Raw genomic sequence first — 121896 nt, forward strand, 5'->3', positions numbered from 1 at the left:
CGGGATCAGCATCGTCTGCCACCACATCTTGGATCCATGTTGTGATGCCTTCTCATCCTGATACAACATCCAGGTTCTTTTCATGTTCTGCGGGTAATGAGACCCGCTCCCCACATGGGGACTTTCCCATGATAATTAAATTATGCTGAGGAAACCCTCCCAGGAGGGGGGACATTCTCCTACACCAGTGGTTCTCAAACTGGGGTTTGTGAACCCCTGGGCGTTTGCGAAATTTTACAGGGGGTTCTCGGGAAAAAATTCCCTAATGGCAGACAGAGCTGTCCCTAGTGACCCCAGGGAGCATGGGGCCCGCAGCCTGGAGCCCCTGGACTTCCAAGAGCTAAGCAGACAGGGCCAGCCCACAACATTTTGGCACCTGAGGCGGGAAGCTCAAATGACACCCCCGTGCCCCTTCACTTGGCCCAAAACTTTGAAAGGTCTCGATTCTGCCTTCTTCCTGTTCTACTCCTCTCATGGTACTGCTCTGCTACCTACCCCAATAAAGGAGAACTAACAACTTAAAATGCCTTGTTCAAAAATTTTCAGTAACACTTAACTTTCAAATGCCTGAACAGCAAATGTAACTTTTCTTGTCTGCATAGTAAACACTGGGATTTTTATCTGTTTGAATAATCAAAGTGGCGCTTTCCATGCCTTCTTGGTTGCAAAGATTTGAACTGCTTCCTGAAGGTCCACAGTCTGGGCCATGTTCTATTGAGATGGTTGCAAGATCGACCAGCCTCTCCTGTGTCATTGTGGAGCGTAGATGTGTTTTTATTAACTTCAGCTTGGAGAAGTTGCGTTCTTCACTGGCAACTGTTACAGGAAGTGTTAGAAGTATGCACAGAGCAACAAAAGCATTTGAAAAGAAGGTGGTCATCTTATTTGTGCGCATATATTCCAGAACAGCCTTTGGAGTTGATCCTGCTGAAATGTATTTTGAAAGGGCTTTCAGTTCATCACCTAAATCACTCGCATCAATATCGCGCATCTCATCATGTGTCAGCACTGTCTCTAGTGCCCTGCATTGCTGGTGTAGGTCTTCTTCAGGTATAGTGAGGAGTTTTGGAATATCATACAACATTCCAAATATACTGCTGTGTTCCTTGAGCTGCATGAAACGTTCTTCAACTGACTATTGCACAATCTAGCACCTGGTTAAAGAATTCAACTTTGAATTATTGTTTGGGGTCTCTTATGGCAGTGGTTCTCAAACTAGGGCCGCCACTTGTTCAGGGAAAGCCCCTGGCGGGCTGGGCTGGTTTGTTTACCTGTCGCATCCGCAGGTTTGGCCGATCACAGCTCCCAGTGGCCGCGGTTCGCTGCTCCAGGCCAAGGGGGGCTGCGGGAAGTGGCAGCCAGTACGTCCCTTGGCCTGCGCCGCATCCTGCAGCTCCCATTGACCTGGAGTGGCGAACCGCGGCCACTGGGAACTGCGATCGGCCGAACCTGCGGACGTGGCAGGTAAACAAACCGGCTCGACTCGCCAGTGGCTTTCCCTGAACAAGCGGCAGCCCTAGTTTGAGAACCACAGTCTTATGGCAGGGGTCGGCAACGTTCAGCACGCGGCTCGCCAGGGTAAGCACCCTGGCAGGCCGGGCCAGTTTTATTTACTTGCTGACGCAGCAGGTTCGGCCGATCGCGGCCCCCACTGGCCACGGTTCGCCGTCCCGGGCCAATGGGGGCGGCGCGAAGCCACGGCCAGCACATTGCTCGCCTGCGCTGCTTCTCGCCGCCTGCATTGGCCTGGGACGGCGAACCGTGGCCAGTGGGGGCCGCGATCGGCCGAACCTGCCGCGTCAGCAGGTAAATAAAACTGGCCCAGCCCGCCAGGGTGCTTACCCTGGCAAGCCACATGCCGAACGTTGCCGACCCCTGGTCTTATGGGATTATCCCGTGCCTTGTAATCAAAATGTCTTCTTTTTCAGTGATTCTTGTATTCTTGAATGGGTGGGAAAATAGCTTCAGTATGAAGTTCCTCTGCCAACTTCTGTGCACTCCTCAGAACGTTTTGAAATCCCTCATCTGATCGGTAAGACTGTAGGTATGATTTTGCTTTGTCCAATTGTTCCATTGCTCCAGATATATCAAGGTCAACCCCTTGGAGTCTCTTGCTTACAACATTTATTTCAAACAGTATGTCATGCCAGAACACTAAGCCACACAAAAATTTTAAGTTATATATGTTTCTGTTGATTCCATTTCCCTCTGTCACACAAACAGTTCCTGTCATAGCATTATCCTCCATAATGGCAACCATGGCATCATATATCTTCCCAATTTGGTGTTTGATAAGCTTTATCGCCTCCACTCAACTTTCCTATCATGTGGCAGTCAGTGGTTTCAGTGTCAGAGAAGATGTTCCCAGATGTTGCTTCAAAATTTGCCATTGATGAGTTGATGCAGAGAAAAATACATTAATGCTTTGAATTACATTAAAAAATCCAGCAGCCTCACTAGAAGCTGATGCTGCATCACTGACCACCAAGTTCAATGAATGAGAACTGCATGGGACAAAAAAAGCTTGAGGATTTAACTCTTGGATCCGTGTCTGCACTCCTCTGATCTTTCCTCTCATCTTGGCATCATTATCATAGCCCTGACCTCTCATGTCAGCTATCGCAATTCCAGTATCTTCCAGCTTTTTAAGAAGCACATTTGTCATACCAGCTCCTGTAGTATCATCAATGTCAATACATTATAGAAAATGCTCTCTAACAGTCACCATTGCAGGGACATTTTCACTAGGTTCTGTTGTTGTTACAAAACGCACCATTAAAGTCATTTGTCCCATATGGCTGATGTCATATGTGCAGTCCAAAATAACAGAGTAATATCTTGCTGACTTCAGATCTGCCACAATCTTTTGTTTGACTTTTGTTGCCAATAACTATATGATCTCATTTTGAATTGTTTTTCCAAGGTAGTGGTGTGTGTACATTTCTTGAGTGGTGACTCTTCTTAGATGCTCCTGGAGTAAAGCATCAAACTCAGCCATCAGCGCCACAATTTTAAGGAAGTTTCCATTGTTTGGTGCGTACAGCTGATCTGAAGCACCACACAATGCTAGGTTTTGGGTAGCAAGCATTCTCACAATGGCAATGAGCCTTTTCAGAACATTTTGCCAGTAAAGAGACTCTGATGCAATCTCTTGATGCTGATCATCTATGGTGGCCTTTAACCTTAGTCTCAGCTGAAGCTCTTTCCACCTATGGAATGCTCTGTGGTGATTTGCTGCCTTCTCATGGCATGCCAGATTTCTAGCCAGATTTTTCCAGTCCTTTGTTCCTGTAGAACCCAATGTGGCTGGAACATTAGACTGGAATAGTTTGCAACAAAAACAGTATGCAGCATTCTGGGATTTTGAGTACATAAGCCATGGCCCGTCCACTTTGTCACCATTGGGGATTTCATGCCAGTAATGTGTTGGATGGAAACTTATATTTTCATTGTCTTTGGGGAACATGATGTTTTTCACTTGCTGTGGCCCATGCAGTACAAGGAAGTCCCTCAGGCTACTGCTCAAGTGGGTCCACAGTCCTGGATCATCTAGACGCAAGGAATTAAACTCAGCAGCAGCTGTTTCTTGCGCCTCCACCACACTCTTCTCTGATCTACACTTTTCTTCAGGAATGTGCACGGTTACATCCATTGGAGATGGAGATATGGATGCTGCAGTAGCTGCCAGGTCACCTGCACTCTGACTAACTGGAAGATCAGGCATCTCCTCACCACTCACATCCTCACTGGGGCCGGAAGGCTCACGTGAACATTTGTGTCTACGTATCTCAGGAGAGCTCCTTCCTGCTTAGATAGAAAAGCTTCCTTTGCTTGCTTTCTTTTTCTGAATGCTGCCCCAGAGGGGCGTTTTCTTCTTTCACTCATGACTGCTCTTCTGTGCCAGCTATAGTGGCTCTCAACACTCAATTGAAGGGGACAAATAAGCAGGCTGGTAGCAGGGCCTGAGTGAAGGAAGATATCAGGGAAGCAGCAGGAAACAGGAAGCTCCCTGAGAAGCTGGTGTTAATCAGTCCAGGCTCCTGGGGTGCTAGAGAGGTACATAAAAGGCTCCTCCTCCTCTCTCTCCCTGCTGCTCCTGCTGCTTTCTGTTATATTCCCTCTCCCCTTTTCTCCTGCCTGCCTGTTATGTCTGTTGTGCCCTCCTTCCTCCACCATCTCTGTGCATCTAGAGCAGAGAGAATACATATGCCCCAGCAGCAGACACAATGTTCTACACTCTGGGTCCTAGTGGCACCCCCCAGAGTCTGGCACCTGAGACGGCCACCTCAGTTCGCCTCATGGTAAGGCCAGCCCTGTGCAGATCAAAGCAAGCATCTCTAGCACACTGAGAAGATTTAAACTTTATAAGAAATGGAAAGGGAGGTGGATATTTTTTGCTGTTTTTAAAATTAAATAGGCAGCTAGTATTGTTTTTAAAATTATTATGAAGTACAAGTTTAAGCTTTGTTGTAACGTGCGTTGTGTGCCTGGACTGCTCAAGACCTGAATGCTTATGTAGGAGGAACTCTTTGAGGTGGTTTCTTAAATACCTTCATGCTGTTTCACATCTGATACTCCAAGAAGCCTTGTCTTATAACAGGCTTATTCAAAGTGATACAAGCTACAAAAGTGAGATCTTGGAAGAGTATTGCCGTTTTCATAATGTAATAAAAATACTGTAATGATAAATAATACTTGATAATAAATAGTGTGTAATAAGCATGTCAGAAAAAACAAATTTTATATTTCCAAGATCACTGCTTTTATAATTTATACTCAGGTAAAGGAGAAAATTCCTGGAAATATTCATTTTTAGGAGGGGGTTTGCGAGACTTGACATTTTAGTGAAAGGGGTTCACAGGTTGTTAAAGTTTGGGAACCACTATCCTAGAGAGACCCTTCCGAGTTACGTTTAATTGGGAGTTTCAACCTACTCCTGGAAATGGTTGATATCAAACTCTTAGGAGCCCATATTGTCTCTTGCTCTGTATTTGTCCAGAGGGGCCATATTCTCCATTGCGGCCTCTTAATGCTACCATATAGAAATAAAGAATAACAATAATGAATAGGGACGACATAGTCTTCCAAGGAATTTACAGAAACCTGTTCTGTCAGCTAGTTAAGAGATGCAGTTTCTTAAAGCGTATTCCCCTTTTGCTTTTCCCTCCCCAACCCTCCTCTTTTCTCCTCCCCCTTCCTGAGCTTCCTATCTATGTGAAAGGAGAGAGATTCCTTCTCATGCCTGGCTCTGATTATTTCACTATGTTTCCCTTTGATCTCTTGATTTCTGAGTTTAATTAGAATGTCTAAATTCATGCCCCAGCCGCTCTGCCTACACGCCTCCCCCGCCCCGCTCAGATCCCCCGGGGCCTGGTGATCAGGGTAGGATTTGCCATAGCTCAGGGACTCCTTTATTCAAACAGGAGTACTTAAAAGATACATTGGGTGCCCTTTTAAGAAGCCTTTCAGCCCTTGGCTACACTAGCGGTGTACAGCGCTGCAACTTGCTGCGCTCAGGGGTGTGAAAAAACACCCCCTTGAGCGCAGTGAGTGCAGCGCTGTAAAGCACCAGTGTAATCAGAGCCTGCAGCGCTGCATGCTCGCTCGCAGCTCTGCAAGTTATTCCCCTCGGAGAGGTGGAGTACATACAGCGCTGAGAGAGAGCTCTCGCAGCGCTGGCAGTGTAGCCAAGGCCTCAGTTGCCATTTCTGAGACTGGCTGAGGCCAGATAGCTTTCTACTGGAGAACACAAGCCTGTCTGGATCCCATCATCTCTCTCACCCACCCATCCACAACTTGGTGCAGGATTTCCAGGCTGACTATGCCCGACTTGGTTGCAAGTCTTACCCATTCCTTCTTTTTCCCCTGCAGTCCCTAGGGCTAAAGGCAGCTTTGGCTACTTGGCACCCATTGTGTCCCCTAGGCTTTGACTCAGGTAGGTGCAGATCTTTGATGCAGCCTCAGAAGGGGACAGTGCTTTACAGGTGAGGCAATCACTAAAAATCTGGTCCTGTCTCAGCCATGTTGTCTCAGATGCCAGGAGATTCCTATAAACCATGGGGCTGACTCCCATGGTGCCTCAATTGAAGCTCAGTGGGAGCCCAACACAGGACTCTGGTGGTGCCTCTGGGTACGTCTACACAGCAATAAAGGACCCACGGTAGTGAGTCTCAGAGCCAGGTCAACTGACTTGGGTTTGTGGGGCTTGCTCTACAGCAGGAGTGGGCAAACTTTTTGGCCTGAGGGCCACATTAGGGTTGCAAAACTGTATGGAGGGCCGGGTAGGGAAGGCTGTGCCTCCCCAAACAGCCTAGCCCCTGCCCCCTATCTGACCCCTCCCACTTCCCGCTCCCTGACTGCCCCACTCAGAACTCCCAACCCATCCAACCCCCCCTGCTCCTTGTCCCCCAACCGCCCCTCCCGGGACACCCTGCCCCTAACCACCTCCAGGACCCCACCCCCTATCCAACCCCCCTGCTCCCAGTCCCCTGACTGCTCTGACCCCTATCCACACCCCCGCCCCCTGACAGCCCCCCCCCCCCCGGGACTGCCACACTTATCCAACCCCTCCTCATCCCCCGTTCCCTGACCGCCCCCAGAACCTCCGCCCCATCCAACCTGACTGCCCCCCCGGAAGCTCCCGCCCCTTATCCAACCCCCCGGCCCCGGCCTCCTTATCAAACCGCTCAGAACAGCATGTCTGGCAGCTGTGCTGCCCGGCTGGAGCCAGACACGCTGCTGCGCTGCTCGGTGGGAGTGCGCAACCCTGCCACCCAGAGCACGGCCCACGTGACAGCGTGGCTGCAGGGGACGGGGGACAGCGGGGAAGGGGCTGGGGGTTAGCCTTCCTGGCCTGGAGCTCAGGGGCCGGGCAGGACGGTCCCGCGGGCTGGATGTGGCCCGCGGGCCGTAGTTTGCCCACCTCTGCTCTACAGAGATAAAAATAGCAGTGTAGACGTTCAGGTTTGGGTTGGAGCCCAGGCTCTGAAACCCAGCGAGGGGGGACAGTCTTGGAGCCCAGGCTCCCTCTTCAGCCTGAATGACTACACTGCCATTTTTAGCCCTGTACAGCAAGCCTGAGTCAATTCACCTGGGTTCTGAGAGCTCTGTAGACGTGCCCTCTGAAGCCTACGGGGGTCAGGAGGATATGTGAGAATGGAAGAGGCCCTCTGTTCTGAATAGAGACTGCATTTAGGTAGATTACAGATGGGTTCTTCTCTCTGGCTCATGAATTCAGGCTCCTTCTCTGCAGCTTCCTGCCTCCTTGGCTGCAGCTTCCCAAAACCACATGTTTGCAGGGAATGGAAACATCAGCAGGAGATGGTCTGGCATCCCCACCACAATGTCAAGTCCCACATCCAGAAGAGTGGCTCCAGTCACTCATTTTCTGTTCCCACATGACTACTCCTTTCCTCAAAAGGAAAACAAAAACCCAAACTCTAAGCCAGGCATGTGTCCCACCAGCAATCCGTGTGGGAGCGTCAGCGGCAGAAGTCACCCGCCAGGGCTCAGATCAGGGTCATCAGCCGTTTACTATGCAGGGACAGAGCTTGTGGCACACTGTGGAGGCGAACAGGAAGGGAAATGTACATGGTGGATCCCACATGTTTGTAAAGTATATGAAAATGTATAACGTGCTCTGTGAGCACTGAGGGGTTTTATTACAGCCAGAGCGCTCAGTTTATAAACCAGAAGAGAATTTTTGTAGCTGCTGCCACTGCAGATTCCACCTGGCTTCCGCTACCTCTTCTATCACCTCCAAGGATAGAACAGGAGTACTTGTGGCACCTTAGAGACTAACAAATTTATTAGAGCATAAGCTTTCGTGGACTACAGCCCACTTCTTCGGATGCATACAGAGTGGAATAAATATTGAAGAGATATATATACACACATACAGAGAGCATAAACAGGTGGGAGTTGTCTTATCAATTCTGAGAGACCAATTAAGTAAGAGAAAAAAAACTTTTGAAGTGATAATCAAGATAGCCCAGTACAGAAGTCCAAGGATAGAGACTCCCCAGTGGGAATTCAGCTGGCAGCTCGGTGGTGATGTGGAAAGCCAGCTTACAATCCTGAGGATGTCTCAGCTCCGCAGAGCTAGTTTTGTAGAAGTGAAAAAGCCCTTTTAGTCCCAACCAGCCCATGTTTGGGGGGTTGCTACAGGATTTTCCCTATGGGACATTTTCTAGACTTGGCTTTTGCCCTATCTAGTTTTAAGTGTCCCAAGTGATGGGGCTTCCATCTCTGGAGAGACTATGCCATCAGGAAATCTATGTCACTGCCAGGAAGTTTATCTTGACATTCAGACTAAATTTTCAGAGTAGCAGCCGTGTTAGTCTGTATCCGCAAAAAGAAGAACAGGAGGACTTGTGGCACCTTAGAGACTAACAAATTTATTAGAGCATAAGCTTTCGTGGACTACAGCCCACTTCTTCGGATGCATATAGAATGGAACATATATTGAGGAGATATATATACACACATACAGAGAGCATAAACAGGTGGGAGTTGTCTTACCACCTCTGAGAGGCCAATTAATTAAGAGAAAAAAAACTTTTGAAGTGATAATCAAGCTAGCCCAGCACAGACAGACAGTTAGATAACAAGTGTGAGAATACCCACAAGGGGAGACAGATTCAATGTTTGTAATGGCCCAACCATTCCCAGTCCTTATTCAAACCGGAGTTGATTGTGTCTAGTTTGCATATCAATTCTAGCTCAGCAGTTTCTCGTTGGAGTCTGTTTTTGAAGTTTTTCTGTTGTAATATAGCCACCCGCAGGTCTGTCACTGAATGACCAGACAGGTTAAAGTGTTCTCCCACTGGTTTTTGAGTATTTTGATTCCTGATGTCAGATTTGTGTCCATTAATTCTTTTGCGTAGAGACTGTCCGGTTTGGCCAATGTACATGGCAGAGGGGCATTGCTGGCACATGATGGCATATATCACATTGGTAGATGTGCAGGTGAACGAGCCCCTGATGGTATGGCTGATGTGATTAGGTCCTATGATGATGTCACTGGAATAGATATGTGGACAGAGTTGACATCGGGGTTTGTTACAAGGATAGGTTCCTGGGTTAGTGGTTTTGTTCAGTGATGTGTGGTTGCTGGTGAGTATTTGCTTTAGGTTGGGGGGTTGTCTGTAAGCGAGGACAGGTCTGTCTCCCAAGATCTGTGAGAGTAAAGGATCATCTTTCAGGATAGGTTGTAGATCTCTGATGATGCGCTGGAGAGGTTTTAGTTGGGGGCTGAAGGTGACAGCTAGTGGTGTTCTGTTATTTTCTTTGTTGGGCCTGTCTTGTAGGAGGTGACTTCTGGGTACTCGTCTGGCTCTGTCAATCTGTTTTTTCACTTCAGCAGGTGGGTATTGTAGTTTTAAGAATGCTTGATAGAGATCTTGTAGGTGCTTGTCTCTATCCGAGGGATTGGAGCAAATGCGGTTATATCTTAGAGCTTGGCTGTAGACAATGGATCGTGTGGTGTGTCCTGGATGGAAGCTGGAGGCATGTAGGTAAGTGTAGCGGTCAGTAGGTTTCCGGTATAGGGTGGTATTTATGTGACCATCGCTTATTAGCACAGTAGTGTCCAGGAAATGGACCGCTTGTGTGGATTGATCTAGGCTGAGGTTGATGGTGGGATGGAAATTATTGAAATCATGGTGAAATTCCTCAAGGGCTTCTTTTCCATGGGTCCAGATGATGAAGATGTCATCAATGTAGCGCAAGTAGAGTAGGGGCGTTAGGGGACGAGAGCTAAGGAAGCGTTGTTCTAAGTCAGCCATAAAAATGTTGGCATATTGTGGGGCCATGCGGGTACCCATAGCAGTGCCGCTGACTTGAAGGTATATATTGTCCCCAAATGTGAAATAGTTGTGGGTGAGGACAAAATCACAAAGTTCAGCCACCAGGTTAGCTGTGACATTATCAGGGATACTGTTCCTGATAGCTTGTAGTCCATCTTTGTGTGGAATATTGGTGTAGAGGGCTTCTACGTCCATAGTGGCCAGGATGGTGTTTTCTGGAATTTTGTTTTCTTAATTCCATTCCATTTCTCTCAGTCTTACCCCATCAGCCCCCTGAAATCATTCCTCTTTCTTCTCAAGACAGTTCACTTGTTCCACCTCAGGCCTTCTCGACCTGAGGAAACCTAGGAACTTTAACTCCTCATTGGTGCAGCTCCTCTCGTGGTAGCAAGGATGACAGTGACACAATAGTGAAAATGCCCAAGTCTCATCTACACTACAGCTTCCCTCCCAAAGCAGGGGGAAAGAATTGGCATGGGGGGAATCATTCTGAACAGCAGCCTGTTCTGGGCAGCTTCCATTTTCATTAGAAAGATTATATGCTACATTTCTCTCTTTCTTATTCTCCATACCATAGTTACGGGCTACATCGTAATATCCTGATTGAAACATTTCCCCATATTTCTGAAGGGAGCTGCTGACCAAGACATTAACAGATTCCCCTTTTCCAGTCACAGCCGTCTAGAAGCCTTTGTATTATTGCGCTGCCCTCACTTGTGTCTCCAACTCCCCCCAGTTCAATATCTGCTGCAAATTCCATGCATTCCTTGTCTTCCCAATTGCTGATTGAAGTGAAATGGACCCAGCTGCAGCACTGACTCCCTGGTGAACCCTCAAGACAACTCAGTAATGGCTATTTATCCAGACAGTCCTTCTCTAGTAAAGTCAGCATGTCTGACCTGGAGCCATACAGGAAACAGATATTGGGAATGAGATGGTGTTGGTTTCACAGTTACTTTTCAGGCCTTCACAGCACTTGATATGAATAGCTTTGTTGATCATTTGCTCAGTGGCTTTTGGGGGGGGGGGGGGGGGGCAAATTCCTGGACAGGATTTGTTTCTTCTTTTGCTCTTTAATGACATGGGGCCAACATTAAAACACAGGAAGCAGCGTTCCCTCTAGGTGTCTTCTGGGAATGTGAGAGCCGCAAGGAAGTGTCTTAGGCACCGGTGGAACTCCCCCTGGACAGTTACTTATTTAGCCCCACCACATTCCAAAAATTGCATTTCAGAGCACTCAGCAGGGGAAAGAACCTGATTCATTACAGGGGAGTCTAGTAACCTAGGAACATACACATTTAGGTTGCTTGCGTCCAGGGTTTGGCGTCCCACCTATTTTTTAATGGAAAAAATGCTGTGGGTCACCTACATCTGGACCTGTTATGATTCAAATCAATTCAATAAGATTTTATTGGCATGACAAGCTACATGAGTGCCCCTGAGTGTAAGGCGAGGACAGAGCTCTCAGATATCCGTCAGAGGTGAATATGACCCACCCTGGACAGGGTTACATATTGTAGTTACGGTTTGATCCCCTCTGTCCATACCTGATCTGCTGTCAGATTCCTCCCTTAGCATGATGCCATCTGAGCTGTCTCTCTGCTTCCACCCAGGATCCAACACAGTCTCCCCTCATCGCTTTTAGCCGAGACATCTTTTATGATCCCTGTTCACTGGAAGAACTATCTTTTTTGCACATTCCTCGTATTACAGACATTTCTGTTCTCTCCGTCTCTCGTCCAGCGCCCCCTGGCTTTGTCTGTGTCAGTCTCTCATCTGTCCTTCTCTCTGCTAGGCCTGGCAGACTCCAAAACTAGCCACATCTGATATTGGGTAAACAGGAATGGAGTCAATTAAGTGCATTGTGGAAATTGACTATTCAGCCTCACCCAGGGTAGGAGGGCAGGGTGCAGACAGAAAGGGCAGACCAACAACAGGGCCTTGCCATTTGCAGCTGGAGATGCAGAGAAATCACCCTGTGAATCATTTAACATGGCTGCAGCCCTTAATTGCTGTACAACAGCTAATGCAACCTTCTTCATTTCTAGGGTGACCAGACAGCAAATGTGAAAAATCGGGACAGGGGGTGGGGGGTAATAGGAGCCTATATAAGAAAAAGACCCAAAAATCAGGACTGTCCCTATACAATTGGGACATCTGGTCACCCTATTCATTTCTGCCTTTTCTTTTTTCTTTATTCTCTATTTTCTCTCCTCTCTTATCTTCTCTCTGTTTTCCTTTCTTCACTCTCTTTCCCCTTGTTTCGCTTCCTGCCTCCCTTTTTATGTCTTTCCACATGTCTTTTTTGCTATTTTTTTTCCTTTGCTTCTCCCTCTGCTGTTTCCTGTCTCCCCTGCTAATCCCTGGTTGCTTCCTCTCACTTTTCTTGAAGTTCCTCCCCACTCCATGTGCGAGAGAGAGCAGGAAAGCAACAGTAACACATTCCAATCCCTGAAATGTGGGCATCACTTTGGACATCTTACTAATTTTGCTTTGCTGCTCCACTCACACCTGGAGCAGAGCAGAGAAAATGTCTCTAGCATGCTGTGCTATCATCTGTATCACTGTACCTTTCACGCTGCACCTCAAGTAGGATGACCAGATGTCCCGATTTTATAGGCACAGTCCTGATTTTGGGGTCTTTTTCTTATATAGTAGAGGCTGCCCTGTGAGCAGTCCAGCATTGTGGGTGGTAACAAAAAAGCAGGATAAGATTGGTTTGGGCTCACAATGTGTAAGGATTACAGAATTTGGCCTGGATACTGCGGTTAACATCCCAACTCCTGTAAAAGGCGCCAGGAGATCTTTAATTACTACAGTTGGCTAGAACCTCGGTTTTCCATCTCATCTCAAAGACAGCATCTCCAGCAGCTCTTTATTACTACCTCCGAGCCTTAGCTCATGTCTCAAGAGAGAAGAGTGCAGTTAATTAAGTCACCATCACCATTTCCTGCAGCATAGCACCCCCTAGCACTTGCTCTTTGCTAACTCAGAAGAGCGCCACCTATTTAGCCACTAATTCTGATATTTCCTGCAGTACTTTGCTTTACCCTGGAGGGCTCTTTTCCAAGTACCAACCTGGTCGAACCTGCTTAGCTTATAAACTCTCTGATAATCAAAGTGAAACCTGGGGCGTGAATTCCACACAGATCAAAAATGAGGAAAATGTCCCCATAATCCTTGTGAGGTGGTAATTTCACAGGGACTTCTGTGCTTGAACTGCCAAGTTTTTCAGACTCCTCGGTTTCATACAGATCTTTGCATGAGAATTGCCAAATTTCACAAGGACCCCTGTATGTGAATTAAGTTTCATACAGACGCCTGCACGTGAACCATTGAGTTTTGCATTACTGCAATCATTATTATTTTGATATTATTCTAATAGGAATGTCTAAGGTGCCCATACTCATGATATCTGGACATGTTACACTCATTAAGATGCACATCAGTTCCATCCCGGAACAGGAACACAATCCTCCATCCTCACAGAATGAAGTTGCTTAATAAGAGAAATTAGTAGGTGATTAATCTCGTTGTGCATGTCATCTTTTAGGAGAAGGATCCCCAAAGATGATGAGGCTGGCATCATGTCCTAAATATCGTGAAACTCGGGCTCAGGTTCATGTCTGCTAGGAATACATTCCAAACCTGATGTCTCTTCACTGAGAAGATCCTGTTTGTAGGGTCAGGATCTTGAAAAGAGCTTGGTATTGTTCTGGGCAGCTTAGGGTGACCAGATGTCCTGATTTTATACAGTCCCAATTTTTGGTCTTTTTCTTATATAGGCTCCTATTACCTCCCACCCCCGTCCTGATTTTTCACACTTGCTGTCTGGTCACCCTAGGGCAGCTGTATGTTAAATCAGCTGTAATTTCCAAATGGTTTTCAGGATTAGCCTTGCAAAGTGGAACATAACCCTGGCAGAGTCAGATTCCCACTGAAATCAGTTTGCTACGGAGTCAGCTCCATCACTTATTTTCTCCTGATTGTTGTATTAATTTGACCCAATAGCAACATAGGCATCTGACAGAGTTTGCAAAAGGGTAACTATTACTCATGCAAATACAGGTAGGGCTAGCTCCCGTCCTGCTGCATATTTCTACAGCTACTGCACGGTATAGTGTGGTGTGATTTCCTGGGATGATTGTTCTGCCCCCTGCTGTGATTTTGTGGAATTGCTTCAGTGAAAGAACAGGAAAGTTCCCTGATATATTTATTATGGAAGATTTGGTAACACCTCCATAGTTCAGGCTGCATTGAGCTTTTCACTTAAGCAGGATTGAAATCCCTGTTTCACTCTCCACATTTACCACTATTCATACGGCAACTTTTCTAGAGACAATATTGACAAAATCAATCAATGACAAAATTTGGGACTGACAGTCTCGCTTGTTTGGCTTCCTGTAGCTAGACAGCCATAGTCATCCCAAACTCCCAACTTCACAGAAACACAGAACAATGCCAGCTAGGCCACTCAGAACTAAGCAGAAGATAAATGGTGTGAGCAGTCTGGTTCCATTTTGGTTTAGGTGGAGCCTATCCCTCCTGTAAAGGCCAATCCTTCCCCGGTTCCTAATAAACCTAAATCCCTCCTTGCTACACTATTGGCTCATCCATGCATTGAGACTTTGCAGTTCTGCCTCTGGCCCTGCACATGGAACCAGAAGCATTGTAGAAAATGCTACCATGGCTCAACTAAATACTTCTTTTTTCTACACGCAATCTTATCTATGAACACAGACTTTCTCACGTACAATTAGCACATTATACGCTTTGCACCCATGCCTGTATCTCCAGGGCACACATCTTTATCTATCTGAGTAAGCACGTGCAGTGCTTGTGAAGAACTAGCCATGTGCATTGCGGGTGGGTCTGTGTTGGAATGGAAAATGAAGCTGCTGAGGAATCTGGTGTGTGTTTCTGGGTGGTAGGGCCCACGAGCTGGGGTCGATGTGGAGAGGAGCGTTGGCTGAACGGATGTTTTCCTGGCTGCTGCAGTGGTTGCATTGCTAGGAAGTACACCTGAGCAGAATGCTTGCTAGGTCAATGCTGGCTTGGGTGTGGCTTATCTCAGGGAAGGGCTGGGAGCAAACACCTCTTTTATTGGCAATGAAGGAGAGTCCCGGCAAATAAACCAAACACTGTCACCCCAACACATTTGACTTATTAGTGCCACAGAGGCTCCAGGCATTAGTAATTATTATGATGGATTGGTTAGGCTGCCAGGAGCACCAGAAAGCAGGAGCCAAGTGCACCACAGAGACAGGAATTTGGGGGCTCCTGGCCCCATGCGTGCCCATCTCTCTCACCCAGGGACACTGCTGAAGGCCACAGCACATCCAGGGTGGGACTAGCCCTTTAAGAAGCTCATGCACACCCTTTAAGAAGCTCATGCCCTTTAAGAAGCTCATGCACCTACCTTCCCTCCCACCTCCTCTTCTTCCTGCAGAAAGGATTCGGCAGCAGTTGCTGCCAGGAGGACCCGGGAGTTGTGCCTTTACTGGCCTGGGACAGGAATCTGTGGGAGGGGGGAAAGGAGACTGATTTGCTGGCTCAGTGAAGCAAGGTCTGACACTCAACTGGAGGGCATTTCTGTCTGTCTGTAACACAGTAACTTTTGAACATAGCAACCAATCAATTCTTAAATGTCAAGGAACAGTCTGTGCCTCAGTGGGCAGAACCCTATTAATTCTGGGCTAAATCAGAAAAACTGAATGGGAGAAATGGGGAGCACAGGGAGCCGTTGGCATGTGGTTAGCAGAGGCAGCAACTTCAAAAGTCTCTGGCATGGTGAGGAGAAGGGGGACCCTGGTCTGGGGGGGCAGGAGGGATTAGGGGGCACACAGGGCCCTGGCACAGGTGAGGAAACTGGCAAATGTGGAGTGTCATGCTGTCTGGAGTTGGTTCTCAACCGAGAGTGTCAACCGAGAGTGTCAACCTTAGGATAGACTGTCAAGAAGCAGCGCAGAGACCCCCAAACTGGTTGTGTTTGTGTGTTCCATAATTAGATCTCACCCACTCCAAAACAAGTGTGATTTCCTAAAGCACTATGACAGTCTTACCATGGAGTCACAGACAGTCCCCTTGGCCATTCCAGTCTGTCTTGCCACCCAGGCAAAATGGACTTAGTGTTAGTTGGTTGCTATACACTAAAGATCACAAAATAATCAGGTTGCTTCCAGTCCCAAGAGACCAGTCACTTACCCCAGGTTAATTTGTACCTCAGATCTCACACCAAAGACATTGCTTGTAACCACTCCTGTTATAAACTAACTCAAGATTTATTAACTAGGAAAAAGAAATGAGTGAGTTATTACAAGGTTAAAGCAGGCAGACCTATATACACAAATGAGTTACAGTCTATGGTTTTAAAAGGTTATAGTAATCTGTCAGCGCTGAATGACTTTTAGGACTAACCCAGGTTGACTCTGGGGATCTCTGCTTCTGTTTCCTAGCTCCAGCCCTATGAGAGTCCATAGGTCTTCTTGATGGTTAGAAGATGAGCCCTCCTGACTGGGTTTACTGTTTCAGAGCAAACGTTTTTACAGTCATAAAGCAAAAACTTAAATGTCACCTTATAGCATGTGATAACGATATTATATTATAAGTGAGATTAATGCATGCAGCAATTTACAAGCATTATTTCATATAGACTAAACACATTGTTGTAAGTTCAATACCCATCTTAACCATCCTAACACACGGGGGGAAACAGACTGGTTTCCAGCAATGAATTTATCAGTGCTCATCTGAGGTCTAAAGCCTGGGCAAGAACTGCCAGTGTCCCAGGGAGATTGGGTGACACACACCCCTGGCATGAGGAAGTGGGATGAGGGGAGGTTATAGGGAGTTCCTGAAACAGAGGGGAATAGGAGGGTGCACACAAGTTTCTTGTGGGGGGAATGCAGGGCCGGCACTTCCATTTAGGTGACCTAGGTGGTCACCTAAGGCACCAGGATTTGGGGGGCGGCAATTCGGTGGCGGGGGGTCCTTCCGTGCTCCGGGTCTTCGGCAGCAATTCTGCGGCGGGTCCTTCACTTGCTCCGCCGCCGAAGTGCCCCGAAGACCAGGAGCGCGGAAGGACCCCCCGCTGCAGAATTGCCGACGATGACCGAGAGCGCAGAAGGACCCCCGCCTAGGGCGCCAAAAACCCTGGCGCTGCTCCTGGGGGAATGGTGGAATGGAAGGAACCCCTGGTGTGTGCAATGAGCTCAGCCTAGAGAAGCTACAAGGTGTGTGACTCCCTAGTGACGGAGACATGGGAAAGACTAGAGGACAGTAACTGAGTAGAGAGTTAGCTAATGGGTAATATAGCTAACGGAGTTTCTTCTGTGTTAAATCAATGGGTTGGACTGGGGCGGAAGTGGGGTGACAGGGTTGGAACTTGGCAATGAGGAACTACGTGAGGGATAGTGAGAAAAAACAGTGAGAGGGGTGGAAATGGAAGAGGGAAAAGCAGTAGACGAGAATTGGCCAAGAGCCACCTCATTGGCTGGTTTGCATGTTGCATCCCTTCTCCCATCCCTGGTCTGTGTCTGCAGACCGTAAGCTCTTTGGAACAGGGACCTGTCTATTTATAGATCTGCAAAGTGCCCAGCAGCCTTTTGGGCTCTGTTTTAAAAAAAATGTGTACACAACACAAAGAGCCGTGTGCATCAGCAGTCACATAGGGCACCATCCTCAGGGCTGTTTCACACTCAGCTCCCTAGCTGGGGAGCAGATATCCATTTCTCATGGCAAAGCAGGCACAGTGTTGCAAGAAGGAAGAATCATTTCCTTTGAATAGCTTACAATTTTCATAGCTTGCTTTTTTTCGCATGTCACTGACCAGCATTAAATTTGCTGCAATTTGGCAACCAGGTCCCTGTCACAAGAGATTTTTCTTTTTCTGTTCTACTCTTGCCTCACTTGTAGAGTTCTACGTCTCAGCACTCCCCCCGAGGGTGTGATGGGCTCGGAGAGTGAGGTACTCAATCAGTGGGCAGGCCTGATGATTAGGAGAGAGACTGAAAAAATCATGGGACCTTTGTGCAAAGCAAGATCATGGCTGAGAAGGAATAAAAATCCCCCATGGTGGCAACAGCAGCCAAAGGAAAGAAGGAGGTGAAAAATCAAAGATAAAGGTCCTCAAGGCCTTACTTAGCTTTGTCCCCCTGGCTATACAGCTTTGGGCCTGGCTCTCACTGCTTTGCACCCTGTGTCATCACGTACACCGGTGCATTTTGGTCTAAGGTGCAGAATTCTGAACTGCAAGTCTCTTTTCAGCCACTTCGCACCGGGGTAAATGACCACACAAGATGCAAGACAATGAGAATCAGGCTGTGTTTTTTCTATGTCTGTACAGCTCCTAGCACATTTGGGTTCTTCTGCAATATAAATAATTAACCAATAAGACTCCCTCCATCCAAAGCATTTAAGCAAGGGGATTCTAGTAATAACCACACGTATCATACTGCCCCTCTGGAGGGAAGTCAGAAGCATGGAGCTGCTGGCATGGGGCAGCCAAATCCTTTCCAAGTAGGGAGGCTGCCTGGTAACCGGACACCTCACTCTCACTCTTCATTTACGAGATTTTTTTTAGGCTGCTGCTCAGATGGCATTTCCTGAGAGCTGCACAGACTCAGCCTCGGCTCCTGGCCAGGCAGCTCCACCCGCCTGTACCACACTGCTTGTCAAAACACAGACAGTCACAGGAGTAGTGCTGTGCTAATCAACACAAGGGTTTGACCTTAACAACGCTGGCTCATGCCACGCATGGGGGTGGGGAGGAGGCAATTTCCCCAACACACATGAGCTGTGGGGCCATTTTAACATCCTGCAGGCTCATTTATGTTCTCACACATGTTGCCTCCCTCCCAGCATATCCTTGTTCCTGAACCACAGTGTAACACTGAGGACCTGTGCCTGTTCCCTTGGAAAGTCATAACAAACTCCCAGTGACTTCAATAGGAGCAGGCTAATAATGCCCCTTCTCTGGGAGCATCACTTCTTCTGCAGTAGAAGCACAACTACTAGCTCCACTCCTCCTGTTCTATAGACTGGGTCCCGCCAACCTGCCATCTGTAAGTATAAGGGTTTATAGTGCTGGCTATTCCCTTCTCTTCTCTATAGGTTCTTATACTGTACTCATCACTGTAATATCAGAGCGCCTTCCAGTAGCAATGGCTCCCAAACTACATGGACTACAGTTTGGAAACTTGCAGTACAGTACTGCATTAAGCAGTGTGATTAACAGGTCTCACATATTTGTTCTCTTACCCTCTCCCTGGGGAAGAAATGTGTATGGTGGGCTGTTTTGCTATATGTTTATGTTAGAGAAGATATCACTGTAGTATCTGGGCACCTCTCATATTAAATAGGTCAGCAATAACATAGATTCTTATAGTTAACGTTGAGAAACCCTTTTTGTTTAAAGGCTGACTCTCCTTAGTACCCTAAAAGCTGCACACTTACTCAGGTTGCCTTGAAATATTGTATGCCTCATAGGGGCACAGGGTACATGTAGTGATCCAAATTTGAGCTCATATGACCTGTTGGTTCCTGAGTCACAGCCTGCCGAAGCAAACAGCTTTTCGAAAGGTTTGTTCTGGCAAAGGGTTGTTGTTGTTGTTTTTGGCCCAGAGCTAGAGCTCAAACCATGGCTTTGATCCTGGCACAACGGTCTCACTCATTTGAGGGGTACCCCAGGGAGTGCATGACACCCCCTAACCCTTTGGGGGAGCAAGATTCAGAACCTTATTAGCAAAAGAGTTGGGCTCTCCAGTTAGGCTCTTGAGAAAGGGTCAAACAGCAGATAGATTACTCTTAGCATGTGCAGAGACTGAAGCCAAGAGGATTTGCAGGGGGAAAGTTTTCACTACAGCTGGATAGCTTGGGGGGAGCAGCAATAAACCTTTGATCCTGATGTTACGTAGTTTGAGTCCCACCTTGGGCAGAGATCTGGAAAAGACTGCAAGGCATATTGCTAAAATCTGTCCCTCTCTCATTGTTTCCCCCCACGTTGGAGAATGTAATAATAAAAACACACGGTGTTTTAGGAGTGAGGGTAATAGGGGTTTGGGGCTGCATTGAGGAGAAGGTAGAACTGGGAGAGGGGATAAATGGGGATGAGTAGTAGGGGAGGTCAGAAGCTCAGGGGAGGGACACCTGAAAGGAAAAATGGGGTGAGTGACAGGTCGGACTGGGGGAGAATAGGGGCAGCCCCACATTCTCCCCTTCTCTGTGTGTGCCAGGATTTGGGGGGCCCTACCCATCTAGGGGAGTCTGAACCCCTGTTCCTGCCCCCCCATGTGAGCTGGGATATGGGAGTCCTTTCCTCTCAGCGGGTGTCTGAACCTCACTCTCTGCCCCCCACCCCTGTATGTGTGTATGTCAAATTCAGGGCAACTGCAACTGTATTCCCCCTCCATGGTTTCAGCAAAGGCACCCACCCTAGGCTTCCAGCTCCCCAACCATCACCTCTCTGAGGTAGAGATATGTATCTCTCTCTCCCTCCTGACTGGGCAGTTCCTTGCCTACACTGTGAGTTCCCCAGCAAGTCGAACTGACTAAGCAGGCCTGCTTTGCTTTTCTCCTCAGAGGCTATAAACAGCGTAATTGCCCATGGTTTTAAGCTACCTCACAGCTTTTTTCTAAGCAAGCACATTTATTCATAAGGTAAAAGCATTACAGAGAAAACATACTAAAAACAATAACAGAACCTACACACGTTAATAAGCTTACCAGAGATCACCCCCCACCCCCATCTTCACAAGAGCTCAAGTCAGTGTCAGTCCTTCCAACCCTCCCCTAAGGACTGAGGCCCTCCCCTTGGATAGAATGTCCTGTCCATTTGCTGGATCAGAAAGAAGACCTTGAGTCAGTTTAAACTCAGGCTGTTTATCCAAAAGTCCTCTCTTTGTCTGTTAAGTTCTCCAGTGAAAGCCTGAGTCACACTGGTCATCACAAACATTTTGAGATGTATGTATGGAAAATATGTGAAGCGTTATGTATATATACTAAAAATTATGTGAGTTAAGGCAAGTCACTGAAAGGTGATCCATATAGTCCTGACAGGCAAAAGGGAAGACACTCACTCTGGCTGGTCACATGCAAACTGAATATTTTTTACAATGGACACCCATTTATTGTTTGAGCAAAATGATAATCAATAGATTTTTGGGGCTGGAGGGAAAAACAAAAACAGTAGAGGTTATTCTGTTTAGGAGTAAGACAATGAATTGTTTAAACTATATCTGGGGTGCAGATGAACCCCCAGTTATTCCTTCAGTCTGTGAGGACAAGCCACCAACAGATTTGAACTTATAAGATGGGGATGCATAAACAGGGGAATCTCAAGGAGGAGTAGAGAGGTTATTTTATCTCTATTTGGCACTTGTGTGACCATTGCTAGAATAATGTGTCCAGTTCTGGTGCCCACAATTCAAGAAGGATGTTGATAAATTGGAGAGGGTTCAGAGAAGATTCAGGGATTTACCTGTGCTGAGGAACCTGGAGACCCCGAAGCTATACGGACTATGACTTTAGTAAACAGGGTAAGAAGCGGCTCAGGGAGGGGGAGTGAGTTGTAAACCCCCCCAAAGCAGAGTCAGTGGGTTGCGGTAGGATCCCCACTGACTAGGTGACGGACACACTTGCCAGTGGCAGGGCCCTGAGACGGGATCCAGTGCAGCAGGGAGCACCCAGGATCCCCCTATCCTGGCCATCACCTCCTGGGGTGGAGGCCCCTATCTCTGGCCATTGGGCAATACAGTCCTGAGGGAGAGGGCATCCATATCGACCTTAGCCATTTGGCCTTCCTGCCCTGAGGTAGAGGGTGGCTCGGAGCTGGGGTGCACTCATCCCGCACTGGGATGGGGTTCCCCTAACCAGCACTTCAATCTAGCAGAGAAAGGTATAACATGATCCAATGGCTGGAGGATGAAACTAGACTCGTTCAGCCTGGAAATAAGGTGTACATTTTTAACAGGTAGAATAATTAACCATTGGAACAATTTACATTGTTGTGATGGATTCTCCATCATTGACCATTTTTAAATGTTTTTCTGAAAGTTCTGCTCTAGGAACGATTTGGGGGAAGTTCCAGGGCCTGTGTTATGCAGGAGGTCAGACTAGATGATCACAATGGTCCCCTCTGGCCTTGGAATTTATGAATCTATGAAAAAAACACTGGGAAAAGGACTTGGAGTAAACAATCTTGTAGGAGATCAGGGAATGCTCATTACTTAAATCTAGGCTCTAGAAAGTAGGTTGTGATTTTGTTTTATATGTAACCATTTGTTTCCAATATCCTCATTCACTAGCACTCGAATCTCTGTTTTTTAATAATAAACATATTGTTTTCACTCTCCATCTATCTAAGTGCTGTATGTTAAGTAGAGCGGCGATCCTGAGTTGAATCTTACAAGCTAGTGTAGTGTGTCTTATTCCTTTGGGAATAATGAATCTGAGAGTTCAGTGGAACAGGGGCTTTGCACTCCAGAGGGAATGGGAGGATGGTGGATGGCGTGTGCCTATCGTTAACCCATGCAGCAGGGATCGGCAACCTTTGGCCTGCGGCCCGCCAGGGTAAGCCCCTTAGTGGGTCGGGCCAGTTTGTTTACCTGCTGTGTTCGCAGGTTCGGCCGATCGCGGCTCCCACTGGCTGCGGCTCGCCGCTTCAGGCCAATGGGACCTGTGGGAAGCAGCGCAGGCCGAGGGATGTCCTGGCCGCCCTTTCTGCAGCCCCCATTGGCCTGGAGCGGTCTCAAGATAGAGTGGCTTGTTAATACCTCAGCAGTTATAGGACAAAAAAAGGGGGTTAGTGGCTTACAGATATTACGTGTGGTATTTTGCCGTGAGTTCCTTTCCCAGACCTGAAGCAGAGCTGTGTGTGGCTCAAAAGCTCAAAAGCTTGTCTCTTTCACCCACAGAGATTGGTCCAATAAAAGATATTACCTCACCTACCTTGTCTCTCTAATATCCTGGGACTGACACAGCTACACTACATGGCATTTAACCACCATTTTTTCACAGTGTGTAGGTAGATGCTTAAAAGAAGATGATAGGAACCCCAGAGACCACGGATCAATGGCAGATTTCCCAGAGTAAGTAGTGCAGGATTGGACCTTTAGAAAGGAATCCAGAGCTCATCACTGCCAAGGAGAAACCTCAGAGCCATAGTTAGGATTGTGTTTGGTTTTATGCTGAATTTTTTCAATTGAGCAATTCCCTTTTTGTCTGTTTCCGGAGCTATCTTCTTCATGATGAGTCAGTTCTTACGAGTTAGTCATCCCTCCGGATACACAAATCTTTGGAAAATTTGACTAGTTTCGTGAGAGTTTACGCTATGTGGGGAGTTTAAACGGTAAGTAAACAAAGGAAAAAAAATGTCTGAAATCAGAGGATTTTTTCTAATTTTGTAAAGTGACCATGATATTAACACAGCTGGGAGCAGATGTTGTTAGGAGTCTAACATTTGTCATGCAATGGGGCCCTTTTGTGAGGTTATCAGAAAAGTGGCTTTGTAAACTTCATATCGTGGGGCTCTTTTTGTTTTCTCTCCTTGGCTCCCCGATCTTGTGGGCTCACTTTATCTATCAAAAGCAGATTTTGCTAACAAGTTCCACCCGGCATCAGAAAACCAGGTGGTCTCTTTCTGCCTCCTACGTCATTGCCAGTGATAAAGATCCTGCAGTCAGAACTCAGCTGTCAATTCTGTTGGTAATGCCTGAGACAGAAGAGTTTCCAGGTTGTTCTCCCATTGCTAGACTCGCAGTGCTACCAAGAGTAGAGTAATAAATAGTGAGCAGGTATGACTCACTTGTGAGGATAGGTGACTCAAAGCCAAACACAGGGACTGGTGCGTTGAATAAGCAGATGCCATTTTGACAGTCGCTATTCTGCCTACAGTACACTCAATCTCATTTTATGGGCTAGTGATAATATATAGCATTTACAACTTGACTAGGGAATGTGTATAGCTAGTTTAAACCACACTGCAAACATTAATAAACCAATCCATTCTCACATCCCCCCAAATTAGTAAAGTTTATCCTTGCTTTAAAGATGGGGAAATTGAGACACAAGGGCTGTGTGGCTATATGGAGGATTTTCTGAAATTCACTTATCTATTGCATCCCCATAGGTGGCAGCAACATTAGGAGCATTAATATCGATGTGCTGCCAGTGACCTGATCACATTGGTTAAAATGCAAAGCCAGCAACTGTCAGTGTCTCATCTACACTGGGTGCACTCACTCTTACTTCCGCTGGTGGGATTGTACTTGTGCTAGAACAGTGGTGCGTGCAATTTGCCTGAAGTGTAAGGAGCACTGCTCAAATCTACTTAGACTTGAATAGTCTTAACATTACAAATGCATTCAATTCAGATGGAAACTAAAAGATTCCTTATCAGACAAGAACTGAATTCATTGGTCTGTGTTCCTCCAAAGCAGCTAAAAGGAAGAACTTGTGCCCATGGGTGTCAGGTTAGTATAATTTTTGGAGGTGCCCAGAACGGTTCCAAGCAGAGCCGTCCTATCCATCGTATGGACCGGGGCAACTGCCCTCGGCCCTGCTCTTTGGGGGGCCCTGCGCTTCAGGGGGACGTGGGGTCCAGGGCAGCTGGGGGGGTTAGTGGGGGGCCTGGCGCCGTCAGCAGCAAGCGACCCGGCCCCAGCCTACCCTGCTGGCTCCCAGTGTCGCTCGGGGGAGGAGGAAGAAGCTGGAAAGAGGCAGGGTGGGGGCTCGGGGGAAGGGGCGGGGCGGGGGTGGACTGGGGTGGGAAGAGGCAGGGTGGGGGCAGAGCAGGGCCGGGAAGAGGTGGAGTGGGGTGGACTGGGGCTGGGTTGCTTGCTGTACCGGTGCCAGGCCCGCCGCTAACCCTGCAGGTCACCCTGGACCTCGTGTCCCCCTGAAGCACAGGGCCCCCCAAAGTGTGGAGCCCGGTGCAATTGCCCCGCTCCGTCCTACGGATGAGATGGCTCTGAAAATTTAAGCCCAAACTTTGGTGGAGCCGGGCCCACATTCCTGAATATTGGTGGAGCACGGACACCACAGGCCTATATAACTCGCCGCCTATGCTTGTGCCTAAAGAACAGGATCGAGAGTGAGATCCGCATTCTGTTCCCTAGCTGCCACTGACTCTCTGGATGAGTTAGGCAAGTCACTTTGCCTGTCTGTGCCTCAGTTTCCCTCTCTGTGGAATGGGGACAACAATTGTGACCATCTCGTGTAGGTGTCATGAGGATTAATCTAGGGTTACCATTCATCCGGATTCCCCCGGACATGTCCGGCTTTTTTAAGTTAAAAATAGCGTCCGGGGGGAATTTGTCAATGTCCGGACTTCCCCCGCCCCCCATGCAGAGCGTGCGGGGCTTACAGGGCAGCCGGCCGGATAGTGCCACTCGCACGGACTCTGGCAGCCACAGCCCTTCCTTCACTTCCCCCCTCCTCTCCCATGAAACTTGAGACCAGTCCCCTCCTCTCCCTCCCTCCCCCCGCCCTGCATTCACAGATCGCGGGCCGTCGCCTCGGTCTCCGGCAGTCTGGAGCTCCGACCCTGCTCCCCTCCCCCGCTGCCGAGCGCACTGCTCTGCAGCACAGTAAGGGGGCCGGGAGTCAGAGAAGCGGCAGGGAGGTTCTGGGGGGGGGGGTAGTCAAGAGACAGGGAGCAGGGGGGAGGGTTGGATGGGTCAGGAGTTCGGGGGGGGCTGTCTGGGGGTTGGGGGTGTAAGGTTTTGGGCAGTCAGAGTACAGGTGGGGGGGGTCTCAGGAGCGGGCAGTTAGGGGACAAGGCACAGGGAGGCTTAGGTAGGGGGTGGGGTTCTGGAGGGCAGTTAGGAGCAGGGGTCCCAGGAGGGGGCAGTCAGGGGATAAGGAGCGAGGGGGTGTTTGGGAGTTCTGGGGGGGCTGTCAGGGGGCAGGAGTGGGGAGAGGGATCGGAGCAGTCAGTGGACAGGGAGCAGAGGGGTTTAGATGGGTCGGGAGTTTGGGGGGGGGGCTGTCAGGGGGTGGGGAGTGGTTGGATGGGACGTGGGAGTCTCAGGGGTCTGTCTGGGGGTGGGGGTGTGGATAAGGGTTGGGGCAGTCAGGGGACAGGTAGGGGGTAGAGTCCTAGGGGGCCAGTTAGGATGTGGGGAAGGTCTCAGGAGGGGGCAGTCAGGGGACAAGGAGCAGGGAGGCTTAGGTAGGGGGTGGAGTCCTGGGGGGCAGTTAGGGGCAGGGGTCCCAGGAGGGGGCAGTCAGGGGACAAGGCATGGGGGGGAGGGTTGGGGGTTCTGAGGGGGCAGGAAGTGGGAGGGAGTGGAAGGGGCAAGGGCGGGGCTAGGGCAGGACAGGGGCGGGGCTAGGGCAGGGCTCCTCCCGTCCTTTTTTTTGATTGTTGAAATATGGTAACCCTAGATTAATCAGTGTTTCCAGACGCCTGCATCCACAAAGGTATTTAGGCTCCCTATTTTCATTGAAATCAGTTGAAGTTAGGAGATTAAATACCTCTGAGGATCTGGGCCAGAGAGCTTTGTAATCTCCAGATGAAGATAGCTTTGGAAATACAAATCATTATTATAATATAGTTACAAAGTTTAAAAAATAGTATCAGAGGGAAAGAGCAACCAGAGGCGCAGGCCAAGGAGAAAAAATAGCTGAGCTGAGCTGGAGGGTCACTATGAAGAAGAAATGCCCAGGGAGGGAGGCTGTTCTGAACTTTGGGAGCTGCAGGAGAAACGATCCTCACCTCATTCCCAGCTCCCTTCTGAGCTGTTTGTTGTTATGGTTCTCATCTGGAATCATTTTGGTCTGAGATGGCGAGTGTTACATCCTAAGGTTTGGGATTCACAAGCAGGAGGAATACAAGGATGCCTGTTTTGGGGGGCCTGTCTCCTCTAAGCACAGAGAATCCAAGTACATCTGGATTCTGCTCACAGCAGCCACTTCCCTCACTGGGAGACCTCTGTAGGCTCACGTGTCTCTTCACTGGGATGAACAATCAAGATGCTTGTCACTCACTGCTCTTTGCCCCACCTCACCATGCCGCACATGGACTCTCTGTGCACCGATGGGAGGAGACTGACTCCCATTGGACAGAAGCCTTTCCCGCAGCACATGAACTGCCACCTGCAAGAACTGAGCAGCTGCACTTAAAGGGGAAGAGCACAAACTGACAGGCTGAAACCCAATGCATGAAAACTTAAGATACTGGGGAAAGTCAATGCCGATTCCTGAACCAAGCCCTTGTCTGGGACCCCTTAGGCTGAAGTCCAATGTCAAACTCTGCAGACTAATGGCTGACAGCAAACTGTTGCCCTCCACTGGGACCCTGCAGTCCAAAAGCTGATAGTAAACCAGGGCTCTTATCTGCAGGCTAAAGGCCTGATGCCAAAGCAGGACCACCACATGGGACTGCGTGGGGTTAAGCATTGTGCCTCCATCATGACAGCGGGTGACTGGGCCAAAGCTGAATGGGTGGCATTGTGACCTGTTGCATAGGATGGCAGCACCACTCAGATCTGACAGGGCGGCTGTGCCATCGTGACGGGTGGCCAGACCAAACCCTAGTGGTGCTGTGATCCCTCGCGCCAAGTTGCCATACCCAGAACGGGAGGCTGGGCCCAGTTCTACAGGATCAGCCGCTGCGGGGGTGAGCTTGCTCTCCAGCCTCCCCTCTGCAGCAGGCCCCCAACCCACCCTCTGGGAAACACTGGATCTAGGGTCAGACTAAGGGCCTGGCACTGAGCTGGGGCCCTCCTGGGGGGCTGGGCAGGCTACAGAGCAGTGGGGAGCCAGGTACATGGGGCCTGGCAGGTGGCTGGCTGGGACCAGCCCTGCCCGCAGAAAAGCCAGGCCGTGTTGGTGACTCAGGAACAGGCCAGCTCCCCACCCACTTCCCCAGCCCCTACCCCTCCCTTTCGCCACCCACCCCATCATAAAGCCAATGGCCGTCACCGCCCACCTCTGACTGACAGTGACTGAAAGCCAATGGAATCCAAAGATCCACCTCAACTGCTTCACAAGCAGCCAACAGCTGAGTAGCTACAGGGTGTGAGCGTTTCCCCATCCCCACGCCGGCCTACTGGCCAACCCCAAGCCGTTTTTTCGGGAGAGTGGCGTGGCCAGTCTCCAATCGAATTGCACGGGAGGTTGCTAAGGGGTAGTTGGTAGCAGGGCCGGCTCGGCTGCAGACCGATGGGAACTGGTGCCGGAAGCGTCGAGAACAGCGACCAGGCTGGGCCTACAGGTGAGGTGGGCAGGGGCCGAGACCCCACCCATAACATCCCGGGGGCAGGGCGGGGAGACGGTAGCGATCGGTTGTTCTCCTTCCCCCAGTCATCTCGTGAGGGGAAGGGGCGCCGGGCGGGGATCGAGTGTCCCGCATCCATGGGGGGGAGAAGAGCCGGGCAGGGATTCAGTGCCTCCCTCCCACCCCACATCCATGGGGGAGGGGAAGCGCTGGGCAGGGATCGAGCCCCCCCCCCAGCGTCCATGATGGGGGAGCAGGGCAGGGATCGCGTGTCACCCCCCCCCCCAGTCCATGATGGGGGTGGGGGGTGGGGAGAGCAGGGCAGGGATCGCGTGTCATCCCCCCCCCCCGACCAGGATGGGGGGGAGAGCAGGGCAGGGCAGGGCTTGAGCGTTATTATCCCCCTCCCGGACCATGGTGGGGGGGGGGAGGAACTAGGTAGGGATCGAGTGTTATAACCCCCCCCTTCCCCGACCATGATGGGGGGGAAGAGCTGGGTAGGGATTGAGTGTTATTAACCCCCCCCCCCCCCGCGACCATGATGTGGGGGGGAGCTGGGTAGGGATCGAGTGTTATTAACCCCCCCCGACCATGATGGGGGGGGGGGAGAGCTGAGTAGGAATCAAGTGTCATTACCCCCCACACACACACTATGATGGGGGGGGCTGGGCAGGGATTGAGTGTCATTACCCTGCCCCCCCCCCACCCTCCCGACCATGATGAGAGGGGGGAAGAGCTGGGCAGGGATTGAGGTCCCCACTCCACATCCATCTAGTGGTGGGGAACCCAGTGGGGATATGGTGTCTTCCCCATCCCTCCTTGCAGCCATCTGTGGGGTGGGGGACCTGGGCAGGAATCAAGGACCCTTCTCTTTCTCCCCTATCCCTTTGGCCCTCTCCTGCCTCTATGGATGACAAGCCCTTCACTCCCACATCAGAGCAAGAATAGCCCTTATTGCACACTTACGGGTGCTCTGTGCAGCCCAGTCCAAAATTACCCCAATATCACAGGCTTTCACCTGTACTTTACAGAGCCCATGCCTCATGTGGATGCATATGACCTCCAGAATGTTCTCTGGCATTCATCATCTGCGCTCTCCCTTTCTTAACATGCTCTTCCTCCCCCATCCCCATGACAAAAAATTCTCACCCTTCCTGAGGCTTTACGTGTTCTGGGTATTTGCAACCTGTTCTCATGTCTTGTCCTCTTCCCTTCCCCTGTTTCCATTTAGCTATGCTGCATGTGTTTAGTTCTTTCTTTGTAATTCAATCCCTTCAACTCAGGATCACTTTTATTACTTCTGTTCATTGGCATCTGTCTGTGCAGTCTACCAGGTGCAGTTATTTCAGTTCTATATAAAGGGACAGTTGCCTCCCAGTTTGGTGGTGTGATGCCTCTGTGTGTGCAGTCCAAAATTGCATTAGCCTCTATTGCACCCATATCACATTGCAAACTCATGTCTTGTTTGCTGTCCACTATCACCCCTAAGTCTCCTTCAGCTGTTCTTGCCTTCCAAGTGTCACCTTCCCATTAGAAAAAAAGGATTGTTTGCCTTACTCTGTAGGTTGTAGCTATCTAAGTTGTATCTCCATTTTCCTGCTTATACCTTTAATCTCTTGTTTTCCTTGTATTATTACTTTGTTCTCACTGGTGTCTGAAATACCCTTCTGATTTGGGATCAGCAAACTTAATACGCCATAATCTGTCTTTCCATGTCATTTAATAAAGATCCTAAATAAAAATGTACATAATATGAAACCTTGCTGCACCCTTCCTTCCTCCCGTCCCCAATAATATTTGGCATTGTTATAGCACCTCCTTGTCCAAGGATCTCAAAGTGCTCTGCAAGGGTGGAGTAGTATTGCTATCCCCATTTTACAGCTTGGAAACTGAGGCATAGAGGTGAAATGACTTGGGTCGCAAGTTGATGGTGGTAGACCTAGGAACTAAAACTCAGGTCTCACTTCAGTCTGGTATTCTATCTACTGGATACATTTCCCTCTGCTACCTTCTTCCCTGGCCAACTCTTAGCACCTATCTGATATATTTCTGAGGCAAGATGGGTGAGGTAATGTCTTTGATTATGCACTGAATGAGGTACACCACATGTTATGGTAGGTATGGGTAAATTGCGGTGTGGGGTGGGGTCTTCTTTAAGTTCTTTATTGTAGGTGGTGTCAGAGTTGTCGGTTGGTCTCATTCACATAGTCACCACAGTTGAGGACTACGATGGCACCCTCTTTTTCTGCTGATTTGATCACTATCTGGTGGTTAGATTTCGGAGACTGTATAGCAGTCTTCTTGGCAGTTTAGAGATTATGATGAAAATGATGTTTTTAAGGACTTCACCGTCAATTTTTTGGGGGGGGGGGCGGGTCCAATACAAGATATTACCTCACCCATGTTGTCTCTCTAATAGCTTTGGGCCAACACAGCTACAACACTGCCATATTTCTGGCATTCTGTAGCCAACTCTAGATGTCATTTGACTACCACTTGCGGTCTGTTCAGTTGTCAGTCTGAGAGACAGTGCTATATCTGAGTCAGTTTGGGTTTTCCAGGTAAGATTTCATGTTACACTCTATCAGATATTGTACTGCTGTTCATGTGTTAGAGCTGCTATATGTCTTTCATCAACTGATGTTTTAAGATATTTTCTTAAAATCTCATCCTTGTCTGCAATGACTAGTTCTTTATTAAACCAACAACTATGCATACACAGTTCCCGCTTTCTTTGGCACTTAGATAACTACCTGTTTTGGTTTTGATTGAAGTTATAGTTGTCCTATTGTCATGGTAAGTACCAGAATTGCTATTTCCTTTTTTTATATACAAGATGACTACTATGCTTCCTTCCTCTCGTGACTGCTGGTCTAGAAATGCCTGTGGGCTGGGCTTATTAATCGAATCAACTGACTGGTACAAAGTGTTCAGTTTTTCATTTTATTACTTTTTATCAATAGCTGTTTTATTAAGCTAACTAGCTGTTACTGCCTAATTGTCATAACTCAGTTTCAATGAGATGGGCTTTAAAAAGTAGTTCAGCCATTTTAGAATTCTCACTGTACCCTTCCTCATTTTATTAGACCTACTTCCTTTCATGTTTGGTTGCCACTTCTCTACTTCTAACAGCTGGACTTTGGCTAGACCTTCATTCTGCATTTTTTATTTGGTTTTTTTGGTCCCCTTCCTTCAATTTTTTTCCCCCTTGCCAAACCGTAACTCAATTCTTACATGCTGGTTTGGTTCCTACACCACAAGGGAAGCTTGGGCAGACTGCTCTTTTTCTCCTGGTCCAGTAGAGGTGCATAGAGCCCTGCAAATCTGTGGATATCCACTGACCATGTTTGCGGATCAGATGTGTATACAGATTTTGTATCTGCGCAGGGCTCTAGAGATGCATTCATTTTGCTCCATTGTTCATCCTCTTATAGGCTTTATTAGTGAGGGTACAGGACAGAAAGCTGCATCTTTAGGCAACTGGATACAACAGGCTCTAATCTGCGTTTTCTTTAATAACCCCTTGCCATACGTATCCTGTAGGATATATTTGCCGCTTTTTTGCACTGAGCGTAACTTGCAGGCTTGTCTACACTTACAGCACTGCAACTGCACCCTCTTAATGAAGATGCTGCCTACACCAATGGGAGAGCTTCTCCTGTCAACGTAGGTACTCCACCTCTCTGAGTGGTGATAGCTAACGGGAGAGGCTCTCCTGTCAACATAGGAGGTACTGCACTGGGGGTAGGTCGGTATAACAATGTTGCTTAGAGATGTGGATTTTCCACACCCCTGAGCGACGTAGTTATGGCGAAATAAGTTGGTAGTGTAGACTGAGTCTCAGTGGGGGATGGCAGTTGCCCCAGACTTTACTGGTGCTGGAGAGGGATAAGCTCTCCCTGTTTCTCCTGGGGATGAAGTAGCTTCTTACAGGAAGGGCTGTGGCTGTATATCCCTTCTGTCACCATCCCCCACTGTGGAAAAACAGCTTCTTCTGGATGGAGCTTTGGCTTCTGAGTGAACTTTTTCTAGCCCTCTTTTCTCTTCAGGTGATATCTGGGCTTCCTATTTAGTGAGCTAATCCAAGATTGCTGTAAAGCATCATAGATGGGAGAAGCACTTGTGTGACCGGTAAAGCCGCACCCTCAAAGATGCTTCCCTATCCTGAAGGGCACACCGTCCCAAATATCAACACTGTTGTGGGTGGAGGTAATAGTTGAGGGGGATGAAGTGATGAAGGAATAACCAGAATAACACTGTGGATTTGCTTGGCAGGTACAAGTCAAGTTGGTTCCAAGTTGTAGAAAAAGATGGGGTTTGGGTGTCTGGCGCTCAGGTGCGGTGGAGACAGCTATGAACAAAGCAGTTAGAAATTAGTAAGTACAAAATCAGTTGCTCTTTGGACTGGGATTTGTAGCATCCATTGTCTACCTGGGCTGTTTTGTATTTAATAATTGTAAGTAAACAGTTTGCTAATTCCAATAATTACTCCCTTGGCCTTTCTGTTCCTCTTTTGTGTTTACAAAAGATTGCAGATTAATTTTAGTGGTGGCATTAGGATTTTATAATAAACACTTCCAATGGCCAGTATACTGCCAGTAATACTTACCCAGGATAAATCTTGACATACGAAGTCTCAGCCTGGGCACAAACTAGCTCAGGGGTCGGCAACCTTTGGCACGCGGCTCGCCAGGGTAAGCACCCTGGCGGGCTGGGCCGGTTTGTTTACCTGCTGCGTCTGCAGGTTCGGCTGATCGCGGCTCCAAGTGGCCACGGTTCGCCGCTCCAGGCCAATGGGGGCGGCGGGAAGCGGCGCGGGCTGAGGAATGTGCTGGCCGCCGCTTCCCGCCGCCCCCATTGGCCTAGAGCGGTGAACCACGGCCAGTGGGAGCTGCAATCGGCCGAACCTGCGGACACGGCAGGTAAACAAACTAGCCCAGCCCGCCAGGGTGTGTACCCTGGCGAGCCGCGTGCCAAAGGTTGCTGACCCCCGAATTAGCTTTTAACCAAATTTTGCTTTAGGTGGCAGGTCTAGTGGTTTCACCTGCTCTGGGGACAATATTTTGTTTGGAATATTAAGGTTTTCTGAAGTTCTGTTAGTGTTTGAGTTATTTTCAGTTACAGTTTTGGATTTGTTCTAAAGATTATTCAGCATACACTGTATTTGTGATGTAAAACATTACTTAAATGTTAAAATAAACCTCACCTGCTGCTGTTAATCTGAAATGTTCATGAACTGTTTTAATATCTCCAAACATTTGAAATCTGATCATATGTACAAATAAACATTTCCCACTCTTTCTTTAAAAGCCAAATCTAGTGTTAAAGGTTCATCTGATGGATAAGTTAATCATGTATTTAAAAGGGTTGATTAACTTCAATACCAGACAACCGATTTCAATGTCAACGTACAAGGAGGGAAACAGCCGTTTAAACTAAGCTTTTTGCTTAAAAATAAATAAAAGCCACTGTTGTCGCTGGTACATCTCCAGAGTTAGCAATGGTGGGAATGCTAATGGAAAGAGGAGTGCAGGCAGTTGGCAGCATTTTAAGCACAATTTAACACTACCCAAAGGACTTTTGTACAACATGGTGCTTACAATTCTGGTACTTGCTCCAGGGTAGCACTCCCATTGATAACAAAAATTCAGTGCTGCTAGTGCTAGCAGCAGTGGTAGGAAGCAAACATAAAATGTCCTGTGTTATCCCCTGTGTCACTGCATACATGCAATAGTAGAATAGTTGCCTGGTACTGAAGTTGCATCACACCATTAAGAAATTTCTGTTTCAGCATCTGCATCACTTCAGTTAAACAGCATGAAAATACATAGTCGGAAGTGGAATTGTGGGGAGATCGATCCAGGGCATTAGCATTCTTTGTCACTTTGGATTGAGCTCTCAGGAATGCTAGACCCTTCAATAACTCCTCTTTTAAAAAAGCTTTTGTTGTCACTTAAATAAGGTGTTTTTACATCTGTCACATTTGTAAGAATGAGGAAAATTAAATCTAACCAATTTATCACAATTTCAGCTGTTTGCTTTTTACAGTTCCAGGTTGTCTGCTCAAAAAAACCCAGTAATCTTTAATAGCTGGAATGTAGTTGATTTCACTTTCTACTTCTAAAGCATTAGCTCAGTACAGCAGATTCAGTTGCAATCTTTCCACGGGAATCAATTCCAAATACATTTGTGTACACTGGGACTAAAAATAAACATGGAAACATTCTTAGAATTGTGACAAAACTCTGCCTTAAAAAAAACTAATTTGAGGGTTGGGGTTGCATCTCATAATGTCTGTGGAAGGCATTATGTGTGTCAAAATAATGAAATGTAATGCACACCAATACACCGACAGTGCAAACTATTTAACTAATTCTAGTGTATACTTAATCTACAGTCATAAGCTACGTACTGGATGTGTGCTAACCCTCACACATTGTATAGTATCAGCTGATGTCTCTGGCCTGGCTGGAGTTTGGGGTCATCTGGCAATATGGTATGAATGTGCCCTTCTGTAGGGAAATTGTGGCAAGAATTGGTTGGGTCACGGGATGTGGCAGTGATTTTTATCCTTTGATTCATAGTAGGGGCAGGGTCTCAGGTTCTGAACTAGAAGTGCAGAGTTTAGATTTATTAAATTTGTATTATGGTATGGCCTGGTAATCCTAGTCAGAATCCCATTTTTCTAGTTGCTGTTCAGACATGCATTAAAATCTGAAGTGCATATACTGGGAGAAATATGCATGATTAGTTAGGCAGAACTAGGTTAAAAGTATTAAAGTGAACTGATTTTGGGGAGGAAAATAGGCACCTAAGAACCTTTCCAGATTACAGTACTCACTGAGTTTCACTGGGAGTTTGGCATTTCACTGCCCTTTATGCCTTTGCAGAAATTTTTGGGGGGGAATGAGAGGGGTGTGGAGGGTGACATTTTCTAAAAACCTAAATATCCACGGATGGAGCTCTCGACTGACTTTAAGGCTTTACATATCTTGCATTCCTGGTCAGTCCTCACCAGAAGCTGAGAACTGCATGTGCCAGAAGCATTCTGTGTATTGTTCTTAACTTGTGACTATGTGTTGGGCTTCTTTAAAGTGGTCCTTGTACTTCTGCTTATGTCAGTCTTGAAATGATGTTGCCTTGTTTTTAGTTTTTGAATTTATGAATATAAAACTTAAAATTAAAGAGCTCCCCTAGACTCGTGCTACTAGTTTTCATTGGCTGCTTTGTGTGAAGGGCTCTGTAAGATTCCTCTTCTCATGCGTGGTCTCAGAAAATGGAATTCCCTGCGCACTATTCCTGCACTATTTCCTGCAAGTGCTGGGAGACTGCACAAATAACCCTGTGCGACTTCACGGGGAGATACTGTGCCCTCTAATGTTGACTGTGTAGGTATCGTTCTCTAACTATATTTTATAATATTTGAGGCTGGCCTGTTTGCCTAGTGCTTTTGGACTTTGCCTCTTGGTTACTTTGCAGAGAAAGCTGTGATGAGTGCTCAGCCCTGGGTGGGATGAAGTGTATCTTATCACTCAGCAGCAACTCCTGCAGCTGACCAAAGAGCATCTGGGATGGGCCCTGCTTCCTGTCGTCTTGGCTGAAAACAGTTCTGATGTGGGGACTTTGACAGTGTCAGGCTCCCTACCAGGAGAAGGGCTCAATATACATAAGGCTTGGACAGTATGACTGTGCTTTCTTACAAATACTGTGAGGGAACCTATCAGGCCTCCTAGATAGTTACACAGGTCCTGTTTAATAGGCCTAAAAGATCAGATTATAACTTCCTTGTTGGTTCATGTAGCTGTGACTTGATGCCAGCAGCATCCCGCCCAGGGCTTTAATGAAGTAGCATTGCACTGAAGAGACTGCCTGTGCAGTAATGGAGTGCTGTTGTAAGGTGCTCTGAGATTTGTGTATTTCCCTTGTGCTTAGTGTAACTCTCGCTCCAGTGGGTAGCATGTTAGGTAAATAACTTGCTACACTGTATTGCACACCTGTTGGAGGAGGGGTTGGTCAGTATTTTTTTCCACATAAATTACTGAGACACCTATAAGGTTGCCTGTTTTTTTGTTTGTTTGTTTGTTTTTTGTTAAGGCAAGTTATCTACCATAAGTCACAAAGTATCCAGGTTGCAGTTACCCTACAAAATAAGGACAAATATGGGGAGGTTGGTTCTTGGGGTTCCACACATAAGGGATTCTCATAGACTTTAAGGTCAGAAGGGACCATTATGATCATCTAGTCTGACCTGCACAACGTAGGCCACAGAATCTCACCCACTCACTCCTGTAACAAATCCCTAACCTATGCCTGAGTTATTGAAGTCCTCAAATACTGGTTTAAAGACCTCAAGGTGCAGAGAATCCTCCAGCAAGTGACCCATGCCCCACGCTGCAGAGGAAGGCGAAAAACCTCCAGGGCCTCTGCCAATCTGCCCTGGAGGAAAATTCCTTCCTGACCCCAAATATGGCGATCAGTTAAACCCTGAGCATGTGGGCAAGACTCACCAGCCAGCACCCAGGAAAGAATTCTCTGTAGTAACTCAGATCCCACCCCATCTAACATCCCATCACAGACCATTGGGCATATTTACCGCTAATAATCAAAGACCAATTAATTACCAAAATTAGGCTATCCCATCATACCATCCCCTCCATAAACTTATCAAGCTTAGTCTTGAAGCCAGATATGTCTTTTGCCCCCACTACTCCCCTTGGAAGGCTGTTCCAGAACTTCACTCCTCTAATGGTTAGAAACCTTCATCTACTTACTTCAGTGTTGCCAATTAAATGGGGCAGGGGCCTTAGTTCTGCTTTAATCTGGTGAATCAAACAACCTGCTATTATCCTGAAGCAGAGTAACACTCGTATCTTCTGATCCATGCATAAAGGACTTCAGCAACGTCTCCACTATGACACCTCACTTGCACGCCAGAGATCTTGTTTCCAAACCTAATCATAGTTTTAGATAAGATAGCTCTCCATATTCTGAGAGCTGGTCAGACTGATGTACCCTAATGCAGCAAAATGCATTATGATGGTTCTATCCCTTGATAAAGGTTACTCTTAAGTAATACTGAATGTATTTCTGAATGCAGTCTCCTTATATGCACTAGTTTGGTTTGCCTGGTTCCCTGCTATTTCGTGAACATGTTTGTATTTGAGTTGTGGGAGCAAACATAGGGAAGGCTGGGAATGTGCTTGAGTACATTCCCAGTGTATGCGAGTTTCTTTGCTTTGTAAGATAAAGAGTCATTATCAAGGCAATAGCAGAGCCCTAATGGTTTTGTATCCGTGGACATCTGACCTGTACACCCTGTGGTTAAATGTACTGAAATTGCCATATTTCTTTTTGACAAGCAGGAATCTGCGAGGCTCCTTTGTGGAAAGTTCATTGGAGCAGCAGTTAATATTATAGAGAATCTGTCAAATGGCTTGTGAAAACTCCAGATTTGGAACAAGGAGGACAAAATGCAAGAGCTGCCTGTGATGGGTTCGATCTAAAATGGTTCTGTTGAAACCTGCTGCTAAGAAGAATCAAAGCAGTTTCTTTTGGGAGACGGAAAGAAAGATTCAAGAGGCTCTGGCTGCAAACTGGACTTAAAGGGTCTCTATTAGCAGGGCCAAAAGAGATTCCCTACTTACAGAATTATCCAAGCAAAGTTTTCAAACGTAAATTTGCTTAGAACGCAAAAGTGTATGGGCAGATCTCTTCAAAGTGCTCAGCTCCAAGGGTGGGTCCTTTGGATGCTAGCTGCTCTCCATAAAATCAGATGACTTACTGAACACTCCTGTCCATCTGGCCCCAGCTACATGGTGCCTTATGCAATGTAAACAGTCTCCCATAATCTTACAGCACCTCTACACTTGAAATATCTGGCTTGTGTGCTATGTAATGAAGAATTCAAAATCCCCCAAAGGTGCTAGCTGAGAAGTTTCTGTCAGACCATGATAGGAGCCAGATCCTCTGTTCTGAAGGCTGGACTGATTGACCAACCAAATCCCTCCCTTGAGCCATGATTTTGGCGCAAGCTGTGAGGGGTCTTTCAGCACTGAACTGTGTGCTGCAACTTTGATTTGTTCAGTTTCCTCTCATAGGGCTTGTCTGCAAGCAGTTAGTTCTCTGCAAGCTGGGATTTGAATCTATCCCGCACTAGCCTGCTACTGTCTGTCTGTGGGGACCCTGCTTACATGCATTAACATTTGGTTAATGTGCTTTGAGTAGTCTCATTTCCAAGGGGATTAGATTATCTTCACAGGTGCTAAATGAGGAGACCCTAAGTGCAGGGTCCGTCTCAGAACATGCTTCTTAGGACTTCCTGCCAAATGAGCAGAAATTCCTTAGGGTGTTCTTTCAGATTTTGGCAGGTACCCTTTTTGCAGAATCGTCAATTGACTTGAATCTCTGAGGAAAAGGCAGAACAAAAAGTTCTTGTTTGTGCTGATTATGGATGCAAACGTTTCATGTAATTGCATAAAATTGGAAATAGCAGTTTGATATCCTGCCATGCACATGCTACTGAGCCTGCAAGAAACAGATGTACAGTTTTATTCTTCTTGCATTTTATGCAATCCTTCGTACAGCTTGCTATTGAGACGTACGGTAACCTGTCAGTAAGAGCGGAGTTTGTCCCCTGTGGAAATGCCAGGTATTTGTATGCAGAAGACACCATTTAGTGCATTACCAACCCCCACCCCCTACAAACCACATCTACTCCTGACTCATTAATTCTATATGCCTGAACATAAGCAAACAGACTTTTAAAAACTAGTATTCTTGCTATAACCTCCAGTATTTAGTGCAGAGTGTGCAGTGACCTTCAACTTCGTTTTACTCTCAGTGGCATGTTTTCAAAAACTGTTCTAGTTCAGCGGTGCCTCCTGTTGACTTCTGCTTGTTTCTTTCTCACTGACTTCTGCTACTTTTTGCCTGGCTTATCCTCATCTAAATCGTCTCAAAGACTTCTGTCCTATATTTGTTTTGTGTGGACTTATTTTTTAACAGAAACCCCTAGCACTTACAGTGCCTCCCTCGGACCTATGTACAGCAGTATGTCACATTCAGCTTGGTGTGACATACTGCTGTACATAGGTCAGAGGGAGGCACTTAGACAATCTAACTGCTGCACTAGCATCACTTTCGACTTTGTGAAAGCACGGTCAGGGTGACACAAGCCTGTCCACATAATTCCTAGACTATTTTTAAGGCCAGATGAGACGTTATTGTTTATTATGACTGATATTAACCAGACAAATCGCTCCACCAACTAAGCGATTTGTCTGGTTAATTCCGATAACGAACGAGACTATGACTGATATAAAATTATTCTACTTAACTGCCAGGGGGCAAGTTTGTCACGTACGGAAATGTAGCCAAACTCCAAACCTGGAGACAATGGACCTTTCTGTGCCTGCGTCCTGTAGATAGCTAACTGCTTAGTTTGCAAAATAAGCAAGGAGGAGGGGGCAAGTAGATGGACAATAAGGGGTCATAAGAGGGACAGATGCATGTAGCTTGCTAATTATGTATGGTAATGATAGCAAATTTTGACCAATCATAAAGCGATAGATTATCATAGTCAACTGCATATAAGGCTTTGGTGTAAGTGTTTTCTTTGTTCTTGCTGACTTATGAGCTCGAACCCAATTGCAATTGAAATAAACGGATCGCCCCTCCCGGGACTCCTTGCTTGATTAGCTATGTCCTACTCTCCTTATTCCTCAGCTGGAACGGACAGAAATTTCTATGACATGACCATATAGTCTGACCTCCTGCGTAATACAGACCATAGAATTTCACTAAGTAACTACTGCATCAAGCCCCTAACTGCTGGTTAAGCTACAGCACCTCTTTTAGAAAGACATCTAGTCTATTTGAAGACCCCAAGTGATGGAGAAACCATTACAATCACTTGATATGTGGATCCCTGCAATCTTGTTTTAATGGAAATGTGGGTTAAAGGATTAAAAAATGTCACCATCTTAAACTTCCCTTGACTTACTTTCATCCCTCTTGTTTCTTACAGTGTAGATCTAGTTCTAATGATATCTTACGGCTTCTAACATGCCAACTTATCAACAGTTGGTCAAAAGTACACTGAAGTTCCTTTGAGAGGATAGGAGGCATACAAATTTAAGAGCTTTCCTGTAAAGACAATTAAATATCATTGGTTAGCCCAGTGCAGGATAGCCTGGCTGATGGAATGTTCTCTAAAATAATATATGCAGAGTTGCTGAGTCATGGAGGGTGGAAGGCAGGGCTGTGATTATCTTCTCCAGAAGCTTGGATTCCAAATTAGCCTATTATGTCTCTAGGGGATCAGAAGAACCAATAGTGAAGCATAAGTGACTGGCCTCTGAAGCTATATTCCTTCACTTGCCTTAATGTAATGTCATGACATACCAGATTTTGCCATGAGTGTTGGCACATGTGTATACTAGTGTTAATTAAATGGGCATGTCTGAACCTCCTGATTGCTGTCACAATCTTGCTGAAGAGTGATATGCTGTAAGTTGTGATACCAAAAGTGTGGAAGCCAAACAGAGTTTGTAAATGAGCTTCTGTCTGTTAAAGTAAGAGTTCTCTTGGCTAAGACTGTGTTAAAGCAATGGAAATGATTTTTTTTCAGTTTGACAGGTTAGCAATTCCACAATGCTGGTGCTGTACAATCTACAGAAACCTGAGAAGAGGCCTGGTAGACCCTTGCAATGGCAGGAAATCCTGGGAGATGTGTATGATCCCTGCACAGTACCACTTCTCATATGTCCTGTCTTCTCAAGTGCAAGGCTGACTTGTATTTGAAAAGTGCTTCTCACTTCCAGCATGTGTGAATTTACAAGGTGCTTCAATGAAAGTGGGATCTGTCTTTTGCAGTGAAAATACTTACGTTGTGCAGTTCAAGAATTGCTACGCAGGGTAGATCAACTAAAGTAATCTGTGCTTGAAAAAAGGCTTCCATGAAGCAGATATATCAGAGTACGCTGTGTCACCATGACTTTCAGACACCAGTTAATTACCATTATCTTTTTTGCTTGCCGACATTCTTGTCTGCAGTGGGACCTCTACACAGTAATTTGTGTTCTTTCTGTTAGGCTGCATATCTCTCTACTGGAAGTGGTGGTAATGTGATCTTTGTGGTTTTATTTTAGGGTAATTCTACTAGAACATCGATCTGAACAGTAAAACTCGGATCCTTTCGAGGACTGTCTGAATACTTCTAGCTCTGAAGAACAAGCAACACTGGTAAATATTTCTCTCGTTTATTTGGATGAATTAATATTTGGCGTGGGGAGAGAAGGGCTAAGGGAAAAATTGCCCACTTAGCTCTGGCTCTGCTTAAATGGATTGCTTTACCAGAACAGTAGCTACCTGGAGACCTAGAATCAAGGTCCCTTCTAGTTCTGCATTTCGATGATGTCTACATAGAGGCTGACTGTTGCATGTCTGCTTCTGGAGCAGAAGCTAGGCCAAAGTTGGAGACTCTCATAGTTTCTGTCATATACAGAGGGATGAAGAGTGTGTGATCCTTGTGTTTGTGTAGGGCTCTGGGTTTTTAACCCTAATCTCGTCTCTTGGTTGCAGAACTACAGTAAGTCTAAGTGGAAAAATAAACTCAGTTGCCATTTGATACCCAGTTAGGATATTTGATACTATGAGGGGCAGGTTATCCCATATCTGTGCACTGCATGTTTCTGGCACCTCCTCCAAAGTCTGTGGTGTTGGCACTGTCAGGTTACTGGATTTGATGGACCTCTGGTCTGATCCAGTCTGGCAATCCTTGTGTTCAACAATAAGTAAGACTGCAAGTTTGTCACGGAGGTCTTGGAAGTCACGGATTCCGTGACTTTCCAGGACCTCCATGACTTCTGCAGTGGCCAGTTGCACTGGCCACTGCTGGGGCAGTCTCAGGCCACCATGCCCCCCCAACTCCTGCAGCAGCAGGATTTTGGGTGTGGGTGGGGGCTCAGGGCTAGGGAAAGGGGTTGGGGCACAGGATGGGGTGAGGACTCCGGGCAGTGCTTACCTTGGGGGCCTCCCCGGAAGCAGCGACATGTCCCTCAGCTCGTAGGTGTAGGTGCAGCCAGGCGGCTTCGCATGCTGCCTCTGCCTAGGAGCCAAGGGACATGTCACCACTTCCAGGGAGATGCACAGAGCCAGGTAGGGAGCCTGCCATCCCCTCCAAAAAAACCCCAGCACCAGCGGGGATCCTGCTCTCCCCCTCCCCCCCAAGTACCCAGATTTAGTCAGGGATTTATAGTAAATGCCATGGACAGGTCATGGGCCATGAATTTTTGTTTACTGTCCGTGACCTGTCCATGACTTTTACTAAAAATACCCGTGACTAAAATATAGCCTTAATGATAAGGAGGATTCAGATAACATGATTGTGTTTACTCTAATCTATCTTGTAGTTCAGTGTGAGAAGGAGTTTACTTCGATGCTATTTCATGATAGTGTCATCATGTCAAACTTGTCTCTAAATCCACTGACCCAGACTGCTCCTCTGGGGTGTTCGGTATTTCTAAAGAATAGGTATCCCATTACCAAACACACATTCCAGTGTTCCTATCCTCAAACAATCTGAAGGATTTAGACTGTCTCTGAGTCCACTCACTGCTAGAGCGCTTCCTTCTGGCCATGTCTGGGGATTAGCTCCAGGCCGGTCCAACACTCCTTTCTGCTGTTTGCTGCATGCCCTGCTGCTCTCTCGCACTCTCTCTGACTTGGGTGCTCTGTGTTTGTGGCTTGGCCCTCTGGCCAGGTCACTGTGCGTTTTTCCCTTCCGGGGAAACCTTTTCGGCTTTCCATACAAAGGGTCCCAGGCAGTCTTCTCATTCCCTAGTGGCTGGTAGGCACACTCAGGCCTGCCTTCTTCTCCCATTTCCAGCTCAGGGGTCCTCTAATCAGCAGCCAAGAACTGCACCATCCTAAACCTTGCTGACTTTTCCTGAGCCTTTCCTACGTCTTCTGGTTTCCCTCTGGGTTTGTCAGCCCAAATGTTCTCCTCCCAGGGAGTGACTGCAGATCAGGAGTGCCAGAACAAGGTGGGGCAGAGGATCATGGCCCCATCACTTTTAAAAGTGGGGGGGCTATGCCCTCACATTTTTTACCGGCCATAAGGTGGAGGTGGAGGAGGGGGTGGGGTGGAGCGAGCAGGGAAGGGGTCTTGGGGGAAAGGCTGGTGTGGGGCCTGAGCCATAGTGTGGGTGCCAATAGTCGTCCCCCCGCCCCACACACACACACTTTTAGGGAGCTTCCGCCGCTCCTGCCGCAGATTAAAACTCTAGGCCCAAACACACCTCCCTTCCACCAAGGTGTGACTGCAGACTGCTTCCCTGCAACCCCTTTCTGTTGCCAGTTTTCTGGTTTCTATCTTAGTCCCTCCTATTCCTTTCCAGATGGGCTCTGTCCTCATTCAGGGGATTTTTTTAGTCCATCAAATTCCCCTCAGCTGTGGTCTACCTGGTTAACTTCCCCCTTCTCAGCCTCATTAGCTCCTTCCAAGCTGGTGTGGAGTGATACAGTGGTATGACAGTTCTAGGGACTTTGTGTGGAACTATGGCTTGACCTACTATGAGGAGAAATTGGGCATGTCTTGGTTTCTCATCTCTTCCCAAAACATGGCACCACTCCCACCTTCAGTTGTGCTGGGCATTCTTTGGAGACATTGCGGTCAGCTAGTGGTTTCGGGATCTTGGCAGTGTTTGATGCTTAAGAGACCCACATTATTGAAATCATAATGCAACACTGAATAGGAATAAATCTCCCTCCCTAACTGATCCCCCTGTCTGTACCAGAGCTACATGAGATGACCCTTTAGAGTCATAGAATGCAAGGCAACTCCAGATGTGACTTGTTTTGCGTGGACCCTGTCATGGGAGTATTTATTTGTGCAGCGAAGCATTCCTTAGAATATAGACTATTAGGGTTGGAAGGGACCTCAGGAGGTCTATTCCAACCTCCTGTTCAAAGCAGGACCAATCCCCAGACAGATTTTTACCCCGGTTCCCTAAATGGCCCCCTCAAGGATTGAACTCACAACCCTGGGTTTAGCAGGCCAATGTGCAAATCACTGAGCTATCCCCCCGCTTATAGCACTGTCAGTGGGATTCTGTATTTCATACTGCAGCTTGACTTGCTGTATAAATATGTCAATACATTGCAAAAAGGTTAAACTTCTTCTTTGTCTCTAGATTTAAAATGAATGCAATGCTGGAAACCCCCGAGCTGCCAGCAGTGTTCGATGGGGTGAAGCTGGCTGCAGTCGCCGCTGTTCTGTATGTCATCGTTCGCTGCCTGAATCTAAAGAGCCCAACTGCCCCTCCTGATCTCATTTACCAGGACACCGCTCTGTCGCGCTTCCTGCTCAAATCCTGCCCGCTTCTGACCAAAGAGTGAGTGATAAATACCGCCTTATAACTAATGAACTGTTTTATACAGTGAAGAGAAGTTGAGCTTAGCTATTCTCAACCCACTGCATACAGTTGTACAAGAACACCATAAACCTGGGTAGAAATAGATGGCAGGGTATTCTTTTGAGATGCAGAACTAAGGGCAGGGACCTATTTTTGATGGCATAAAAAAAGCCCCTCCAAATGATTGTTACAGTATTGCCCAGGGTCCCCAGGATCCAGGCCTCATTGGGCATGTCTGGGAGCAAACCCCTCAGCTCGGGTAGTCACACTTGTGCTAGTAGGGCTTGAGCTAGCACACTAAAAATAGCTGGGCCAATGTAGCAGCACTGGTGGAGGCTCAAGGTAGCCATCCAAGCTCTGATAGTAGCCTGAGCGGCCGCCGGTGCCATAATGTCCACACCGTTCTTTTTAGCACGCTAGTGTGAGCTCTGCTAACACAAGTCTTTCTACCTGGCTGTGAGGCTCACTCTCCGCTGCAGTATAGACATATACACATTGTGTTGTGTGCTGTACAAATGCATGGAAAGGCAGTCCTTGACCCAGTCAGTGTCTTGGCTTACATCATTGGGACGTGTTCCCCAGTATGGAAGAGTAGGGCCCAGCACAACATGCTTCCTCCTGTGGGAGGAGTAGGGAATATGTTATAACTTCCTACACTCCAATGAGTCAGAGCATTTTGTCACTTCTAGAACTTGCAGTATAAGAGCTTTTCAATCCATTTGTCAGAGTGCCTGCAATTCATTTCAGAGATGGGTGAAACCATCCAAATGTTGAGCAAAGCAGATCTCTTTCATAGCAGTCTAATAAATAAGAAAGCAATGACATGCTGGTTCTTGCCAGTTCTTCTTTGAGAGGGAGGCTTGTCAAACTAGCAACTGTTAGTTACCTTAAACGGTCACTCCTGCAGTTATCAGGCCAAAACTTTTCCTACTCTGCTGTCTGCAAAGTCGACGTAACTTTTAAAAAGAGAGAAATAAAATCAAATGCTTAATACTGGCCTGTTACATTGAGGAAGAATCTACATGAACTTGTGTGTGAGGCTTTGGAAGGAAACTGACCTCAGTTTAAAGCTTCTTAAGTGGTTATACACAAGGAACGGAAAATATCTTGAGGTCCTTATTCTGAAACACTGTGTTGATTGACTGGTTCAATCTGTTAGAATTCAGGGGTTACTGAATTAACCTGAACTTTTATTTGAGTGTGAAAAGTCTAATGGCTTCTATGATAGCAGGAACACTGTTTGTATTCCAATAGGATCTAAAAGCCTCAACCAAGATTTGGGGTCTCATTGTGCTAGGTGCCGTGCAAACACAACGGTTCACAGCCTGAGTCCTAAAAGCTTACAGGCTAAAGAGACGGACTGAAGGGTGGGAGGAAGAAAGTATTCTATCCATTTTACAGATTGGGAACTGAGGCTCCAACTAAGTGACTTCCCAAATTCACATACTAAACCTGTGGCAAAACTGAGAGTTGAATCTACATCTCCTGAATCCCAATCCAGCGCTGCAGCCCAAGACCATCCATCTGTTCCCAGATTTGCAAGAAATATTTGTCAGGGGGCAATGGATTGGTCAAGTACAGTATGTTAACAAATACTCTCTGGGATTAGAGATTCTACTCCAGTGACTCTGATCACATACACAGGATTATGCTAATCAGCCGTTCTGAAGGCACATGACTTGTGACCTTCAGTGCTCCAGAGGAAGGTGGGGTCCAGGTGGATGTACTCAACACAGGCTGTTGCAAGGGGCACTGGTCTTCCCTGTCTATCTCTGACTTTCATCTTTGTTAAAGTCTAGATCCTCCCTTTTCTAAGACACCTCTAGAATATAAACATCAAGAACACGGATAATGCAACACTTAAAGATTGCAATTCTGTTGTGCAATAACTGGAGGAAATACAGAAGTAAATTTTCCACAGAGCCTTAACATGACAGTAACAGCCGGTGCAATATTGCACTGTTTACCGTCCACGTTCTCACGGAAGCCATGGTGTCAAAACTCTGATCTGAGTGGGACTCTCTTCAGTCTGTAACTCTTCTCTAAAAGGAGGTACCCTCCCTTTGGGAGGGGTACTGTGGTTCTCTTACGTCTTTAATTTTAAGAATGAAATACATATAGACAAGGATTTATTTTAACTTCCATTTCCAGAGACTTTCAGGAAACAAATATTTAAATCTCTGTAAATGTGCCTGCAAATCATTCACAAGAGTAATTAACCGACACTACATGGGAATTACTTGTGCTCATACTCCATTGTAGTATCTTGTAAGGCTTGATTAAATACTAGCTGTTTTAGAGCATAAGGGAAGCTGATTATGAAACTTACTTTGCATTCATGTTTGAAGAAAAAAGAAAGTGCCACAATTTCTTCTCCTTTGTGTCTGTACTCAGCTTTCTGTTAAATCCCCCACTGGTGCAGCTATTTCTCTATAGTAGTGAACTGAAGACCACACTCTGGCTTCCAGACAGCCACAACTTCAAATTCAGTGTACATGTTGGAAAAGTAGTGTCCTCTTAACAGGTATTATTAAAGTGAGTGAGCGACTGGCGGTAGGGAGCTTTCAGGAAAGGGAACACATGTGGGTAAAAATGAGAGAATAATTTGGATGCTGTCTTGTAAAACTCTGTAGGAAATGCCTGAAATGATTTCTAAGGGTTTGGTTTAGTCCCAGCTTCACAGCCTTCAGCTGCATATATAACTTTCAAAATCTTTAGTTATACTCATCAACAGAAAGCATCTGACACAGAAGCTACTGAATCTGATTTTAGAAACTTGGCTGTGGCTAGTCCAACTCTGAGAGAAACCTGAGTCCAGAGTGTCTTCATCAGACATGCCACTCATGTTCAGTGCCTTACTAAGTGTAATCCTGTAGCATGTTCCTCTTTGATTCTATTATTTTTTTCTTGACAGACTTATTCCATGAACCACAAACTGGGATGTAAACCTAGTACCTTCCTTCAGTAGTCCAGCTGGTGTTAAGTGAATTAGTGAGGAGCTTCATAGTTGCCTGAGCCTGTTTCCAGCTAGATACCTGAGACTGGTAGATGCCAGTGGTGCTTGTAACAGGATCCCCAAATAAGTTAGCTACAAGATCTCCACTAATCTCTTGTGGACTCTCTTCAGGCCCAGCCAATGGAAAGGAATTAGATGTGGTACATTGCTAAAATCCCCGTCTGCCCTCCTATCCACCATTCCACTGTTTTCATTGTCTGGCTCTGTCTTGTTCATCAAATGGAAATACCTTATAACCGATATTGTGGTAGCAGCAGGTCTTAACAGTCATAATTTAAGCAGCACTGTCTCTTGCTTTGAGGCTCCTGTATCCTGATCAGTGACTGTCAGTCTCTCAGTGCTCTGGGATCAGGGCCAGTGCTTCCATTTAGGCGACCTAGGCGGTCACCTAGGGCACCAGGATTTGGGGGGGGGCGGCAATTCGGCGGCGAGGGGTCCTTCCGCGCTCCGGGTCTTCGGCGGCAATTCTGCGGCGGGTCCTTCACTCGCTCCAGGACCCACCGCCCAAGTGCCCCGAAGACCGGCAGCACGGAAGGACCCCCACCTAGGGCGCCAAAAACCCTGGCACCGCTCCTGTCTGGGATGACCAAATTTGCACCTGTCTTTTGTCACCAGCTTCCAAACAAGTTCAGTTAAGTTAGCAACCTGCTGTCCCTCTTGTTCCTTTAGAACAGGGGTCGGCAACCTACGGCACGCGTGCCAAATACGGCACGCGAGCCGATTCTGAGTGGCACGCAGCTCCCCTGACGTGGTCCCAGCCCTCAGCCCCCCCGCCTACCGTTCTCCCCTGCAGGGGCAGGAGGCAGAAGCTTGGTTCTGCAACAGCCAAGCTTCCCCCCTACCCCGCTTCTTCCCCCAGTGTGGTGCTTTCCTGCCCCTCCTCCTCTCCGTCCCTGGACAATCAGCTGATGGCCCTAGCGAGTGGGAGGGGGAAGAGCGGCAGCGTGCACACAGCTCCGTAGAGGAGGCAGAGAGAGGTAGGGACGGAGCCTGGGGGAAGGGGGTAGAACAGGGCATATCCCTTCCAGCCCCCTGCCATGAGCCACTCAGGGCAGGGGGCTGGGAGCACCCCCACGAGCCGAGCACCCCAGCCTTCTGCCCTGCACCCCCCATTCCTCTGCCCTGAACCCCCCACCCCAACACACACCCAGCCTTCTGTCCTGCACCCCCACAGCCCCATCCCTCTGCCCTGAACCCCCCCACACACTCAGCCTTCTGCCCTTCACCCCCATACCTCCAGCCCTCTGCCCTGAACCCCCAAACCCCAACACACACCTAGCCTTCTGCCCTGCACCCCCTCCCCCAGCCCTCTGCCCTGACCCCTGAAACACCCACCCCCAGGTCTGGGGTCCCGGCCACAGGCCCTACTCAGCCTGCTGCCGGCCTAGGTGAACAGAACCCCAGGCTGGCAGTGAGCTGAGCAGGCTGGCGGCGTAAGATCAGCATTTTACTTTAATTTTAAATGAAGCTTCTTAAACATTTTGAAAACCTTGTTTACTTTACATACAATAGTTGAGTTACATAATATAGACTTCTAGAAAGAGACCTTCTAAAAACGTTAAAATGTATTACTGGCACGCAAAACCTTAAATGAGAGTGAATGAATGAAGACTCAGCACACCACTTCTGAAAGGTTGCCTACCCCTGCCTACCCCTGCTTTAGGACTATAACTTGTTCTGTTGTCTGACTCTCACCTAAACAAGCACATCTTGTGTTGGTTGTGCCTTTTCTGGGCTATGCTTTTTGGTATGTGGGTTTTCTTGCTGTGCCAGTGTATATCCATTCTCTGGTTTCTTTGGGTGAGACTGATAACAACCACAGGAGATCTATTTCCTTCCCAGACCTCCCCCCCCTCCCCCCCCCCCCCAAGGACTTCTCATCAAGGATTTAAAACTGCAAACATGTTTCATATGGCCAGGGTTAGGAAAATGACACTGTAAAAAGCCTTTTAATACATGCTGAAGGCACACCCAGGAATACAGCCTAGGTTTTTTTACCCTTTTATCCTTTGCCTGTGTAGTAATTTTATATCCTAGTCATGCTGCCTGGCACCAGAATACTATTTCATACTGTCATGCTTTGTCCTTTGGCTGCTTCCTCCTCCTGAAAGGAGCAAATATCAAGTTGTCTTATGCTCGTCTCCTCCCTCCATTCTCCAACAGTGGTCAAGGAAAAGACAGCAAACACTTAGTGTTTTACCTAACACAAACAGTTGACAAATTAATTGAAAGAGAAGTTATGATTTGGCAGCCTCAGGGACATGTGAACTAATCTGATGGTAAAGCAGGACGCTAATAAATAATCCACTGTGGATTTGTGAGAGATTGGAGCCCAGGCCTTTTCTCTCCACTCCCCTCTCCCTATGGTCATCTAGCACTGACTTTCCAATCTTCCATATGGTTGGTACCATACTTTCATTCAGCAGCTCGTGTTCTCCAGAAGACTACCATGATACTCCACTTCATCGGTTTGACTAGGAACACTTCTCCCTTGCCTCTAATGATAAAGCTTTTGGGGATATAGCTTATGAAATTTACTGTGTTTATATAAAACTGTACTTAAAAAAAAAAAAAAAAAAAAAAACTGAGGATGCAGCATAGCTGAGGGAAACCCCTTTTGCAATGCAAGTGCTTCCTGTCTCTGTAGACAACTTCCACAGACTAGATTTCTGCTGTCTGCAGTGGCTTTTTTCACAGGAAGGCTAATATAAGTATGAAGCTCCCCAAATAGCTTTCATTTTGGCTTTGTATCCGACAGCTAAGACTCCAAATATGCAACAGGCCAGCTGAGCTGATGCAGAATCTCTGCTGCTAAATATTTAAGGGCTCTGAAGCCTTCAAGACTTTTTGAATCATTCCAGGGAGGTTGAATCATCTGTAAGTTTCTCTTCTACCTAGGTAGTGAATAGGAAGCAAGCTCCTAGACTTTAAGGTCAGAAGGAACCATCATGATCATCTAGTCTGACCTCCTGCACATTGCTGGCTACAGAACTTCACATGCCCACTCCTGTAATAGACACCTAACTTCTGGCTGAGTTACTGGAGTCCTCAAATCATGATTTAAAGACTTCAGGTTACAGAGAATCCACCATTTACACCAGTTTAAATCTGCAAGTGACCTGTGTGCCATGCTATAGAGCAGGGGTTTCAAACTCCTGGCCCGCAGGCCATCTGCGGCCTGCAAGCCTCTCCAATGTGGCCCGCTGGACTCGAGCAGTTTTGGGGCCGGGTCTCTCCCTTAGCCCCACCTGCCGCCACCGGGCACTCCCCCCTCAGGGGCAGCGCAGCAGAGCTGAGTGGCATCTGCCTGCTCGCTCCAGTGACTGCCGGCCCCTCCCTGCGGCCCAGGGGCAGGGCGGGGCTGTGCCTCCACACACTGCCCCCACTCCGAGCGCCCCTGCGGCCAATGGGACACTGTGGGGGCGGTGCCTGGGGGCAGAAGCACACTGAGGCCCCTTGGCCCACCCCACCTTGGAGCCGCAAGTAAGCGCTGCACCCCCGACCCCCTCCCAGAGCCTGCACCCCCTTCCCCTTCCCACATACCCACGCCCAAACTCCCTCCCAGAGCCTACGCCCCCTTCCCACATACCCCCTCCCACTCCCAAACTCCCTCCCAGAGCCTGCGCCCCCTTCCCCCACACCCCCTCCCACCCCAACTCCCTCCCAGAGCCAGTGCCCCCTCCCCACACATCCCCAGCCCCAAAACTCCCTCCCTGAGCCTGCACCCCCTTGCCACATACCCCCTCCCACTCCCAAACTCCATCCCAGAGCCTGCACTCTAGACCTCCTCCCCCACCCAAACTCCGTCCCAGAGCTTCAGGCAGGTTCTGGGCAGCATGAGTGACATTGGCCCACTGGGAGGATTTGAGGACTGGCACTGGCCCTAAGGTAAATTGAGTTTGAGACCCCTGCTATAGAGGAAGGCAACTATTCTCTGCCTCGGGTCTCTGCCAATCTGATCCAAGGGAAAATTCCTTTCCGACCCCAAATATGGCAGTCAGTTAGACCCTGAGCATTTGGGCAAGACCCACCAGCCAGACACCTGGGAAAGAATTCTCAAAGTGGTAATGACTATAAAGTTTCCAAGATCAGTCTTCTTGGGAGAAAGTCCAAAAATCCTAAACTTGGACCACTTCTCCCTCTAGTCCCACCCTGAAAGAATGGGGAGTGTAGCCTCTTAGTTACAGCATGGGAGTTAGCAGACAGGACTCCTGGGTTCTAGTCTTGACCTGGTAGCAGACTTGCTGTAACCTGGAGCAGAGCACTTAACTCCATTGCCTCCTTACCCATCTGTAAATGCACATAGTAACACCTCCAAGTGATGTAAGGGTTAATGCTTGTAAAGCACTAAGCTCCTCAGTTGAAATGTACAGCACATGAAATACAAAGTATCTAATGTCCATTTTTAAATGTGTGAGACTCTGAACACCGACACTTCCTAATAAAAATAGAATAGTTTTGTGTGCTTTGTTTGAGCTGCTTTAGAAAAGTAGATTGCAGAACACTCAAAAAGTAGCATACTCTGAGAACTGTAATCTTCTGTCCGCAAGCCACCAAAACTTAACCTGGAAACTGATTTGTTGGTATTGGTTCTATTAATACCAACTCATGTCCACTTCTAACAAATATTTTCCTCTTGCTCTCCCAGAGGGACTGTTTACTGCCTCAGTCACTGATGTATGGGGTTAGGTTTCCATTATACAAACACAAAGCATATGGTGCTGAAAATAGGCTCACAAATCCTAATGGTGTTTATATAACAGGATGTGCATGCACTCAGCCAGTTCAGGCTAGTTATCAGTTTAACACTATGTACCTATCAGTGACAGGGCATGTAAGTCAGTTACTATAGTAGGTAACCAGCAATCCCAGACTTGCTTTCTTGTCAGCTTTGATTTGTAGTGGTCAGTTATTGAAATACATTGGTGTCTGCGGGTGGTGTAAAGTTTCATAAAGGATATTTATAGGATATCTACTGGAAGAAGTTATAATGTGCTGCCTTGGATGTCTGTCATTGGTCAGGGTATTAGTAATCTGTAGCAGACTTGATCATAACAGGGAGGTCATTTTAGATGAGCCAGAACAAGGTCCTGTGGTAAACCACCCCGAACTCATTAGTTCGGTACTTAGTACCTTTTGGACTTGGATTCAAATTTGGCTGCTCCAGTCTCACTCTGGTAGTCATAAGTGAGAGTTTGAGTATTGGCCAGGAGGTTTCAGAAACTGTGCAGGTGCCAGCATAGACTTCTTTGGTTCTAGTGTCTCTAGCCTTCCTTACAAAAGGAGAAATAAAACTGTAAACAGCCTATTGAAATGCTACAGCATTCTTGATCAGTACACAAGATTGCCAATGCTCCTTGATACAGTGGAGAGACATGCTGTCCTACACTGGAGTAGCTTGTTTAGGCTGGAGAATGAGAAGCTGCTTTCAGGGTATTTCTTTTCCTTTGGTTTATACTGCAGCTGCATGATGGAGAAGCTAAAAGGAGCCTTTGTCATCTCCTTGGACTCTGTAGTACAGTTTGGGAAATCTTAGTTCCTGTTCCCACTGGAAGACCACACATCATGTTAACTGTGTTGGTGGGAGCTACAGTTTTAAAACTGGGTCTCCTACCAGGTAGGACTTACCATGATGGGCCCACTATGGACTCCTGAGTGAATTCTAATGGGTCATGTCTAACAAGCCTCTCTGCAGGTGCACCCATTTTGCCAGCTCTAGAGAGAAGGCAAGGAATCTAACAAAACTATGTAGGTCTGATCTCTAGCCCATGTTTCTCTGCATCATGCCATGCAGGACATATATCCTTCATGTGCTGCTCAGTTCTAATGGGCTTTAAAAGCATCTGCCTGGGTACGTGCCCTTCTGTTTTGGTTGCCTGTTGAGATTTTGTGGGAGCAGCTTTCTGTTGTAGCTCTTTCCCGTACAGAATACTGTCCTTAAACAACTACCTGATCCTCCATATTAAACAAAACTCTGGCTGTCTTTTTCCAGTACTTGATACTCATGCTGTACTATTGAAGGTGTTTCTGTTCAGCTGGGTTGAGTTTGAAAATATTTCCTGTGATGACTTGCTATTTCTTACAGTGTTGTACAGAATAAAGTTGAAAACGGGTAGGCTGTTTCTGTGTCTTGCAGAGGGTGGGGGTGCTGGCGCTTTCGGAACATAATGCTTGGCTAGCTGTCACTGCCAACGTATCCTCCTGCAGCAGTAGTGATAAACCACAGTGCATAGCATGGACATGCCTTTTTTTTTTTTAATGGAGATATCCTATCTCCTGGGAGTAGAAGGGACCTTGAAAGGTCATCGAGTCCAGCCCCCTGCCTTCACTAGCAGGCCAAGTACTGATTTTTGCCCCAGATCCCAAAGTGGCCCCCTCAAGGATTGAACTCACAACCCTGGGTTTAGCAGGCCAATGCTCAAACCACTGAGCTATCCCTCCGCCCCTTTATGATTTGTCATTTTACTAATAGTAAAACTGAAGGTCACACCAATTCTATAAATAAAGATGTGTACTCACAGGACTGTCCTTGCCAGTCCTACATAGACTTTAACCACAGTATTGTGTTGTGGGTGTTTCCCAAGGAGTTTTTTTTTTTTTAAACTCACCATTAAGAGAAGCAGACAGCATAATTCTTCACGATAAGCCTTCAAGTGTTTTAGTGAAGGCCTATCTAAAAAATGGAGAGCCAAGTGACCTTTTGACTGGATTCTTATAGCTCTGATATGTTACCATTTGTTCCACAGAGCAGAACCTATTTGGTGGTTGTGGTTGGCCTGTTCGTGTTGCAGTACCACTCAAGGCCTCAGTCAGACTGTGTTGAACTCTGGCCTGTACAAACTCAGTAAAATGGCTCTTACTCCAGAGAGCTTGCCGTTCAAATTAAGACCCTGTCTATTTGGTCTATAGTTTAAGTCCATGATTGGCTTAACTTGAAAACTTCAGTAGGTAAGAATTTGTGGTTATTGTAATAATTGATGTACTACTAAAGAGTTGGAAGGGATTTCCGAAAGGAAGACGTTCCTACCCTATTTATCAATGTAAAGATATTTCTTATCTTCATAAGCAGTAGCTTAGAAGATTAAAAAAAGACCACCAACACCCCTGCATAAACATGCTCCAGCTTCGCTAGGGTTCATTTAAAGATTTGACTCCTAGTTGATGACACCAAGAAAGAGGAAAAACAAGTAGCTTTCCCTCAACACATTCCTGTCTTAACTAGCTACATCCACTCACTAGTCAGATTCATCTATAATGTATAGAAATAATTTACCCCACAGTTCCTCTGACTTGGACAAAGAAATAGTTGGTCTCTTGCACCCTGTTGTAACCCTACTGCATACTGGTTGGAGGCTCTGGATTTATTTTCCAGTTATTCCAGCCTGCGACACGAGGCAATATAACTTACAGTAATTCGTAGCTCTTTTATGTGCCTTTTTTTGTAAAGCACTTTGAGATCTGGGGATGAAGAATACGAAGTATCGCTGTCCCTGTTTTTATGGATAAATTTATAATCTTTTGAAATTAAATCCAGTTTATTTTGCCCTTGTTTCACTATAAGTGGATTTTTCTCCTTTTCCACTGAAGCATCCAACTTCTGGATTTTGAGAGATGTTACCTAATGTTAGATCTTTGTTTCTATATAGAATTATAGAATTCTTCTTCCTCTTGATATGAAAGAAGCTAAACTTTCTCCAAGATGGTACTAGCCTCCTTAGGCATTTCCTCTTTTCTTGGCCACCAGCTTCTGTGGCTTTGATTTTGTGTGGGGGACTTTGTGCACATAGCCTTGTCACAATGAGACTGGGGACTATCTGAACAAGTGGAAAAATCCATTGAGTAAAGTGCTGAAGCTTTGGTAGGAGATGATTAAAATGAAGGCTGGGTAAGATTGCGTTTTACCTGTTCTAGTAATGTTACCTTGATATAGTGGCTGTTGACCTGTAAAGGAGTCCAAAGGAGGTTATTTAAACTGCAGATGGCTCCTTATGTGTTCCTAGGCTAGCTCTCTTCATTTCCAGCAGAAGGAACCTAATCTTGGCATCAAAGTACTATTCTGGGTAGCCTGGTCATTCAAGGCTAGTGAGTGTTTTTATAACGTCTAACTACAGAAGTGTAAACACATGACTAATGCTAAGATGTCCTTGCCCTAAGCAAAGCAGCGAGATATTTCTAAATTAAACTCTGCTCAGCCACTTAATGGGTCTTCTGAAAAGCTGAGCATTTTGCATGCTACATTAAGGTAATGTGCCTAAAAAGGCTCTTCGCTTGCTCGCCTCCAAGAGCTTGAGTGAAATAGAATAAATCACTGTGCAGAGAGCAAGTTCTGCTTCCCGGACTCCTTTGGTGCAAGAAATAGGATTTTGCCGAACCTCAAATCTTGTTCTGAATGAAGCGGGCATGAATTTCGAATGGAGATGTGGGGAGCACATAGGCAGCCTGTGAACATACCTGCACAATCTCTGGGATCCCTGTGCTGCATCCTTTTACGTAATCCTTTCTGTTGAGGCATAAGATTGCTAAACATGCACGTTCAGTGTGTACTGTGTAAACTACCTTAGGGTTTGTGGCTGGGCAGGCTGAAGTGTAAAACTCAACTGGAGCTGTGAAACAAACTGCCATTCTGGAATCACCCCTCTTACGATCAGTGCTTACATAATCATTTCTAACCTGAAGGCAGGAGTATCAATCCTCAGAGAAATACTTCCAAATTGACAGCAATGATCTAGGATGACAGGATAAGAGGCTGGAAGCATAGCATAGGTGGGGAGAAGGAATGGACTATGAACCTAAAATAAAATAAAATTGAAAGCTTAAGCTCTGCACACACTGATGGGCACCTAGAATGGTGTCCTGGCTCACCCCCTCTGGGAGGATCTTGTGGCTGTGGCACTACAGGGTCACCAAAGCTGTTACATCCGAATGACTGGATATGTGATAGTAACTGTAAACTGGGCTGCATGTAAATAAGGGGAGAAGTGAAAATGGAGCTTGCTGCTGTCGTAGATTTCTAATTAAGAAGGCAGCACTGAACAGTCTGTCAGCAACTGGACGCTGCAACCATAGTTGCCAAGGGAACATTTTTTTTTCCTTCCAAACAACAACAAAAAATATCTACTCCAGAGGCCTTAGCTAGTTGATTTCCCTCCCTCCCTTCCCCCTGCATCCCCATTGTAGAGTGGCTTGCTGCTTAATGCTGACTGCATTCATTCCAAGTTTTGATGGGGAGACAGGTAGGAGTAAAGCGGAAGGATTCCCTCTTGCAGATAAGAATGCAGGATGACTTGGAATCGCTCTATTAGGGAACTGTTCTTAGTGCTCTAGAAAAAGCCAGGGGTCAGATGTTCATGAAGTAGGATGTGCATTAGTCTCTTCAGGAGCTCAATATCTTGGTTTAGTTCCACAAGCGCAGTAGTATTGACATGCCAGTTCTCACAGGTAACATATGAACCATATTAAAGTTAGACAAACCAATTACTTCTTCACTCTAAGGCTATGTCCTTGGTACCTAAACTCTTGAAAATAACCTCTAATCTTAGTAGTGTTAGGCCCAGCAAGCATATGGCTATATTTTTGCTCTTTCTATTAAAACTTATTTGGATAAAATGTTGTCCAAGAAAATCTTGGGCCTCTACAATCAGCTGTTACAAACAAGTAAACATTGGGGTGGGGCTGTAGGAAAATGGGAGTATGTAGGTCTTTGAACACATGCCTCTGCTAGACTGATGAGCCTGGTTTCCAACAGTCTTGTTGGGTGGGGGAGTGTGGAAATCAAAGATTTGTAAGGGAACAAAATGCTGATGAAGATGTGGGAAGTAGTTCCATTGAGAACCCATTTCCTTTTCCTGGCAGCAGCAACTTTCTGTCTGTCCCTGCTTGGATAGAAGTGTAGCAACTTCTCTCCCAAACGTACCTGTCCCTTTTGATAATATTGTGTCTTATCCTGTGAAATCCCAGTGGCTCGGGCTATAACTGCTAATTGGTGCCAGTCCAAGGTTTTGGACCCTTTCATCCAGGCCCCTCTTCTTCAGTGTTTAAATATCTAACTCAAATAAGTACTACAGCCTCAGAAAAGGAGTAAAAATGCCAAATAAACTACCTCCTAATGTGGAATATAGATACCAGAATTTGAGATCTCTTTACAAAAGCAGAATATCATGATTTTGAGAAAATAGTCAGTTTTTTCCGTGCTGGAAGAGCTGGTCCTTGTGTCTCATCAGCCATATCTCCAGCAATGGATTGTGCCTTGCCTAATATAGCTTTGGGGTTTTCGGCCATCTCTCTGCATATACCCTGCCCATGGAATCCCATACAGCTTGTGTACTACCATCTCAATGCAATTTCACATTCTTGTTTTAGCAAGTAATCTATGCCATTATAAAATGGGATTGTACAATAAAACTCAAACAGTTTTGTTCAGTTCCATCTTTCTTGCCCAGCATGTTACCATTACCCAGATTCTGTCCCCACCTATGGTCCTAGACTTAAGTCTCAATCTGCTCTTACGTGCATAGTTGCTGAAGAATCTTGGGGTAGCTGGCATACTGTACAGTGCTGCTGGCAGTCACCCAGATCCAGTGCACCTCTCCTAGTCTAGAGATGTCTGACTAATACAAAAAAAATATATGCAGTTAGCATATGAAGTTGTAGCTTCTCTTAAAAGCTTCCTAATTGGATGATAGAATCTCGAAAATACCCTAGGGGATAATTTGCATGGTACAAGGTAACAGTTCTTTTGTAAACAAAGCAATTGAGGCTTCTGTCCTCTGTTTTGCTTCTTGTAGAAGTACCTGTTTTTTTTCAGTTGGAATCTATTTTTATGCCTTCTTGGAATGTACACTTGCAGGAAGGATGTGTCTCAGTATAATGCCTTCCTTTTTTGTTTTGGGGTTCTTCAAATGTATCTTCCAACACTGTGCTGAGGGGATGGAGTGAGGGCAGTAAGCACAGGAGAATGGCAAAACATGTCAAACTGGATCTGAACTCTTGAGAGATAGACTGTAACATCCTATTGTCACTGAGCAGCTGTGCAAGGTCCTTGTTTATATCGAGGAATGCCCTGGAGGAAAGTTCAATGTTTCCTGCTTTAGCTTAGAGTTTTGCATGTCTGACTCTGACATCCCTCTATCTCTTGGCACAAAGTCAGCAGCATAAATGACCACACCCTGATGTTAAAGCAGCATGAAGCAAAGTGGCCATGTATTGATTATGTCCTGCATGACTAAAAAGGGATTAACTTCTGGACTTCCAGTTCCCCCTCAATCTGTCCTCTACCTTCAAAGTCTCTGCTATTGCCTGTGTAGCTCTCAAAAGCATTTGGGGGTAGATGTATATGTGCAATACTAAAATAGCTGTATTTAATTTCCAGTGCTGCTTTTATACATAGTTTGGAAAAATGTTTAGATCAGTGTTTCCCAAACTTGGGACGCCGCTTGTGTAGGGGAAGCCCCTGGATGGCCAGGCCGGTTTGTTTACCTGCTGCGTCCTCAGGTCTGGCCGATCGGGGCTCCCATTGGCCTGGAGCAGCAAACTGTGGCCAGTGGGAGCCGCGATTGGCCGGACCTGCGGACGCGGCAGGTAAACAAACCGGCCCGGCCCGCCAGGGGCTTTCCCTACACAAGCGGCGTCCCAATTTTGGGAAACGCTGGTTTAGATCAATAAGGAGGAGGAGGAATATCTTGTGCCTTCAGATCATCTCAGTAGGCTGGTTTCAAAGAGTTAATGGTTGAAGAGTTGGAGCAGCAGCTCTCTTTCTTGGGTACTTCTGAGGTGCTCCTCAAGCAGATTTCTTGCCACATTTGTAAAGGAGGTGGCATTTCCCAAGGAAGATGAGGCTTTTTATTGTGTTGGTTTGGGGACTCTCTACAACATCTTAGATTGAAAGAGATATTCCCACAATTTATAGGGCTTCAGAATTACTGTGGCCTGTAGAAACTTTCAGAGTAGCTGTAATCTCTTTATTCATTTAAAAAAAAAAATTCAGCTCTGATGGTCTACTCTCCAGTGGAGAGGGATATGGGCTCCACTTGATCAGCCCTTTCTTCTAATACTCTTTTTCCCTCTTCACACTCCTGTCCCATGGGCAATGTGAATGGGGTGCGATTCATACATACATACTGAAGCTACTGGGAGTTAAGCTGTATTATCAGTCGCACTGGTGTGTGCTGCTCTCCCAACAAATGGAAGGGATATCTTTTGTGAGAAATTGAAACATCATGTATGTTTCTGGCACTGTATCATGGAAGAACTATAGGCCCTATGAGCTAAGGTCTGGTCCACACTAACCCCCCTGTTCGAACTAAGATACGCAACTTCAGCTACGTGAATAACGTAGCTGAAGTCGAAGTATCTTAGTTCAAACTACAAGGTACTTACCGCGGGTCCACACGTGGCAGGCAGGCTCCCCTGTCGACTCCGCGTATTCCTCTCACGGACCAGGAGTACCGGTGTCGACGGCGAGCACTTCCGGAATCGATTTATGGCGTCTAGACAAGACGCCATAAATCGATCCCAGAAGATCAGTTGCTTACTGCCGAACCCGGAGGTAAGTATAGACGTACCCTAAGGTTCTGCTGAAATCAGCATTTAAAGCAGGGATTAAATCTGTATGTATGAGTAATTTTCTTCCCCAAATTTACAGCAGTAGCTTTTAGAGTAAATCTACTAGTTTTGCATTTGAATATGACCCTTGTCTCAACTAAAAATAATTTGAGATGAGGCTTTTCAGAGAGCCCTCTAGCGAGTTCCTCAAGCTTGAGACTTTTAAACTGACTCACTTGTAGACTATTCTGCAATCCAGTACTATTAATAGAAAGATGTGTGAACACTAGTTGTACGTTTCTACTTAACAATAGTTGTTATATTTCTAATCAATACTTGTAGGGATAAAGTTACTTGTGCATGTCCTGATGCTTGCTGCTCATATATACATTAGCATTAGCTCCATTCACTTACTATTAGAGTGAATAGGGGAGAGTGCAACTGCTCCAGTCTGTTTAAGCCAGGGGTGGGCAAACTTTTTGGCTCAAGGTCCGCATTGGGATTGCAAAACTGTATGGAGGGTCGGGTAGGGAAGGCTGTGCCTCCCCAAACAGCCTGGCCCCCTCAGAACCCCCAACTCATCCAACCCTCCCTCCCTGCTCCTTGTCCCCTAACTGCCCCCTCCCGGGACCCACCGCCCCCAGAACCCCACCCCCTATCCAACCCCACTACTCCCAGTCCCCTGACTGCTCTGACCCCTATCCACACCCCCACCCCCTAACAGGGCCCACGGGAATCCTACACTTATCCAACCCGTCCCCTGACCACCCCCCAGAACCTCTGCCCCATCCAACTGCCAACTGTTCCCTATCCCCTGACTGCCCCCCTGGGACCCTCTGCCCCTTATTCAACTCCCTGGCCCTGATCCCCTTACCATACCGCTCAGAACAGCATGTCTGGCAGCCGCGCCGCCCGGACGGAGCCAGACACGCTGGAGCGCGCAACCCCACCGCACAGAGTGCCGCCCGTGTGGCTGCGGGGGAGGGGAAACAGCGGGGGAGGGGCCAGGGGCTAGCCTCCCTGGCCAGGAGCTCAAGGGTCGGGCAGGACGGTCCCGTGGGCCAGATGTGGCCGTAGTTTGTCCACCTCTGGTTTAAGCAAAGGTATCAGTTTGACTGGTTTTTGGGGGTGGAGGGAAGGGTGTGGGGGCAGAGAGAACTGGGGCTATTCCTTACTCGTTTCCTCTCCTCCCCACAGCACATGATGGAGGAGAAGCTTCTTTTACACACACTCACTCACTCACTCACTCTTGCAGTTTCCGGCTGATTTGACTTCCCCAGAGCAGCTCCTCTTGATTTGTTGGGAAAGCCCTGCATGTGGCCGCAGCATTGGCTTGGAAGCTGCGCTCCCACATGCATGCTTTCAAGCTGTTCACAAGGGTCTTCAGAAAGCCAGCCTGATATGGTTATCTGCCAAAAATCATACTTTGGAACAGAACCTGATATGATTTCTGGCAGTTAATCATCTGTCGGAACAGAATAAAAATACAGCCAGACTGCTCAAGGAAACCACTTGTACTTTCAGTGCTGTCTCTGTTAATAAGCTAGTAACCAAATAGGAGATAAAGTTGACTCCCTTTAATAGGCTGTGTGAAACTGAATGTGAAGATCAGTGTTGGAATTGTCTCCTCTTAGCTTGTGAGTTCTACCCCCTTCTATGTTTGGAGTTGTAAGAATTACATTTTTGATAGTACGTCTGCTGCATTGCACTTGGCAATCTTAACAGAATGTAATTAATTCTTTTTTGTTTGTTTTGAATATTGAAGCATTAACAGTAATTCTCTAGTTATGGTTGTATTAAGATTTTTTGTGTGTGTATATAAAATCCCTGTCTCTGCAATAATTTAAGACTTGGTACCAAAGAATCTTGTTTGTGGAAAGTAATCTATATGTTCAGTGAGTCCACAAAATGTTTTTATAGGAATAACTTTATTGCAGTAGTACCCCTAGTGAGCTATGGGCTGTACAGACATAGGAAGACTAGATCTGGCAATCTAAAGATGCTACAAGCAAGGCAGTCAGGGTTATAGGAACGTGTCTGTCTTCCTTACGTATCCAGTTTATATTTTATCAATGACAAAAAAAGTAGTTTTTGTGGGGACACTCAGTGTTGAAGTGCAGAAGGGACTGGTGTGAAAGGGGAGGGGAAAGGATGGGGCAGAGCTGTGAAGGAGTGCATTGGTGTAAAAGGCTTTAATTCAGGTCTCGTTTTATTGAGTTATTGCTACTGTTTAAGCAGCAAAGTTGAATGGAGGAATCCACGCTCTCCTCCTGCTTTTGGCTAAGCCTCCACCCCCTGCTCAAGAAAACAAGAACTTTGCTTCATATGGTCTGGAGCAATAGAAGAGGAAGCAAATGTCAAAAGTTCCTGAAAACATCACAGAGCTGTTACTCCACAGTCGCTCTCGGATTCCCAAGAGGCTGTCAGCTGTTCTTTAAACTTGCTTTGTGTAACATGCCCTGCATAGTAGGAACGTGGCTCCTAACTGGGATGTATGCTGACCTATGTCCTCTGGGACTAGTTTTCTCCTTCTAGTTAATGAATCATATTCATGCTTTTCATGTGAAGGGATGATTTGTGTTTGTATCCCTTTGAAACATGCGCTGAGCCTCTGTCCCCCTTGCATGGTGGTGAGGTGTCTGACCTTTCAGGCCTGTGCAGCTTTATGCCTCTCATTAACTGTGAATTCTTGCCAGCTGTGCTAGTGTGTTAGCAAAAGGGATAAAACCATCCCCTTCCTGCCCCTCCCCCAACCCTCCACATTTTCCTCTTGGGTTCCTGAGGAACAGTAAATCAGAGATAAAAAGCCATCTGCCCTGGCATCCAGCCCTAGCACGCTCCTGATAAGCTTAGTACAGATGTGCTTCCCTCCTTTGGCAGGAAATGCTTTATTTAGCTCCCTGCAATGAAGGGTTGTCCTGTGTTTTTTTTTTTTTTTTTCCTTCCGTTTAGTCCTATCTAGCCGCAGGAGAGGCCGAGTGGCCCAATAACATTCCTGCCACTAATCTAGCACTGTGCTCTTCAGAGTTCTGTACAAGCACTGAGCCACCACCACCTGTCAGGAAGGCATGTGGCATACTAATGGACTTGGCATGGATGGGACTGAGAGCCATACCCCGGAGTCCTAAAACTGGCTTGGCACTGACTTCCTATGTGGCCTTGTGCTCATGCTCAGTGAGTGTCTGTATGGGTCCAAATTTCTAACTGGCTTCATGCCTGCTGACTAATTTAAAGTCAGTTTAAGCAACTTGTACCACTTCAAACCTGATCTACACTAAAAGGTGGCTTGCCCCATTTTTACGGCACTAGTAGACCACAAGGGTCTGATTGGTTTCTGAAAGAGCATTTGTACACTACTTCTGTCACTAAAACCTTAATGTGCTGGAGCCTGGCCTTTCTGCTGTCCGTGCTAACTAGACTTCATTATGGAGACGTCCTTTTCTTTCGTCTCTGAGCTGTCAAAGCTGCTCATTACAGCACTGCCAATCATTGTAGCAAATATATTTCAACCTTGTTCAGCTAACCGCAGGAAGTGATGGAGGTAATGTCTCTGGTGTGTCAGAGGATTGCAAATTGACTCTTAAAAGCTCAAGACTACAAAACTGAATTCCCTCTCTCTCCTCACAGGTACATTCCACCCATGATCTGGGGGAAGAGTGGACATATCCAGACGGCTCTCTATGGGAAGATGGGGAGAGTGAGATCACCACATCCTTATGGACTTCGCAAGTACCTCACAATGTCAGATGGAGCGACAGCAACCTTTGACCTCTTTGAGCCCCTGGCTGAACACTGCATTAGAGGTTAGTCAAACAACCACGTTGGAATGCATGGATTTTGTCTGTCTGATTAGTGACTTGTCTAAATATTTGTTGAAGTACATTTGGAAAAATTACATTGCTGTCCTGGAGAAAGCCAGAAAGATTGGGGGCTAACTTTGACTCAATGGATGGGGGAGATGAGGACTCATAGCCCCCCAAATTGGCTATTGCTTACAAAATCCACACTGCTCTGTACCTATATATTGAACTTCAGAGCAGGGGCCCTAAAAGGTCAGTTACAGATATTTGGGAAAATCATGCTTCATGGCCTGTGGTGTCAGACTTGCACTTAGAACAGTAAAGGATGTGTTCTATATTCCCAAGATTAAATGACTCTAAAACTGACAGCTTGCATTGTAGAGCCTTACATCCTGGTGTGGATAGGAGGGAATTGAATTTGGGGGTCTCTTTTTTAATAAACAAGAAGTTTCAGAAAATAAAATGGGATAGGTTAGCAATAACTCCATATTATGACGTATGCTCGGAGTTGCCCAAAGGGTCAAGGGTGTTGGCTTTCCTGGCTGTGGGTCAACCTTTACAAAAGCTCCCAAACAGTTAAAGTGCACAGATCAAGCCAAAACATTTAGCTGCTGCTATGGGAACTGTTGAGTCACAATGAAGTGGAAACACTTATTTAGATGGCAATCCTCAAGAACCATCATTAGTGACTGCACAAGCCAGATAAGGTTGAGATAAAAAGTCAGTGCAGATCCCTGCTCTCTCTAGAGTGAGCAAAGGGGAATCTCTGTATTTACAGCACTCTAGAAGAGGAGGATCTTATCATAAAGCAGTTTTAAATTAAACTTTTTTTTCCAAAGTCATCCTGGACCCAAGATTGAATCTCCAAAAGAGGAGAACTTAGACAAGTGTAGGGTACAAAACAAGGTGATTCCAGACATCCGTGGGTAACTATATCTGTAGGATAGGAAGCTACTGCCCTAGTAAATCAGAAATCAATGAGCATCTTCATTTGACTAAAACATCATGCTGTCAGGGGGAACTCGACCTTTTGGCTCACTGGTACCAGCATGATTCTGTTGAACTTGGATTTCACTGAAACAATGTGAACTGTACTTCTCAGTAGCTGGCTTCACTTGCAGCCTGTGGCTCTAATTGAGCCCTCAGAAAAGGATGTTTATTCTGTCTAATTAATTCAAAGGGGTTCTCTTCAGAAATAAACAGGATCTTCACTTTGTAGTGGGATGCTGCACAGTGACAATCGCTGTCATTCTGGTCCAGGTCATTTGTAGAGCTGGAGAGAAACTAATGGGAGGCAAAACTTTGCAGTAACTAGAGGCTGCCAGTGAGCATGATGTAGAACTAAAGCTCTCTTGTTTGATAACTAGCGCTGCATGACAGTGTCTTGGGACCTCAATTACTGTGTTTGCTCACACACAAAGCACAGAAATGCATTAGCTGACTTTCCGGAGATGTAACGATGTGCTTGTCCACGTCAGAGCACGTCAAGCCCTTAGCTGGTCCTCTGAAAGATAATTAGGCCGTGGAACAAAGAAGCTGAATGGTGACAGTAGTTGGTCATGAGTTCTATGTCAGACAGGCCACGTTCACTTAGGGGAATATTTTGACTGTAGGGTTTTTAGCTAGTAAGTAAGTATAGGTTCCCTCAAAGTAAGCAGAGACCTTTACTCCAGCAGTTTCACGTTGCTTTTGTCACTTAATCTTGGGGTTGATGAGAAGGTTTTGTTCAGTTATTGTAGAATAAATACTTCTGCTCAGGGCCGCCCAGAGGATTCAGGGGGCCTGGGGTCTTCGGTGGCAGGGGGCCCCCGCCGCCGAAGACCCGGCACTTCGGCGGGTCCCGTGGCGGAAGGACCCCCCGCCGCCGAACTGCCACTGAAGCTCCGGAGCGGAAGAAGCTCCGGGGGCCCATGCCCCATGAGAGTTTTCCGGGGCCCCCGGAGCGAATGAAGGACTCCGCTCCAGGGGCCCTGAAAAACTCTCGTGGGGGGCCCCTGTGAGGCCTGGGGCAAATTGCCCCACTTGCCCCCCCCGGGCGGCTCTGCTTCTGCTGTAGAAGCCTGCCTAGTCTAGACTACCCTAATCAAAGGATGTCTCACCATGTTGACACATGCAGGAAATAGTATTTCAGAACAAGATGTTTGTTCACAGGATATGGGGTGATAGCAGCTACACTTCTGTATCTCCTACCTCCACCTTATTTAACTTCTGTGAAAGCAAAACTAAAGTGAATAAACCTCTGATGTGTCTCTACTTATAGTAGAGCTTCCAGTTTTTGGCCTAAATTGATTCCTCCAGTGAGCCTGGAGGGGACGTAGACTTAGTATCAATAATGTACCCTGGGAAAAACATCTTTCATTTCCCTCGAGGGGCATGCTGTCTGGTCTGTAGAATGGGGCAGCAGCAGACTTCAGAATTCTTGGAGAATTAGCAATGACAATAGATACTGGTAGGGGAAAATATTTAATGTGTATTGTCGAAAAAGCACTTGTTCCTAGCTGGTATAGAATTCTTGCCTCTAGGACAGGGGTTCTCAAACTTCATTGCACCACGACAGTGGTGACAACAAAAATTACTACATGACCCCTGGAGGGGTGGGGACCAAAGCCTAAGCCCACCCAAGCCCCGCCACCCCAGACAGGGGGGCCAAAGCTGAAGCCCAAGGGCTTCAGCCCCAGGAAGGGGGCCTGTAACCTGAGCCCTGCTGCCCAGGACGGAAGCCCTTGGGCTTTGGCTTCAGCCCTGGGCAATGGGGCTTTGGCTGTGGCCCAGGGCCCCAACAAGTCCAAGGCAGCACTGGCGACCCTATTAAAATGGGGTTGTGACCCATTTTGGGGTCCCGACACACAGTTTGAGAATCGCTGCTCTAGGAATTGTCTGTAGAGCTGCTGATGCAAACTTTCAGTAAGTCGCTCAAGAAATTCTGTGCAGCTCCCTTTTCAATAACAGTTGCATGCTTGTATTTTCTTTGCACTTAACAGTTTTGCCACCCCACCTCATACTAGGCTAACTTCAGTTTTATTTGGTTGGTAGCAAAGTCATGTTCTAGCTGTCCTTATATCAAAGCTCTCCCATTGACTTGAAATAGAATGTTCCTAAAAACCTGCTTGATTAAATGTCACTTCAACCTGCACCTGAGCTTTGTCTTTTCTCCCATTTATTAAATGTGCAGAGGATGTCACAATGGTCATCTGCCCTGGAATTGCTAATCACAGCGAGAAGCAGTACATCCGTACCTTTGTTGATTATGCCCAGAAAAATGGTTATAGGTGTGCTGTCTTGAATCATCTGGGAGCTCTGCCAAATATTGAGCTCACTTCTCCACGCATGTTCACATATGGTAAGTACTCCTCAGCTTTTCTAACTCATTTTCTAGAAGTTAATTGGTTTCTGAGGGTCCCCAAAGTTAGGAAAACTAGTCCTGGCTTCTCTTAGTTGAGGGAGAGAGAGTACATACTGAGGAGCAGTTGTGGCTGCCATGATTGCTTAAACCTGGAAAGATATTGAAAGGCAGGGGGATGAAGGGAGAAGCAGAGTGTAGAATCTCATGTTTGAGGTATGGTAGGTTATCCTAGGAAGGTATTTTCCTTGAGAGGTCTTGGAATATGTCATGTAACATGGTGAGCTGCCTAGGAAGGTCAGGTTCCTTTACGTAGCCTGGTATATCCCCATCCTGGGAAGAAAGATGGAAGAAATAGAGTACTGGCCCCTGAATGAGAAGTGGGCCTACTTTTTGGGTGTGGGAAGTTTCAGCCTTCTCAGACTAAGGGAACAAGGGGCTTATCAGCATCTCTCCAGTGATGACATGCCAGCTATCCTCGGCTATGATAGCTGATTGTAGTTCGAACCCATGCTTAAACAGGTACAGCTATTTTAATTCTTAATTGCTCATCTGTAACATGATCTCTCAAGAATGGAAGCATCTCCTAAGATTGGTTACCCAGGAATGCTGTGCAGGCAGGTCAGTAACAGCATTCGCTGCCTCGGCCTAGCTTGTATGACATGGTCTCCTTGACTTGGCTCTGTTTTCTTTTGTACCCTTTTTATTGCAAACATTTGGCATGGTGGGAATGAATGGAGATGCTCCATACGTAGTGCTAGAGTGGAGGGTTATCAGTTTGTCTAAAACCCCTGTATCAGATTTCATTTTAGGTTGGAATTTACAGGGGCGGCTCTGTTTTTTGCCGCCCCAAGCACGGCAGTCAGGCAGCCTTCGGTGGTGTTTCTGCGGGAGGTCCGCTGGTCAGGCGGATTCGGCGGTGGCTCTGTGAGTGATCCGCCTTTGGCGTACTTGCTCCCGAAACCGCGGGACCAGCGGACCACCCACAGAAACGCCGCCGAAGGGTGCCTGACTGCTGCCCCCCTCTCCCCCCCGCCCCAGGCACGCGCTTGCTACACAGGTGTCTGGAGCCGCCCCTGGGTATTTAGCATGCAGACTTCTAGTCCATGAGTGGTTTCTGTTTTGTTTAAATTAGAAATAAACGGTAATATTCTTGAGCTTCCTGGCTGCTGCTTGCCCGCTGAGCTAGCAGTACCGCATTACCAGTATTAAACTTTAGCGATCTTCAAGGCCATAAAGTATGGAAAGTGCTCTAGAAAAACTAGACTAACTTTGGGGAGTAATGGGTACTTGGGAGCTGCTGTTTAAGAGAATTCAGTTCCCTCACCATTTACCTGGGGAACCAGTCAAATCTGTGCTGTATGGATTGAGGTTGAGGTTTTCCTAGAGTATTGCAGTGTCTAAACACCCCAGCAGTAGTCTGCATGTGGGACAAGGTTTTCAAAACTGACTAGTGACTTTGAGTGTCTTGAACTTTGGCAGCCCAACTTGAGAGTCCTTCAGAAAGCCTAAGTCTTTCTTTCAATAAGTGCTGAGCACCTGCTCTCTGCAAATAAAGCCCCTTTAAGGTGGCAAGTCCTGTCTTCTTCCTCCTCCCAGCCACTACTCACTCTTGAAAATCTTGGCTGTGATCAGGCCAATTCTAATTTCAGGCCTAATAACTCCTGAGCCTGAATTGGTCAGAATGGTGGCTAATAGCAGGAACATGTAGTGAAATGAAAATAGTAATCTCATAACATTTAAATAGCTGGTAGATAGATCTATCTATCTATCTAGGCTCATTACAACTCTGCCTAGCGAGGCTTACAAATCAAGGCCATATTCTTTAAACATGCAGTTCTGTCTTCAGCTACTGTCAAATCTGAGAAGCCTTAAAGAGGGTCTAGTCCAGGAGTTATCCAAAGCTTACTGAAGATCATGGCACTCTTTGCCTTGACTCCACTGGGTTTGAGCTCGGACCCCAAGGTGATACTCTCTAGTGCAGCACTAGAGACGTGGCTCTTTATTTCTTCTTATAGTCTTGCAGAGGGCAAGGAATGCCCAGCATTTCCTCAAGATGGTTCAGAAAAATAACTTCATTTAAAGAGTGCCCTGCCAAACAGCGAGCCAGGCAAGTCTAATAAATTCAGGAATGTAGACTTTCTTCTGACTCCAAGCCAAATAGGCCAGCATCCTTGTAGGAATTCAGCGACAGCTAAAATATCCTTTGGGAAGAGGATAACCTAAATCAGGGACCTTTTGAATTATTCATCCCATAGACCAGGCCTGACCTGTTGCTACTTCGGTTTCAGGTTTCTGAAGCTGTTGCTCGCAGCCCTCAAGTCAAATGGTCAGAAATTATTTTGACGGCTGGCTTCTTCTAGAGCAGTGTTTCTCAAACTTGGGACGCCGCTTGTGTAGGGAAAGCCCCTGGCGGGCCGGGCCGGTTTGTTTACCTGCCCCGTCCGCAGGTTCGGCTGATCGCGGCTCCCACTGGCCGCGGTTCGCAGCTGCAGGCCAATGGGAGCCGCTGGAAGCGGCGTGGGCCGAGGGACGTACTGGCTGCTGCTTCCAGCAGCTCCCATTGGCCTGGAGCAGAGAACCGCAGCCAGTGGGAGCCGCGATCAGCCGAACCTGCGGACGGGGCAAGTAAACAAACCGGCCCGGCCCGCCAGGGGCTTTCCCTACAAGCAGCGTCCCAAGTTTGGGAAACACTGGTCTAGAGGAAACCAATGCAGCCCTGTATTTGTCATCCTGAGGAGAAACTGCTCATTAAGAATGTTAACACTGCAAAGTATTCTAAATCTGCCAAAACCGGACACAGCCGCAAAGCTTGCCAAGTTGAAGTAGCAGGTTCTTTAAAAATCCTAGCAAATTCTGAGCACTACAGTACACTTAGCTAGTCAAAAACCAACCTGATAATGTGTCAAAAATGACCGTGCTGATTGGAGTGGAGCAGTATTAGGGCTTATCTACAAGGTGGGGTAATGCACTCTATGGAAATGTGATTTCTAAAGGGCACTAATGTGTTGTGCATTAATTGGGCCGTGTAGACCCTGCTAGTGTGCACTGAAGATTTCCCCAGTGCACTGCAACATACTACTGTTTCAAATAGCAGTATGTAAAAGTGCACCAGCAGGGTCTGTGTGGTGTAATAAATGTGCACCATGTTAGTGTGCTTTAGAAATCACTCCCCCCCCCCACCCCCAGAGAGTACATTATTAGACGAGACCTTAGAGTTGACATAAATGGATTTTAAACAAAAATTATTTGGATGTGCATTGAAGGGCAGGCCTTGGGTTAGAACTGTAGTGCTGTGGCCCCTGGAGCAGTGAGGAGTTCTTCAGTTAAGCACAGCGGCTATTGAATTTACATTGGGTCAGTGTTGGACTTCAGTTCCTCTTGTTGTTTGGGTTTCAGGTTTTAACTGAGTGGCTCACGGATGCAGTGTCCTGATATATTCTGGCTTTGGCAGTGGTCCTTTTTCTCTGGAGAAATAGGAAGATGTTCCACTAGTTTTAAGAGGTGCAGGGAGGAGCTGCTGAGATTTGTGAAGTATTACTGGCTGATGGAAAAACAGCCCTAACAAACGGTGTTTCCGAAGGGTACACGGAGGTGCTGCCAGAAACTCAGTCAATCTGAGTGCCAGAAACCCCCCTGGAGGCAGGTGAAACTCGCTTAAATCCTGAGCATGCCACAATGATCTGTTTCTAATGCACTTTAAGTGAGGCAGACCTGTTGGTTCTTGCCAGCTTCTGTCTCATTCGTAATAAGGATCCTGGGCCTTTGCATGCCCACCCTTTAGCTAGCAGAATGCCTGTTGCCTCCCTTAGGCAGTGATTCAGGAGAGGATCCGGCTCACCCCTCAACTTCGCTGGAGGCCCTGGCCTGCTATTTCTTCCTGTTAGAGGTTCTCTCTTCTCTAGCTCAGTTGTGCTACCATGAGAGCAGGGATTGGGAACGTGTGGTAAATACTAGCCTGAGAGCTCAGCCTGTTAGCCAAAGAGATGCATGCAGCTGTGTCCCTTCCCTGAAACTGCAAAGAATTAAAAGGTCTAACGGGCTGTGGCTCTGCCTCAGAGCGAATCCATTCAAAATGGGGCATGTAGGGCTGGTCTAACGAGTATCTGACACGGGGGCGAGGGGGGGCGGGACAGAGGAAAGGGTGAAGGAGGACGAGACAGAAAATGGGGAGAGGAGTTCTTCTGCTGGTTGGTCTCCATCATCTCAGTCTCGGTCACTGGCTACGCCTCAGTAGGGGGTGACAGGAATATCCATAGAGCAACACACATTTATCTAAACACCCTATTCTAGGTTCTCTCCAAAGGTTCCAGTCTCAAAGCAAAGTGCCCAAATGTGGCTTCCCACTACCATTCTAGCTACAGATCTAGGCATCTGTTTGCTCTACCAAAGGCAGGGAACACAACACAGATAAGAGTGCCCAGATCACTTCTATTTGAATATACCCAGAAGTGACCTGAAGAAGAGCTCCGTGTAACCTCGAAACTTGTCTCTCACCAACAGCAGTTGGTCCAGTGAAAGATATTACCTCACCTACCTTGTCTCTTTAATACCCTGGGACCAACACAGCTACAACACCACTGCAGGTACCCAAAAGTGACTGTTGTAACTGCGTCAGGAAGGCAGGCTGTAACAGATTCTGCCTTCCATAGGTACTTGTCATGAGATCACCCCATGTACAGGGCACTCAGAACAATACTTAACACTCTTCAGCCACACCTTGCAAAATGCTTGCGAAAGGAAAGGCTGTATTTCCTAAACAGGGCAACTGAGATAGAGATGAAGTGACTCGCTTAATGTTGATAAATAGTATAGTCAATTGTTTGACAACACTTGGGTTTGTTATGAAATATACACAAGAGACCAAATAACCAATGTCAGTCAAGTTCATTGCTAGAAGCCAATAATAATATAGTACAGGAAAATGGTCTCTGGGAAGCTGTCTCATGCCGCATTCACCTTATGCAGAAGATGTGGTCCCAAAGTTATGCATTTCAGCTGGTAGTATTTATAGGATGATTTTACAAGTTACATATTTCCTTACAAGTCACTAAAACTCAGCCCATCAGTTTGTCCCAGTTCCTTAACTTGTTGTTTTGTTCCTTTCTGTATCTTTGTTTTAGATCAGGGGTCGGCAACGTTCGGCACGCAGCTCGCCAGGGTAAGCACCCTGGCGGGCCGGGCCAGTTTTATTTACCTGCTGACGCGGCAGGTTCGGCCGATCGCGGCCCCCACTCGCCGCGGTTCGCTGTCCCGGGCCAATGGGGGTGGCGAGAAGCCGCGGCCAGCACATCGCTCACCCGCGCCGCTTCTCGCCGCCCCCATTGGCCCGGGACGGCGAACCGCGGCCAGTGGGGGCCGCGATCGGCCGAACCTGCCGCGTCAGCAGGTAAATAAAACTGGCCCGGCCCGCCAGGGTGCTTACCCTGGCGAGCCGTGTGCCGAACGTTGCCGACCCCTGTTTTAGATACTAGAATTTCAGGTGCTGGTCCATGAAGGTACCTTCTAGGTTTGTACCAGGGTAGAACAATCATACACCGTAGAACCTCAGAGTTACGAACTGACCAGTCAACCACGCACCTCATTTGGAACTCAAAGTACACAATCAGGCAACAGCAGAGACCATAAAAATAAGAAGCAAATACAGTACAGTTCTGTATTTAAATGTAAACTACTAAAAAAAAAATAAAGGGAAAGCAGCATTTTTCTTAATCACAATACAGATTCAAACCTGTATTAAGTCAGTGTTCAGTTGTAAACTTTTGATAGAACAACCATAAGATTTTGTTCAGAGTTACGAACTTTTCAGAGTTACGACCAACCTCCATTCTGTCTTCTTCCTTTGGGGTATTCCAGTACTGACCTATGAGAATACCTCCCATGTCCTGATCCTGACAGCTTTCCTATCTACTTAAGCCAAAGCTTACTTTGGCTAATGCAAGGTGTTATGGGATACTTAACATAAGTGAAAAGGATTATAGGAAAGGTATAGGCCAGTTTAGGCTACATAACTGCTATATTATTGTGCTTAATGCATACTAATATATGTGGTGCAGATAACACAATAATAATGATTTTTATACACATATATGCTATCCAGCATATATTTGTCAACAATTGAGATCACAGCAGGTGAGTTGCAGAGCCCAGAATAAAATCACAGGTCTCCTTAATCCCAATCCTGTGCGCTAATCATGAGATCAGCCTTTACCTTAAACAAAGGACTGAGTCTTTACCTTTAAATAAAGGAATATATACACCGGGACTAGAACACAAGTTGTCTGAGATTTGTTGAAGTCAGCCTCTCCCTCCCCATCTGGAAATAATTAAATTAAGTTTGAATTTGGGCATGACCGTGGGGGATGGGGAGGGAAGAGGAGGGCAGATGGTTCGTGATCAAAATGTGGCATTTGAAAGACTCTTTAATCTGGTATTGAAGATTCCTCCAGCTGCTGAGGATGATGTCACAGTCAGTCCAGACTGCAGCAAATAGGTCATTCTTCCTGGAGAGCAGCATATGTGAACTTGAGCATGAATGCTACTCTCTTCATGCACTCTCCTGTCTGACTCAAAGGGGAATGTATGCGCTGGTGGCAGTGCAAATCATTAAAGGATACTGTTCCTGAAAACTGAAAGCTCTTCCGTTCAACTAGCAAATGGGGAAGTGATATTCCTGGATCTGTAGGATAGGACGAGACATATGGCCCATCCACAAATACTATTCGCAAATATCTCCAACAGCCAGAGATGGGACACTAGAGGGGGAGGACTCCTCAGTTACTACAGAGAATTCTTTCTGAGGTGTGTATCTGGTGGGTCTTGCCCATGAGCTCAGGGTCTAACTGGTCACCATATTTGAGTTAGGAAGAAATTTGCCTCCAGGATCAGATTGGCAGAGACCCTGAGGTTGGTGTTTTTTTTGTTTTCCTCTGCAGTGTGGGGCATGGGTCAGTTGCTGGTTTGAACTAGAATACAGTAGAACCCCAGAGTTACGAACACCAGAGTTACAAACTGACCAGTCAACCACACACCTCATTTGGAACTGGCAGTGCGCAATCAGTCAATGGCAGAGACAAAAAAAAAAAAAAAAAAAAAGTACAGTACTTTGTTAAACATAAACTACAAAAAAAAGGGAAAGCAGCATTTTTCTTCTGCATAGTAAAGTTTCAAAGCTGTATTAAGTCAATGTTCAGTTGTAAACTTTTGAAAGAACAACCATAACGTTTTGTTCAGAGTTACGAACAACCTCCATTTCCAAGGTGTTTGTAACGCTGAGGTTCTACTGTAAATGGTGGATTTCTGTAACTTGAAATCTCTAAATCAAGATTTGAAGACTTCAGTAACTCAGCCAGTTGTTATGAGCTTATTACAGGAGTGAGTGGGTCAGGCTCTGTGGCCTGCAACGTGCAGGAGGTCAGCCTAGATCAGGAGTCGGCAACCTTTGGCATGCGGCTCGCCAGGGTAAGCACCCTGGTGGCCTGGGCCAGTTTGTTTACCTGCCGTGTCCGCAGATTCGGCCAATCGCGGCTCCCACTGGCTGCGGTTCGCTGTCCCAGGCCAATGGGGGCGGCGGGAAGCGGTGGCCAGCACATCCCTCGGCCCGCACCACTTCCCGCCACCCCCATTGGTCCGGAGTGGCCGACATGATCAAGATGATCCCTTCTGACCTTAAAGCCTATGAGTGTGAGTACTTTCTGTAGCAAGTGCTCGTGTGTATGTTCTAAACCTTTAAGGCTTGAGTCAGAAGAGAGCTCCATCTTCTAGACAATTACACTTACCCTTCTGCTTAGACATCAGGTGAGAGCAAAATCTCTATAGTGAACACTTGAGTTCAGGAAAACTAATATATTTTTGGGGGGATAGACATAGGAGACATCTTATCGAAGTACTATTTTGTGTGTCCCATCTTACTGGGAGATTGAACAAGCAAGTCCGTCTATCTGCTCCATTAGGTATAACTCCAGAGTTATTGGTCATAGTCCCATAAGACCTTTTGTTATGTTACCCAGCTTGTAACTTCCATCTTCTAAGTGATGTCTCTATCTTCAGTGGAAGGAAAGGAGATGACCCTATTATTCCCGTTCCTTCATTCAGCTCTAATCAAATACAAAATGAATTCAGTCTTGCTATTTCTGAAATGCTGAGTATAGCAAGATACCCTACTCCAAAGACCGTACTAGCTGAAACTGACCTTGGGATCCTCTGTGCTGAAAGGTTTGCTAGTGGGGCTAGTCTATTCCCCTGCATTATGGGTAGCATCTAGGGCTGTTTTTGTATATGGGAAAACTCCTACAGTGACATGTTGGCCTCCATGCTTTGCCCTTTGTGCATGAATCTAGGTCAGGGGTCGGCACGCGGCTCGCCAGGGTAAGCACCCTAGCGGGCCAGGCCAGTTTATTTACCTGCTGACGCGGCAGGTTTGGCCGATCGCGGCCCCCACTCGCCGCGGTTCACCGTCCTGGGCCAATGGGGGCGGCGGGAAGCGGCGTGGGCCGAGGGATGTGCTGGCCGCCGCCCCCATTGGCCCGGGACAGCGAACCGTGGCCAGTGGGGGCCGTGATTGGCCGAACCTGCCACGTCAGCAGGTAATAAACTGGCCCGGCCCGCTAGGGTGCTTACCCTGGCGAGCCGCGTGTCGAACGTTGCCGACCCCTGATCTAGGTGGACAGTTGCACCCTCATACGTTAGTGTTCCTGACATGCTGAAGTATTTTATGTTCGCCAGCATGTGTGTTGGAAGCATGCTACACCCAGCTGCTCTCTGGTACACTCATGCACATTACTTCTTTAGAAGTAGTGAAGTATCTGACCAGCAGCATAACTGAGCTTGAGGTAACCAGGATTCCTCTACCCTCTGGAGAGCTTCTCTTCTGAAGCCAGTGCTGGAAGGCACACAAACTTCCAGTATATTTGCTGTAGCTGCTTAAAAGCTGGAGAGGGGGGTCTGACACTCAGTTTAAAACATTACATTGAACTTGGCCTTTCTCACAGGTTGCACCTGGGAATTTGGAGCCATGGTTAACTACATCAAGAAGACCTTTCCTCAGACCCAGCTGGTTGTGGTGGGCTTCAGCCTGGGTGGAAACATTGTGTGCAAGTACCTAGGAGAAACCCAGGCCAACCAAGAGCGAGTGCTGTGCTGCGTCAGTGTTTGCCAAGGGTACAGCGCGCTAAGGTAAGTCCACACAAGTTCCTGTGGAAGTATAGTGCTGGCAGCTGGGATACAAGCTGCTCCCTGCCCTGCCAGCATGCATCACTCTGACCTCTATGGGTGATACACTCTGGACTCACTAAAGGCTGTCTTTACCTTCTGTAAAGAGAGACTTGATCTCCCCTCTTTCCAGTCTCTCCTGGAGTGACCCATTAGCCAGACGGCTTGGGCTGTATGGTTGTTTGTTAAGGAGACTCCAGGTTCACAAGCAGGAACATTTCTGACTAGCCTGACCAGTACGAGCAGCAAGTATCTTGGGATTCATAATAGTCCCTTCTGACTTTAATCTGTGATTTAGTCAGACTGGCAAAACAAGATCGGATCTTCCAAATGGAAGCTTTAAGAGCTCCACCTGGTGTTAATAGTAATGTACTACAAGCCCAAGTTTAGACTGAGAGTGGGTGATGGTGAATGGCAGCACAAAGTTATGAGCTAAAATGGTATCTCCGTGACCATTCAGTGTTTGTCTCATAACTGGGAAGGAAGCACTGGGGAAGAATCAGTTCTGCTAGTCAGAGCTACTCCACTGGAGAGAACACTAAAATCACGTTTGCTTAGTGATTCTTGGCCCCACAAACACTGCCAGAACCTACCTCTCTGTGCCAGTTACCACGGCCTTCTAGTACAGAACTCCTCTAGTAATGCAGTGTTCTCCGGAAGCTGATAAGATTTCTATTGCCACACAGTAAGATTAATAATTACTGACGCTGTCTCCATCTCAGAGGGAGGAGGATAAGCAACAGTGGTCTTGCTGCTGCAAAAACGACTGTTCCCTGCACTAAAGGATCAGCATAGTAAAGATAACTTCAGCCTGGCCAAGGAACCTAGATACTTTGGGTTCACTACAAATACCTGAAACTAAGGGATTTGATGGCTGAATTCTAAACACTATAGAGCACTTTTAGATGCTCTGACTGCATGCATGGTAATACTGGTTTTGGTTAGAAAATAGTCACCTTAATATTCAACCAAGTCTAGGGAAGAATGCGCATGCAGTTAAACTCCTGTTTTTAACCTTGGGCTGCAGAAGCTTTGTAACAGTATTAAAACATTGCCCAACGCTGGAATACAGCAATTTAAACAAATGACCAATTCGTATCCTCTGAGACGTCAGGTCAGACCTGGTTTGAGTCCTAAGGTAGTGAACGTTTACCCGCTTCCTAGTCCGAAAGGATTTCAGTGCTAGGGAGATGTCTGGAGTGTTGTGTGGGTTCGAGACCGGAAGATCAGTGCTCTCTTGGTCTACTGTGGCTGCAGCAACATAGCTGTGGAGGCTGGCTGTATACAGGGCTTGCAAGTGCTGTATTGGGCTCTAGTCCTTCCTTTTTTTTGTCTGTTAAATGTTTTGTATGCTAAATTTCCATACTTGTAGCCAAAACTCCCGCTCGGAGTAGCTCTTTTCCCTGTGTGCTGGTGTTAGTAATATCCCCTGAAGCTCTGGCAGATTGGCAGTCTAGGACAGAACCTGTTAGCATGATATTGGACTCCGACTCGTCTCAGTGCGAAGTAAAATCTGTTTCCTTGAGTGCCCCCTGCAGTGCAGAAAACTAGCTGTTTGTTGAGCCCGTAACTCCCTCTGCTGGCCGAGCTTGTTATAGCAAATCTCCATGTACAGAACTTGTGCTGTGCATTGCTGTTCTTTTGGCAAGAGGGCTTTTGAAATAAGTCTCCCTCCCTAACCTCCCTTGCTGTTTTTAAATGCTCATTAGCCAAATAGCTGGTTGAAAGAGGGCTATTAAGAAAGCTCCCTTAGAAGGAAGGTAGGGTGGGTGTTTGTATTGGGACACCTGTCCATGTAGACCATTTCAGTGTGTGGGATGGGAGGGTGCAAAGCTCCTCAAGACTTAACTGCTAAGCATTACTCTCCCGCAGACCTGACCTAGTTGGCCTCTTACATCAAGTCTGTATGTAAGCCCTGAGTACACATGGTATGGATGGCTGGTCAGTCTAGATCAGGGGTGGGCAAACTACTACCCGGGGGCTGCATCCGGCCCGTCAGATGTTTTACTCCGTCTCTAGAGCTTCTGCCAGGGAGCAGGGTCCAGGGCTTGCCCCGCTCCGGTGCTCCAGCCAGGGAGTGGGGGTGGGGGCTTGCTCTGCATGTGATGTGGCTCCTGGAAGCAGCGGCATGTCCCCTCTCTGGCTCCTACGCGTAGGGGCAGCCAGGGGACTTTGCATGCTGCCCCCGCCCCAAGCGCCGCCCCCACAGCTCCCATTGGCTGGGAACCAAAGCCAATGGGAGCTACAGGGGTGCACCTGCAGATGGGGCAGCACGCAGAGCCACCTGGCTGTGCCTCCACGTAAGAGATGGAGTGGGGACATGCCGCTGCTTCCAGGAGCTGCTTGAGGTAAGCGCCGCCCAGAGCCTGCACCCCTGACCGCCTCCCCTGCCCCAGCCCTGATCCCCCACCTGCCCTCCGAACCTCTCAGTCCCAGCCTGAGGCACCCTCCTGCACCCCCAACCCCTTATTCCCACCCCAAAGCCCGCACCCCCAACCAGAGCCCTCACACACACCCCTGTACCCCAGCCCGAGCCCTCACCCCCTCCTGCATCCCAACCCCCAATTTTGTGAGCATTCATGGCCCTCCATATAATTTCCATACCCAGATGTGGCCCTCGAGCCAAAAAGTTTGCCCATCCCTAGTCTAGATGGAGATCCCTTTCCTTTGTTGTACCATCTCTAAGACAAATTCTAAGGCAGTTGGTGGTTGATAGTAGAGAGAGACTGAGGTAAGACAAGGTAAAGGAGATTTTGGATCTGTTGGGAAATCCATTCAGATGTTGGGTGCTGCAGGCCAGGCTCTCCAAAGTACTGTCAGTGAGAAGAGGCTGCAGAGAGGAAAATAGATAAAGGCCTTATTTTCTTCAGTTAATTTACATGGGGGAATTCAACCCCTAAGGCTAAAAGGTGACATGCTTTTCTATTATGAAATCTCTGGTATCTGTGTAGGCTTGGTTCTGCTGTTGCCTTTGCTCTCGACAACGTGGCCTTGCTTCTCGACCATGTGGAATGTGACATTCAGTATGAGCTGTAGGCTGTGGCATAGGTTCCCATGCCCATGAAACCTGCACAGATCATTAAATACAGGAAATGGTTTCATTTTGCACTCTGCTCAGGCTCTTTATAGCATAAGGCCTGCTGTCCAAAGCAGCAGCTATGGAAAAGTGTGATAGCTCTAACAATTAACCTGGATTTAAATGACATTAAAGATTCAGTTGCCTGCAAAGAGCTTTCCAATGAAATGTAGTCTTTTTTTTCCACAAGTATATGGCAGATATATCCTGGCTAGACATGGAGATAAGGAAGTCTTGAGGCTAGATCCCATTCTTGCATTAAGCCCTGGTGTGTATTGTGCCATGAACAAATGTAGCTTATTCATTAACTCACGCTCTGCTAGGGATCTTATAGCCTTTGGCTTGAACCTGGGAAGTCCTGATAAATCCCTCTGATCTATTAGTTCCCATGGTATTCATGATTAAACTCCTGAAGTAGTCTCTCACCCCGTTCTTGGATTGCTCAGTAAATAAGAGGGACTGTATATTTCTTCATTACCCTGAAACAGGGTTCACAGTTATAGAAATAACCTGCTCATGACCTTTGCATAGCAAAGGGAAACATTTGGTTCTGGAAGAGCTGACGTAATTTGGCTGATGTTAATAATTCTGTGAGACTAGTAATATGTTAATTTAGTAAGCTGTGAAATGGAGTGCTGACCAGTCAGGACAATTACAGAGACACCAGTTCAGAATGTAGCCGTTTTAGGTACTTCATTTATCCCTTTGTCCTCCAACCATTTTTTGTGGGTTTTGGAGGTGGACTTCCTGTTTGAAACACTTCACAACCTTGTTGCAGCGCAGAAGAGCTGCACAAACAAGGAAAACTGACCTACAGAGGAAACAGCCAAACTTGACAGTGCATAAAGTACTGTGAAATGCAGTACCTAACAAAATAGTGAAACCTAGTCAATCTCTTCCCTGCATACTCTTCATATGTCATGGTAGGCAGATAGGCTAAATGCCAAGTATGACTTAAGTTGAGTGTCCCTTTAAACCTCTTCCCATCAATGTCTAAAGCTGCCCTGAGATGCAGGACACTTCAGTGATGGTATAGTGGTGACTACCTGATGCCTAATGAGACTGTGTAGACATCTTTCCTGACGTTTACCAAATTTTTCCATCGGAGATTAAGCCGTTGGTGGGAAAGCCTGCAGCCTGTTTACATAACACCTTGTTATAGTGGCCTGGAGACTGTGGTTTATTGCTCTATTCCAACTAGGTACACCGTTGTTACCTGCTTTGATTTGTTGACTTGTGCTTGTGTTTAGGGCACAGGAAACCTTCATGCAGTGGGATCAGTGTCGGAGGTTTTATAACTTCCTCATGGCAGACAACATGAAGAAAATCATCCTCTCTCACAGGTACAGTAGTAGGGCGTCTGCTCTGAATATTTACGTGGGTCAGCCAGCTTCAGCTGCAATAGCAGCGCTGAATTAATGTGCAGTTCCATAGGGGAATCACCCAAAGGGTAAAATTTAAATTAGAGGGAATTCATACCTAGAAATCTGTGAATACGTTTCAGCTTCCGAGAATGGAGGATTTTAGTGAACAAAAGGGGAAGGGAAGCTTGCCCCAGCATATCATTCATTCTTTATGTCTGCCTGTCAGAGGCTCCCATATAGTGTGCGTGGGGGTCCTTTTCATACAGCCTGAGCCTAGCTGCTTATTTCTGCCTTCCAAGCTCATTGATTGAGTAAATGCAAGATGAGAAGTCCAGTGTTGGTCTGTATTTGCCAGCAGTCTTCCTTCCCTGCTATATACCTTGGCAGCCAGACATCAGCAGTATATTTTGCATGTGTTTCCCTTTCAGCCAGAGACCTTCTTATGCTCAAGGAGGTGAGGGAGCACCTCTCTGTTGTGCTCTGCCACATATTTGAGCAGAGAGGTAGGATTGCTGTTGGTATCAGCTGAGGATTCATGGCATAGGGGTGTTGCTCTATCAAACACAATAGCCTGAGTTACAAAAGCTAAAAATGCACAGCTAGAAGGAATACTCCCATGTATTGCTGATACCTGTGCTTGCCTTACTCCCATGCCTTGACTGTAAATGAGCAATAGGTCAGATGGAATGCCTAACTCTTATTGGTCGCCCACTCAAATTCATGTTCATTTCCCCCCTTGCCCCCTACCACAGCCAAAACTGCTTTGGATAGTGATTGGGGCATGTTGCCTTCGTACATAGGTATCTCCTTGGCTTATTTAAGATGCCCAGAGACACTTGGGAGGTGGGAGAAAATTAAAATAGCTAACTTATTCATGCCCATTCCAATTGGCAGAGTTGAAATCTTGTAAATGAAATTGTCGTGTTCCTTGCAGTGTGGAGAATCTTTCTGGAGGGAAGGAAACTCTTATCTGTGTGTACAGTGTGTGGGGATCCACATCATTCACTCCAGATGGCCAAATATTTTGACAACTTGACAAAACTCAAAATATATGAAGGGCTGTAATCTCCCCATTAAACGGGTACTCAGCATCGTAACCAGAAGAAACCTGTTGCAGGCTTAAAGGAGGTTTTGTTGAGTTATCAAAATATTTTGCTTCCATAATGGATCTCTTATGCTCTAGGGCAGGTCCCCAAAACAAACTCCATCTCCACCCTACAGCTGCCTCTTAAAGGGGATAGAAATCTTGCAAGCCTCCTGCTTTCCACAGCTTGCAGTCTTTTTGTTCTGCGATCTGTATGTTTCCTACTTGTCAGGGTAGAGTTTTGCTCTTGTGAAATAACACGTCCTCTCTTGGGTGTAATCTCTGACTAGGACAATGTCCTCAGTGAATAGCTTTCTGTTAAGGTAATGTCCCAAGTCACTTTCTCCGTATGAACTAACATTGTCTCCACACTGGTGAGGCAATAGTACCAGATGGGGAAGGAGATGCTACACCCATGATCTCTAGCACTGTTACCAGAGCCACCCATGTCTTTGGTCAGAAGCCAAAGGACTCTGCCTTTAACTGAAAAAGCCTTTGCTCCAAACACCCCCAGTCCCTGGATATGCTTTGAAAAGTCCTCTTTTTACACGTCTCTCAAATGCAGTTCTTCAGTGTAGCAGAAAAGCATCTTTGTCCCGGAGAAGGCTGTTAAGTTCTCAACTTACCTCCCTGTGCAGTCAGGCCAAAACTAACAAGCCAGGCTCATTCATAAGTAAATCCTCATGGATGGAGGATATAGTCCTCATTTGCTTGTATCAGCAATGGCAGATGCAAGCTTCTCTGGGTTGTCTGAGCAGGACAGGGCCAAGCTGCTTTTGTGTGATTACTGTATTTTCGGCTGCTGTGTGTTTCAGGCAAGTCCTGTTTGGAGATAGCGTTAAGCAGCCCCAAACCCTGGTCGACTCAGACTTGAGCAGACTCTACACAGCAACATCCCTCATGCAGATCGATGACACCATCATGAGGTATGACTGGCATCCTCTGTAGCCCATCTTTTCAAATTCTCACTGATGTTGTCCTATTACTTACTTGCTGTTAAGTGGGTAGAAAGCTCCTGAAATTTGTGACATCAGCAACTTTGTCAAAATGTCGACTAACCCCCCCAATCTTTGCCAACTTCTGATCCAGCTTTTGACAAAGTCTCTGCTACTTTCTTTTGTAAGAATCAAGCATCCAAAGCTGCAGTCAGGGTCCTATTTTTCTGGGTACATTACAAACCCCCGGGAAGACAGTCCCTGCCTAAAAGTCTAGAAGGAAACTGGGGGGCCTGGGACATAAACTGGTTGGGGAGGTGGTAGGCCCAACCAACTTATGTTTAACCCTTGCCTTACCTTCGATTGTGTATTTAAAACACACATACACCTCCTACCTTTAACACCTGCCTGTTCTCATTTTAGCAAACCTTATGGTTTGCTTATTTTAAACCTTGCTGCATTAATAGAGGTGACTTCAGCTCTTGGGTTTTATTGTTTAATATTAAACATCAGCCTCTTCTTGCCTCTCAAGTTTAACCCTTGCTTTTTAAGTATTCTAGCACTAATTCAGTCTGTTTTCCAATTGCCTCGTATTCTCCTTCTCCAGAGTCTTCCCCTAAGACCAGGCACTGGCATCCACCCCAAAATCTATAGTCACAAAATAACCACCCAAAGCGGACAGGTGGTAAAGCCAGCAGAGCTGCTAAGGGACTGAAAGTGTTTCCGTCTGCTGCTCCTGGGGAGACCTGGGCTTTATAAGCTGCTCCCCAGAGAAGGGGATTCCTGCCCTATGTGCCCAGTAGGAAGTGAGATCACGGAGGTCCTGCTACCATGTAGTCTTTCTGGAATGCGGCAGGGAAGGAGCAGGTCTGCCTGGTTGGGGCCCGCAGCTTAGCTGTGCTTTTATGAAGTGGGAAGGAGGTAGTGGGACTGGATTGGACTCCAGCAGAAAAATTAGTATTTACTTTCTTCAAAAGGCTTATAACTGCCGTGAGTTTCAGCTCCTAGGATGGGCCCTTCAGCAGCTGCATTTTAAGGGTTCATAAGTAGCTGAAGATGAGATCCAGCAAGGCATTTTGAGTATGCCTCCCAAAAGGGGGTTGTTAATGTAACCAACCTTAATTACGCCTCCAGTCCTCTCTCTGTCAAGATTGCTGATAACCAGGAAGGATGTTTTTAAAGACCCCCAGGTGTGGCTAGGCTTCCTCATCCATGTCCTGCTCAACAGACACAAGTTAATAGTGTTTAATTTGCCATCTGTCCTGCCTCCGGCTTGCTACTGTGCCACACTTGCTCTGCTCCCTCGATGCTTTGGGGAACTGCACGCTAAGCTGGCAGGTTCTGTGCTGCCTCCCCCCGTTGGTCATGTTCTTGTGAAGAACTCATTGGCAGAAGAACACAGCATTTCATCTGTTGTGCTGTGTTGACGTTGGGATTTTACACTGAGATGGGCCTGAACAGATGGTCTCTATTAAACCACTGGAAGGAGCAGGGCTGGCTCCAGGCACCAGCTTGTCAAGCAGGTGCTTGGGGTGGCCGCTCCGGAGAGGGGCGGCACGTCCAGGTATTTGGCGGCAATTCAGCGGACGGTCCCTCACTCCGCCTCGGAGTGAAGGACCTCCCGCCTAATTGCCGCCCGCAGATCGCAATCGTGGCTTTTTTGTTTTGTTTTGTTTTTTGGCTGCTTGGGGCGGCCAAAACCTTGGAGCCGGCCCTGGGAAGGAGGTCACATTGGGCAGCTTATGGCTTCTGCCGGTGAAGTGGACTAGATCAAAAATGGCAGTTGGTCAATACTGAGAGTAAGTGTTCTTGCCTTACCGTTCTTTGTTTTGGTTTTTTTCTCAGGAAGTTCCATGGCTACAGTTCCCTGAAAGAATATTATGAAAAGGAGAGTTGTCTGCATTACTTACCAAAGGTAAGCTACCACGGTGGAGGTGGTGGTTATGCTTTCATTTTGCTCTTGGGAATGAAGAGGAATGTTCATTGGTTTCTGCATCACTGGTACCTAGATGTCATATCTCATTACTCCACCAGGTATACAGTGTGTCAGGGCTGGGAGTTCTAAGGAACCTAATGAGAGTTAAGCACCAAAATCCCATTGACATTCAGTGAGTTAAGTGCCCAACTCCTTTAAGCTTCTTTGAGAATCCTAGCCCTGATCTTCATCTGGGACTTGAGTGACGCTCCCCTCAAATCAAAGGCTGGCTTGGAAACCAAGAGGCATCTGTTTTACCCCAAATTCAGTTCCCCTAGGTTATATTACATGAAGCCAAATTGTGAGCCCCTCAGCATAGAATTCTGTATTGGTGGTAGCAACATGGCATTCTGAGCACAAAGCCAAACCTAGAGTTAAGCCCTTTTAAAGATGTCAAACTAGTATCACTCTGACCTATGCAATTCCGGAAACATTTAAAATGAATCATTCCACTTCGGAAAGAGGCTCAGACACTGCCGCTCCGGTCAGGTGATCAGACATTGCAGAGACCCAGGGCTGCGGAGGCCAACCTGGGAAATGTACTAGTTACCCCCTTAAGACCCACCGGATCAAAAGATAAAGGTGAATAGGCTACCAAAGCTCAGTAAAGCATTAGGGCTTTAAATATCCAAAAGTAAGTCTCTCCTGTTGCACTGAATGTGTGGAGTAAGAGACTGAATCCTCTCAGCTAGTCCTTGGCAACTACTCAATTACTCCAGCTTCAGGCACTGAGTGAGGTTTTTTCAGTAGCCTTATACAAAGAGCACGTTGCAATCCAACCTCTGTCCCCAAGGCAGGGTGATAGTTACCAGGAAAGGGTGTCAGTTTGGCAATATTTTTTTTTTTTTTTATGATGGCAAAATCCCATCATGATCATGGCTGACATCTGATCCTCTGACGTCAGCCTCTAATCAAAAACCATGCTTGGGCTGCATGCCACTCAGGCCTGCTTAAGCATCTCTCATCAACGACTGCAGGGAGCCTAGGGAAATGACATTCTTCATATCTTGTGCCCAAACCAACAAGCACAACTGAAGTTTTACTATTATGCTGTCTCTGCCGGTTTGTGATTGACCTGTCTCAGGTTTCAGCAGTGCATTCCCCTTGGGTGCTGCATGTCCCCTTTGGAAGCTGGAGACAAACGTACATTTGATGACCATCTGCCTAGCAGTGATAGCTTAGATTCTCCCTTCCAAAAGCAGAATGCAAATGCTCTCAAGTATTGGCCACACCATATGCATCCTGAGTACCAGTCATAAAGAAACTATCCAGTGTCGCTGTCTGGAACTGCCCTGTTGGTAAGGTATTACTGGTGATTGCCCTGTCATACCCAGCTTGCCCTTCAGGCAGTTCAGCTGAACCATACCAAATGCTGCAGAGCAGCCCAGCAGTGACAGTCCACCCGGCATGGTTTCGATTGTGTGTGTTGTTACGTTCCTGATTGTTGCGGCAGGTGTAGGTCCATCACAAGATGTGGCACTCAGTGGTGGATTCATAGGCGGGTTGTGAGTAGATGCCTTTTGTTGTTAACAGAATTGAGTTCAAACCAGGAATCTGTAACACTGGTTCTCCATTTCTTTCCTTTTCCTTCTTTCATGGTACAGATCTATGTTCCCCTCATGCTGGTTAATGCTGCTGATGACCCTCTGGTACATGACAGTCTGTTATCGATCCCAAGAGCTCTGTCAGGTGAGTCGAATGCATTGCCAAAATTGACTATTGCTTTTGGATTCCCCCTTCATCACATTGTGAATGACCATGTATAGCAAGGTCTGGCTGCAGACTACCATCATCTGGTGGACGTATACTGTGAAATCTAAACTGCTTTTTAAACCACTATTCACTGAGGAGGTTCCAAATTTTATTTTGGTGGAACCCAACTAAACACTGTTCAGCTGGCTGTGTAGCCCAAGGGAACGATCAGATCGTTTCCTCGAGAAATGCACGTTCTTGCTACCTCACTGGTGTTAATGTCGGGAAGCAAAATTGGAAATGGTTTAGCTTTAGATTAAATAGTCTCTGCTCTGCAGTGAACTGCTTCCTCACGTCTTGGCTCCCGACACAGAATCAGTAAAGCAACAGGGCAAACCCCAAAAGGCTTTGCTAATAGTTACTATGATGGTGTCCAACTGTTAAAATTAACCGTCACCTGCGGCAGCCAGTGTAGTATAGTGAAAGTGAGTTATTGTTGTGCTTTGTGGCTGTGCGATCTTCCTCCACCTGTTGCTGGGGTCCCAATGAGACTGGGAGTGAGAGATCCCAAGAGATCTATCTGCTGTTCCTTGGCCATGAAGGCAAATGACCCTTCAGAGCCTTGGAATGAAAAAGAAAGAGCTGGTTCATGTCTCACTGCTGAACAGAGCACATGCCCTATAGGAGAACAGCAGGGCTTCTTGTTCCAGCACCAAAAGCTATAAGGAGAAAACCTAGTCATAAGTGGTGCCCTGAATGAATTATGCCATAAAGCAGCGGCCGGCTAAAGTGCAGCCAGAGTTCTGCAGTGTGGCCTGTAGCCCTTTTCATATGGAATTGTGCAGCCCGTGGAGCCCTTAGGTACCAGCCTGCACCATGCCTGAGTCAAAATGGAGCACTGCAGGCTGGAACTGCTGGGCTTTATGGGCTACACATCAGTGCCAGCCTGCAGTGCTTTATCTCCGCTGAAGCGGTTTGCTGGTATTGAGAGCGCTGCAGGCTGGTACTTGTCTCCATGAGCTTCCCAGCTATATGAAATGGGAGGGCTTCTGTAATATGTTCAGTTAATTCAAATCCCTTGTGGCCCTTGTCAACAAAAAGCTGGCATTCCTCTGCTGTGAAGCAAGAGTGCGTGCTTGCAAAGCCTTCGCTCCCCAGATGGAGCACAGACACACCCTAGCACATCACGGTGGGTACCATTGTTTAGGATGATGCAGAGCTCTGCTGTTTAGCTTCTGCAGTTGGCTTCTGAAATCTCATGCTCTTTCTCTTTTAACCTTGCAGAAAAACGGGAGAACGTCATGTTTGTGCTACCACTACATGGAGGTCACCTGGGCTTTTTTGAGGGGGCTGTACTCTTTCCTGAACCCCTCACTTGGATGGATAAGCTTGTGGTGCAGTACACCAATGCCATCTGCCAGTGGGAGAGGAATAAGTCTCAGTGCTCAGATACAGAGCAAGCAGCGTCTGGCCAGGAGTAACTGCCCCAAAGACTCTCTCCAATTTGCTTCACTATATTTCCCTCTTCTGGAACTCTGAATTCCCTCACCTGCTGTTTCAGGTTTCCATCCTCTTTGTGACATCCTGGGACTGGGGGTTGGCCACAATGTTTTCTTCTGAAATGGAGCTACAACAGAGGGCAATAACTGGTTTTGAGCATATTTGTGTCTCCTTATGGGTTTGCAGTGCACTGCTGCATTTGAAGAACTGGCTTGCTGCTTTGAGTTGCTGGTTAGGGCTTGCTGCAGGATTCTCATACTAATGTGATGGCCTACTTAGAAAGTAGAAGTCCCAGTGCTGCTGACCATCCAGTTATTCTTCCACTGGCCAAGACTCTTCACGGAGTTACAGAACTTGTTTAGCTGTGGATGAGTTGTGCTGGGAGTTCAGTTCCCTTGTCTGGTCATATCTCTCCTAACACTGGGAGAACCCTGTATCAATCCATAGAAACCAGCAGTTCAGTCTGTAAGCCACTGGGATGTGGCTTGCAGAAAGAGTGAAACCTTGGAGTGACAAGTAGAGTTTCAGCCTTGCACCATCTGACAAGGGCCTCTTGCTTTTTCTGGCAGTGCCCATACCAGGATTCAGCTGGGTTAGAAAACACTGAGCAACTTGTCAGAGCGTCAGCTGTCTCAAGGGTGGTGGTGCATTCTGCTGCTCCTGCATTTCTTTTCCGCTGGGCCTCTGTGTATAGATGAGTTTCACGTTGGTCATTCTGTTGGATTTCCTGCTATGTAAACGCTCCCACATCAAGACAAAACAGATAGCCTTCTTGTGATACTTGCCTTTTTTTAATGTAAAGAGTTTTATTTTGTCACTGTATTTTTGTGTTTTAACCCAGGCCTTTTTGAAACGGGTTCTGGTAAATGCATTGGAACCACTGATCATCAGTCTATGGGGTATATCCAATTTGTGTGAGAGTATTTCACAGAGAATGAATACACCCTTTCTTAAGGAGTGTCTGGGGGGATGGGGATGGACGGACATGTCAATATCGATTCTTGCTTCTTCTCTCCCCTTCTTGTATGTGCCAGGGTAGAATGTTCCAAAATCTCTCCCCTGAACTTTCAAAGCAATGAACGGTTTTGTTTTTCAGCCACATGACTTGCCTTGGAGTTGACGGGAACTGGATGTCTCTACCCCTGCGTAGCTTAAATGTTTATCTCTGTATGACTAACTGCCTCCACAGTTATTAGGATCTGGTAAGGCTGTCTGTGTCCAGCTGGGCATTAGAGCCATTCTGGCTTGTTAAGTCTTTTCCCCACCCAGGATATCCGAGATCAGCTTCAGTTAATGCACAAGGTGAAGTGTGGCAATTTGAAAGTCACTTGCATACCTCCCTCATCTAGGGGCTGATACTGTACTGTTGCCCAGAGGGCTCTTTAAGATAAACACCGTAGAAGAAAAGCTCCCCCATGACAATCAAGGACCTTAATATAAAAATAGAAACAGTCTGTCGAGACAGTGGAACTTTGTGGTCAAACTTTGCTTTACTTTCAGTTCCGTCAATATCATCATCTCATTACTCTGTCCTTGTAACTCCTTTCATCATCCATTTACTTCATCTCTGTTCCTGTCACACTTCCCACACCAATTAGCACTTTATTGCTTTAGCCCTGGTTTTGCATTCTAGGCACTTTAGTTGAAGCTTAAGGGTAAAACACCCTGTTGAATCTCAGTCCTGTAACACTAGTGGAATAAGCTTCCTGGGCCACATGATCTCTGAACTTCAGTAGATTGGAGAGATTTTTGTTTAATAAAGCAATAATTAATTACTGTAGCAAAGGTGCATTATCATATCAGGAAACAAACTCCTTCGGTTTGCCTTAGGCCAGTTGCCTTGGCCTGTTTTAACAAACTGTGGTAACCTGTGCAGTGTCTTGTTTAGAGAGAGAATTCAGGTTCTGCTGTTATAGAAGTAGAAGAAATAACCAAGCAAAGCCTTGGCAAGATTTGGTCACGCTTGTGGCTGGCTTAAAGGACGTTTCAGCGCATCAGTTAGCAAGGGCATCCTTGGTTGGTGTTTGTGTCTGTCTTTGTGCTCATCCTCTTGTCCATATCTCATCCACAGATCACCAGAATAATCATACAGGGCATTCCGACTTTGGCTCTGTTCTCGCTGAAGTGGCGGTTGGTATAAATAATTCATAGGACATAACTTAGAAAATCTCCCACTCTTTTAGAAGTTGAATGTAAGCCGCTCTTATTGATACACATTGGCATAGATACATGATATAAATGTGTGGGGATGTGGCTCCTTATCTACAGAGGGTTTGAACTTCAGAAGTGCTTAAACTCTATAGCCAGTTCTGCAATTGCTGTTGGTAAGTCACCAGCTATCCAAGAGACCAGACCGCCCTTCCCACAGTAAGGAGTTCCCGCTACAGATCATTCATTCCTCCAAACCCAGCTTAGCTGCAAGTAGGAGTCGTCGTCACTCCCACGGGAACAGAAGTTGTCCTTAGCACCCATCAAACTGTTAAGGCTTCAACGAGCAGGCAAAACCCAGGTGACATGTTGATGTATTTGAAGCAAGAAATGTTTTTGCTGTTTCCCAAATAGTTGCTTTTTAAACAAAAAGAACCTCAATTGTTTTCTCTAATAAAATAATTATGAACTCTCCCCCTTTCCAGTGTAGCTGAGCCCTGGGTTTTCCGCCGTGCTAAACTAAGCCCAGTTTTGTAACTTTTCCAACTGTTCTGTAAATGAGTTGCGTGGCCCTTGTTTGCAGGGTGTCAGTTCTCTAAAAGGAAGTGCTGAAGGCTTCCTTCCCCGGTGGTGGCTTGTAACCGTTTTCTCACAGAAATCAAAGGGATCCTTGCTTTGCAGAGGCTTGTTTTGGGTGTTCAGTGTCTTTGGCAGCTCTTTAGCTGCTGAGCTCAGGGATTCCATTACCATACACCGAAGTGTTGTAGAACCTGCCTGAAGGGGAGCTCTGTCTCCTTGGATTCAGTGAGGGAGGCTTCGACTTGGAAAGGCTTTTAGTAAGGTGATGGCATTTTGGTCTCCTGGTTCCTAGGGCGTGAGGAAGAATGGTGTTGTCTTCATCTCTTCAAACACAGGGATATCGTCTAGTGTAACTAACTGATCTTATTGGGGCAGGTGACCGGTCAGTCAGTGACTTCTGTTCTTGCTGAGTACTAAACATAACTCCTCCCCCAATGAGAAGAGCACCTGGGGGAATTCCCAAACTGGTGGGAGTTGCTGCTTGTCCAGTCAAACTGGGCAGACAGGCAGAGATTCTGCTGTTGGAGAAACCCAAAGGAAGCAGATTTCACTGGGAAAATTCCAGTTCTTTCTTTCACCGTTGTTGGCAGCTGAACTCTGCCACCCCCTCTTCCTTTGTGAGCTCATCCTACCTGCAGCGATCCCAAAAGAGGGACACCACGTTTCTGTAGAAAGTAAAGCCCCTCCCAGGGTTAGACTGGATGGTACTGTGGAAGACTTAAGGCAACTGTTCATGATCAGCATCCATTCCTCTTCAGAGATAGCACCAGGCAAGAACTTTTCCCTGTACTGCTGCCTATAGAGATTTCCATAGCACTTACTTTCCCACTGCTTCTCTATCTGCCCATATGCAGTCTGAGACTTCAGGAGCACTTAGCACCCCAGACATTCTGGAGCAGTCACTTGGGGGGGGAGGGAGGTGGACCTAAGTCTTGGCACTCTTGCCACAAGAGTTCTTGCACTTTCAGGTGAGCTGTCTATATTTTGTAAAGTACTTGAAGTAGTTGTGCTTGTGTCTGGAGTATGATAAAGGAGGTGTGGAAGTTAGCTAGTCTAGTTTTGGGAGAAAGGGAAGGAGTTGCTTAAGGCTTTTACCATGGGCTTTAAGGGTCTCCTTTGAGTTTGGAGACTTAAGTTCACCCCAACAAGATTTTTGTAGCTAGAAATGTTAAATTAAAAACTCCCTCACCAGTGTGACTTGCTATGGCTTTGAATGCATGGGCCAGGGACCAGTGGTGTAAAATCTTAAGAGCTTCCCAGTCTGACTGGAAGCCATATCTTGCAGATCATTTCTTCTGCCTTCCTTCTAGTTAAAAATCTGCTGCACTACATAATTCTGTATTGAGACTTCTGGAGAGGGGACTTCTGTATTGAACCCTATAGCTGGAGGAGACAGTGCACACTGCCATAAGAGGGTCTGCCATTGTACATCGATCCTAATTTGCTGTCCCCCATGCTCTGTGCTAGCAGTGGTAGTGTGATATGGGCATATGCGTGCCAGGGACCATATTGAGATCATCCTCATAATAGCATATGACCTAGGTCAGGTTTGAGCTCTTACCTTTAGAGGTGAAAGTCATGTGTTCATTCCAGGCCTATAGAGACTTTTTCTCTTCCACAACAAGCGCCTTCCAAAACGACCACGCTAACCATAGCAAGTATCCAAAGTGTAAGCCTCTGAAATAGCCTGATAATGCAAATGGAACAGTGCAGCTCTTCTCTTTAGATCTGCTGTGAGAGATGGGAGCTAACAAGTGAATTTTCTGTATTGATGGTTTCAGATTGAGGAATGGAGGTAGAATGGAATAAAATTCACTAGGCCTCAGTTAACTAGCACTTAGTACCATAAATGTATGCACCCGGTCATTGGATATCATCAGCACTTAGAAACAAACCACCAGAAAGGGTCTCTCCTAGTCAGGTTGCAACCAATTATCTCTGAACGCTTAGACTGGTCCAGTCTTTCTTCCACTGCTACCAGGGTGTCTGCAGAGATTTGAACTTTGCAGGTGAGCAGCTGGGACCTGCTCTGAGACTAGAGCATGATGAACTTTACATCAGACCTCCCAGAATCTTTACTAGCCAGTTTCTAACATTCTCCTTTTGAAGCACTTGACAGGGTTTCCAGATGAGTCTGATCCTGTTGCAGTTGCACTGTGAAGGCACCTGAAACTCTCTGCAGTCTCCTCCTCGGCACTTCTTGACACTGATTCTTGTTTATCGAGAAGTATTTGTTTTGGATTGTGAGCATTAAGTTAAACCATAGAGTACTGATGTCTCTCAGAACTTGACTTTAGCCAGCTACTTTTTCTTCATCCATCCTAGTTCTGTCAAGCTTCGTAGAGGACAACCCTTCAGACACCTAGTGCCTTGCCCTTCATTCCTTCCCACTTCCTTCTCAACAGAGCTGCAGTTCTGCTGCTTGTCACTCTTTGTTCTCATGCAGAAAGCAAACACCTGACTTCCCTTCTTTGGAGTCAAAGCTAAAACTAGCCTGGCTACGGGGGAAATGTCGCTGGACGACAGGTGTGTACTGAGCTAGGGAAGGACCTGGGGTTTGGGCAGCCTAAAACTAGCTATAGTTTATGTTTTAAGGCTTAAATTATAACTAAATAAGCAGTAGGTTATTTTACAACTGACTTCTCCTGCCTATAGAAGTAGGGGCTGACTCACAGCTATTGACTAAAACATAAACATGTTTCCTTTCTAAAATCCAGAAGATCCCACGTTCTAATGAGCTAGCTCCCTCAGTCCACTAGCTTGTTGGCCCAGTAGAGTACAGCAGGAGATGGGCTGTCTCCTTATCCGATACATCAGGAGTGGCATTTGTGGGGTTTATTGCCAAATGTAGTGACACTGATCACTGGGGAGCAGTGCAAGGAACCTCCTGGAAATGTTATGCCTATCTGGGGTTTATTGGTGGTTGTAAAACTCCTTTACAAGAAGCTTAGAAAGGGACCCAGCCTTGTGTTAGTGGGTGGTGTATGGACAGCTGTGACACTAGCCAATCAGAAGGCTGTATGTGTACATTGCTTCTGTCTTGAGTCAGACACCATGTGTCCTTCCATTGGCAGCTCTGGGTGTTTGGGTGGCGTGCAGTAGCCATAGTGACTCAGAATAGCAATGTTTACTGCAGGGGGTCCAAATTCTAGGCAGAAAGCAAATTGCTCTTGGTATGAGTACTCTGTTCTGAATAGCCTTGTAAAAAACAGAGGTTAGGGTACACCAAACAGCCTACAAAGGGGTGCCTTGTAGTGATGCTGGGATCCAGGCCCCCTCTTCTGCAAGACATGCTCCCACTGCTGTGTCCACTCTGTCTCCATCTGGACTTGTTTTCTTCTTACTCTGCTGCTTTTGGCTGAGGGGGCTGAGGCGTGGTGGCACCAGAGCTGAGATCAAATTATCGGTTAATCATCTGGGTTGGGTTGGAACTGTTGTGTTATCAAGAACTGTACTGTAGTTCATTCGAACACTTGTATCCTTTTTAAAATTTGTTTGCTGGTTAAATCCAAGGGCACAATCGCTGTATTAAAGGGCAGCATTTACCGCACTGGGGCTGTAAGAGGAGACAACCTTTTCCAAACAGATCTAATGTCTCCTTCAAGAAGAGTCCCGCTCTGCTTCCTCTGAGCGTAGGCTTGTTTTCCCTTCTCACTGCTAACTTCAAGCAGCCTGGTTAGTTCTAACCCTCTTGGGGAGCATCCAGGTCTCTGAGTCCCATAGTTGGCTGTATAAGTAGGGGCATATACAGCTGTTGCTTTTATGTGACTGGCAAGTTTTTGCAGTGGTTGTCTTGTCATGCAGAGAACATAGCTACGATCAGAGGAGGCAGCACATCATATCAGAGTGATCAGTAGAAGCACGTTTTACCAGAGTGCTAAAACTGGTGGCAGCTGCCAACTGGGAGTCCTAAGAAATATGGCTGATGGGCCAGATTTAGTTCAAAACTGACTATTCGGTCCAAGTGATGTTCTCCCAAAACAGCTGTTCAGCGATTTGTCTCTAGCCCCAGATGTTGGTTCACTACAAACCTGTGTTTCTCTTCATTAAGAAAGCACAATTTTTCAAGAAAAGCCCTATCCCTTTCTCCCAGGTGTCCCCAAGCAGAAGGGGGTATTCCCTTCAGGAAGCCAGATCTGTACCTGTGCACTCTGATTTCTGCCAATGCAGCTGCCTTAGTGGAGTGGGTTGAGTGTCACTTTCTTGATGTCTTTGAACTCTTGCTGTTCAACAAAAATTTAAAAAAAAAAAAAAAATGATGGGAAATTCTGCTTCTGATTGGATTCTCTGGAATCATCACTTCCACATTCCTGATCCTTTTAACTTTAAATGCTGCCCGGAAAAGGTTGCGTTTGTATACTGAGACCTGCCCCCAGCTGCCAGGTTCTGAGTCAGATTCTCGGGAGCTGCCAGCTCCTGGGGAGAAGATTTGCAACGAGCAATGCAATTTTTCTATATCTGCTGACGTTTACCTTTTAAAAAGTTATACAATGTGTCCTTGATTATTTTTTCTTGTGTGTTAATTTTTTTTGGTCTTAATTCTGTGTGATGTTAATTGAGGTCATTGCAAAACAATGTAATTTTGTTATCTTTGATTCAATTGAATTTCTTTACTTAAAAAATAAAATAAAGGACTCTCTGAGTTCAGGTCTTTGTGCGGTAGCTGTGTATGTAAAAGTTGCTCTTTATTAATGGGTTCATCTCCCCTGAATTGGTTTTCCTTTGTGTTGGGAGACCCAGCAGCAATAACGTCCGCCCATGAAATGGTGTAAAGTTAAGGACTTTTCTGAAAGGGGTTGCATCTTGCTCAAGATGATAGCCATAGCCTAAGGGCTCTTTGGAAATCCACCATTAAATAATGAGATGTGGAGAGGAGCCAAGTGCTTTGGAGTAGGGCAGAATCCTGTCTCTCCTTCATTTGAATGTTAAAATCTGTGAGCTGGAACACTTCAGACAGTCTTCAAGATAAGTATCAGATCCATAGATGCCTCAATTCTGTTCTAAAATATTACTTTCCTTCCTCTCCCCGCACCTCTCAGGAGGTCTCTGGTGTTCATGGAAATTCTAAATTTCTTTACAAAACTCTGAATTCCAGACTGATCCGGGCTCTAGGGTACCACCCTTCTTACCTTGCCATACGGAAATGACTATATTGGAGCAGACAAGCAGTCTGCCTAATCAGATATCCGGTTTCTAACAGCAGCCAGTGGTAGAATACCAACAATGGCTGGTTTCATTAAGTAGCTGGGGGGGAGGGCAGTTTGTTCCTACACGTTCCTGTTGGTTTGTTGGCTTATACCCTGATTCGAGCCTCTGATCATTTTACTGCCCATCTCCGTACCTTCTTTTCCTGCTGAATTTTGCGATGAAGTGACCAGAACAAAATACAGAATTGCAGAGGGAGATAATGATTTCATGCACTGCCACTGCTTTGGGGGGGAGTACCTTGTCCTGGGAAGTTGTCATGTGGGATTTCATTAGCAACTGATGCATGAAGTGAGTGGTGCATTTGGGAACTCTGGCAATGGGGAAGGTGGTATCTATCACACCATGTTCCTCTCATACTGCAAAGCTAGTCCAGCGCAAAGGGCTTGGCTCAGGTCTGAAGAAGCTGCAGTACAGAGAAAGCTCCTGCTGCGAGGTGGCAGTGCTCGGACATCCTGCCACATGAAAGGGATTGCAGGCAGACAAACTCAGGTAGGTCAATAGTCCTGCCTACTGAACGGCCCTGGGCTGCTGTCTCTCTACAGCCAAGCAGCCCTGCTGAGGGTTAGAACCCCTCATTCAAAAGCCGCTACTTGCACCCTCATCCCTATCAGTCTGTTGGAGCGCACCCTGATTCTGCTCCTTATGCTGTGTAGTCCCCTTCTCCTTCCCCTAGTGTGTCAGATGCTCCTCAGAAGAGCACTGCTACCCAGCTTAGATCTGCCTCCACTGGGGCAGCTGAGGTACAGATGTGGCACCAGCCCACCTGCCCTCTCATTCTGCTTGAAATAATTCCAGGCAGTAGATAAGGCCATTGGTACCTCGCCTACCCACAGAGAAGCTATCTGCCTAATATCAAAGATTCCAGTTTCTCACACATGACTGACTCCTGGATTAGGCTGTGCCCACCTTGGAGTCAGGGCAAGTGCCCTCCACCTTGTCTGGCAACTGAACACTGGCCCAGGCACCCTCGTCCCAATCGGTCTTCTGGAGCTTAGCATTGGCAGTACTTTAGCACACTCTTCTGGCTATATGGTCCTGCTTCTTCTTTGCCAGTCTGCAGACTCAGCCACTGGGCATTCCCAGTGGTCCCTGCCTCTGATACAGTACAATGCCCCTCTCTCTCACTGCACAGTCTCTTCCCACTGGCCACTGCCATGACTTGCATAACCTGGCCTAAGCTGCCTTCAGCCACTTGATATCCTGCCCTTGGGCATGTTGCCCTTGTCCCACCTACCAGGGACATACATGCACTACTCATCTGTCCTGTGCAACCTGACCAGCCCACACCTACATCTATGCAGGACATAGCACTGGAGTGGGGGTTTGGAGGGCAGTATAGACTAGTGCAGGGGTAGGCAACCTATGGCACGTGTGGCACGCAAGCTGATTTTCAGTGGCACTCACACTGCTTGGGTCCTGGCCATCGGTCCGGGGGGCTCTGCATTTTAACTTAATTTTAAATGAAGCTTCTTAAACATTTTAAAACCCTTATTTACTTTACATACAACAATCGTTTAGTTATATATTCTAGACTTATAGAAAGAGACCTTCTAAAAACGTTAACATGTATTACTGGCACGCGAAACCTTAAATGAGAGTGAATAAATGAAGACTCGGCACACCACTTCTGAAAGGTTGCCGACCCCTGGACTAGTGTCTCCTTGGAAAGCTTAGAATTCATAGGGCCTGGCTTTCCAGAAGTACTTTCCGCTCCCTCTGCACCATGAAAAGCTATGCCTAAAACATTAAATAATCCTGTGTTAATCCCCACATGCTCCATAAGGGGAAATTCTGTGTGCTCTATCGGCCAAAGTTGTCCTGTCTGGAAGGAACAACACATCTTAAGCTGTGGCTGGGAGTGTTCTGCTGCTGGACGCTGCAGTCCTGCCCTGGTAGTATACCATGTATCTGTTCTCCTTGGTGTGTCAAGTTCTGGTTAATGTATGTATCTTGCTGGGTCATCTTTTGCCCAGTTTATTCTGTATCCCCTTTCCATGTTCTCCTGCCTGCTCCTCCCCTCCCCACTCGGAGGATAGCTGGGAGTTTCTTTGTGGAGAGAAGACGGTTTGGAAAGAGTAGGCAGGAGTGGGGAATGAGTCCCTACATGGCTGCTGCTTTCTACGCCATCCAAAAATGTGAATGTTGGCACATCAACCCCTTTCCTTCAGCTTGGAACCACGCTAGCTCCTCTCAGACCAGACGGCGGGGCTGCTGGCTCTTAAATCAGCCTGTCTGAAAGTGGCGAAGAGAGAGCGAGAAGGCAGAGGTGTCTTAACTTGTTAGGCGCTGGAAATAAATCCAGTCTCCTAATCGCTACGGAAGGCTGAATGTTTGGGAAACGACACCTCTGAAGAGTTAACCACCTGTTGGCTGAGCCTCGTGCATAGCAAAGCACTGCCAAAACCAGCCCGAGCCCCCTTCATTTGTTGGCACAAAATGCCTTCCTGTGTTTCCTTCACTCAGACCAAGGTGGCTAGTTGATCCTGTTTCCTTTCCCCTGCAATAGGCTGCTGGCTGTGCAGCAGGTCTCCAAAGTGTCTTGAGGGGTGGGGAAGTGACAGGTGGGGTGGGGAAGTGCCCTCATTGCCTGCCTCTTGACTAGGCTTTAGATGGCCCCTTGTACAATGAATTGTATTGGGCCAGAAGAGGGGTGTTGTGACCTCTATCGAGTGAGACCCTCTCAACTCTCCAACAAAATTGCTCTCGCTGACAGTGTCTGCTACAGCTCAAATCCTTTCCTGCTTTGGGCAGAGCTCCTCTGAGAGCAATGCACTGACCAGTCGGATTCCAGTGCCTGGCTTAATCCCAGCCCCCATGGGATTGTTTCCCTTTGCTGCGCTGAGGCTTCCGAGGTAATCTAGTCATTCAGCTGAAAGGAGATGTGAACAGCCTTAGTCAACTTCCCAAATGCTGCAGGGCGAGAGGCCTTGAAATGGGGGCGGCATCCTAGCTAAGAGCCAAAGGACCTGCTACCTTCAGGCTGTTGAATCCTCTGCCGCTGGGCACGTTACGAGCTCTGTACCTGCTTTGTGGGGAAGCCCCTCCCCACCCCCTGCAAGGGGCCCATGTTGCAGTATCACTGGCTTGTGCTCTGCCACAGGTTGCTGACTGTCTGACCATGTGGCACAATATCCTTGAGATTGCTGCAGATACTAATCCCCACAATGAAGTGGTTGATACAAATTGAAAGGGGAGTAGCGGCGTCTCACCTGCCTGCTCCTGGCCGCCCCAGCAGAGTTTTGGGTTGTACTAAACCCTAGCAGGAGTGATCCTGTAATGCAAACTGGGTCTCGGTAAAATAACACAGAACCAAGTCATTGACCATTGCCCCATCACCCCCTGATCCTGCGGCAGGTCTGGAGCTTGCATGCACTGATGTGCAGGGAGAACGGGTGCTGTTGCTGGGGAAGGCTGATGTAGCCCCAGCCCTCGCTATTCAGACAGGCCCCATCCTCCCTGCAGCTTCAGAGCAGACATCCTGTTTGGTTTGAGTCTGAGCCAGTGCCCTGATGAATGCACCCCTTGTCGGCATCCTCCATCTCCAACCATTTCAGATGGGCCTCTGCTATTTTACTTTGCAAATTAAGGGTACTGGTGTGTAGCTGGAGAGCTGAGAATTGGGGGGGGGAAGGAGAGAGGGATGGGGCTACAGCCGCAGCTTAACTGGTCGAGGGTGACTATGAAGTCTTGGGACAGAGGGAAATTAGCTTTTCTCCAAGCCATGAGTCTCTCTGGGCTCCTCTTGTGCCTGTTGCCTGGAGGCCAATGCAGTCAAAGGGCCCATGATTAAGACTCTTAGTAGTCTGCTGTCCTCCCGGAGTGAGCTCATTTAATGTGATCCGGTCTGGGCTGCTTTGCTTTATAAAACAAGTCTAACAGCATCCCTTCCTTTGGCTCGAACTACCCTCGGCTGAGGGCGGAAGCGACAGCACCACCCCCCTTCTTGCCCCCTCCAAATAGTTGCTTCCCTCCTTCGATCAGGGAATAAGCCAGCACCTGTGGGGAGGGGGTCACCCCTCAGTTGCTCTTTACCCAGCCTCAGCCACTTCCTGACTTGCACAGATCATTGCTCTGCTGCAATGCTGGGAGGAGAGAGGCATCCTCAGAGTGTGAAGCTCATTGCTTTCCAGCCTGACCTGTATTTAACCCCCGTGCTTTGCTGACATTGCTGCTCTATGGAGTGGGGAGCCCTCAGGGCCACTGAGTGCAGTATCACTAGCCTTAACCGTGCAGCCACCACCTGCTTTGGAGATGCCGTTCCACCGCCTGCCTCACCCAACATGCCCTGGGGCAGAGGGAGGAAGCCCCTCTCCCCAGGTCCTGCTAGGCCTTTTGTGTTTGCACATAGCCCAAGCCAAGCTTTTCGTGCTAGAGAAAGGGGCTGGGCGTTCCCAGCATGGACAGCAGCCAGGAGGGAGCCTGACCCTTGAGGAAGGGAAAATAGGGAGCTCGGGCTCCAGGGCACATTCCGGCCTTGGCCTCTCCAGGGAGAAGGGCTGTCAGCATCACTGGTGGGGGGGCTAACATCAAGGACCTTCCACTGGCTGTTCCTGATGCAGCTTGTGTCCCTTCTGCTGCACCAGCTCCCCTGGCATCGTTGGAGGAAGGTGCACTGTGATCTGCATCCTCTCCTTCTGGGCACAACCTTTCATCAACCCTCAGAAACGCCAGTGCATCTAGCCTCTTCCTGGCCATCAATGACAGCCCATTGGCCCATTTATGTGCAGTCCCTGACCCTCCAATGCAAAGGGACCCAAAGCATCCCAGCTGCTGAGCACTTTATTTCTGTGTGTACATATTTCAAACAGCACTTCTTGGCGCTCTCCTGCAATGATGGACTCTGGCTGTGTCATCCACACAGTTGCACCTGATGCTCGGCGCTCTCTCCCCACTACCGGGGGCTGTCCTGCTGCTTTCCCGCCACACTGTTCTCCTTCCTTAGCTGTAGCCACCTGTCACTAGTGAAGCCTCCAAGTACACTGCTGTGGATGGGCAAATACTGACCTTGGAGATCTGCTTTCCCACTGCCTCGCCCCCTCACAAGCCAGGCCAGCAAGCACAGGGAAATGCACTTTGCAACTACTACACTACCCAGGCTGGAGGCGAGCAGGGGAGAAGCTATGGTCCAGTGTTCGGGTGAGAGGTGGGGCTAAGCAGTGGTAGTTCTGATTGCCTCTTCCAAGCAGCCTGAGCCTCTCTTCCCCATTCAGTTGCTGCCCTGTCCTCTCTTAGCAGTTTCATGGCGTACCATGGAACAGACTGTTTATGGGTTCCTTTCCCTGATGGACAACTGGAGAGAGAAGATCCTTCCCAAGACTCAGGGCAGCAGACCCTGCTGCCTTGCTGGAGTTTGGAGGGGTAAGGAGCATGTGTGGAGGTATGCACCCAGAGTTTATCATCACAAGCGGTCATGCAATCAATGCTACAGTAAGGGGGGGGTTAAAGGGCCATCTCTAGTCCTATTGTATGGGGAAGCAGGGAGGGGATCTGCTTTATAGAGCTGTGTCTTCGGCCTCGATCCGGGGCCCGAAAAGCTTCTCAGCAATAGCTTTGCCATCATATTTGGGCAGGTTACCACCAAAATCTGCTGGCAGGATGTCAGCATCGATCTCCTGGTAGAAGGACTCCAGCTCCTCCCCATGCACAAAGACCTGGAGTGAGATAGGAAGGAGGGACACAGAGCTGAGCACAGTCACGTGCACATGGGCTTTCAGACACACAAAGGGGAGCACATCCTCCTAGACAGCATGCCCCAGCCCTGAGGAAGCCAGATGATGCCTGAACCTGTGGCTGGCTGGCTTAGGCCCTCAGCAGACTAACCATGAGCTGCCCAAACAGCTCTTCTTAGGGGGCACTGCAAGTTCATCTTCCCAGCTGGTCCCCAAATGAAACAGCAGCGGGGGTGCTCTTAGCACTGTCAATCATCTGGGCATGGTGAGCCAAATGCAGTGAGCGGATGCCCCTACCACTTCACACGCCCCTCCATGTTCGACCCATTTCCTACAGGGCCCTGTCTGTGCATAGCTGCCAGCTCCTGCGCTCTGGCATTGCTGGGAAGAGCTCAGCTCAGTAAAAACCTGACTACGGGCAACACTACAGCTCAATGGGAGGTTGATAAACCAGGTTTGAGCAGGTTTCTCCATTTAGCCAGTGACTGTGCATTTCTCTCCTTGTCTGGCAGACTGACACCAGCAGAGTCCAACCAGGAGCAGGGAAGCCATTGGGCAGAAAAGCAAAAGACATCACTTGATCCCTTGGGTTTTCTTTGCTTTGTCCTGATTTGGGTCTGAGCCTTTGTGGTCCCTTGCCCCACCCCTCTCAGCCTCTGCAAGGACAATTCATGCTGGCCCTTCCCCCACACTTACCCGCTCCAGGAGTTTGCTCTTCAGGAAAGGTTTGACCACGTTGTAGGTGGTGGTGAAATACCAAGGCTGGTGGATGAAGTAAACGGCCTTGAATCGAGCTGGGAAGGAGTCCTGCAGATCCCAAATCCATACACAGAGTGTTACACGGGCAGGATGGGCATACCAAGAAAGCAGCATCCAGGTGGGGCAAGGCAGCGGTGGCATAGATGGAAAAAGTCACCAGAGATGCTATTTCTTTCCTCCTCTTCTCCTTTTCCCATCATCCCGTTCCCTGTTAAAACCCCACTTCTTGCATCCATCTTGAGGACCCTACTACTGAGGACTGTGCATCCTGTTCTGCCAATGTGCAAAGCCAGTTGTGTTCTAAGGCATTGCTAGGCAGCAGTAGCACCTCAAGGGCAACTCATGGTCCCCAGTCCACAAGAGAAATACCTCTCTACAATCTAGTTCTCCTGGCAGAAGCTGCTGGAGCCCTCTCTCTTTGGTCTTATTCCAAAAGCACAGGATCAGCCAAATTCTGGCTGAATCATTGCCCGGCCCAAATAGTGTCTGAATTGGGAGAATGATGGGGATGGACCTTGTGCATGTGACATAACATCAGCCAGTGAACACTGTAGGGGATGGTGACTTCACTTTCAGAAGTAACTTTTTGGTGGGGCTGAAGGCATGAGAAGATGGTCTTGCAGAATGATGCCAACCACACTTGCACTGCCAAGCAGGGCAAAGAGCAGCCCAGGGAATGCCACATCTGCTAGGTGGAGCTGCATCTTCACAGGAATTATGAACTTCTAATGAACCCATGACTATGGTACCATTTCTGGCTTCAGCCTCTCTCTACAAGGTGACGTTTTCAGAAAGGATGTTTGCATCAGCCAGCGAGTCTTGGCTGCCCAGTGTAGTCCTTGTAGGGAGCCGGTACTGAATGATGAGCGCTCCAGTATGGATCTTACTAGTACAGTAGTGCCTATCTACATAAAGGCATGTTCTATACCTAAAATACCTTAGTGCTGTTATCCCTGGCTTATCCCCTCCCTGGGCCAGGTGAATGCCTCATGGCCCTGCAGATTCCACAGGGTTGGTTTGCCACTGCTTTGAGTCCCATCTCCTATGGACAACCTAAGCCTGTATCCCCCTCTTGTTGCCTACTTGGGGGCAGCAGAAGGATAGCTTCACCTGCAGCATATCCACCATCTTCTTGAGTTCGGAGGGTTTGATGCCAGATGCCTGTTGCATGGTGAAGCCCTTGAAGTTCTCAATGATGCAGAGTCCGTTGATCTGGGTCTCTTCATTCTCCAGCAGCTTCTCTAAGATAACACAATATGCGCGAAGAATCTGAGCCGGAGGAAGAGAGATAATGGTCATTAACATGCAAGTGCAAGGGCCTGGCCAGGTCCAGCCATTATGGATCCCCTAGCAGATTTCCCCAGAGTCAGAGTGTTACCCCCAGCACCCTGTTCAAGTTCCAGCTCCGCCAATTATATTCTGCCTGCCTGAATTCTCCTGGTTTCTTCCTTACTTCTTATCCACATTATGTGGTGTTGCTATGTGCTGTTAAACAGCTGCCCTATTCCACACTAGAGGCTGGTGCATTTCAGTGCTGCATGAGCGATTCCCATATATACAATGGGGTACCATACGAATCAAGACGGGTCAAGAGAACATGTAAGTTACACCAGCACAGACTCGTCTCACCTGCTGAGTGTGCTTAGGCAGGTCCCTTCCCCTCTCTGTATAATGGGGATAGCGATAGTGACCTTGCTTTGTAAAGTACTCTCAGCTCTGCTGATGAAACGTGCTATCTGAATTCTAAGTGTTGTTAGCACTGTGATACCCACTTTTCATGGCCTGTGTTCAGGGTTCCCTTTGGCTGGAATGTGCTCTATCCATGCAAGCAGAGATATTACTTACTTATTAACATCAAGCTTGGGGGAAAGAGCTTTGCTTAGACCTCGATGCCCAGAGTTGGAGCGGTGGGCCCCCTGCTCTAATACTGAGGGAAAGAGGAGCCCAGGGTCGGACAGCCCTGGGAGTGGAGCTCTGACATATCGGAGCAGCATGGTGGAGCTGACCTCATCAAAGGTGATCTCCTCGTAGTCCCAGTTCTCAATGTTGAAGAGCATCACCACTCGGCCGTATTTGTCCCTGCTGGCCAGGATGCCGGGGTAGCCGGCCTCGATGGTGCTGCGCACGGCCTCGGGCGTCAGGTTATCGAAGAGCTCTGGGTACTGCTGGCGGAAGTTTACATAGCCTGGAGTCAGCGAGAGAGAGAGAGAGAGTATGCAAGGTCTGGGACGAGAACAAATTCCTTTCCCCAATGTCAGCGCCAGGCTCGGGAATCATAGAATATCAGGGTTGGAAGGGACCTCAGCAGGTCATCTAATCCAACCCCCTGCTTAAAAAAGGGCCAATCCCCAGACAGATTTTTACCCCGGTTCCCTAAAGTGTCCTCTCAAGGATTGAACTCACAACCCTGGGTTTAGCAGGCCAATGCTCAAACCATTGAGCGATCCCTCCCCGTTTATATATGGAGATATCCTATCTCCTAAAGGTGGAAGGGACCTTGAAAGGTCATTGAGTCCAGCCCCCTGCCTTCACTAGCAGTGACCAAGTACTGATTTTGCTCCAGATCCCTAAGTGGCCCTCTCAAGGATTGAACTCACAACCCTGGGTTTAACAGGCCAATGCTCAAACCACTGAACTACCCCTGCCCCCAAGGAGCTTGCACTGCGATAAGTGAAGGGCCAGGGAGTCTGGATCTAGCTGGTGCTGGATCTGGTGTGTTCCTACTACAGAATAAGGTGTGGCTTTGGACTGCACAAAGGCCCATGCCCAGAGCTCCGGTCAGGCCTGGTTCAGGTCAGCCACAAGAGGTTGGGACACCCTAAACTAGCTGCACAAGTGAATGGTACTCCACAGGGCAAAGCCCTATCCCAAGGGGAATCTGCTAGCTGGGGTCAGGGCAGTGCCACACACCAGAAGTACCACCCAGCACAGAACATTACCCTTCTTTCCTGCTTGGTACCCGGTTTGGGACCAGCACAGCTAAAAACCTGCTCCTGCCTGGCACATCACAGCTCTCCCCAACTGGGAGCCACAGTTGTCCTTCCCTGGCACCATATTACCCCTCCTCATCTCGAGAGCCCCAGCTGACACTCCCATGTCCCCGCTCAGTCTCGGGAGCCTGATCAGTGATTTTGATGATGTATGTTATTTCGTTCCTCCTCTGCTGGGTGACTCGCTGCACTCTCCTATAGGCAGCCCCACCCCCAACCCCACTTTCCCTGGCATCCTGTAGCCATTAAAGACTCTCAGGCACAAAATGAGGAAACTCACCCTGGGAAAATGCCAACGGACAAAATGCCTCCCTTGCCAGCAGCTTCTGCTCATCTTCCAATCCACTGCCACTAATTACAGCCTCGTTATCCCAGACACAGAAACAAAGGAGCCTGGAGCCACAGCCAAGGCCTTTGTGGCCACCTCAGTCTGGGGCCACCTTTCATCTCCCCCTTCCCTCCAGCCCAACCTGCCTCGGCCAGGTCAGCACACAGAGATGCTTCAGTTGCCACTGCCCTATTGGAATCCTAGGATAAGAGCTTCCAGAGGAGCTGAGCTTCTCACTGTTCCTGCCTGCCCCGCACGGGCCCCACCTGCCCCTCTGGCATCATTTGCTTGTCCCACAACCTCCAGTCCTTTAGCCCACCTCTTATCCTCTCCCCTTACATCATTCTTACACCTGGACCCTAGCAGCAGCTGGATACACTGGGGCAAATGGCTCCAGGGTCCACCCCCACCCCCCATCATCCAGAGAGGTCGCGGGACATCAGCCCCACTCCGCAGGGTGTAAGACGGTGGGGATGGATGCTGCATGGAGCCCTATGTCTGTCTTGACAGCAGGCCTGGGGGTGGGACATGGACTACTGTTGATGCAAGGAGGATATGGATCTGCCCCCAGGAGTGGGGAGTGCCCTGGCCCCCAGCTTGGGGACTAGGGAAGGTTAGTGGAGAGGAAGGGAGTGCTCCACCTTTTAGTAGCTCATAAGCTCTGTTGACGTCGAACTTGCGGGCGCGGATGAAGCGAAGGAAAAAGGAGTCATCCTTTCCTTTCACCTTCTCTGCCACTGCCTTGCACACGTCCTCGCTCCCGCTGGCTCTCTCACGCACCAGCTCCCGGAGCTCCTTCACGGCCGACTCCCGCTTCTCCTCTGTCTCGTTCAGCTCGTCCTTTGCCTAGGGCAGGGTGGAAGGAAACCCGTGCCTGATTCAGCAGTAGCAGTACTTCGAGGGAGAGAGGCGCCTGGACCCATGACTGCACAGCCAGAACACAGGGCCTCCTGCCCCCGAAGCGCAGGCCCCTGCTCGTGACTTTATATGCCATTTGCTGCTGCTTTACTGGCCCCCAGACTCTCCCGCTTCAACTGCAGGAGAGACAAGGCCTGCCAGCCTGTGCAGTCACCCTAGGCTCAGGGGCTCTCTCTGTGCCCTGGCCTCCAAGCCTCCCATGAGGGACTGACTCATCACCTGCATTAGCAGCAGCTGCAAGAGGAGATAGCTTAGGATGCCAGAGCACCAAGGGGCAGTTTTAGGTTTGACACTAGTGAGGGGCTAAGTTACTGCTCATGAAATGGATAACTGGCTGCAGCTAGGCAGAGCAGTCGGGCTGTGCAGACCCTCCCCTCACTGCTCTTTGAATGCCCTTCTGATTAACCTAATCTAGCTAAGGGGTTTCCATGGCACCTCAGTCCTGCCTTAAAGCACCCTCGCAGCCCCACATCTCTGCTATCCCAGTCTTGGGGCTCCACCCCGCTCTGTGGATGCCCCTCCAGCCTGCCTTGTCCTCCCCCCCCCCAACCCCCGCTCTCGCTACTTGCCTTTCTTGAGCATTGTCAGATCCCCTCGAGGGGCGCAAAGATGCCTGCTCCCCATTTGTTACCCCTGTGTTACCCCTCACTGGTTAGAACAGTGTTGCTTTCCAGTCCTGCAGACCTTGGCTCTGCTCTGGGATGGAGGATTTGGGACAGTCTCTCTGCCTTGCTTGGCAGATTCCATGTCATCGCCTGGCCTGTTCTCTGTGAGCTGGCCTGTGACCTGTTGGCCACATCACTCCTCGAGTCCCAGATTACGGAGGGGAGCAGCTGTGCCGGTGTCACTGTGGGGGCTTGGTGTCCCATCTCTCATCCTTAAATGAGGCTCCTGTGAGGAAGCTTCTAGAGCTGCTCCCTCAGACAAAGGATCCATTGGAGGGATTTCCTCTGAGATCAGAACAGATTAATCCCCTTCCTCAGTTTGCTGGAGGGGACACATCCTACGCCCCACAACTAAGCCTTATCCCCCTCCTCTATCACACCTCCTCTCTGCCTCCTTGTGGCTGAGACTTAGCCACCTGCCTCCCCCGTACACTTGTCTCCTCTTCTCTCACTACCAGATGGTTCATTTGTGGGGGGACAGTCTTTTCACGCTCCCCCAGAAACACAGCAAAGGGGTTGCATGCATGCCCTGGCAGGGATGGGGTTAAATCACCTCCCCAGACAACCATCTCTCCCTGCGCCCTGCTAGCCAGCAGGGGCTCCTGGCAAGGAGCCGGGGGAGCCTCATTAGCAGGCAGCCAAGTGGCAGAGGGGTGGAGTACAAGCCCCAGAGGAAGAGGCAGCCATGCAAATATATTGTATAGAGCCCGGCCAGCTGGGGAAAGGCATTCTGCCCCAGCTGGGTGCTCAGTGGCATCTAGTGGCCAGCATGGTCAGCAGCACGCGTGGAGGTGGGGAATGACCAGGGTCTTGTCTGAGTAATGGGAGCAATGTGGGGCTGGGAACATTGATAGAGAGGGGACAATGAGCAGGGCAGAGGCTCAGTCTCAGATGGTTCAAAGAAGAAACCGTCCTGTTCCCATCTCCTTGGTACCTCCTGCCCCCTCACTTGCTCCCCACCCCCTGGTATGTGACCTCCCCGTGGGCCTGGCTTCCCCTGGCCCCTCTCCCATACCATGGCTCTCACCTTCTGAATGGTGTGTGGGGGGACTTTGTCACACTTTCCGAAGACGGGGCCGTGGTCCTTAGTGGTGAGTCGCTCAAGTTTGGTGCGAAGGGCTTGCTCCTCCTCGGAGACGATCCGGAACGTTCCAGTCTGGAAGCAAAACCACAGCTAGACGAGAACGCCTCGCAAGGCTCGCCCTATGAAGTGCCCTGGCCCTCCCTGTTCCAGGCCCAGGCTGGGGCTGTGCATGCAGGGAGCACTGAGAGCAGAGATGCCTACTGTGCCCAGGGCAACATCTGAGACACTAGCTCCCTGCGCTGACTTATCCAGCAAAGGTAACAAGATCGCCATGGGAGTCGGTGGGGTGGGGTGGGGGGCTTCCTCGGGCGGGGGGAGGTAATGGGGTCTGTGTTGGGGTCAGGAGGGGGAGGGTTCCCTCGGGCTGGGGGAGGTAATGGGGTCTGTGTTGGGGTCAGGAGGGGGAGGGCTCCCTCAGGCTGGGGGAAGTAATGGCATCAAAAGGGGAAGGGTTCCCTCGAGCTGGGAGAGGTAATGGCATCTCTGTTGGGGTCAGGAGGGGGAGGGCTCCCTCGGGCTGGGGGAGGTAATGGGGTCTGTGTTGGGGACAGGAGGGGGACGGCTCCCTCAGACTGTAAGAAGTGTCAGGGCTCGGTTCTGGTTTATATGGGTAAAGAGGTTGCAATGGGACCTGTGTCAGGGTTGGACAGGGAGAAGGTTCCCTCTGCCACTGTGTTTTGGCTCCTGCTGACAGAGTAAATCTAGTTTATATTTGAAAGAAGCCTTCAAGCCCGTGAGATTGGCAAATGCCTTTACTCTGTGCACACAAATCCCCCATTGGCACATGCGATCACCCGGGCAAATGGCACGGCGCGATTTTGTGGGTGCCTTTGAAGAAACCCTGAGGAAACATGGTCCTTGCTGTCTCCCTGTGAGCCACAGGAGCTGCTCAGAGAACACACATGGCCAGCTATGAGAGATGTGGTAGTGCTGCCGCCCAAAAGTGTCCCCTTCTGTCCTCTTCCAGCTCTATGGAGAACGGGGGTGGGGGCCTGACTGTTAGCTTGAGAAACAGAAGGTGCTGGTGACACTCAGGAAGTGTGGGGGAGAGGAGGATGGAAGAAGTGATTAGGGAAGTGGGGGAAGGAATTGAGCTTCCTGATGGCTGGAGCTGTAGGCTGTAAAGTAGGAGAAGAAATGGGCCTGGAAGGCACCTAGGCAGACAGCGTGTTCTCACACAGTGGATCTGATTCAGTCACTGCAGCAGGATGCCAGGCAGTGGGACTTTTCCAGCCTGCTCGATGTTGCACCCCACTGCACTAAGTAGGGGCACTGCCAGCAGATCGAGGGACGTGATCATTCCCCTCTATTCGACATTGGTGAGGCCTCATCTGGAGTACTGTGTCCAGTTTTGGGCCCCACACTACAAGAAGGATGTGGAAAAATTGGAAAGAGTCCAGCAGAGGGCAAAAAAAATGACTAGGGGGCTGGAGCACATGACTTATGAGGAGAGGCTGAGGGAACTGGGATTCTTTAGTCTGCAGAAGAGAAGAATGAGGGGGGATTTGATAGTTGCTTTCAACTATTTGAAAGGGGGTTCCAAAGAGGATGGATCTAGACTGTTCTCAGTGGTGGCAGGTAACAGAACAAGGAGTAATGGTCTTAAGTTGCAGTGGGGGAGGTTCAGGTTGGATATTAGGAAAAACTTTTTCACTAGGGGGGTGGTGAAGCACTGGAATGGGTTACCTAGGGAGGTGGTGGAATCTCCTTCCTTAGAGGTTTTTAAGGTCAGGCTTGACAAAGCCCTGGCTGGGTTTAGTTGGGGATTTGTCCTGCTTTGAACAGGGGGTTGGACTAGATGACCCCCCGAGGTCCCTTCCAACCCTGATATTCTGTGATTCTATGATTCCCATAGCTTCTATTGCGTGTGAGCTTGGGATTCAGCCACGATTGGTGCAGTGAACACTGTGTAAAGACCTGCATGGCAAGCCACTAGATCACTGCCCTGACCATTCAGAACAGCATCAGTTTGTGTGTGTGTGCCCATTAACATCAATGCTGATCCAACCTGACTGCCAACCTGAGATCCCCCCACCTAGCTGGCTGAGAAACTGGGGAGTCAGATTGCTGTGCACATCACCTGGGCCTGGCACTGTGGATAAGGAATGTTTACAGCCCAGCTGGCTTTCCCCAGCTCTGTGAGTGAACGGAGAGCAATGACCCATTCTTGGCCCGAGTTCCCGGTTAGTGCACGGGAGGGGACAACGCAGAGCTGAACAATGGAAGTACTCACTATTGCAGACATGCTGCTTCCTTATCGTCCACAGGACACTGAAAGAGACAAGGAAGAATCCCACATTAAAACTAGCTGGAGAAGCATTTTTAAAGCTTTCCCCAGCCTCAACACCTGCCCTGGATAACAGCTGTGCCCTGGCCTGAACTCACCCCACCTGCTCTCCAGCTCTACAGGAGAAGGGGTGAAGAATTTGTCTGGAGATGGGATGTAAATGGGATTTGCCATCAGATGCCCACTTCCCCCCTTCACTTAATTCAGATAATAATTAATGCCACCTTCTGTCCATGGAACTCAAGCGGTTTTATAAATATTAAGGTTAACGTTTGCCAAAGTAGCCTTGGAATTTGGGGGTCTTTATTCAGACTCCTTGGGACTGATTTTTCAGGGATGCTGAGGACTCACAGCTCCTATCTGGGGTTTTGGCAAACTGTATTCTGAGCAATAAGGAGGCATCACCACAGACCCCATGAGCTCACTCGGTCAGGTTCCATCTTGTTCATTCATGGAAGACAGAAACACCTAGTTCCATTGTGGTCAGGAAGCAGATGGAAGGATTTCATGCAGCATGGCTGGTACCAGTGCACAGAGCCAGCTGAGAATTTTGTCTGGCAATCAGTCCATAAAGGATCTGGTGAGAGTCACTTCGGCTGTGGAATACTCTAAGCCAGAGGCACCTGATGAAGGTCAGACTGGAGGCATAGATCAGCATTCATGTCTTGCTCCCTGTCAGTACCCGGCCTGGGCTGGGGAAGCTAATGATATAATCAGCGGACCAAATTAGGTGATGAATCCTGGTTACATGCCTACTGAACTACATTGTGCATACGCTAAGAAGAAGGTCAGATAGTCCCAGATAGGTTTCTGGTGGAGGTTTCACGCAGCTCTGTGGTACCTCCATAAAGCTAGAAGAGTCTTTCTAGGATGGTCAGTCTAATGTCTTGTGCTGCCAGCGTTGCCTAGTAGGGTTGGTCAATTCCCAGGAAGGTGCCTTCCCACTTCTTATTCTCTACTTGACTCCATGGCTCCCCGTTCTCTAATACAAGTGTTACAGCTGATCCGCAAGAGTCTTTGCAGGGACATGAAGAGGAATGCACAGAACCCCCTATTGTAAACTGAGGCAGTATCTTGAGTTCATGCTTTTGATGTGAGAGCAGCTCCCCAGACCTGTCTGAAGTTTTATGAAGAGCAACAATACGTTCTTTCTATCAAGCTCTTAATCCCAAAGGACCCAGAGTGCTTTCCAAACTATGGACCTACTTCCTGACTTCAATGGGGCTGCACAAGTACAACTGGGAGATGAACTTGCCCCTCTGTCTAGGAATCATTTCATCCCCTATTGACAAGCAGGTATTTCAGTCCTGGGGTACCCTACACAGTGCTGCCAATGCACTTGGATCCTGAACTACAGAACCCCTTGCTATTCCCGTCCTGAGCCCTGCACTCAGCTCTGTGCTTGGACCTCAAACCAACATAGCATCTCTTCCACGCATGATCCACTCTTTCAGGTAGAGGTTCCTCAATTCTCTGACAGGCAGATGCATCTGTTCCCCCTTATTGCCCAAATCCTAGCTGTGAAGGATCCTGTTTGAATGCATCAGACAAAATAATTCTCCTTGATCAACTTCCACCCACAGACAGTAGGACTCCTTTCATTATGACTGTTGCCCATCTCCCTGTTCTCTCCCGGAGGAGGGTTGATGTTTCTGCTTGACTTGCCATTCAAGTCCTCTTTGGAAAGCCAGATCCATTTCCACAGCGGGACCAGAGGTGGTGTTACTGAAGCTATCATATGGGCTGGGCAGAACCAGCAGGGAGAGTTCTGAATGGACAAACAGACCTTCTCTCCTCAGAATCCAAATGCCCTGTTCCCAAAGCTCCCAGGAGCAGCTGCAGGTAACTCAAGCACTAGTGAGCAGCCCAGATGGGCAGCCACTAAAGGTGGCTGTTTGACAACACACAACAGGGAGGATGAGCTGCAAACACAAAGGTCTCCGCCAAGCTCCTTTGAGTAGCTTCTACTGCAGCAGGGAGACTGGCAGGTTGGCAGCAGCCCTGCATGGGGCTCTCCATCCTGTAGGACCCCCAGTCCTTCCTGTGAGTGAAACCAGTCTCTCTAGAGCTGTTTAGGTCAAAGCCACTCAGTCCATTACAGTGTTTTCCCCCTGCCCATTGTCTATCAGGCTGGGAAGGGAAGGAAGGGGAGCCGTCTTGCTCAGGGCATTTCAAACTACTGGACTAAGCCCTGGAGAACTGGTTCTGCCCAATAGGAAATGATCCTGGGCTGGCCCCCGGGAGCAGGTAGGGGGCCTGGTTTAACATCTCTGTTACTACGAGCCTGAGCCGCAGAGTCCCGAATACTTACCGGGCCGCGAGAAACCAAACCGTCCTGGAGGGGTCAGCGTGTGCAGTTGGGGGGCACTGGAGCGGAGACCTGACACAGACAGCGAGGGAGTGAGCAGGGCCGGAGTGGAGCAGGGGGAAACCCAGGCGAAAGCTTTGTAGAGTCACCGGGTTGGGATTAGGCCGTCACAAGGCATCACTCACAGCGGCTTTTTAATTAAGTCCGCTCAAAACAGGCAAGAGACCCCATTAAAAAATACAAAAGGCAGACGAGGAGTGGGAGGGGGGAAGCAAGTGGCCTCTTGGCTGGCGGGGGAGGAGGGCGGAGAGAGGGGGGGAGCCAGTGGGATCTTGGGCCGATTAGCGAAGTATAGAAGCTTCTTATTGTGTAACTGGGCCTTGCTCATTAGCGTTCGGCAGGGTGGAAAGGAGAGTGGGGGGCAGAGGAAGTGGGCAGAGTGCCACTCCCCGCTCCTGCAAAAACTCCCTCTTTGTCCTCTAATGCAGTGAGACATGGGTCCATGGCAGCGATTGCTGAATGGAGGCTAAGGGGGCTGGGTGGGAAGGATGGAGAGAGGGCAGGGCCCTGGGTATGTCTCTGTCCTCCATTCTCTAGCTCATCCCTGCTCCCACCCAGGTGTTCAGGGATAAAGGCAATCGCCAGGTTGCTCCCAAGCCCTGCCCTTGGGCTCACAGATGCATTAGCTGTTAGAATTTGTGAGTGAATTTGGTCAGGAAAGCGTGAGAAGCTGGCCCCAGGGAACAGAACTAGGCAGAGTGCATGGAGGTCCTGGGCAGCCCACCCCACACAGCTCTACTGCTCCTCCACCCCGACCTGCACCCCCCTTGCTGGTCCAGCACGGGTTCCCACATGCACAGCTCTGCCAATGCACCTCACCTACATCACCCCCACTCCCCTACTATCCCACCCTGAGGCCTTGGCTGGGCCGCTGTGTGTCTGCCAGTGAGGATGAGCAATACACAGCTGTTCTGTGGTGTTTGTTTCTTTTTTTAAATTAAAATGTGGTTAGAATTTGTAAATTACCCTGATGCAAACGTAGAGAATGAACTGTGGATGCAACCCTTCCCCCTCGCTATGGAACATTACAGTGTCGGCACCGAGTTAGTAATTACCAAACATCCCAGTCTTGGTGCACAATGCCTCTGTGATACAACTATAGACTTGGAACAGAGGCAGCCTTTAATGATGTTCATTGCCAAAGGCAAGACGGTAACATTCCCCACAGGAGGCAATCTAACCGCAACTGAATAAAGAGAGATCACCCAGGTCATTACACTCTGCCCCAGGGACCAGCTTGTACCTGGGGATCTCAGGTGAAGGCTCTTAGTAGTAACCTTTGGAACCTGAAATCAGTCCACTAAAAAAAGGACTTTGGAACCTCTTCTAAATGTGTAGAAATATGAAGAGGGAAGGGCCCAGATTCCTTGCTTGGGTAACTCAGCTGACTTCAGGGAGGCTTTGGGCCCAGGGTAGGCTGGACAATGGCGCCTCTTCATCCCCTGTGTTCAGTTGGACAAAGGTAACCCTCTCGGATTTGTTCACTTCTAAAAGGGCCTCCTGGTTTCTTGTGTTTTTGGGCTGCAATGGGTTCCCTCTCCCATGCACCAAGCTTCAGTTTTTAGCTGTGATGGGGTGGGCCCTCCTTTTTCTTGTGTTGTCAGACTCACCAGCCAGCTACATTGACCAAGAACTCCAAGACCCACCAAGATCTTACTGTAAAATGAGGCTGATTCTGGTTTGACCTTCACTCCAAAATGGACTTTCCCAAGGACAGTTCACTAACATGCCCATAATGTTTCTGGCCCATGTCAAAAGCTGTCGGGTGCATTCTGGAGCTGACTGAATTCCAGACTGCTATGTGTAAGCGGGGGAATGGTCCCAGTATTGTGGGGAACTTTCCTGGCTTCTGCACTACCCCGGTGAAGTGGGCTAGCGAAAGGATCTGAGTCCTCGCTCCCACTCCCTTTACCCAGAGGCCTCCCTGCCCTTGAGGGCTCCCCTTCCACTCTCCTGTCTGGCAGAGTCCTCGTAACCCCAACAAGGCTGGGCCCAGGATTCCTGGGGGGCTCAACCCCCAACCCTGCTGTGGTCACCTAGGACAGGGGCTAGGGTGTCCCCACTCTGGGGTACCCTCTCTGCACTGGGCACCTCCCTGACCCACTGATTATTCCATACCATTTAAAGCAAATACAAGTTGTTTAATTAACAATTAATCTAAAGAAAAGAATAAGGAAAAATGGGAAAGGTTAAAGGAAAACACATCACCCCGCTCTGTGGCAGGGAACATCACAAACAGTGTCTCTGGACATCAAGGCACTTCGCAGTCTGTTCCTTGTAGATCCCAGATTTCCTTCTCAGGCCCTGGGTGTGCTGCAGGTATGCTGCGGGTTGGACACTTACAATGGTGGTGGCCACACACCTCCGGGCTTTGAGTGGTGGGACCCTTCTTCCCAGCGTCAGCCCCCCGTCAGGTTAAGGTCCCCGTCCCGGTCTGGCCTGCAAGGGCCCTTGTCTAGGGGTGTCTTTCTGTGCTGGGCCCTTTGCCCATGGTCCCCCTTTGGCTGGCCCCACTTGCTCACCACACCTGGCTCTGTGGCTGCAGCTCTGCTCCCAGCACAGGATCTGCTCTCCCTGGGTTGCGTCTCTGGCTCTGTGGCTGCACCTCTGGCCCCTCTGGATCTGGCACGGTTCTGCTCTCCAGCTTAGCTTGGGCCCCTGCTTTCTCCTTAGCTCGGACCCACTCAGTCTGACCCAGGCAATTCCAACTCACATGGAGGACGGGACCCACCCTGGCCTCCTGTCTCGCTGATTAGCCTGCCTGCCCTGTCAATCAGGCTGACCTGAAGCATTGGCCTCTCGCCATTGTTCCCGGGGACTGTCAGTCTCAGGGTCCTGATTTGCCATCGACCCCTCCCCTTTTAGTGCTGGGAGCTAGCCAACCAAAACACCCCCACTGAATGTTAGTAAGGGGCAACAGTCCCTGGTCATGTCCTATTGGCAGTTCTTCAGTATCTGCTCCATAGCCAGGAGATTTCTGAGGATGAAATTCCAATGGAGCTCAGAGATCTCCCACCTGACCTCTCTTTCCCACATAATTCCCAGAGCTGAACGTGAGGACTCTTGCCAAATCAGCCTTTTATATGGGGGACTTGATTTCAGTGATCACTGGGCATCCCTCAGGCTCTTCCCCCCTCCCCCAGCTGACGTGAGAATGGTATGATAGTCGCACTTGAACACCGAACTCAAAGCCCTGGCACCCAGTCAGAGGGTTCTGTTAGCCAGTGGGTGAATGCTAACAAAGATGGAAGCCTTCTCCTTGGGTTGCTAGCCAGCTTTGTATTAATTCATGCTAAGGACTCTGCATCTTTCCATATCTCCAGGTCCTTTCACAGCTAGTGCTGCTGTGGACAAAATCTCTTCTCTCTTTAATAAGAGGAGGGTCTAACTTCCCCTTGAAGGACACTTCATCCTTGGGAACAAGGTAAGTGAATACAAGGGCCCATTGAGAACCACTCGATCTTAGCCAGGCTCTTATTCTGAAGGCGGTTTCTGAGGGGAGCTCTGGCTAAGTGGCTGGTGCAGGAATGAAGGGTTTTACACAAGGCATGTTTTGTAACACTGCTGGGATTTAAGGATTTGAATTCCATATCGTTGCACTGCAAACGGAATTGAAACCCTGCTGGGAAGGAGGAAGGAAGGAGACATATGACTCGGGATGGGGGCAGGCCTGGGGAGAGGTGGGGAGGAATGGGCTTCTGCCAAAATCATTACAGTTTAATACTCCACCATCCAGGGATTTGAAACTTCGGCATCTGCTGGTGCACAGTTCCCATTGTAGGCTCTAATGCTACACCTTGCCTACACTAAAATGTCTGGAGCATCCCCTACTCCTCTCTCACCTGCAGCTCAGTCCAGCTAGCAGGATGATGCCCGATGCTAAGGGATATTGCTAGTGCTGGGAATGACATCTGCTCTGGGAAGCCCAGCCAAAGATGTGCATGTTCACCCATCTTCAGGGAGGGTTCCCTAAGGTGTTGGCTTCCCCAGATCCAGTCACAATGGAGACTGTCTGGGAAGGTTCCAGATCCCTGGGAACCTCTCCTGCTTTAAAGGGTGTGCGTTTCCCTCTTGACTTCAACAGGACCTGTGAAAAGCACCTTCCAGATGCACCGTCCTGTCCACTGAGCGGCGTCCATCTCCAGTACAATGGGCCCATTGTGGTCGGTTGGGTGACCCGTTTGCAATCGATGGTGCCAGCGGCTGTTTTGTCTGTGAATCAGTCAGAGCCCCTCACAAGCAGGTTGTCAGAGTGGAGAAACTGTTGATGATAAAACGAGCATTGTTCTGCCTGGGAGCAAGTGCAATTATCACTAGCGGCTGCACGAGGGAACACCAGACTCCTTCCTGCAGCTGGGGTGGCTGGGAAGCCTTCTCTCTCTGGGAATCCCTGAGAAGCAACAGAACGGAGGAGGCCACAGGAGCCCTAGAACTGCAAAGATCTTGTATTTATTGGCTCTTCTGTGGCGATCGTCGCTATAGTACCTGAGCCTCATGCAGGTTGGGAGCTGGGTCGGGATCCCGCTCTGGGAGCTGAGGCCCAGTGAGATCATGTGACTTGCCCATGGTTGCTCAGTGACGCTGTGGCAGAGCTAGCAATTGGCCCCAAGTCTCCTATCTCCCACACAACCTTCCTTCCTCAGAGATGCCGGGAGGCTGTAGTTCCTAAGAGGTTTGAGGCTGTGCTGAGTGGAAGCACAGAGCAGTGGGAGAAGTGAGGAGGGAAAGAAAAGACAATCTGCCACTGGATGTAGAGGGAGATGGCGGGAAGGGCCGAGGTCTCCTTGGAATAGCAGACAAGAGAGACCAAGTGGTCCTAATGGATGGTCCTTGAGGCAGGTCTCTCCTGGCTGCTGCAGCACTTCTGTAGCTATGTTGGGGAGTGAGCTGTTGGGTAGAGGAACAGGACTCCAGGCTCCCTGCCGGTTCTAGCTCTATAGATTCTGGGCTGAGGCTGGGCTGCAGTCAATACAGGATTCCCACTCAGTGCAGCAGCAGCTCGGCCTCTCACCTCTCCTGCTTTTGGGGAGCAGGGACTAGGAAGGTGCCTCACCCATGTGAGCTATTGACAACGATGGGGGTACAAGAGGGGAGTTCCCCTTGCAGCACTCTGAACATGAGCAGAGCCGTCCAAGGCATGTTGGGGCTGGCTAGAAACAATGGTTAGTTGCCTGCCTCCAAACAGAACCAGTTTCTGCCCATGATGATCACAGGGCTGGGTGGAGAATTGTGGGGAAGGGCAGGGAGAAGATCCTCTGGGATGCTCCTCAGATTCCACGGCTCATTTCCCCTGAGAAGTGCATGTGCGTGTGGATCGGTGGGTCCCTCAGCCTCTGCTGTAGCATGCAGCCAGGCTGTATGTTCCAATCACTCTTAGCTGTCAGTTTATTGATAGTTACATTTTCAAAGCTTGTCTCAAGGAAAAGGATTGTTTTAAATGAAAGCTTGAGGTTCTCCATCCTGGAGCCCAAAAGCAGCTCTGTTAACAAATGGCCGCTCCACCTCATCCAAGTGTGCAGGGGACATGAACACCTCCAGCCAGTCATGGTCAATGTCTCCAGGAAGGGAGTGTTCCTTTGTGACCCAGATTTGGCCCAAAACCATGTTTAGAAAGTGTGTGTGCATGTGTGTTATGGAGAGAGAGCATGTGGATGGTGGGGATGCTATGAAATTTTTCACAGGAAAAGGCGGGTTGTGTAGTAATCAGTGCTTGGGTATTAGGAGTCTCTCACTCATAGATTCTCCTCCTGGCTCTGCCAGTGACTTGCAGTGTGATTTTGGACAAGTCATGTCCCTGCTCTGTGCCTCAGTTTCCCCATATGTGAAATGGGGACAGTAACACCGACATGCCCACCTCTGTTGGGTCAAGACTGAGGTTTTAATTAAAGCTTCTAAAACACAGTGTGATCTTCAGATGAAAGGTGCTAGAGATTTTGAATCCACTGTAATATGTGGCCTGGTGTGTATGTTGCACCCCTGCCTGCTCCTGGTTGGAGTCAGAGCTGTGCTGTGTGTCATAGGCCCTATAATGCTAACAAGTAATGGAGATTCTCATTTAGTTCAAATGGCAGGGGCCTGTGCTTTCCCACAGGAAAATCTGGATGCTATCGCTACAGTTATAGTGAAGCACAAGGACAGCCAGGTAATCTCATTTAAAATCCTTGTCTGGAACCTCAGTGATACTACCACCCAAAAACAGAGATTGTTCCTCTGGGGTTGGTGTAGGGAACTATCTCGAAGGAAGGGGTGTTGGGGCGCTATCAGACCCAGAGGGCAACAGTCAAGTGCTCTCAGCTGCACCAGGCCTGGAATCCTTTGGGGATAAGGAGGCAGGCCACATGTTGTGTGAAGCAGACTCTGCCAGGAGTCCTGAGTGTTACCCATCTGGATCCCTGCCTGCTGAGGACCCCTGAGGTATGTGGGCTGGTGAGAAGTCAACCCCCCTTCAACATTGCTCTTTTCAGTGGCTCCTGTCCCTGATTAACGCAGGGCTTACGAAAGCCCTAACTCTGTGTTTGCTCTGTGTACCGATCATTCAGCTAAATCCCAGCTACTTAAACACAGGTTAAACTCCCTCACGCAACAAAAGCTGCCCCTTGTCTCCTATTGCTTAAGGAGTTTACACAAACTCTGATCCCAGCCACACGTGAGGAGAGACTCAGAAGAGAAAGTGCAGCTGGTGCAGAGCATCGGGGGCCAAGGAGGGCTTCCGGAAGTCCCTGAATCATGAATGAGCACTTTGTGCAGGGTCAGCACCTCAGCTCCACACTTCCTTACTCTGGCCTCTCCATGTGTCTGCACCATCAACCATAGCAGAAGGTTCCTGTATGGTACCCACAGAGGGCAATCCATGGGCACTTCTTTCTCCAGAGGAGCCATCTGGGCAATGTGGGACCTGCCCAGCTACTTCAAAGCACCTTCTTGTGGGTGGCTTGTGTGCCCACCCCTAGCTGGTGACAGTCAGGCCCATAGCTGATCCACACAGGGAGTTTCTGTAGCAATGTGAGTGGCTCCATATAGTCCCACTATCCTTGGACCTGGCCTGCTGTCTATATTTACTGTGCTACACAGGCAATACCAGTGTTTATGTGGCTTGCTGTCCCCAGCTGGGACTTTGCTCTTTGCAAGAGGTTCTCCTCCCCTGGAGAATTTATCTCTGTACAGGACTTGGCTTCCTGTTGGGGAGCAGGCTTTAGAAATGATTTCCCTAATAGGCAGAGCCCCTGGGATTCCCTGCAATGGACAGGGATTCTCCCTGGTTAGGGAGAAAGCCCTCCAGGATTCCCTTCAGGGGGGAGTTCTTACTTCCTTGTGTTGGTGCATGGTCTGAGTCACACGTCTAGCCCCATGATTCTATAGAGATAACGTTCCTTTCCCTGCCTATTTTTAGTTTTCCTCTTGTCTAATAAAACTCCCTTCCCCTGTGGTAATGCTGCCTCTCACCTGGGCTTCATGGAATGGACACAACTCCATCTGTTTGCTGACTGTTCTGTGAATCAGTATTAGTACCAATGGGCTTGATCCTGTGCTCACTGATGTTGATGGTAACTACTGATGGATTTCAGTAGTACAGGGTCAGGCCCAAAGTCAGCACATGACCAGTAGGGGCTGGCAGCATATATGTCTGAGCACTCTGCCCCAAGGACTTGGACAGGTAAGCTCAGACACAGCTCTAGGGAAAATGTCTGCTAGAGAAATCCTGCTGCTTCCATGTTTGGAGACTTGTCCTGTGTCACATCACAATGCCATCACATTGCAATGTTGTGACAATACTGCCTGTCACATGCAAGAGTTTCCCACCCTATAGATTGATGTTGATTTATTAACGACATTTAAATTAGGTGTTTTTTTTTTTAGAAATAACATCCTGCAACTTGTAAGAGAAACCTTTCAAAATCAGAACAGTCTCAAGAAATCTGGAAGAGGTGGCAACCTAAGTGGACCCACAAAGAGGAGCACAAAGTCTGGCTTATGTGTAGGCCCTACAAGAACAACAACTTTTTGATTGCTCTGTGATCCCCAGACACTAGAGAGGATTTTCCATTGGATAAGAACCATTTTAAAGCCAGTCACATTTGAACTTAAATGACTCGACCATGAGTCTTTCAGTTAATATGAAAGAATAACTGGGTTGGATTTTGTCACCTGGCTGTTAACGCTGGTGAAGAGATGCCAATTGCTCATTCACAACCCATGTGGGTAAAGTATTAGAGTAACAAATATCTAATCACAGGAGGCTGAACTGAGGTTTTTACTTTAGCCAAACTTTGCTGCTTTCTGATGGTACAAAATCCACGTGAATTTCTCCTGGAGCAGCCAAAGCCATGTCTGAGCAGTAGTTTCACTGCCCTCCCCTTCCTTGTTTTCAAGCAGGTGTATAAAATCCTTGATAGGGACTTGGGCCTGTTTCTCCCTCTGGTGTCACCATTTAGACCTGTGCCAAATGGGGGGGTCAAAGGCTCCTCCGTCAGGATCCACTGAGAGTGCATTACACCCTTTGGGCCCTTGCTTTGCACAAGTGTGAATGGCGACACAAGCAGCAAAGTATGGGAGAATCAGGCCCTTGCTGACTAAAACCACACTGCTGACTGCATTTGGGGACCTGGTTTTGCCACCCAACCCACACCTGTGGGTCTGTAGAACTAACAGCTCCCTATGGTCCAGGTTCAGCCAGGCTCGTCACCCAACCCTGGAGTGCTCTGTTCCTACAGCATGTGGGTGTGTAGGGGATAGAGGTGCTGTGCTCCCTCACACAGGTCACTAGAGCCCAGCCTCACAATATTATATGGCCTATAGGGATACCTGTGACAGTAATTACCACCCCTATGCCCAAATGGAACCTGTCTGCACTGGGGCAGGACGAAGGAGGCCACCTTGCCCTCCCCTTATTCACACCAGGATCTGCTTTGCAGCCCAACCCAAA

General features: G+C 48.0%; 2 protein-coding genes across 5 annotated transcripts; one reads left to right on the forward strand and one right to left on the reverse strand.

Annotated features, from left to right (window-relative positions):
• The first annotated feature begins 27862 nt into the window (after positions 1–27862).
• On the forward strand, positions 27863–95359 carry ABHD2 (abhydrolase domain containing 2, acylglycerol lipase). Of its 3 annotated transcripts, XM_024102928.3 has the most exons (12): positions 27891–28020; positions 32299–32399; positions 41172–41265; positions 44217–44417; positions 63622–63797; positions 66967–67134; positions 76125–76308; positions 80671–80763; positions 82684–82794; positions 84649–84718; positions 86383–86467; positions 87755–95359. In XM_024102928.3, exons 4-12 carry the CDS (start codon positions 44224–44226, stop codon positions 87949–87951), a joined length of 1278 nt encoding a protein of 425 aa, XP_023958696.1. In that variant the 5' UTR covers positions 27891–28020; positions 32299–32399; positions 41172–41265; positions 44217–44223; the 3' UTR covers positions 87952–95359. The 3 variants fall into 3 exon arrangements, with proteins under 3 accessions (XP_005294950.1, XP_023958696.1, XP_065415373.1); XM_005294893.5 differs by lacking the exon at positions 32299–32399 and having other exon boundaries at positions 27863–28020; XM_065559301.1 differs by lacking the exons at positions 27891–28020; positions 32299–32399; positions 41172–41265; positions 44217–44417 and adding an exon at positions 61014–61097.
• A 5270-nt stretch (positions 95360–100629) lies between these two features.
• Positions 100630–115700, reverse strand: RLBP1 (retinaldehyde binding protein 1). Of its 2 annotated transcripts, none has more exons than XM_065559295.1 (8): positions 115501–115700; positions 110552–110589; positions 108262–108390; positions 106293–106497; positions 104340–104518; positions 103444–103602; positions 102271–102381; positions 100630–101556 (listed from the first exon to the last, which is right to left on the reverse strand). In XM_065559295.1, the coding sequence occupies exons 2-8, from the start codon at positions 110561–110563 to the stop codon at positions 101398–101400; spliced, it is 954 nt and encodes a 317-aa protein (XP_065415367.1). In that variant the 5' UTR covers positions 110564–110589; positions 115501–115700; the 3' UTR covers positions 100630–101397. The 2 variants fall into 2 exon arrangements, with proteins under 2 accessions (XP_065415367.1, XP_005294953.1); XM_005294896.5 differs by lacking the exon at positions 115501–115700 and adding an exon at positions 112917–113219 and having other exon boundaries at positions 100632–101556.
• Between the last annotated feature and the right edge of the window lie 6196 nt (positions 115701–121896).

The sequence above is a fragment of the Chrysemys picta genome, chromosome 10, assembly GCF_011386835.1.
Source record: "Chrysemys picta bellii isolate R12L10 chromosome 10, ASM1138683v2, whole genome shotgun sequence".
In the NCBI taxonomy this organism is placed as follows: Eukaryota; Metazoa; Chordata; order Testudines; family Emydidae; genus Chrysemys; species Chrysemys picta.

Bases quoted from the DNA above. Each gene is read 5' to 3' on its own strand.
- RLBP1 (XM_065559295.1), bottom strand. The intron at 106,498-108,261 runs GTGAGAGCCATG...ACCCTGCCCTAG, and splicing joins CCCCACACACCATTCAGAAG to GCAAAGGACGAGCTGAACGA. The intron at 101,557-102,270 runs GTAAGTGTGGGG...ATCTCACTCCAG, and splicing joins AGAGCAAACTCCTGGAGCGG to GTCTTTGTGCATGGGGAGGA.
- ABHD2 (XM_005294893.5), top strand. From the start codon at position 44,224: ATGAATGCAATGCTGGAAACCCCCGAGCTGCCAGCAGTGTTCGATGGG. The intron at 44,418-63,621 runs GTGAGTGATAAA...CTCTCCTCACAG, and splicing joins TGCCCGCTTCTGACCAAAGA to GTACATTCCACCCATGATCT. The intron at 84,719-86,382 runs GTAAGCTACCAC...TTCATGGTACAG, and splicing joins GTCTGCATTACTTACCAAAG to ATCTATGTTCCCCTCATGCT.